The 144,179-nt window shown below is 38.5% G+C and overlaps 3 protein-coding genes across 5 annotated transcripts in view; 1 reads left to right on the top strand and 2 right to left on the bottom strand.

Annotated features, from left to right (window-relative positions):
* Positions 1 to 479, top strand: part of LOC311305427 (transmembrane protein 235) — a 22,558-nt gene extending 22,079 nt beyond the window's left edge. For both annotated transcript variants that reach the window (XM_084433136.1, XM_084433135.1), the window contains exon 6: positions 1 to 479. This exon is cut by the window's left edge and continues 686 nt beyond it. The gene's annotated coding sequence lies outside the window, so the exon portion shown is untranslated.
* A 56,046-nt stretch (positions 480 to 56,525) lies between these two features.
* Positions 56,526 to 58,837, bottom strand: socs3a (suppressor of cytokine signaling 3a). Its single transcript, XM_084413775.1, has 2 exons — positions 58,708 to 58,837; positions 56,526 to 57,991 (listed from the first exon to the last, which is right to left on the bottom strand). Exon 2 carries the CDS (start codon positions 57,957 to 57,959, stop codon positions 57,330 to 57,332), a length of 630 nt encoding a protein of 209 aa, XP_084269901.1. The 5' UTR covers positions 57,960 to 57,991; positions 58,708 to 58,837; the 3' UTR covers positions 56,526 to 57,329.
* A 13,258-nt stretch (positions 58,838 to 72,095) lies between these two features.
* On the bottom strand, positions 72,096 to 134,414 carry cyth1a (cytohesin 1a). Of its 2 annotated transcripts, none has more exons than XM_084417328.1 (13): positions 134,054 to 134,414; positions 92,442 to 92,524; positions 89,569 to 89,633; positions 89,097 to 89,163; positions 88,883 to 89,001; positions 86,666 to 86,746; positions 86,348 to 86,460; positions 85,308 to 85,456; positions 83,823 to 83,934; positions 77,543 to 77,619; positions 75,791 to 75,859; positions 75,296 to 75,450; positions 72,096 to 73,419 (listed from the first exon to the last, which is right to left on the bottom strand). In XM_084417328.1, exons 1-13 carry the CDS (start codon positions 134,127 to 134,129, stop codon positions 73,341 to 73,343), a joined length of 1,245 nt encoding a protein of 414 aa, XP_084273454.1. In that variant the 5' UTR covers positions 134,130 to 134,414; the 3' UTR covers positions 72,096 to 73,340. The 2 variants fall into 2 exon arrangements, with proteins under 2 accessions (XP_084273454.1, XP_084273455.1); XM_084417329.1 differs by lacking the exon at positions 134,054 to 134,414 and adding an exon at positions 110,045 to 110,251.
* Between the last annotated feature and the right edge of the window lie 9,765 nt (positions 134,415 to 144,179).

Here is a 144,179-nt window from a genome sequence, read left to right as displayed (position 1 = left end):
GGTAAATGTTGCTATAATATAAAAATGTAAATACTTACATATTACTGGTTAATCAAATTAAGATATTCATTTGTACATTACCAACAATATCTGGAGTAAACGTGCTACATAACAAAAAATACACTACTGTTCAAAAGTTTGGGGTCAGTGTGATGACAGCACAACTGTCTTCAACATTGATAATAATACTGTTATTAATGTTTCTTGAGCGTCAAATCGTCATATTAGAATGATTTCTGAAGGATCATGTGACACTGAAGACTGGAGTGATGATGCTGAAAATTCAGCTTTGATCACAGGAATAAATTACATTTTAAAATAGAAATAGTTATTTAAAATTATTATATTTCACAATATTACTGTTTTAATGTATTTAAATAAGTAGATAATAAATAAATGCAGCCTTGGTGAGCAAAAACATTGAAAAATTCTTTCCGAGCCTAGTAACCCATACACCTCACCCATATGTGCTTATTGAACTTTTAATACAGATAATGATCATATCCTTAATTTACACCATAATATTTTTGCACTGAGATTTAATGCATTAAATTGTAGTTGTTTGTTTTTATTATTTCTTAATAGAAAATTGTTCTGTGGTGAAACTTATAGTAACCAACATTTCATGTACTGTCTACCGCGAAGTGCCATAATAAACATTATGCCCATCAGTTTACCCTGCATGTTGTTACAACTTATTTCATCATTTAACAACATTATGTGTGGAGTTGTTTTCAATGATCTGTACTGTCTGATCATGACCATACAAACTTTGTGTCCACAAAGATACTTTGCAATGCATATATCAATTTTAAATGAAGCTAGTTATAATTATGTTTTCATTTGTGGTAATTATATGTATCTCCCTAAGGCTTATATTTGATTAAATATCCAAGATTCACCATGTGATCTCAATTAAAATATCAATTTGTCAGTAATTAACCAATGTGAGTGTTCAATTTATGAAACGTGTCATTGGAACGGAGTGGGCTGTTTTCTTGAGCACAAAAGAGTCCAATTTTCACTCCAATTTCAAGAAGGAAAGTCTTCTCAGAAGATTAGAAGTTAGTCCAGAGTGTAATATCCTGCATTATTTGCAGGGAAATATGTCTGTGTAATACTATTAAATTGCGACTGGGTTGGTTGTAAGTCTCTGACAGCTGCTGTGGAGGCTAAAATAACAAGACAGCATTAAAAGTGAAACCCGTGCTCTTAAGTGAAAATAAAGGCTGACCTGGGGATAAATGGAGCGATAAGAGTGCCTGAGTGAAGTTTCTCTCCATCACCTGCACCAGAAAATTAATTCTATGAGCAAACAGTGCCAAAGTCTTGCATTGTTTTTTTTTTTTTTTTAAAGAAAGATTTATAAATATGGTTGCTTGGTGATTTCTGGCCCAAGTCAAAAACTAAATGTAAATGCAAAAGAGTAAATGTGTCAAATTCAGGTACACAAGAAATATGAGGTCATGCCACAATTAATTATATAAATCAGTTTGACACCATTTTGCTGTGGGTTCTTATTTTTGGCTGTATCTTCTGCTCCCACGATGTGAAAAATACAATAGATTTTTATTGCGAATAACTCTCCTGGTTTAATGAAGGTTTGGAAAGTTTCTTTTATTCCTCCACCTGAAGATAATGCTTTAAAACTTGGGCAAAGAGAGTTAAAGATACACATTAAAATATCTCAGAAAGTCAATGAAGCGGCTACACACCACTTGAAAACCTTCCCAGTTAATGGCACAGCATGACAGCTCTGGCTACCCAACTCTCTCTGCGCAATATAAGATAATACACCCTGAAAATGATGTTGTAAAGGAAACTCAGACACTAAGATGGTGTTAAAACCCAATGGCAGGTATTTATTAACAACACACAAGAGAATACAGGTGAGTAACAACAACAGGTTGGTATAGTGAATGGAAAACTGAGTAACTTTGTGTATCTTTCACCAGTAATTGGAGTCTTTGATGAGCCAACACACATGAATAGCAGACTGGACACATGAGGAGAGGAGAGGCAAGGACTTGAGATCGATGGTGAGTGTCACTGGAGATTGGCATTGCGCAGGTAATTGAGTGTCTGATTGAAGAGTGTGTGTGTGTGTGAGGGAGCTGATTGAAACGGTGATGAGAGACAGGTGCTGGTTATTAGGGATGAGTGTGTGACTGTAGCTAATGCTGATTTGTTCAATTACTTGAAATGTTCCCTCACCCTTGATTCATCTGAGCTGAATTTCTTTATTATGGTCACACGAAGAACCTTTCACAAGATTTTTCGGATTATTTTCTTTGCACTAAGAAAAAAGGGTTCTTTTTAAGAACGGTTCTCTAAAAGGTTCTTCTATGGAACCATTCTAAATTCTATTTTTAAGAGTGTATAACATTCTACACTGTTGACTGTAACTCATTTATATTGGTTTGGAACTCATGAGGGGTTTGTAATTTCACATGCTTAAAGTTTAGTGTGACACACTTTAAATGTGACTCTGTTTATACGTCTTGCACGTATGATTTGTGTGTGAATAATTGTTTATTCATGTGTGTTAATTTAATTGTCCATGATAAATTATTGGTAGTGCTTCCTATATGAGTGCATGATGGTAATGCTCTTTATTAATAGATTTATGTGTAGAAAAGTTTGAAGAGCTGCAAATTGTGAAAATGGCTAAGTAATGTTAATTAGTGATCATGTTTTAGTAATTGATTACATTTTTAGTGTTTTGTTCATTAAATGGGTTTTAGCATGAGAAAAACAACTAATGTGCGAATTTGCAAATTTGAACAGTTTTGTGATTATCAAATTTTGATGATTAGTGTAACCTAGCTTTGTCATATCGCTGTAGAAACAGAATAGCTCCAGGTGAAATACAGTAATGTCATGCTTTCACCGAACTCTCTCTGGTTGAGAGCGAATGTCTGGGGAGATTGATAGGACCTCTGTTATAGATTAAACCTGGACCAAACACATTAAACATTTATGGGACATTATATTTCTTCTCTCACTTGCTGCATAATCAAGCAGAGCACGGGGTAAACACATTATTCTTTTCTCTATATTGGCTTTGACAGATTGGTGCAATTTCTTTTCCCCCCATACACATCTGAGAATCTGTGAACTCTGAAAGCTTTTTCCTACATCCAGAACTCAGGTGGGGGGATTTTTTCCCTTTCAACCCACAAAATACATAACAACCCATTGATTGATTCTCACATTCATTTCATAATTCACACATATCATTATTTACAGAATCGAAGTCACCTATCTTTCCTGCTGTGCTGTTATTGACTGGTCTGCGCAGCAGCTTAGACTGACTGTGTTTTCCACTCCAGTTTTCCACAAAACTGAACGTTCCTAATATTAGGTTGAATGTCTTTCATTATATTTCTCATTTGAACCTCACAAATGAGAGTATGACCATATCAATTGATAAGCAACATCTATTTTTTTTTTTCCTGCAGAATGTGGCACCTTTTTAAATGGCTCCTATGGATTGAAATTCAGTCATCATAAAGTAATATGAAGGTACGAAGAGTTATATGGAGGAGGTGTGAAGATTATTTCTACAAATTCACATATAAACATCATTCTTGAGATCTTCACAGCACTTCACACAAAAGCCATCTTGAAATAACCGTGGCAGAACTCAATTTGAAGATGAAGTCAAGTGGGGATCAAATATAATTATCATTGTTTTATTCAGATGTTTTCTCATCTTGGTCCACTTAAGTTCTCCAACCATTGGCTGAACGTGCTCAAAATCTCATGTCCTTCATCTCATAAATATACCGGTCATATTTGATGTGTCTTGAATAATTAATTATCAGTCATTTGGTCTTTTTCCAAGCCCCTATGTGACCTCTCGATTAAAGCGTTGATGTTTGAAGAGCACAGTGTTTGTGGGCTGTGGATTGAGGGATTATGGCTGGAGAATCGAAGGCGGATTTGAGGACTGTGGAGTCAAATTTTGCTTTAAGAAACTCCTCCGCTTTGACTAGAACAGACTTTAGGCGCCAGATCTCTGTTGCAAATAGAGAATTGTTGAAAATTACTGTTGAAAATTACTGTCCTAGTAGAATGCTATGCATACATTAAATTCTATGGCGCAATCTCTAAAACAATCTTGATAGCACATAAAAAGTTCAGAAAAGAGAAACTGATTTTCAGAAGCACAATACATATATTAAACAATATTAATGCATTTTGATTATTGCACATAATACTGTACATGAATACTGTATGTGCAAGAAAAAATGTGTTGGTAAAAGGTACACTTTTGGCCCTCTTGTGGTTAAAAACAAAACTGCATGCATTTTGCAGAAGAACATTGTTTTGGTTGTGCTAGACTCTGCGTGACTGTGATCTCAAGCGGACTAGCTGAAGATGTTACTGTATCTAATCTCATTAATAGACATGGTACTTCCTTGAAAATAAAATCAACAACCATCATTTTACAACATATTTTTACCGCTTTTACAACATTTTAAATCCCTCTGGTCTCGTCATCTCGGAAAGCCAAGCCGATGTTGATTCTTGTTTTATTACGAGCTCTGTTACGTTCTCTTTTTGCCAGCAGACTCTCCTCTGTTCAGCGTTTGTTTAAACGGGTGATTCCCTGGACGTTGGACATTTAGCTGCTCCATGCCAACCTTTCTCGCTCATTGTGACAACAAATCACTGCCATTCACACACCAGAGGATTTGATGATATATTAAAATTAGGTTAATTAGGTTAACTAATTAATTGCACAATTTGCTGTAATTAATTGCAATTAATTGCATTTCCCCCAAGCTAGTAATCATCAATATTTAAACTTAGAATCACCTAATTAAATTAAACAATATAAAAAAAAAGGAACAGAAAATAGCCCTATATTAAAATAATATTAAACATCAATATATCAATATATTATTCTTTTTCAATAATCAATCAACATAATCAATTTAACTTCTTCTTTTTTTTTATTTTTTTTTTGCTAATTATCAAAATAAAATATAGTCCTACAAAGCTATGATTACCAGAGCATGTGATCAGAGCAGGTCATTTTACCATTGTGGCCCAGCATGACTATACCAGCTCAGTAGGGCTATTGCAATCAGAAGTCTACTACTGAGAAATTTCACGTTATTTGAGCGGACTTTGCTTTTTCAGTGCGTGATCGGTACATGATTGGAGCGTTTGGGCCGTTAACGACAGAGCAGAACGGGCAGCGCAAACACAGAGCGGAACATTGAGCAGAGAGCGCAGTAGCGCGCCGACACACACACACACACACACACACACACACACACACACACACACACATGCTGAGTCCCAATTCGCATACTATCCGTCCTAAATAGTATGCGAAACTAGAATTAGTACGTCCCAAATCGTAGTATGTTGAAAAGAGTATTCCAAAGATACCCGGATGGTCTACTATTTCCGGTTAGAATTCGAAGTGCAGATCAATGCACACTCTAACGGCTAATATTGCCCACAACCCATTGCATGCGGGAGGGAGGAGCTTTGTGGTGATGGTGGTATCTATGGTGATGTAAACATGGCAGCCGGATGCAGCCGCGGAGATTCGCCCTCAGTTTTTAAGTGTAAGAATTCAAATGTTTAACCCTTATTAAAGTTATATTTTATTGTCTCGTAATATTAATGGGGTTATGTTGTGCCAAAAAGTACCGTGTTTATCTTGTAGGGTCCGATGAAATAAAAAGTACAGTGTCATGCAAGTGTCTTTTTTTAATGTATTTCTTCTGATGTTTCTGTCTTAGATTTATAAGTTACCTTACTATAAACCCTTATGAAAATAAACACCTTTTACTACACTAACCATAGTTTAACCACACTGACTTATTTGTAGTAATACTGTGGCTGTACAAATGTTAACTATATCAATCCAACCAAAGAAACATGGTTACTACACTTTTACTATAGTAAAAGCATGGTTCATTTTCATTGGGGTATTTTTGAGTATTATACATAAGTATAAAATACGTTAAACAGTAGTTATACTATTTTAGCTTTCGTTACACACATTGCACATGAACGTCAGAACCAGCCGCCTCACAAACGACCTGCGTTTGGTTGATCTACGACGACACTCACGACAGCCTGCTTCACTCCTCAATTTGGTAGGACACATTGTAAATGTATTTTGGAAAAAAACTATGAGGAAAAAAAAATGGGAATAGTAAATACAGTTATATTGGACATAAGAATGAATGAAATGTAAAATGTTTTGTTAACAGTCATGGTGTGCGTAACTAGGCAACCACGTTCTCGTTCACGTTGCATGACGTCATCGAAGTATGTCCCAGAACGTGCATACTCTTTTGCTACACACTCAAAAGTATGTACTTTTTCCTCACAAAAAAAGTACATACTTTTAGGTCGTAGTATAAGTAGGCGAATTGGGACTCAGCCACACACACACACAGAGTGGAAAAGACCCGCTAATGAAAGCTGCGCGATAGGGCTGGGCGATTTAAATCGCGATATTGTTATGCGCATCTCGTCAGTAAAGCCGGTTCCTTGATTTAGTAGTAAATCACCATCACCTGCTTTCAGATGAAGCGGCATTTAGGGCTGAGGAGATAATTAAAAGATTCATTTAGTGATGATTGAGCATTATTGAAGACACCTGATGTTAACAAGCAGAATCACTGAAGAAGAAAAGCACAAATTGTAAGTTACCATTAAGGTGATGGGTGTTTGCTTTAGTTGGGCTCTAGACCATTATATGTTTACTTTAATATTTACTGTTGTTTGTCTGCTGTTATTGATTTATAACAGTTAAATGAACAAAGTAAAATGTTATCTTATAGTGTTGATTATGTTTTGACATAATCATACTGTGATCTGAAAAGTGAAACATATTAAGATAGTTTGGTTTAACTTGTTAGCAGCAGTTTTGTGATTCTTCAGCCTATGATTATCAGTACTTTACTTATAATTCAAAATATTTAATAAACATTGCTCTAATCTAAAAGACGTTCAGACATCAATAATCAGCCTGTGAATCTCAACAATGGTGGTGACAATAATAAAGCATGTTGCAGTGGCTGCCACCAATCACAACTCATTAATGGCTCCCATCATGCATTGCGGTATGAATAAATTATGATCTGAATTGTCTATGTAATTTACTTTTCCTCATTGAATATTCTGCTCCTCACCATTGTTGAGATGCATAGACTGAATCTTGACATCTGTGTGTGCCTAAAAGAATGATTTTTTTTTTTTAAACAAGTTTTAAGAAATCCTTTATATCAAAAATTCTGGCCATTTATTCAGATTCACAGTTATGCTGTAACCAACAACATAAATCGAAGTTAGAAAGAAGGATCTTAATGAGTTCAGTGATCAAGTTCAAATGATGATTGTCATAATATAACCAACAAAAATCACTTTTTTTTCTTTGTTCAACTGGCAGTTTTAACTCAGATACAACCGCCAAACAAAATCTAAAGTACACATGAAAGGGTCAGAGCCCAACTAAAGCAACTACCCATCACAATAATGGTAACTTACAATTTGCGATTTTCTCCTTCAGCGATTTTACTTGTTAACATCAGGTGTCTTCAATAATGCTCAATCATCACTAAATTAATCACTTAGTTATCTCATTAACGTAAACACTCTTGAGTGTGGACTCATACACTCCCAGGGGTGTTAATTTAACACTGGAGGTTTTGCTGTATACAAAGAGCCGTAGTTAACTGACAAGCTGAGCCATATCGCATTAAATATCGTTGGCGATACGTCCGCGATATTAATGCGATATGGCTCAGCTTGTCAGTTAACTACGGCTCTTTGTAGTAAATGCCGCTCCATCTGAAAGCAGGTGATGGAGATTTACTACTAATCAAGGAACCGGCATTACTGATGAGATGCGCATAACAATATCGCGATTTAAATCGCCCAGCCCTACTGCGCGACAATAAAACCTGATCGCCGAACACGGAGGGGCGGGACGGCATATTTTCAGCCTTTTCAATAGCAGCCGCAACAGGAAGTCATTAAAACGAGGCAAAAAAAAAAGTGCTGCGTTAATTTTTTTTTTTTTTTTTTACGCGTTAAACATCTCAAATTAATCGCAAAGATTAGCGCGTTAATTCCCCCAGCCCTAATTAAAATAAAGTTACATAGTGTGCCTTTAAAAAGGGCATTTAAATTGAAACACAGTAAAAAGTGGTAACCTGCAGTTGCTACTTTATAGAGCTATTTATACCTGAATTAACCCATAAAAACTAGTTTTGTTGGTATAAATTAATGTATTTAGGTTGAATCAGTGATATTAAAATAATATTTTGACTTCAGTAAAACCAGATTTAGATTATATTATTTTAGGTTATCATTTTGTTTCAGTGTTTCAGTTCACTTTCTGTGCACACCACATGACAGAAATTTACCTTCGGATCTGACATATCCCATTAGGATTCACAAATTCTGCTTAACAAGCTACTGTTACTGTTGTGAGAAACAAGCCTTCACTGTAAAAAAACGTTCAGGGATAGAGCATATCAATTAATCTTTACTCTGTCAGCTACATAAATACTCATGAACAATGTTTCTCAATTAGCGGGTTGTAACCCAAAAATGTGTTTCAGGTCTCTTCTGACAGGTCGAACTGCAGGAAAAAACATGCTAAATACAAATAATAAAACAGAATTATTCATGTACCATAATTATATATATTTGGGAGAGCAAAATAAATCCTTCCCGTTCATTTTCCTGTTGATGTGAATGGTTGGGCATTCAAATCAAAATCTGGGTCCTAGAGTAAAATCATTGAGAATCGCTGCACAGGAATAACGGGTGATTGTTACACACATAAATCCAGTCAAATATAGAGCTGAACAGATTCAGCCCAGCTAATTGTCATATCTCCAGTCCATACACATATGTTGTTCATTCAAATGCTGCTCTCATCTGGAGTTCATAATTTAGCTAAATTGCCCATTGAGAGGAAAAAATCCAGATGGCATCGCTTAATGTTGACAGACTATGATGTAAGCATGCTAAAAGCAAAAACTGCAACATGAATCAAACTTTACTTTCTTAATGAACGTTCATGGTCTTATTGATGTTTCATCAGTGCACATTATCCCAAACAGGGATTGACATAAAGGACCCTATTTTAAGTATCCAAACGCATGGTCTAAAGCGCACGGCGCAATTGCACTTAGGGCATGTCCGAATCCACTTTTGCTAGTTTAACGACGGGAAATTGGTTGTGTGTGTAATAAGCAAAGAGTATGCGCGCTGTGGAGCCGCCTATAGGCGCATATTACTAATGTTACATATTAACAATGTGCCTGAACATCCCTCGTTTTCTACCAGCACAAATGGGCGCAAATGCATTTGCTATTTCAACTAAGTGGCGCAGGACGTGAAAATGATAACTGCGTCAGGCTGAAACTAGCAAAAAACACTTGTTGCGCAGATAAAGCCACCTCTTACAGTTTTTTTCCAATCGCTAAACAACAGTGAGCACAACTGGAGCTACACGTGCAAAACTCTAACTACAGTCTGCACTACCAACAGTCACCTGAGCTAAACAGTTCACATCACCTGCAAAACTCATTCCAGGGTTCTCAAGTTTTATCAAAAGCTTGGAGTGAGATCACATGCGGTTGGGGGAGGAGCCCTAATGGAGCCCCGCCCCCACCTGTCCCCGCCCCCCAATTTACCCATTATTCATAATTAACCAGCACAAACTGAAATTATAACAATTGGTAAATCTGGTAAATGACAGAGCAATTCATCACATCAAATATACTCTGTAATGTTATATTTCAAAATTACAAATAAGTCATACAAAAATTACAAAAATATAACAAATTGCTCCAAACAGTTTGGAAAAACAAATCTTTTTGCATTTTGAATGCGTCTAGTTGAAATGGTATAATGATTTATTGTGTGGTGGGACATTGTGAACAAATTACATATTAAAGTATTATTAATGTATGTGTGTGTGTGTGTGTGTGTGTGTGTACACAAGAGTACACACTCCAGCTTATGAAATGTGTTTTGTGTTGTAAGTGTTTGAAAAATACAAATGCAATGGCAATGATTATGTTTTGACAGGATATAAAATATTACCCAGAGCACTCTGCTTTAATACATGTAGCCTTAATGTAACTAGAAAGACTATTAATACAGTATAATATATAATTTAAAATAAAATAAAATAAATAAATTTACATTTATTTAAAATAAATTCCTTCCCAAGTTCCCATACCCACTAACATTTCCCTTATTTTCAGATAACGTAAGCCAAACTGAGCCAAAGCTTCTGGCCTGGTTGCAAAGTAGTTGTAGAGTTTTTGACTGCATCAATAATAATGTATACGATGGGTTATATATTAAATGTTCTAGCCTAAAAATGTTAGACGAGCTTTCTTCCAACTTACCTTCTCCATCATTCACGACGTGTGTTCGTCGCGCGATGTTGTTGGTTACCTAGTTACGAACGTACGGTGGCCAAGAATGTTCCGTGTGTTCGCGCATCTATGTTGCCTATTAACGAACGCAATCTGGCCGAGATACGTGATACGTTATATATAAAGCTTGCAGGACAACTTGGTTGGCATTGCCTTTTCAGCGTGAGAAATACACGGTGTGGCGTGTGAGCGTGTGAACTGGTTGAATTGCGTGTGTCTCACGGCCAATGCGTGAGACTGGAGAACCCTGCTCATTCCAAGCAACACAACTCTTAACACATGGCTCAATACAGGCTCAGTGCAGCCAAACACTATGCACAACCCTCACTGAGATACTATCACTCAGAACACACTGAGAGTAAAAACACTAGCATCAAACACCAATACAGAAAATACAAACTTTTCATCTTTACAGTTTGAACCATTTCAGTGACTTCATACAAAGTAATATTTTCTTCAAAGAAAAGAGTGACATTCTTTCACATGATTTATTTAAATTTTTAGAACATAACAATTCTTTAAAGGGACAATAAGTAGCTTTTTAGGTAATTTATTATCTCAAATCAATATTTTTATTCATAAATATGCCCTCAATGGTGTACAAATACCTATGCCAATGATCAGACTAATCCGTAAACGAAGAATTTATTATCTTTATATACATAGGACGGGTAGGTCCACGGAGGCTTCCATGTAGTTCCGCCATATTGAAAAACGTCTCGGTTACGTATGGTAACCCTCGTTCCCTGAGTCCAGGGAACGGAGACGCCTCGTCGGGGGAGTTCCCCTGACGAATTGGGATCACGCTAGGGAGACCAATTGCCTTCGAGTGAATTAAAACGAGCCAATGAACATTGGCATGCAAGGTTTGCATTCCGCGGCCCGCCTACCAGTGCGGGTATAAGGCGGAATCAAGCGCATACACAAACGCTTTTCGCTGAGGAGCCGAACGATGTCCAGTCCTCCGCGAAGGTACAGCAGCATGGCGACGGGACGAGGCGTCTCCGTTCCCTGGACTCAGGGAACGAGGGTTACCATACGTAACCGAGACGTTCCCTTTCGTCAGCAGGGAACTCCGACGCCTCGTCGGGGGAGTTCCCCTGACGAATTGGGATCCCTACCAAAACGCCATGGTGCTGGCCCCTTCCAGCGCCCAGCTAAGCTACAGCCCTGCAGCAGTTTCCAGAAATTTTGCGGGAGCTAGCTAGGGAATCACACTGCTGTTCCGCAAGACCCAATCAGTGGATATTGGATAACACTGGGAAAGCGTGTCCGACCCCAAGGATATAATAGGGGGGGGGAACGCTGCGGAAGCTGAGGCAGCCTAGAGGAAGGCCCTCAATACACATATGTACTAACCACGTAGGGTAGTGAAACATATGGCAGTCCTTGAAGGTAGTCCCAGTCCGGAGGAGTGAGGAGCATACTCAACAAGGACGACAGAATGAGTCTGTCAAGGGGAAGACACGGCTGAACTGCACGTGGCAATCATGGGTCGCCGCAGGGACCACTGGAAAAACACCCAGTCTACTAGCAACTCCTTACTGAAGGTAGCAGACCTGGTGCCGGGCGGTCCGCAACGCCTGGCACCGGAGGGGGTGATGGAGGAACTCACGAGGTTAGCCGTTTGTTGGGTAACCAACGGAGCAAAAAGACGCACGTATCCGCTCACGGAATGGCGTCGCAAGCCGACACACCTATTCCCTCTAATTACTGGCCGTAGCAAGTACTCGGGAGGAAACAGGTTCCACACGTAGGCTATAAAACCTAGCGAACGTGTTTGGTGTCGCCCAGCCCGCAGCTCTACAAATGTCTGTTAGCGAGGCGCCTTGTGCCAGAGCCCAAGAAGCGGCAACACTCCTAGTGGAGTGAGCCCGCAACCTGGGTGGGCAGGGCTCACCCTGGGACTCATAAGCGCTGGTGATAGCATCCACTAGCCAGTGGGCTAACCTCTGCTTGGAGACAGCCTTCCCCTTCTGCTGGTCTCCATAACAAACAAAGAGCTGATCTGAGGTCCTAAAGCTTTGCGTTCTGTCTATATAACCCGGAGGGCCCGGACGGGACAGAGAAAAGCTAGGGCTGGGTCTGCCTCCTCCTGGGGCAGCGCTTGCAGGTTCACTACCTGGTCCGCGAAGGGAGTGGTAGGAACCTTGGGCACATATCCGAGCCGGGGTCTCAACACAACGTGAGAAAGGCCGGGCCCGAACTCTAGGCACGATTCGTCGACCGAAAAAGCCTGCAGATCCCCCACCCTCTTGAAAGAAGCCAATGCTAACAGGAGTGCTGTCTTAATGGACAGGATATTAAGCTCGACTGTCAGCAAAGGCTCAAAGGAGGACTTTGGAGCGCTTTGAGCACTAAAGTTAAGTCCCAAGAGGGTACAGGGTGCAAGTAGCGAGGTGGATTTAGCCTCCTAGCACCCTTGAGGAATCTGATGACCAGGTCGTGCTTCCCCACGTACTTACCTTCAACTACATTGTGATGCGCGGCTATTGCGGCAACATACACTTTGAGGGTGGAGGGAGACAGCCTTCGCTCCAACCCCTGTTGTAGGAAGGAGAGCACTACACCGATCGGGCAAGTTCGTGGGTTCTCCCCGTGGGAAGAACACCAGCCGACGAACAGGTTCCACTTCAGAGCATAGAGGCGCCTCGTAGAGGGGGCTCTAGCTGAAGAGATGGTATCTACCACTGCCTGTGGTAGGCCATCTAGAACCTCCGCGTCCCGTCCAGGGACCAGACATGGAGTTTCCAGAGGTCTGGACGCGGGTGCCATAGGGTGCCCCGTCTCTGAGAAAGAAGGTCGTTCCTCAGAGGAATCGGCCAAGGAGGGGCTGTCGCGAGGAGCATGAGTTCTGGGAACCAAGTCCGGGTTGGCCAATACGGGGCCACCAAAAGGACTTGCTCCTCGTCCTCCCTGACCTTGCACAGAGTTTGTGCAAGAAGGCTCACTGGGGGAAACGCATATTTGCGTAGGTCCCGGGGCCAGCTGTGTGCCAGGGCATCCGTGCCGAGAGTCCCTTCGGTCAGGGAGTAATACCACTGGCAATGGGTCGTGTCCGGAGAGGCAAACAGGTCTACCTGTGCGGCTCCGAAGATTCGCCAGATCAGCTGGACCACCTGGGGATGAAGTCGCCATTCTCCCGGAAGGGGGGACCGACGTGAAAGTTCGTCGGCCACACGATTGAGCTCCCCGGGGACATGAACGGCACGAAGCGACCTCAGATGCTTCTGACTCCATAGGAAGAGGTGGGAGGCGAGTCGCGACATACGACGGGAGCGTAGACCACCTTGTCTGTTGATGTACGCAACGGTCGCAGTGCTGTCCGTACGGACCAGTACGTGTTTGTGTCTGAGAAACCCCTTGAGGCGACACAAAGCTAGGTGTACTGCTTGCAACTCTAGGCAGTTGATGTGCCAATGCAGCTGGGGCCCCGTCCACAGACCCGAGACTGCATGCCCTCTGTACGTGGCCCCCCAGCCCTTGGCAGAAGCATCTGTGAAAACCACAGCATGCCTGGAAACCTGGACTAGGGGCACTCCGGCCCGTAGAAACCCAGGATCCAACCAAGGGGAGAAGGTTTGGCGACAGCTCGGGGTGACTTTGACCCGGAACTTGCCGCTCTGCCACGCCCACCTCGAGACTCGATCGCGAAGCCAGTGCTGGAGCGGTCTCATATGCAACAGACCGAGCGGCGTTACTGCGGCTGCGGCTGCCATATGCCCCAGGAGCCTCTGAAATTGTTTCAGTGGAACCGCTGACTTGCCTCGAAAAGACTTGAGGCAGTTGAGCACTGACTGGACGCGTTCCTCCGTGAGGCACGCAGTCTGGGCGACCGAGTCCAGCTCCATACCGAGATAAGAGATCCTCTGCACAGGGGAGAGTTTGCTCTTGTCCCAGTTGACCTGAAGCCCCAACTGACTGAGGTGCCGGAGCACCATGTCCCTGTGATCGCACAACACATCTCGCGAGTGTGCCAGAATGAGCCAGTCGTCGAGGTAGTTGAGAATGCGAACGCCTTGTTCTCTCATGGGAACAATGGCCGCCTCCGCGACTTTCGTGAAGACACGGGGCGACAGGGCCAGCCCGAAGGGTAGGACCTTGTACTGATATGCTCGACCCTTGAAAGCAAACCGAAGGAACGGTCTGTGTCGAGGAAGAATCGAGACATGAAAGTACGCGTCCTTCAGGTCGATCGCTGCAAACCAATCCTGGGGACGGATGCACTCGAAAATGCGTTTCTGCGTGAGCATCTTGAACGGGAGCTTGTGCAGGGCCCGATTCAATACTCGCAGATCCAGGATTGGCCGTAACCCACCGCCTTTCTTGGGTACAATGAAGTAAGGGCTGTAAAACCCTGACCTCATATCGGCTGGAGGGACCGGCTCGATCGCGTCCTTCGCCAGTAGGACGTCGATCTCTTTCCGCAAGACCGGGGCATCCACTGGACGCACATGGGTGAAGTGGACACCCCTGAACTTGGGAGGCCGGCGTGCAAATTGAATTGTATAGCCGAGCCGGTTGGTGCGGATGAGCCAGCGCGACGGACTCGGGAGCTCTAACCAGGCTCTGAGAAACCGCCGCTACGAGCCCACCCGCACGACCGGCGTACCCGCGGAGGGGCAGCGAGGTGGAGGGCAGGGACACGGCTCTGGTGGCATTGTGGCGGCCGAGAGCGGGGTCTGGGTGTGTATTTGAACAACACCTACCTGCCTCCACCGGGGGACAGACGGCAGAGAAGACCCGAGAGTGTTCTGCTGCGGTCTGTCGCCTGGCGAGGGAAGGGGAGGAGACAAGGAGCAAGGCCCGAGGGCGGCTGCTGGTCTCGCCTTCCCGCCCAGCGACAGACAGGAGTGGCGTGACCGAGGTGGCGCCACTGCTATCTGAGAGCTGGGGAGAGAGGACTGAGAGTGGCGAGACCCGAGGGTGGCGCACACTGACGTCCTACTCTTGAGCGGGAGAGACTGCATGTTCGGCAGTCCCAACCGTGAATGACCCAGAGGAGGAAGAAACTGCTCTTTTTTAGGTTTTGGGTACCACCGACCAGCTGGTCGGCGGCGGAACAGAAACTAGAAAAATTTAACAAAGGATTCTCCACCCGGCCCTCCTCCGGGGGAAGGAGTGGTGATGACACACACTCCCAAAGAGCAGTTTTCGTCACACTCTCTGTGTCGCTCCTCTCAGGGTCATTTCCCCTCCTTTTGCTGGGGGGAAACGAACTCCGAGCGGGCTGGTTTTAAGGCGCTTCTGGACCACAGTGTGGACATCGTCTGACCGAAGGCCAGCGCTGTGACTAATCACGGTCAGTCATAAGCGCAGCTCTACTCCGAGTCAGAACTACCCACGTGCACTGAATGTGCAGGGGTAGTGAGAGAGGAAAAACTTCTGCAGATTTAGGCATGTTTGGCTTGCCATATTGGCACCAAAATACTTCCATACTGCCAAAAATTTTCACACACATCTAGGCACTTTAGACCCAGGAAGTGTGGCTGTCAAGTCTGAACCTTCAGCATGAGAACACACCATTACAGTAGGAACTCAGCATCATTTTCAGAGTATAACAGCCCTCTCTCCGATGTAGCAATCGACATCTGTCCTCCCCTGGGGCCCCGAATGAAATGCTTGGTCCCTCATGATAAGGACCAAAATCCCACTCAAAGCCTCGACGGCACACGGCACGCTGAGCGGCTCAAGCCCTTACGAGAAAGGGGAGGCGAACAACGTGCCGACGTGGTCATGCACTCATGAGAGAACATGAACCACCCATGAACGCCGTCTCAACACACTGATTAGGCATGTGAAACAGCGATCATGGCCGTCAACCAGGCATGCAAGACAGTGAACGTGGCCATCGCTGGCACACGGCACGCTGAGCGTTCAAGCCCTCAGGCAAGACGAACAACGTGCCGACGTGGTCATGCTCTCATGTAGAGAGCACAAACCACCCACGAACACAGTCTCAGCATGTTTGTGATGCGCTAGAGGAGTGGGAAGCTCGTGAGGGTCTTTCACCTGGCGAGACATTCCGCACTGTAACCCTCAGATCACCAATGTTATTTGCCAAAGTAGCCCTCTCCTGGTGCACCAGAAGAGAAACTAGATCGGGAAACAAGCAAAGGGACTCACCTCATAGAGGCACGCGAGTCTTGATCTTGACCACGCATCTTGAGCGCCGAATGACGCGCGCTGGGTTGCCGTGACAACCCACGCTGTCAACCGGCGCTCGACGGCACACGGCACGCTGAGCGGCTCGAGCCTTTAAAAAGGGGAGACGAACAACGTGCCGACGTGGTCATGCACTCATGAGAGAACATGAACCACCCACGAACGCAGTCTCACACACTGATTAGGCATGTGAAACAATGAACGTGGCCGTCAAATAAGGACAGGAACGATCGCATCCAGAAACACACGAGTGAAACGTCATCCTGAAAAGGACGCGATCTTCACTCGTGTTGCTCTTTCAGGAAGAAATTACTCTCTTTATTGTGCTGAAGCACACAGGGACCCAACGCGGCGACACAGCGGGGAAACTGCAAGCCCGCTGTGCGCACTCAACCGTTTACCAGCTGTAAAAACAGCTTTTGAATTAACAGCGTGTAGACGCAGCCGGCAGACAGGAAATCGCGCGGTCGCTGAAACGCCGTCTCACCAACACAGAGAGGTCCCTTCCCGAAACAGCAGACTCGTAGAGCGTAAGATAAATACAATCTTAAAACTCATTCACTCAGAGAGGACACAACCGGTCGGCTCCGAAGCAGAAAGCGTTTGTGTATGCGCTTGATTCCGCCTTATACCCGCACTGGTAGGCGGGCCGCGGAATGCAAACCTTGCATGCCAATGTTCATTGGCTCGTTTTAATTCACTCGAAGGCAATTGGTCTCCCTAGCGTGATCCCAATTCGTCAGGGGAACTCCCCCGACGAGGCGTCGGAGTTCCCTGCTGACGAAAGGGAACTATAATAGCAGAGAGGGACAAAAAGTACTAGGCCAACGCGTTTCGTTCAGAGCCAGCGTCACGTGACTGAAGTCAACAGAAGCGGAGGAGCAGAGCAGTTGAGAGGTGCTTGTCACTGTGCGGCAAGTTTAAAAGGATGCACTGCACGGTTATTTATACACCGTTCATTCATACATATGCTGAGTCACAGGATGAGTCCTCGTCGTCAAAAAAGTGCAAAATAGACCGTAAAAGGAAACGTGACCGGAGATTACAAAAACAAGGGTTAATGTCGGGATAGCTAATGCAGGAGAAAGCTTTCAAAACAAGAGATGCTGAAGTTGCCTGCTTTCTTCTCGACAGGTAAGTCAATGTTACGGTCTTAATTACAAGCTTATTTTTCATTGCTTGGTTGTGAACTTTATTATATAGATAGTAGAACATTTATAGTTATATCTATTTATCTATTCATTGTAAGTTAAACAGGCTCTTTGATGAATAGCAGCTATTGAGTAAAGTAACGTTAGAGAAGGCACGGATGATGATGATATCTAACAGTGCACGTACTTCAAAAATATAACGAATAAAGGCGGCATTACTACTAACTACCATAGTTAATGTTTTTCACAGTCAGTAATTTATACTGTAACATTCTTTTTTTCGTTGATTCAAGTTTCAGTTTGTTTTAAATAACAAACCTGTTCACCCGAAGGAAAACTCGAAGTGCTATTATAAGACATCCTGTCATAGCTTTATGGTACATAACGTCTACCGTAGATGCAACGCGCATTTGAAAAAGTGAGGCGCTGGAGAGCATTATTCGTTTGAATGCAAAATACAGTTTCACCACTAGATAGGAGAAATTCCTACTTAGTGTCCCTTTAAGGTAAATGAAAATGAACAGTTTGCTTCAATAGTCTGTAGTAATTTACGAAATTACAGTAATGAGAAAAAAAAGGTAGAAACTAAAAGTACATACTGTAATCTGAACAAATAATTGAGGGGCTAATCCTGCTTCTCTCTAGCATCAGGCCACAGGCTTTCATCAACATCAGTTCCCATCAAAACCAAAATTCCAAAATTAGTCTTTCTGAGCTCTACCTATATATATATATATATATATATATATATATATATGTGTGTGTGTGTGTGTGTTCACTAACAAGTCTAAAACAAGACACCTGCTTAGCCTTTCAGCTGAAATTGCAATCAGCAGTGTTTGAAAGGCACAAGGCTGAAATCTATTCTGTTTTGAATGTGTGGTTCACAGTTTTGACAGCAGTTTGTTAGCATTTGAACAAAGTGCTGTAAATCCACAGTGTTGTGCAGGTTGTGGTTAAAGTCATGGGATAAGTGTGTAGAGTTTTGAAAACTGTGTTCAAGCAATGAAAAACGAACTAGAGTTTGGTCCACATGAACTGCTGCTGTGCAGACTGTAGTTAGAGTTTTGCACATGTGACTCCAGTTGTGCCCACTGTCGTTTAGCAATCGAAAAAAAATGTAAATTGAGTTATTTTCTCTAATTGCGCTTAAACTGTCAAATACACACAAAATAAAGTGAAAATGCCAGTCTGGTGACTATTCATGTAAACACAGTCAGTTCTGTTTTAAGTGAATGTAAACAGTCGAGAAAGGAAATGCATGTGTAACAGTGTAATGGATCCGTGCGTCAGGTCTTAACGTGACAGCAAAATAATCCTGCAGCCAAATTATGAGATAATATTAAAAATATCTATATGGCAGTTTTTCCTTATGGTGTCTATGTCAAAATTGTGGCCAGTAAAAATGATGAGTGGCAAGAAACTTTGGAAAATCACTAGTCACAGTGGCTAGTGAGCAAAATTGAAAAAGCCAGATCCCAAACATAATAAATGTCTTCCTCAATAAAATTCTAACTTGGTTTTCATCTGAAATGACTGATGACATTACCAATCTCTCTTATTTTTCAGTGCTTTCCACTAAGCCAGTAACCCAGATGGATGAATTAAATCCCCACTCTACATTTTCTCCTAGTTAAATATGCTGTTTTGCTTGAATACATGTTGTGATTATTGTGTCATGTTTACTTCAACCAAACCCCCCCCCCCCCCCCTGTGACCAAAAAAAACAGAGACCAAAATGCCCTGAAATAAAATTCTCTGTGTTGAATGTCTGTGTTGTCTGGTAGTGTGTAATAAAATACTGAGTAATAGAGTGAAGTAATGCATTGACAAGCAGTGAAATTGGTTTTCTCAGAAAGAACCATATAATTTAACCTGTAGAGAGTCTCCTGGGGCTTTCAATGGGCATGTCAAGGCTTGATATATAGACTTGAAATTGAAGTAAAATTTGCACTCACCTACTTCTCAACAACTGATACAAATCAGCAGCCACATTTACACTGCAGGGCCTAATGCCCAACAATCTGACATGTTTTGCCAAAACATTTCAGTGCAAATGCAGCAAAATATTTTTCTAAGAACGGTTTCCAAACAGTCTGTTTTTGTTATGGGAACCTTAAAATATCCCGTTTTCTTTCATGTTTGTGGATTTTCTTTTTTAAGGTTATTATGATGTTCCTGAAATATTCTTTTAATTTTTATTAACAACTCTATATGGGTCCAATCTACAGTGTTAAAGTAACACTGAATAAACTGCAGTTAATGAGATAATTGATTAAATTTTGACTTCCATTTATGTCATACATCTACAGAAGTTCTTATTTATATTGCCAGAGGCTTAGATGTTGATGTTTTATTGAATATTTATTTTGAAGTCACCATTACGGTGATAAGTGTTTTCTTTAGTTGGGCTCTTTACCCTGGATTTTTGTTTGTTGAGAACATTTCTGAAATGAAAAGGCGGATCAACATATCTTATTAATTGATAGTCAAATGACTGCTTTTCTGTTATCATGACTTATTTAAATTAGAAGTTGAAGTTGAAGCATTAATGTTTAGAGTTTAGCTCCAACCCTGAAATAACTCACCTGCCTATAGCCTTAGTAATCTGAGGACTCTATAGTATGGTCAGTAGCACAATATTGAAATGTCCTAATGACAAAACACACTTCTGATCAGTGATTAGTCTTCAAATACGAACAGTGAATAAGACCACTTCATGATGACATTAATTAACAGCCAACATCACCTGATGTTATTCTGTCTTGACTTCCTCTAACACAGTAAAAGTGTTTTCTGGCAATACTTTTAAAGCAGCCAGACAAAAACTAACAAAAAGCCAAAAAGTTAGTGATCCTTGATATTTAAAAGGTATTTGAAGAATGTTGTTAAAACAATGTTTTCTGTCAACAACATTATGAGAACATTCATCCAATACTAATGACAATATGTGATTGTTCATTGTTTTAAAAAAACTTACCTTTACATAAATTTAAAACGTTACATAAATTCAAGAGGTAAGTTAGGAACAATAACCATCGGACAGGCTTCAAAACATGAAGAATGTTTGTTCATAATTTATCACAGAGATACATTTTTCTTGCCATAACAAATGTTCTTTATAAACTCTCAGTTACAGCAGCCAGAGAGAAGCTTATACTATAAAGTTGAGAGTCAAGAGTCCAACTAACACAGACACCGATCACCATAATGGTGACTACAAACTTTATTATTTTCAGTAAAACATCAACATCTAAATCTTCTGTACATGAAATAAATAATGAATAATGAAATAATAAGATCAAATATTTTTGACTGTCGAAATGCCGGTGGCTGGAAACAACAACAGCTACAGTGAGCTGTTCAAAACCTTTCTTTTTAGTAAACTCTGTGTACACAAACAATGTTCCCAATGCTGGAGTTCATGTGTAGAGCCCCTGGTGATACTTCGAGCAAAGTTTCATGTTGTGTCGAGCCTTCTTAGTGTTTTAAAAATAGCGATTTTGATGCTATCATAGTCGTGCCCCTAGTTCTCCCATTCAAAAGGCAATTTGACCGAAAACGAAAATATGATCAATCTTAAAAGTGGTGTTTCCATCCTAATTATGCTTTTAAACGAAAGTTTGCCTCGGGTAGATTCACAAAAAGAGTAAAGACCCTAGGTTGCATTTTGGCCAGAGTTACGCATTAAACCAGAATGGTTCGCGTTCTGGAGCCAGAGCCTGTTCTCGGCCTGGCAAACTGGAGCCTGTCATGAACCGGCTACGTTTTTTCTTGAGACTTGAGGAACGAACTGTGACGTAACACTGCTGCATGTTGTTAACCTGACTATAACCAGTCTAAAATCACTATATTTATAAAGAGAAATGTTGGCCAATGTTATTACAATACTCAAAAAGACTGCAATAGATAGTGGCAGCATTTATTCACTCTCTGGTTCTGTTCGACCAAGTTTTTAGGGCCGGGGTTGAACCGATCTTTCTGGCTTGGAACCCCCTTTTCTGTAGTGGAAATGATCAGAACAGAACAGACACAGGCCAGGAACCTTGCACTGGAAAAGGATGCCTCAAAAGCTGTATCAGTGAAAATATTTCAGTTTTATTTCCATCTACTCCCTTAAGCTCCAACAGTGTTTATAATATGTTTTTTTTTTTCTTTTTTTTTTCTACATCAACCTTTTGTGACGGCACTGAACAGATGCATGTCTTTCAGAGTGGAGGAACAGACAGAGATACTGGACCGGCACGTCAAAGAGCATGATGTAGTATTGTGGTTGATGAGTCCTCTGAGATCTCAGTGCAAACCCACTGAAGTCATCAGCAGTTTCATTCTGGCTCTCTACATGCTGACTGTGCGGTAATACATTGAGAAGCAGCGTGTGCAATGCAAGATACTTGCCCTCAGTGCTGCCCAATGTTAAGTGTGTTTTTGTTCAGAGATGACTAGATACTCTGAATGATCCTTGTGTTATTACTGTGTTTTCCCCCTGTCAATCACTGTTAATGTTTATTTATTTAAAAAAAAAACCGAAAGGACAGCCCTGTAATACATGTGTCACACTGCTAACAAGGCGGATGACAAGAGATCATACGAAGATAATCCAAATAAGTGATATTTATTCCAGGAAGACAAAGAGTACTCACAGGGTAACACATACAATTCACCAACAGTGGACTGAACAGAACAGGGAGAATTTATAAGGGAACTAATGAAGGAGAACGTAATCAGGGAGAACAGAAACAGGTGTGAATGGTTAACTAATCAAGATACACAGTGAGGGCAAATGAACTGAATAAGACAAAACAAAATGAAGACATAACTATTACAGTACTTCCTCCTCCCGGAAGGCACGACCTCGCGCCGTACGTGGGCCAACAGATGACCAGGAAGTAGGGACCATGGTGGAGCCGATGGAAGGAGGAGCCATGGTGAAGAAAGGGTAGATGACTCCAGGGGGCCGACTGATGGAGGCGGAGCAGGTGGAAGAAGAGACCAGGGTGCAGACGGAGTGCCGACGAGCCAAGGCGATGCAGAGGATCTGGAGGGACATGGCGATGCCAACGGCTCTGGCGACCGAGGCGCAGGCGGTGATCCAGAGGGTCGCGGTGGAGCTGGAGGGAGTGAGGAGCCCAACGGAGCCAGAGGGACGAAGGGACGAGGCAAAGCTGGAGGAGTGTAGTCCTGAGGCGAGGGCAGGTTGACGAACGACCAAGGCGGCGGAATTGGTGGACTGATGGGCCACAGTGAAAATGAGGGAGGTAGGAGCCAAGGTGGAGCTACTGGACTGATGGGCCGAGGTGGAGTCCTGGTCGCGGAGGCCGGAGGAGGAGATCTGCGATTCACTGACCACAATGAGGCTGGAGACCGACAGACCCACAGCGAGCCCAAATCACTGGTGGTGAAATAAGGGTGAGCTGAGGGGCTGATAGGAAGCAGTGGAGGTAGAGATGAGGAATAGATGATGGGAAGAGGTGGGAGAGGGAGGCTGGGTGGGAATTTGGGACTGACAGACAGTTCAGGACAGACAGATAAAACATGTGATGGCAGAAGACAGGGTATTTCAGTACAGAAGTCTATTAAGTCCAATTCCTCTGAACAGAGCCTCTGTTCACTCTCAGTGGTGGTACAGTGGGCAGGGTTTCCTTCCCTTTGACTTAATTGGCAATAATAATGTTGCCACTAGATGTCTCTCTAAAACCATGCAAATGCTCGTCAGATGATTCAGTTTTCAATAAGACATCCCCAAACTTTAAAGCAATATTCACATGCTATTATGTGCATTACATATTTATTAAATCTTTTGTGTAAAACCTACTGTTGTTAACCATGGAAGGTGAAAGGAATATTTCAGAAATCCATGTGTGGTCCATTCACTGCCAGGCCGTGAACACATCACATCTGCCGCTTTTCGTCTCTGAGGTCATTTTTAAACGTTTGCAGTGGGAGCCCGAGAAGGGCAGTCTTGTTAGGTTGTTATTTGGGAAAATGTCAGTTTCCATCATACTATTGCAGTACATGACTGATTTTCTCAGAGGTTCTCAAATCATTTTTTTCCCTTCGCCCGACCCAGCTTACAGTTAAAAGCAAACTAAATGTAAAGATTGTGGGATGAACACACAATCAAATATCGAAAACTGAGTGTACAGTACACGGACACGATCACGTCAGACTAAAAAAACTGTGAGAACATTGTGATGATTGTTGAATGTCAGTGCTTTCTACATGAACAAAATAACATAATATTCTGTTACAGTATGTTCTCATTATTGAACAAGTTTTGGTGTTTAAATGATAAAAAAATAAAATAAAATAAAAACGTTTTTGAGTTCATGGCATCAAGGTTGTATTGTAAAGTGTCTTAATGGCCATGTTATTCTGATAATGCATTTAACATACAAATCTCAAATATTTAATTATATGATAACAAATGATATTGATATTGCGTGATATTGATATTTCCCCCTCTGCCTGCTGTTTTTGTTTGAGACTGTATGTGTTTTTGTCACCGCATCACCACCATTAGGCTTCTGACAACTCTTTAAAATCTAGTTTTAAAAGTTTTCAAGAGTGCAATTCTAAACTTTATTTTGATGGTCCCTTTTGAACATTCTGTTGACTATAAGTAACTTTGCAACTACATGTCAACTAACTTTCATTAGAGTATTAGTAGACTGTCTGCCTAATATCTGCTAACTCTTTATTTTGATGGTCCTCCAAAAGACTTTCTACTGACTATAAGTAACTTTGCAACTACATGTCAGCTTATTCTAACCTTTACCCAACCAGACTAATACTACTAACACTCAAATGAGAGTTAGTAGACATGTAGGTGCAATGTGACATAGAGTCAACTGTGTTAAAGGGACCATCAAAATAAAATGAAACCAATGAGTTTACCTGTTGATGAACTTCTGTAGTCCCATTTAGACTCTTGTAAAACTAAGATAAGTAAAACTTGTAAAAAAAAATTTATTGAGCTTGTATTCACCACATATCTTATTGCAGGCATTTACCAAAAACTCATAAAAAAATAAAATAAAAAAAACATTGATTTTGGCCACCCAGCTTCCTGTTTCAATAGAAAATACGTCAATGCAAAAAAAAAAAAAAAAAAATCATGAAATCGTTCATTTTACTCATACATTTTTGTGATAAAAGGTGGGTATATTTGAAACACAGCCTCTGAGTGTCGACTTTGAACGCTGTTAATTCACAGTATATTCCTGTAGGCTATTTTCTCGAAAACTACAAATATCACCCAGAATGCATTTTTTCTACGGTATATTGCTGTTTTAATGGAAAACAGCATCTAATTGTCAAAATTTGCAGCAATTTTTTATAGTTCAAATCTATTGTTTACATCAAATGCATGCTTCAATAGTAGACTAATCCTCAGAGGTTTCATCAGTCTAGCCTGTCATACCTTCAACGTTAACATCAACTGGCTTGCTTCAGGGACACTTAATATTCAACAATATTACTGATCTGGCTGTACTGACGCTGCTGTATGAGAACTGAACTGAGCTGGACAATGACATCACTGTTTTCTGCACAACTGCTTTATAGGTGAAATGAACTAATTCGATGATCGATGATCTTTACAACGGAACTGAACAATGACACGAGCTGCTGGACAGCTCTACGAAATTAACTCTGTTTGCATAATAGAATAATTTTCCTGTTATCACTGTAAAGCTGCTTTGAAACATTCTGTATTGTATAAAGCGCTATATATAAATAAAGGTAACTTGACTTTGATGATGGTATTCTATAAAATTGTAGACCATCTTTTTTGCGTTCTGAATTTGGCATCCAAATGCACAACAAGATGTTTTTTATTTTAATCTTATTCCATTTTCCTCCATGTTTTTCTGCCATCATAGTTAGTGCACAACTGTAACTGTGGCTTCTACTCCCAAATGGTCTATTGAGATGAATGGGAATGCAAATGGATAGCTTTCTTCAGGTATAGAACTCCTTTTGAAGAACAGCTGAGAGCCTTTTTGTGCAGCACTTTCTACAATGTACTTTTGTAGAGTAATAAAGTCCTGTGGCAAATTAAAAGAGGATACTGGTAGATTTCTGGTAAAGCCAGTTTCAGAAATGACAGAAGAACAGATACCCTTGTCTTAGGTGAGTGTGTGTGTGTGTGTGTGTGTGTGTGTGTGTGTGTGTGTGTGTGTGTGTGTGTGTGTGTGTGTGTGTGTGTGTGTTTGCACAGTATGTGTCTGTATAGCTGCGGTTCTGGCAAAGCAATGAGTCATTGTTTATAAGTGATTAATTGTTCTTCAGAATGTTGACTGTTATATTTACACTAGCTTAGAAGAGTTTAAACATCCCATAAACACTAAATTCAAGGGAAAACTGTGCCATTCTCACAGTCAACCTTGACTTCCATCTTATGTAACGTAGATTAAATGGAACTCAATCCACCATGAAATGCTATATAACTCATTTGGCTATATTCAAATATGATATGATCACAATAAAGGGCTGTTAATTAGACAGCAGCTTGGCACTGTCATTTGTGTGTGTGTGTGTGTGTGTGTGTGTTTGTGTGTGTGTGTGTATGTCAAGTCAAGTCAAGTCACCTTAATTTATATAGCGCTTTTAACAATATAGATTGTTTCAAAGCAGCTTTACAGTGGTAATAGGGAATTACCGTAACAGATTGTTTAGGCTTTACAGCAGCTCTAATATAAAGTTATCGTCCAGCTAAAGTTAGTTTTGATTGATTCACTTCCGTTGCAAAGATCATTAGTTACTAACTTAGGGGCCGCTAACACAACACCATTCTAACAGAAAACCCTTAACACGCTCCGGTTTTGTTTGCACGAAACAGTGCCTGGTGGCTCGAGAACGCAAACCATGAAATAGATTCCAAGGTACAAACCTTAAATTTTTTTAAATAAATGTAATCTCTGCGCAAACTTCAAAAACGCAAACCTGTGAAAACGCTGACAGCGTGCACATGCGTATTACGTGTTTACAGTAGTCTATAGGTATGCGCGTTTGAATGCGTTTAATACGTGCGCTGGCGTATATTAACCTCAACAAATTACTTGTCTGGCCTTAAAAATGTATAATACAGAATTATTTATCGCGTCCGCGTAACCATGTGAACGGGAATTATTTTGACAACGGTTTATCTGTACAGGGGTAAAGGGAAGGGAAGGAGGCCTTCACAGGGGAGAGGTAGTTGACACTTCAGGACTGCGCTGTCGTCGTGTCCAGGCGAAGGTCCTTCATCAGATCTGGATACGGCCTGGATCCGGCAGACTGCGGTAAACCTCGGTATAAACAGAGAGGCTAATATTAGCGTAGACGCCATTCTTCTTATGATGTAACGAGTACATCAGGATTTATGGGAAGTGGTCCCGGTTCCAGCTGACCTAAACTATGAAGCCTAATATTGAATTATAGAAGTTTATAATGTGTTATGTGTATGCTAGGTCAAAGAGATGTGTTTTTAGTCTAGATTTGAACAGTTCCACAGTTTTGGTGATAAATAGGAAAAGGATCTACCGCCAGCAGTTGATTTTGATATTCTAGGTATTATCAACTGGCCAGAATTTTGAGATCGCAATAGACGTGATGGACTATAATGTGTTAAGTACGAACTATGCGTTAGGTAAGAACTCTAGCTGTCATAATTTGCATAAAACTTCATAATTTTCTCAACCTCGTGGATTTTAAATCTGTATTCTTTTTCTGTGAACCCCAGAAGTACAGTATATTCTGAAGAATTTTTGCACAGCTCTTTTTGTTCTTTGAATGAACTATTCCTTTCAGAGCAGAAGGCATTACCACAGACTGGAGGGAAATGAGCTTCCCAAAAAGCCCCTGAAAAATAGCTCTACATTTCTCAGCATGTGTTCTCAGCATTCTTCAGCTCACATCAGTTCCTCTTGTTTGGTGCTGAAGGGAGAAGGAGTTCTCGTGTCCCATGAATCAGTTGAACAGCAGCCGTCACCTCACCTGCAATGCACAGAAATGAATTAAGAATCTATTCAAAATAAATGAAAACTGTGGCACAGGCTACAGGGTGAGTCTGAGACTACAGTAGATGATGCAGTTCATTTTGAAAGTGAAACGTTCTTTAAATTCAGGCTTCATTTAAATAAAATGAAACATATTTGTAAATGTGTCATAGTAAGTACAGCAAATCTCTTCTTTGGTAAATGACGGGAATGGTTTTAGATGCTTGGCTCATACAATGACAATGTATTTGTCTGTTGTGTGTTGATTGATACACAGAGAAAAAAAAAAGAAAAAAAAAAAACTGTTAGTAAGCAGAGATGCAAGGAATGTTTTAGTATTGTTATGTTAACATGGTTGCTTACTAATTTACAATGTACTGGAATTCCTCTGAGTAGAATTCTTCAGACGATGTTCTGATAAACTGAGTTCCTGTGTGTCCACGTCAGGAAGGCATTTACGGGATGGGGCTGCCTCGAAAGAAACATTTAGACCTGAAGAATCTCACACATGCAGATTGTTAAGCCCTTTGTTTGGTTTGTAAAGGGTGCTGTTCGATGATGTACATCAGTGGCTGCTAGCTGTTTCTTGCATACGTTACTGTTTTGTGTATTTAGCATCTATGGAGTGCTGTTATCAACAATCAAAAACCAATAACCTTTTACATCAAATAAAAGAGCAAAAACCAATCACCAACGAATGGCCTATTCACACCAAGAATGAAATTAATAACGTTTGGAATGCTTATTTTGGATTATTCTGAATGAAATTGCTTGATGAATGCTTGATTCTGACTGGTTGACGGACATCCTAAAGTGTGCAGTTATTTTCCAGTAAACGCGCAGTTAAAGTATAACCCCCTAAAAAAATAAAATTTAAATAAAACACAGAACAAGCAAAAACAGAGATATAACTAACAATAGGTTAAAAATGACAAATTATATTCATGTTTTGCCCACAAAATTACATTTCTTTATTAATGGAAATTCTGCTCTCTTTCTCACGCTCTTTCTCCCATACAAACACACACACACACTGAAAAAAGTGAAACATCAGTGCAATTCATTCAAAGTATATATTTGCATTGGTCCAATGGAAAATTGTGATTTTCAGTTTATACCTTCTGTTTTCACTTTGCCTCAAAGTAAGTGTTACACCCTCTAAAATGATACTTTGGATTAACTTAAAAAAATTGATGTAATTTGTTACAGCTAATTTTTTTAGTTTTTCTCAAATTGTATTTATGATTTAGTTAAAACCATAAATTTTGATTAATGTCAAACCTAAATTTTAATTTTTTCCAACTCAACGTTTTACCTTTACCCAAAGTACACAGCAAAAACTCCAGTGTTAAATTAACACTCAAGAGTGTTAAAGTTAATGAGATAATTAAGTGATTAATTGAGTGATGATTGACCATTATTGAAGACACCTGATGTTAACAAGCAGAATCACTGAAGGAGAAAATCACAAATTGTAAGTTACCATTATGGTGATGTGTGTTTGCTTTAGTTGGGCTCTAGACCATTATATGTTTACTTTAATATTTGTTTGGCTGTTATATCTGAATTAAAACTGCCAGATGAACAAAGAAAAAAAAAAGTGATCTGATGGTGTTGGTTATATTATGACAATCATCATTTGAACTTGATCACTGAACTCATTAAGATCCTTATTTCTGACATAGGTTTATGTTGTTTATTACAGAATAACTGTGATTCTGCATAAATACCCAGAATTGTTGATATAATATAAAGGATTTCTTAAAAGTTGTTTTGGGAAAAAAAAAAATCTTTCTTTTAGGCACACGCAGACGTCAAGTTTCAGTCTATGCATCTCAACAATGGTGACAAGCAAAATATTCAATTAGGAAAAGGAAATTACATAGACAATTCAGATCATAATTTATTCATACCGCAATGCATGATGGGAGCCATTAATGAGTTGTGATTGGTGGCAGCCGCTGCAACATGCTTTATTATTGTCACCATTGTTGAGATTCACAGGCTGATTATTGATGTCTGTGTTTTTAAATAAATTAATTCGAAAGTCTTTTGATTAGAAAAATGTTTATTAAATATTATGGGTTATATGAAAAATTCTGAAAATCATATGCTGTAGAATTACAGAGCTGATATAATTGACAAGTTAAACCAAACTATCTCAATAAGTTTCATTCTTCAGATCACAGCATGATTATGTCAAAACATAACCAACACCACACTTTTCTTTGTTCATCTGACTGTTATAAATCAATAACAGCAGACAAACAAAATTTAAAGTAAACATATAAGGGTGAAGAGCCCAACTAAAGCAAACACTATTCTCCCTAATGGTAACTTACAATTAGTGATTTTCTCCTTCAGTGATTCTGCTTGTTAACATCAGGTGTCTTCAATAATGCTCAATCATCACTAAATTAATCACTTAATTATCTCATTAACTTTAACACTCTTGAGTGTTAATTTAACACTGGAGTTTTTGCTGTGTACTTTGGGTAAAGGTAAAACTTAAAATTTTGGTTTGACATTAATCAAAATTTATGGTTTTAACTAAATCATAAATACAATTTGAGAAAATCTAAAAAAATTAGCTGTAACAAATTACATCAATTTGTTTAAGTTAATCCAAAGTATCATTTTTTTCAGTGCATGTATGAAACAATCATCCAACCAAACAACCAACCAACCAACCAACCAACCAACCAACCAACCAGCCAACCAACCAACCAACCAGCCAACCACCAAACCAACCAGCCAACTAACCAACCAACCAGCCAACCAACCAACCAACCAACCAACCAGCCAACCAGCCAACCAACCAACCAGCCAGCCAACCAGCCAACCAACCAGCCAGCCAATCAACCAATTTATCATCCAACCAACCAACCAGCCAATCAACCAATTTATCATCCAACCAACCAATCAGTCTCTCTTTAATAATTGCATTAGTCTGGCATAAGCCTCGGTTACAAGCCCAAAAATGAAGTTTTGGAATTAGCAATGGAGGCGTGGGATTAGATGCGTCCTACACACAAGGGCATTTTTTTAAGCACAAAAACCTGACAAATTACTTGAAAATACAACATCTGAACAATGTCTTGAGGTATGGTAACCGTTGTATAAACGAAAAAAAAAAAAAGTACTACTGACCATTGAATTATTCGAAAAATAATGCACACCTGAGGTTTAACAGCATACCTACCTCAAGTGTACATTATTTTCTAATAATTCAATGCCCTGTCGTCAATTATTCTTTACTTAATGCCTACTTGGTTCATTCACTCTATAAAGTGCATACTGTGCAGTATTCAGTTAGTTAGCTAGTATTCCTTTCCCAACAACCTATTTGAGCCTACGCATCACACCACATTTAGTTGTCATGACAGCAAAGGGGGCTTGGCTTTCTCGTAAAGCCTGGAATAGCAAATCTATATCCTCCGTTCATCGCCTGTCAAGGTTCTTCAGGAAACTATTTTTTGCCTTCTTCAACAACATGTTATTAATCTTGACACAATCCACTTTGAAACATTTTCCTGTCCGTTTACATATTCTCAGACTATTTCATCTGCATGTGTGCCGAGCAGAAAAGCGAGAGCATGTTTCATGCACATTTGCACTGTGCTGTGATTTTGCATGTTGTTTACAGTACTCTGTTGGGTCTCCAGATGATGTCAAATTTGGGTCCTGAAGCAAAACGCATGACAGCATGACTCTTTAAAACTATATTATTTAGACACTGTTCTTCACAGTGCATACAGTATATGACAGCTGAGCAAACAGCTCTGTCAACAGTGGCATACCATTACAGTAAATGAAGGCCATGTCTTTTTTTACCCAACGTGCAATTGTGTCCTGTGTTTACACACGTTTGTTTAAAAGGCTTCTCCCTCCACTCCGCTGGTGTGCAGTGAATCGTGAAAGGTTCTCCATCTGTCATCGTTCATTGCACACCAGCGCCAACGGGAATTTCAGTGGAAGTTATAAAAGTGTACCTAATTGGTAACAAAGGCCCAGGTTTCCCATTTAAATAATAACTGCAGTAACACTGCAGTATTACCTCAATGTGTGCAGTAAAGAGTACATGTAGTGGACGATGCATTTTACCACAGTAAACTGGAATTAAGTAGATTACAGCAGCTTTGACTGCTTCAGTAAAATTTGGTTATTTAAAGTTAAAGGTGTAATCTAGCGGTTGCACATGTCTTCCAGCCATGCTAAGCATTGGCAATCATGTGGTTCATAATTTGAATCCGACTGACTGACTGACTTCCTATTAGTTTATATCAGCTGTGTGCCATCACTGTTAACCGTTAAAATAGCACAGAGCCCTACACCTCCCACAAACTTCACAGACACCTGCTCCATATTTCATCTCTCTTATCATCACAGAATAAAATGGAACTACATCTACAAACAGATTCGGTTGTAATATATTTTAAAACAAATTTTCAAATGAGTCCTTATTTCCTCTAGCGAGAAATTTGTCTACAGCTGCTGCTTTTAGATAATATCTTACACTTTTGGTTCAGTTCAGTTTGCTTGTGGATGTACTACAAATGTAGATGAAGTGTTGCCTTTATTTTCATGTTTTATTAATGCCAATTTTGTTAAATTGTTATACTGTTTTATCCTGGCAGGCTAAAAAAAAAAATTGTAGGATTTACTTGATATCAATTCCTCATAACAATTTGCACTAACACATTTTAAGTAAGTTTTACTGCTACTGCTCTATACAACTTACCTGTTATTATCAAGTACAATCTACTTACTGTTGAACTTAACATTCATTTGACATTTAATTGACACGTAACATTTAATCAAAGTAATTATTACTTAATTATACTTAATTTATTTAATTTCACATATAGAATTAAGTAACATCTACTTAATAAATTTGACAAAATTAACTTTTTACTCAAACAATATAACACTGAATTAAACCACACTTTTTAAGTGTATGCTTTTCTTAGAAACATCTAAATAATTAATACAAAATATATTGTATAAATTCCATACTGTATCTACATAATAGAAGTAAAATGATGCCCGAACACAGAGACCTGAATACTTGGTACACAATACACAATGACGGTAACATTCGATAAATCGTTTTTGAGTATGAATGTGTCATTTTGAGTAGACGATGAATCCAGATGTCACAAAATGGCAAGTTACCATATAACAAGTTACCAAGTTACCAAACTTAACAATAAAAGCAATGATAAAACAAGAGTAAATACAGGTGGAAAACAGTGAAAATCAACCTTTTTAATCATTCATTTAATCATAATGGGAACACCAGTATTAGAAAAGTTGTTATTAGAATTTTTTTTATATTTACGTTTTAATTTCTACAAGCTTGAATTGAGTACAAATATAGGATTTACTTTGTTTTTTAAATTCTTGCCTGAAGTAACTTTTTCATGTAGAAATTACATATGTTTTTTCTGTAGCATTTACTTCACCACAGAATCATTTTCACCAGTGTAGTTCCACTATACAATGAATGTCCTATTCATAAAAATACATGAATCAAACTGGTTTAAATACACATGACTTGGTGGCTTTATCTCCAGATAGGCAGAGCAGTGGATTTGAATGGAGAGGAAATTATCAGTAGCAGATTCCAGGAAAAGGGTAGATATAAGAACGCGTGAATGAATGGATATACTATCTACATTCTTTTGAATGGAGCTTGTGTGCATCTTTTTCCAATGAGTATGTTTGAACAGTATGTTTGAGAGTGGATTTTGTTACAGACAAATGCTTCTCTGAATTTAAATAAGTCGCTGGTACTGTTTCAGGCAGACCGTGCGATTTGTGGAAAAGCCTTTGCTGTTATTTGAACAAGTCTTCATAGAAGCTCACAATTGCAGAAGAGTTCAAAGCATTTCCAGGTAGCTGAGGTTTGACTAATTATAACCGAGTCAGATATGAATGTAAAGAAAGGGCTGTTTTGAGAATTAGGGTGTGCTCAACGCCCACGGGAACATCTGAACGTGTGGGCGAAACTGTTGCAGTTAGTGGGTTGTATATTCTTGAGCTACAATGTTTCCTGTATGTTGATCAAATAGTTACAGTATAAAAAACACTAAAAATAAATAAGTATTTTTTTATAAACTACACTGAATACACACCAAGGATGTTTACAGACAAAAGGTGCATTGCTAATAATCCAAAAGCTTATTTGATTTACTTAAAGCCGTTGATACTTATTCCGTGGCTCTTTAAAGGTAAAGTGTGTATTTTTTATTATTATTATTATTTTTTTTTTATATATATATACTTTGTCTAATCACAGCTTTTACAGCCATTTCTAGATTGGTTACCCAAAAAGGTCAGCACCACTGACCTTCAAAAAGTGCATTTCTACCATCGGGCTGAACATAATGAAGAATGGTTCCAGTTGTGTTTCTACTTGAACATGATTGGCACAGTACAATTACAAACCAATCATGGCCTGGCTTTCTTAGCATGCTAGCTAATCGTGTTCTGCTGTGCTGGTGGAGCACCTGTAGAGACGTTTATGGTTGATTATGGTTTGACGATCGTCAGTGAGGTCCATTATGTAAGCTAACTCATTAAAACACATACAATATATCAACATTTTACTCATATAATATGTATCTGGGAAACTTCCTACCTTATCTACACATTGTAAAGTGATCATCTTCTATTGTGTGCTCACTCCAATGTTTACCTACAATATCAGACCATCGGCCAGTCCTGCGTCAGCAAGCTAATGCATTTTCTAATCCTGATTTCACAGCACCACAGTGGAAAATGAAACCGTAAATCTGCCAACTGGCCTAGATCAGCTGGGAAGGGCACAGTCTAACAACAAAAAAAATTTGATGGTGGAAAATAGGTTTAATATTGCACTGTTTGTTTGAGCAGCCTGACCTATGGGGTGCGTTTTCCAAAAGCAGCGATGGTTAACTATGGTCTCATGTTTTGTCGTTTCCAACATAGTCCAACGATTTGGTATTTCTTAAAACAATAGATTTAACAAACATTCAAGGACAGCATTGCAGAATTTTGAGGTCAGAACTACAGCTCTTAACCTGTTTAGAAGCTTAGGGTACGTTTACACAACAACGATGCACTAAATCCATGAAAACTACCAAAATCGCTGTATTATTTATGCCAGGCCAGTAGGTGGCGATGTCACTTTGTAAAGAAACACTACGAGCCTATAGGCTAAACAAGTAATATGCATGCGCATGACGTCACTCTTTCACAAATGTGTGTTTTTGTAGTTTACATGGAGACGACAATGGTATCGTTTTCAAAAACTTGCACTTTGAAACGCTTTTTCTAAAGATTGCATTTTCAGGCCCCCAAAACACTATTATCATATAAATGAATGGCCAAAACGCATAAAAAAAATGTCTTAAAATGACTTAAACAAATCATTATTTTGAGCTAAATGAACAAGCTAACATGCAGTACAATGTATTTCTCATTACTCCACAACTTCATCGACAACTCCTGGTGCCAGATTTACTAAACAGGGCAAATTAGCAAGAGAGCATAATCTCATAAAAGCACTGATGTAAGTGGAAAGTTCTGCTCTTGATCTACTGACGACACGCAAATGAAAGAACACAGACGCAGCCAGATCATTTCCATAATGGCCAACACAATCTACCAAGAGCAGAGCAAACTAGCTTCTGGTTTAAGACATGCTTTTTTTGGGCAGTAAATACCAGTAAACTGACTAGCGCAAACCTTAGTAAATCCCCTTGCATGATTCATTTAAATACTCTCCTCCCATAAATTGATTACATTTTTTAAATTAAATCTTCCCATTACATTTTTTTAGAGCTGATTTTCAGCAGAATTAAAGTCGTTGAATCATAATTTTTCTGTTATCACTGTAAAGCTGCTTTGAAACAATCATTCATTGAAAAATCATTGAAAACAATGTATTGTATAAAAAGCACTATAGAAATAATTGATGCATGATGCTTAAGCAGTGAGTTATGTTGTTTTATGGGAAATGCCTTCCAGCCCGATGCATCATTGAATCTAACAATATCATGATTGGGGGCGGGGCTATTTGTTCGTCCCGCCCCAATGGTTCATTTGGAGTTTTATGAATCAGCCGCTGCATTGCTGAAATGTACCCAAAGGGCCCTATTTTAAGGATCTAAGTGCATGGTCTAAAGCGCACGGTGCACTTAGGGTGTGTCCGAATCCACTTTTGCTAGTTTAACAACAGGACAAATAGTCGGCGCATCCGGCGCATGGTCTAAAAGGGTTGTCCCTATTCTCTTAATGAGTAATGTGCAATAAACCAACCAGAGCCTCATCTCCCATTCCCTTTAAATGCCAGTTGCCCTCGCGCAATGACAGTTTCACTATTTACATGGCGGAATTTGCAAGTGGAAAAACGGATCTGCTCGTGTGCAAGGTTAAAGCGAGACCATCTACGGGACAAAGTGTACACGCATTGTGGACCCGCCTATAGGGTCATATTACGAACACGCTCTTTAAATGACAAAAAAATACTGCGCCATTGACTTTAGACCAGGTTTCAGTTGGTCAATGGCGCAGTCCACTTCAGTTGCCACAAAATAGCAACGTGCCAACAATGTGCCTGAACACTCACTCATTTTCAGACCAACACACCCAAATACATTTAGCTATTTAAACAACTTGGCGCAGGACATGAAAATGATAACTGCGTCAGGCTGAAACTAGCCAAAAAACACTTGCGCCGCGCCTGGCGCTGCATTGCACCAGTTGTATGATAGGGCCCTAAATGTCAATTGTGTATATTGATTAAAGGTATACATATAAGCTTCAAATAAATACTCGCTGTAAGATAAGGTGTCACTGCACACTCATCCAAACTCTTTGATCCAGCTCACGTTTACTCAAATGGGGCGGCAGGGTTTTTCGGGAGTGATGATGTGCCTGTGGGTTTATGAGTGTTCGGTTAGCTCCAAGGCCTCTGTGTATGCCATTTCCTGTAAGAGTGGTGAGTAGCCAGGATGTCTTCTCTCTGGGTCATACAGTTGTATTGAACTGATATGACTAAAGCACCACCCATATTTTTTGTAATATAAAAGCTAATAAAAATAGTAAAATAGAACTTTTGTGAATCCCAACACAAGGCTGATTTTGAGTACAAAAGGATTCTTGCTTATGAAATATTGCTTAAATAACTTATATAGTGTAGACTATAGGCAAGCTCTTTTCATAAACCAGGAAGAAATTAACTGAGAACAAAAGACACATGCCACTAATTTCTGAATCATAAGCTGATGATACATTGTGATCATCGGAAGGGATTCCTGATACCACATATGAGTCACATTTCTCAGACACTGCTTTGAATCACTGAAGAAAAAGACTACCTTACTTTCACATATGCTCACTCACTCATGGACAGCTCTCACCTATACCTACAAATAACATCTATTTATTTCTCATTCTTTCTCCTAAAAGTCGATGGGATTAAATGGAGTGCAAATGGAGAATATCCAGCCTTTAAGATGTTTCTCCTAAAAGAAAAGAAATCTCACATTGCCTCCTCTAGAGGTTCAGAAGCGATCTCAGAGATCTCCTCAGATTTTCCATAATAGGCCTACAACGAAACATGTCAGATTTCAGTATGATCTCAGACATTTCTCATCACTTTCATCAAAGACCAGATTATCTCCTCCACGCTTTCCCTGATATTCTAAGGGTTTCTGGTGAGCGTCTGGCTAGTTTTTGTGGTGTTGACAGGGCTTGACATTAACCTTTTGTTCACCAGCCACTGTGGCTAGTGGTTTTTCAAAGTTTCTAGCCACTCATCATTTCACCGGCCACAATTTTGATATCGATACCATGGGGAAAAACTGGCATGTAGATATTTTTAATATTATCGAATAATCTGGCAGCAGGATTATTAGGCCGCTGTCACTTTAAGACCGGATGCCTAGATCCATTATACTGTTACACATGCGTTTTCTTTCTCAACTGTTGACATTCACTTAAAACAGAACTGACTCTGTTTACGAGAATACTTGAGAATATTTGACTGTTTAGAGTCAATAAGTAGCGGAAAAAGAACTCAATTTAGTACTGAGAGGCAGCTTTATGTGCTTTATTACTTATTCAAAATAAGTCCCTTAGAGAGTATGTCAAGTCAAGTCACCTTTATTTATATCTAGCACTTTTTACAATACAGATTGCAATAGACAGACTCTGACAGATTTTGTCTGACAGGGTTTTGTTGGATCAGTGTGTTACGTCGGTGTCTGTTGGTTTTAGTCTGTGCTTGTTTTCGGCACATATTCAATCGGTGTCGGGTTGTGGAAAGTCTGAGAAGTGACATACTGTAATCTGGTGATTGTCCACGTTGGTCAGCGTCTGTCGTGCGGTGTGAATTGGCCTTAACTCGTCAACATAATTTAATTATTATTCTTCACATTTTATGGCAGCAACTGAACTTGAAGTTGAATTACGTGGGGTTTTTTATGGTGTACCTTTACCGTACAGTACGTGAACAACTGATTTTTATACTTATATTTCTTTTAAGGAATTTTAGAAGAGACAAATGTTTTTGAAGTCAGGGAAATCAGTCTACAAACTGCTGACATATAGTCTCAGAAATGAATCTGTGATAACATTAAAATTGTACCATTCACCTTTAAATGAAACACAAGAACTCCACGAGTTATAAGTCTCCTGAGTAACGACAGCGCAACCTCTGAGTAATACAGTTTTCCTCTGGATTTCTCTAACAGATGTAGATTCTCACAGCATTATGACTGTCTTCCTCTGAGAAATCCTCCTCTTTGATTCAATGCCCTTGTCCTCACATGCTCTCACCCGAGGCTGGCGTTTAAATATATATACCTCTTATCTTTGCTCCTCAGCCGGTTGAGGCTTTGTCCTCACCTGACCGACCTCGTGCTATTTGAGCTTGTTCTCCGTCTGCTAAACTTCTGAACCGCAAAAATGTGTGAACACCTGTTGCCTGTCTTGCTTCTGATTCCTGGAAAACTGACAGGATGTTACAGTAGATGAGGTCTCATAATGGCACTGAGAGATCTGCAGTAGTGGAAATACACATACACACACACATTCGCATATAATGGAGAGAAACATGACCACAGTAGTGGAAGTGATAAAGACTGAGAGAGTGTGCGGTGTTTAGTACAGTGTGCGTTGAGGGTCTTTTTTGTTCTACAGACTGAGTCAAAAAGAATGCGATACCACAAAAGAGGGGCTGTTAAGACCACTCGAGATACGTCTCTGATCAGGGTTTCCATTAGAGGAAATCTGAACGTTTAGTTACTGTAAAGCTTTGACAAGTGTGAGAAAAGTATAAAAAAGATGTTACTCAGATGAATGTGTGTTCACGGCTCTGTGTGGCATGTCTTTTACGATAATGCAAGAAATGATGGAAACATTTTGTGTTGCTGATTAGCTAATGCAGATGACAGTAATTGTTTATCTAGCTCACCTAAATGAGAATGTACTATAGACTAAAAAAAAAAAAAAAAAGGTCTCTGCAGAAATTGCTAGTAAATGTCACAAACGATTGCAAGGAATAAGCAAGTGACCTATTTATGAAACATGACATTTTGGTTACACTTTATTTCGATAGTCCACTTTAGACATTCTACTAACTATAGGTAACTTTGCAACTACATGTCAACTAACTCTCATTAGAGTATTAGTAGACTGTAGTAGACTGTCAGTAGACTGTTAGGTTATGGTTAGGTGTTAGGGTTTGGGTTTGGGTTAGGAGAAGTTGACTTGTAGTTGCCAAGTTACTTATAGTGAGTAGAATATCTGTTGGGGGACCAACAAAATAAAGTGTTAGCAGATATTAAGTAGACAGTCTACTAATACTCTAATGACTGATAGTTGACATTTAGTTGCAAAGTTAGTAGAATGTCTAAAGTGGACTATCGAAATAAAGTGCTACCGACATTTTGGCATTGGTAGACATTACTTTCTAAACATACTCCAATAATCTTTGTTTTATGTACAACTTCACAGTGTAGACCTTTAGGATTTTTTTTTTTTTTTTGACTATGTCTAACACAAACCCTATCCCTTAGGCCGCAAAAAGCGTTTTAGCCAGCTGAAAACAGCCAGACGCTCTTCCTCTTTAGAGGTGTATTGCATTTTTACCCAAAGCTGAACATTTTTCAACTCTCTGCAACCAGAAATAATCGCCAAGCACGCTGCGTGAAATAGATGCTCAGCGCCTCTTCACCCTGCTGCCGTTTTTAAAGGGGTCATGACATGTATTTTTTAAAATTATTTTAAAACTTTCCTTGAGGTTCACTTATAATTTTAATAAAGTAAAAACAAAAATAAAAAAAATAATACATTCGGTAAAAACTATTATTTTCAACCTTCATTCTGACCCTCTCTGTATAAACATTATTAGTTTTTAAGGCGCGGCTCCTTTAAGGCTTGTCAGTAAACAGCCTCTGTTCTGATTGGCTAACATCATTGCATAGGAAACAGTTTCAACGGCCACTTGCTATTGCATGTGAGTAAGTGTTTTGAAGACATTATCCGGTAACACTTTAGTTTAGGGTCCAATTCTCACTATTAGCTAGTTGCTTATTGTGGCGTGCAGGACGAGGCCGGAGACGTGATTGATAATGAGCGACACCTGCGCGACGCACCGGTCTCGTGTCTCTCACGGAGGAGCGGAGGCATAAAAGGAGGAGCGACGACAGTAAAGAGTGAGAGAGGAACAGACCTGGACTTGTGTTGTGTTTTGTTTATTATATGTGACAGCAGTCGTCCGTGAGGGACTGCTCTCTTTTACTTTCGTTTTGTTGTTTGGTTATTTTACGTTATTAAAGGGATACTCCACTTTAAAATGAAAATTCTGTCATCATATACTCACCCTCATGTTGTTTCAAATCTGTATGAATTTCTTTCTTCTGCTGAACAGAAAGGAAGATATTTATAAGAATGTCAGTAACCAGACAGTTTCTGGTCTCATTGACTTCCATAGTAGGAAAAAAATATACTATGGAAGTCAATGAGACCAGAAACTGTCTGGTTACTGATATTCTTCTAAATATCTTCCTTTCTGTTCAGCAGAAGAAAGAAATTCATACAGGTTTGAAACAACATGAGGGTGAGTATATGATGACAGAATTTTCATTTTAAAGTGGAGTATCCCTTTAAAGTCTTTAAATGTTCGCCGGTTCCCGCCTCCTTCTTCTATGTCTAACTGTGTTACACTAATTATCATGTTTTTTACTCGGAAATCGGCTGTTTATTAGTACTTATAAAGCACATATTAATGCCTTATTCTGCATGACCATATTCTACATCCCTTAATCCTACACCATATACTGAACAACTACCTTACTATCTATATTTAAGAAATAATTAGGAGTTTGAAACAAAAGTCATAGTTAATAGTTAGTTAGTAGTGTGAATTGGACCCTAATCTAAAGTGCGACCCATTCTCCATATAAAACAGTCATTTACAGACTGCTTTTAATTACGGTTTGTGATGCAGCTGCTGTCAGATCCAAGATGGCTGCTTCATCTGTCAACAAAAGTTTCTTTGTGAACTCCCTGTGCCTCTTGTACAAAAAAACTATCTGTAGTCAAATGCTCCGAACAAACATATAATCCTCCAACGCGATTCAGGACACCATTAAGTTAAACCATCCACTTGTTCCCGACGCTGGGATCCTCCTGAAAGTCTGTACAGACATGCAAACCAAACTGAACTCCATTTGTCCTGTTTTTGTTGACAGACCCAGTCACGTTTGTGGACTACATCAGAGATTGAATACATACGCTATCTGTAAACTGTATCCAGTATAGACCACGTCAAGGATAAAAGGGTCATTCCATGTCAAATCAACCAAATTTCAGAAGCTTCCCCGGCTCACATTTTTCTATTATTATTGACATCTCAATATCTCTGGGATTGATATAGGGCCTTAAAAGTTAAGATTCCAAAAGAAAAGTTTATTAAGAATTAGAATCTAGAAGGATATTAAGATATATGTAATACTGTTAGAGTTACAGGCACGCAAACTTTGGAAAAATAATATTTATGGCTCTCAGACAGGTATATTCTATGCAATTGTGTTAAAAAAAAACGAGATACATTGCTAGTGTCAACATAATTTGTTGTTCAGATATTCCTCAGATATTAAAAAATGATTAGCTGTGTGCAAAGTGACCCACATTTGGTTTTCAACCACTAAAAATGTGTACAATTAACCAGTTTATTCGTGGAACCGCATTAAGATCTCCATATATCTGGGAGTGAAACATATAGGGTCTTTAAAACATGAATTTTAAAGGATATTACGATATCTGGGTTAGGGTTAGGGTTAGGGTTAGGGTTAGGTTAGGGTTAGTTTCTACTTAGTTTCTACTTCTTGAGCGAGCATGTAAACCAGAAGTGCTTTTTGCCATTTTTTAACTGTCACCGTTGGCATTTAATAGAAGAAAGATCACTAAAGTCAGCGGCTTTAACTAATAGACCTACCAATCTCTGTGTAAAAATAAAATAATGATGCTGCCATCAGTCATTTTTACCGCTCTGTAATTTGTACAAATCTCTGGTGAACAGTGTCATTTTGACCTCCTCGACAAACCAGTGAATTACTCAGTAAATATACATTCATGACATTTTATATTTTGTCTTTCTTCTTTATTTATATATTTCTTTCACAAGAAGAAAAAAAGTTCAAAATGCAAAATTTTAGCCAGGGAGTTGACACAGAATGACCCTAGATTTTTGATCAGGCCGAACAGACAGCAGACGTTTGGGGTCTACATGAGGTGTGAGTTTTTGTAGACACTGCAAGAGCTGTGAAAGGCAGCGTGCGATCTTGCCCACCTCTGTGGCGTAAAGTTAGCATGCATCATGTACATAATTTCTGAGAAAGAGGAAGTGCCTGGCTGTTGACATAGCAGCTGACGTGTGAGAACCATGGCTGGTTCTTGTAACTACACTTGAACTGAATTCAACCAAATTAAACATGCGGGCCGTGACTTCCTGTGGTCTTTCAAGTAAGAGGCGGTCAAGTTGCTTTCTTTTTATTGTTTATTTTAAAATAAATATAGTGTGAGATAAATTTGGTGCTACAAGGTACTAAGAGTACACGTTTGTAACCTGGAACTTGCATTTCTTCACAACAATCGTATTGCTTAATTCTTTAATTGAGAAAGCAACAAGAAATGACATCAAACTGCCCATCTTCTGCTGATTGTGAAACATTGTCAAACCCAACATCTGATTTACTGGTAATTTACTTTGTACTGGTAGTTTTTTTTTTTTTTTTTGCTTTGTTGATGATGTTAATTTAGTACAAATGTATTAATGACTGGATTATTTATCTTCTATATGTGCAAGTGTACAAACCCAAGATGCTTCAAGCTATAAACAACCTTGATTTTGTGAGTTGTCAGAATGCAGTTCATAAAGTATTTGCGTACTTGCTTCTGGTCTTGGAATGCAGTGTACCTCTGTTGATTTTATTACTTTTATTATGTATGAATGTGTTCATTACTCTCATTATGTTTTTATTTTCCCTGAGGTCAGCTTATAGGCTAACCATTTCCATATTTTTTCATATTCTCAAACTGTTAAGGTCAGACTGAAGTGATCAGGGACGTTGTCCACAGTGAACTTCATCGACACCAGTGGTTTTCAAACTTTATTGTCCCCCCACAGACATTCACACACCTCTGACTACCAAATAATTTCAATAAAAATAATAAAGACATGCAATGAACATAACTTTTAATTGAAATAAAAAATGTAAATATTTCAGTGATGCCTTGGCTAAACAATATATAATCAATGTATAATCTGTTGCTCAAGCTCTGGACAGTCTTCTCGATGTGCTTTTCAATGGCGAATAAGGTCTTTGCTGGGCTTGTTCAGACAGAGACAAGTGAACGGTCTGAAGAATGATTCAGTGGAATTCTTTCAGTGCGACTTTATAAAGACAGAGTGCCAACCGCTTTCCACGCCATTGCAACGGCTGTTTTCTTTTATTTATATTCTAAAGGCTGACCCCCCCCCCCCCACACACACACACACACACACACACATACACCCACAGTCCCCAACAGTCCGTAGCAAAACATGGACAATGTTTTTTAAAGTTCAGAGTCACTGCCAAGTGTTGGAAAGGACATCTTTCTGTCTGTCTTTCCAGTAAGTCTCTTTTAACCTCTTTCAGTTCTATTGCACTGGAGATTGATCAATGACATTCTGCAGTGACACAATATCTTCACATGCAAGCCAGCGTCTTTCCCATTTTTGTAATATTGGCCAACGTTCAGAGTATTCCACTGTTACGAGAGAACATCTTGGCAGAATGCCTTTAACTGTGCAGTGTGAGTCTTACGGGCAGTCTTACAAATCTTTTTTAAGAACACAGTGTTTATGTGTAAACCAACTAAAGCAAAATGATCCGCTGCTTTGGCATCCTCCACTGTTTTGTGACGAAATGTTACTATTCGTATGACAGGTTCAAGAGGTAATTCATGCGCGCAGAATGGGCTTTAAATAAAACTCGTTTGCCTATACAGTAGAAAACGGGCTACCCGATTAGAGAATCAGAGAAAAAAAAGGCTGTTGTCTTCCCTTTTTCCAAATAGCCATGGGCCCTGGCTTTTAAACATAATTTTCCCGGTGTGCAAGTTCAACTGAGGGGGGACCGTTAAATTTGTTTTGCATATGGGCCCAGGGCTGACTTGCTAAACGCCACAGCTTTTAACAGAGTCAAATATCGCCTTGCTTTAGTAGGAAATACTTCTTAGCAAACTTTTAGTCATAATGGTGTCGACTTGTATTGTTCCCGTTTCAAGAATTCCAAGAGTAAACGTTTAACGGTAGTGAGTTCCTTTGGGTTTCCAGTGTAAGATCCAGTGCGTTGTAGGAAGCGGCTAAAGCAAATAATCGTAAATACGGAGAGAACGGCAACACGGAAAATCTGAAATTTGATGTCAAATGATCATGGACAGAGTATTTTTGGGCCGGAGTATTTTCAAACGGAAAGAAACCATACGGTTCTGTGAGTTCCCACCAAAATTGATCTTGGAAATTACTTGAAATATGTAACACAAGTTATATGGGTTATTTTGTCAAATGTGGGACTATAAACTATTGTTACATGGAAAGATTAGGGTTTGTAACGACATGAGGGCGAGTCAATAATCCTGTGCTTTATCCGTGTCATGTCAGGGACTTCAGGTTGAGTTTCAACTGGCATGGCTTTTAAACATAATTTCTTTAGAAACATATTTCTTTAAAGTGTCCTCTTTTCTATGTGGGCTCTATGGCAACAGCAACGGTACAATAATATCATATTTATTTCAGGTGGGCAGCTAGTTTCCATGGATGCACGAGGGCTGTGTTTGTGCTGGGCTTTGTGCTGCGAGGTTTCCATTGACGTCAGAGTCTCTGGCTGTAATCTGGAGCGGTCACCATGGTTGCAGTGTATTTCTCTCTCTCTCTCTGTCTCTCTCTCTCTCTGGGAGTAGTTCCAAGCGACCGCTTGTCTTTTCCAGTTGAAACGAGCAGGCGCATTGCTGTCTCTCTCTTTCTCTCTGATTTTTTTGGATCAGGGATATAATTACTGTAGGTACTTGTTTAGAGAAAACTTGAACAAGAAAAGTGAAAAAACGTTAACACTAAAAACAAGGCTACCTGCAATATAGGCTTTGGCACTGGAGACAATCTAAACAATTAGGCAACTTTTAATATCTAAATTTCATTAAATGAAATGATGAATGTGTCTCCTCTCTGGTTTTATTGTGTGCCAGCAAACTGTGCTGTAGGAAAAAGAGAGCAGAATGTTGAATGACGGAGATCCAGAGTGATTCATGCTGTGACCTGTTATGATAAGTGTCACTGAAGATCAGTTCTCCATCGCTGTCTGCGAGCTTCATCTTAGACAGACCTTTATCTCACACTGCAAAAATTCAGGAGGCATTATAATGTTGTCATTTCTTGCTGTTCAGTGTTTGGACTGTGCTGAGAGATTGGATGTATTATAGTGGGATCAAAAGGTCTGAGATCACACTGAAACTATGCAAAAACGTTTTTTACATTTTAGGAAAATGTTGGTTATTTGGAAACCTTCTGTATATTCCCTTATATAATATTTGAATAAAGGTCGAAGATAGATTATTATTAATATTTGGGAAGTACTAGAGGGGAATTGCACAAAGTTATTATGTGTGAAAGTCACAAGACTCAGTGCTATACTCTATTATATGTCTGAGTTGGACGTGTTCAGCTGTTTAGTTTTGCTTTATTAAGGTCGGATTTGAAGCACAACCTTCCGTGGTGCAAAATCAAATATTAATGCTTATTTCGAGGAAAAGCTAAAAGGCTTTTTAATTATTCCATGTTTTTATTGAGCTGTGTTGATAGAATCACCAGAAATGACATTATGTAATAGTTCTCATACTATACAGCCTTTACATGAGAAACATCATTAATTATCATACAAAGGAAGGACATTCAATAATGCTTTAGTCTTTGAGAATCGCTATGAATAACCTTTTTACTCTTTCTCTTCTTTCCTTTTTCACTTTCTACTTCAACCTCTTTGCTTTGCTTTAAGCACTTTTACAGTAAGCAGAAACTGTCCAGCCTGACTGTGTTGAAAATGAAACAAAGGACATTCAATATTTTGACCTTTTCTTTGTTTCGTTTGGTCTTGGCATTCATTGTGGAGTCACATGCACACATGTGAGCATTTAGCCTTTATCTGTGTAACAGTACATGGAAACTCCAATCTCTTCAAACAAAACCATCTATTTATTCATAGTGAAATTTTAAATTGGTTCCCTTTCTACTAAATGGAACTCATAACTAATCACATGACAATACATGTTAGGTCATGTAGGAGGACCAAAGGGCATTTGGAAAAATGAAAAATGTCATCGCTGTAAATGCCAAAATAATGAAGCAACTGGTATTTTAAAGAAATATAGTACAAGCACACATTTCAAGCAAACATTTCAAAGATCACTAGGTTAGAAAAAAAAAAAAACATATATAGGGATCAAAGTGAAGACAAAGTATTGAGACAGCACTTTATCTCAATAGTCACTTTAGACATTCTACTAACTATAAGTAACTTTGCAACTACGCGTCAACTTATCCTACTAACCCCAACCTGACAGTCTACTAACAGTCTTCTAAGGGGCCGTTTACACACCACCGTTTTCAACTAAAAACGTTTTGGTGGCCTAAAAACGCTAACTTTTGAAAATGGGTTTCAAAGTGCAAGTTTTTGAAAACGACACCTTTATTATCTCCATCTAAACTACAAAAACGTGAATTTGTGAAAACGGTGATGTCATGCGCATGCGTGTTATGTGTTCAGTCTATACGCACGTAGTGTTTCTTTACAAAGTGACATCGCCACCTACTGGCCTGGCAGCAGAATACAGAGTTTTTAGTTGTTTTTGCGGATCTGTGTAAACCAAGATTGTGAGACAGCACTGTCATGTGTGCGCCTCATACTCTAATAAGAGAAAGTTTACATATAGTTGCAAAGTTACTTATAGCTAAAATATCTAAAGTGGAATGTCTAGAATGTCTAAAACATCGAAATAGGGTGTAGCCTTGAGACATTTGTGGTTGTGTAAGTTAGTGAATCATGTTGATAGTTTTTACTCTCTACACCTGTGGTTATTCACCTGTGTGAACTTGAAGAGAGCAGACTTCAAACATCCACTAAATTCACCAAAAACATCAGCTGATTAAACAGCACTGATGATAACTGTCACGGTGAAGGCAATGAAGATGTGAGTAGGATATAATAAGAGCCATTTTACTTTAATAGTAAACAAAAAAAGTAATCCAAACACGAGCCAAAAATCACCATAACAGCTTCACAAACAAAAAGACAATTCTGGACAGCGAGTAGAGCTAAACCATGGGCTTATATACACAGGAGATAAACTGAACAAGAAACAGGTGTAAAAAGCAATCAGTAACCATGACAACAAAGTAGGGCATAATCGGTAACCTATAGGAAACAGAAAGGAAGCACAAGAGCCGAACGGAAGCAGAAAAGGAAACACACAGTCCACAGGACAGAATGTAAAACTGACCATAACACAGTCACTACGTTTACATGGACAGCAGTAATCTGATTTATTGACCTTATTCTGAATAAGAAAATATTCTGGTTAAGGTGTTTACATGAGTTGCTTTTATATTCCTTTCCTGTTTTACATGTATAGAACATAGATCGATTAATGGCACACGCAATTAAGTCACCATGCCACGCCGTCCGACGTTCCTTCCTTATCAACAGTTTAAGTGTTTACTTGTGTTTACTTCGAGTATGCCGGATTAAGGTAATCAGAAATCACTGTTTACATAGTAGTTTCTTAATCAGAGTATTGTTTTAATTGGCTTAATATCGGAATATTGTTAACTGTCTCATGCTGAATTTGGAACCACTTACTAGCATACTTGCTATTTCTGTCATAGAAAGATATGGTAAACATAGTACGAGTAATATACTAGTATGCGGTTCCCGATTCAGCTTGTCATCTTTAAAATAGCTCAATTCAACATTGTGTTGTCTTAAATGACATAACAATGTGAAATTACTATTTAATTACCTAAATGTTTTGTGTAATGAGATAATACATTTGCTTTCATTGGTTAAAACTCAAATGCCATGTAAATGCTCAGCTCAGAAGTAGTGAGGTGTGGTCATTACGTAATAGCAACACATGACTTGCTTCTAATAAGGTACTGAATGTCCTCAGTGCTAATTATGTATTTCTGTGAAACACAGATCCAAACCAGCTGATGCGGTTGTCTGCCCTGAAGCTATCATTACTGTTTCTGCCATTAAAAATAGAAATATTCTCTCAGATGGGTAAGGAATCTATTGTCACAGTTCCACTGGAGCGCCGGGGATTCCTGCGAGCTCTTTATCTCTGTTCAAAATCAAAACAACAGAACTCCGAAGAAGAACTAAATCACCTCAGGGCTTCTGACTGGTCTGTCTGGTATTTTTACCTTCGTTCCCCCTGAATTTCGCCTGAATCAGGGAACACTTTGCTGGGCCTTTAGAGGGAAAACACCTTTTAAATGTTTTAGATACAAAGTGGGAACAATTGCCGTTTTCTCAAGTCTCAAACCAAAAACTGCATCCAACGTTCTATGGAAACTTGAAACACATGCCACCTATAGAATTGTAACATGCTTATCTACTTGTTCTGAAGTATAAATAGTTTTTCCATTGTTTTACAAGTTATGCAAATTGTTCCTCATTTAGGATAAGAATACACATGATGTCATCCGCTTTTCACTGTTTCCATGAACTCTGTTGCGCTGCTATTTTAGCGTGCTGTTGTGAGCAGGATGTTGCAGTGCTCGTTTTGGCTTCATATTGAGCAATGCTGACAGATATGCACAGGGCTGTAATGTCATTTAAGATAGTTCGTAATCAAGATTAGTAACATCCTGTATGAGAGCATTTTAGCCATTTCAGAGAAGTGCTCTTTGAGAAAGATTAGCTTACTTACTGAGGAATGCAGTCCTCATGCTTAACTGCTCATGCTTATAAGGTTAGCAAAAGAAAATCTTTGGCATGTAACAAATAGTGCTGAGGATTGTGATTCTTACGATTTTGCCCGCTGACTTTACATCGCTTGGAAAATCTCACAGACTGGAGGAGATACATATCATAGAGATCATGGACTTGTTTGAAATGTGACAGTATAAGTCAGATGTCTTCAATCCTGCTCCTGGGGATAAACTGTTCAGCACAACTATAGGGGCTGTTTACACAACACAGTTTTCAATTAAAAACTGAACACTTTTTATGTGTTTTGGCCGTCGTCACAAATGTATGCACCTCTTGATGGAAATAAATGTTGATTTCCATCAAGAGGTGTATACATTTTTGGTCAAGATCTTGTATTGACAATGCAAGAGTCCAGCACTCTGTAAAGTCTCCTCCAGCACATCCCAAAGACTTTCAACGAATTTAATGTCTAGACTCAGAGGAGCCGATTCATGTGTGAAAATGATTCTTCATGCTCCTCACTCCCATTCTTACACAATCTGAGCCTGATGAATCTTGACATTGTGATCCTGGAATTTGGCCATGATGTGTCTTCCTACATGGTTGTTTAAGAAATGAAAAGCTACACGCTCCATCAATTCGAGTTAGAAGAACTGTTGTCAAACATATAACATGCTAGAAACATAATAATCACTACAAAAAGGATCCAGTCATAGACTCCAAGCATTTGCCTATTTAAATCCAAACGGGGACTTTTTTTGTCCGGGAAGTGTGTAAGAATAGTTCACCCAAAAATGAACATTTCCTGATAATTAAATCACCCCAAGGCCATCCTATATGTATATGAATTTATTTCCTCAAACGAAGGGATTTTTTTTTTTTTTTTACAGTCCAAAATCCATATTTTGGTAGCTTCAAAGGGCTCCACACAACCACAGCTGACATATTTTCTAGCGAAACGATCAGACACTTTCAGAATTTTTTTTTAATTATCCTTCAATTTCTTTATTTTTATTTTTTTACTTTTAATCAACAGATGCTCGCCTTTGTCCAGCTCTGCGAATGGCGTTTACAAGACTTCCGAGTTCACAACCTCTCGCGTGACATATGCGCCAAGAACTGTTTACAAATGAGGAGAAGGAGTGCTGCCCAAAACAAATATTCATTGCTGGATATAAGTATTTGTCTCAGTTTATTGTTAGAAATGATCCGTTCGTGGGTGTATCCTGGATGTAAAATCCTCTAGACAATGGGATGATTCTTGCTGCCTACGTCGTGCGTGACCTTCCCATTCATAGAAATATATACATACCATAGATATATATATATATAGATTAGCGGCTGTTTCTATGGGCCGCTATAAGTTAGTCGTCCGCCATATTGGAACAGTCAAAGCTGGTCCATCAACACTCAAGAGCATCTGCAACCGTAGTTATGCACATGTATGAATATCTATATTTGCAATTGACTTCAGCAGGGGATTTTCACAGGATTTAGTTTATCATTAACACAAAACAAGATGGAGTTAGCTAACAAAATATATAAAAAAAAATTACCTGTAATAATTAGTAAATACATATAAAAACACCAACCAACACATTCTCACCAGTGAAAGGTTATCCCACTTCTTCGGGAATTTAAATCTTTACAGTTTTTAAAACCAGCAATGCTGTGGCATCTTGGAAAAAGCATAGAATTTTACTGCGAGTGATGACAGCATCTGAAATGTTGACTGTTCTAAGATGGCGGACGCGTTATTGTGTCTGGAGTGCTTTAATGTGGCATCCATACGTCACGTGAGAGTTCGTGAACTCAACCGCCTTGAGTCATTTTCTTTATCAAGCAAAGTATATGTTGATTTGAGAATGTTTAGAACTGACCCCCCCCCCCCCCCCCCCCCCTTCCTGTTTCAGTGGAAATTACATCAACACACTGAATAATGATGCGCTTTTCAAGGCACTCCAGTGAGCCTTTAAGAATTTGGATGCACCTCTAGTTTTATTATTCTGTAACTTTATTTGAATTAAAACATTACATTGTATATGTTGCCCTGTAAACGCATTAAAAAGAAAGTCTCGAAATGTCATTGCGTCACTGAGAGTCCAGGGTGTTATATCATTCTGTAACATGTCCTCACATGGCTAAAGTAGTCATAGTCCTAGGCTATAAGCACAATGAGTGTGATTATGCATATGAAGGTGTGTTTACATATTACACTTGTATGAGTAGGACTTAGACGTGCCCTGCATGACTCACTCCACTTATCCACTGGCTGCGCTTGTATCACAGAAACATGCCAAACAAGCACTTGTGATGTTTCTTGGATTATGAGTCTGTTTGGAACAGTGTGTTTAAACCTGTACATTTTTGGGCAGTAACCAGTCGTTTACAGACAGAGCTCAAGGCTTTCGAAATATTGACGCCAACCCTTTCACAGCCGCTTCTCTGCACAGAGATTACATCATTTCCCTATCGTCATACGGGAAAAGCGCAGCTCCACAGCTGCAAATAGAGAAAAATGACAAAGAGGTGCTTGTAAGGGGACGTCCCTCTGATCGCGAATGGCGTCTTCTCATTTTACTATAGCCCTTCATGTCGTAAGCACTGGTTATCACAAGTGTCCATAAAGGCACCGCTTTATTTTCATAGACATCTGAGATAAGTGTTCTGGGAAGTTGTGACATCTGTTGTAAAGTTGATAACAAGTAATATTAATGCACTACATGTACTTTCTATAGAGTTACGATTAGGGTTTGGTTTAGTTACTTATTATAGGTATTATTACAGTAAGTGCATGTGTAACTACGTCACCTTAAAATGAAGTGTTACCGAAAGTGCTGCACTACTTTAACAACCTGCTATTTCTTTTCTGTAGTTTTTGGTAAATTCCTTAATATTTGTCGTCGATGAATCATTTTAGCCTCATACTTCCACTTAGCTGGGGAGAAATTCAACTCTGATATTTTAGTCCTACTTACATTTGATTTAGTGTCATTTTTTTACTTCCTTGAATGGGTTCTCTTTAAATCCACAACTTCCTTAATTCTTAAGAAAAGAGCCCTGTCAAGGCAGCACACGTTGAGCTCAGGAAAGACAAAAGCAGGGTGGCACACGTCTTGTGAAAGAGAGAAAAAGAAAAAGCAAGAGACGTCGTGAAGTGTTTACGACAGCAAGCCTCTATCGCAGCTCACTGTTGTGTAATTACAAAAGAAGTTCTGTGGAATCACATGATCACTCCCGGGCTACTAGAGAATTTCACATTTGATTACGAGTACACTGGAAAGCTCTGGCCGCTGGCTTAGAACTGAAAAATAGCAACCTCATGAAAGGATCTTTTGTGTTTTTTTTTTTATCACAGCAACTGAAAATAAAAACAACTGTTTGTAGTGCTGGCTATTGGGTTAGATTTGAACACAGCCTTAATCCTCAGCGTTAAACTTCTGTTCCAAACTCATTTGGCTCTTTTAGAGAGAGGCGTGCTCTAATTTACCTAAGTGGACAATAAAATGGGCAAAATTATATTATAGACTTCCACTGAAAGAGGGAACTGATCCACATCTAGAGACGAGAATATCACAGAGACCTGAGGGCGAGACCTAGCAACTCAATGAGAACATCTTAGCAAAACTGATGCCAAATTTAGTGATTTTAGAGACTTTTCACACCCCGTAAGCGACTTTTTATCAAAAAAGCAACTAGTTGCTTACATGACAGGTGCAAATGCAAATGCATGTATCTGATTCATATCAGATTTATTTCCACATATGAATGAGGCCTTAAACCGATCGGAGAATATCTGATATTTTTTCTGCTTACAAGTTCATGGGTCATATCCGATCTGTGCCACATGAGAGGAAAACAATCAAACCATGTAATGTAAATGTAACCTTAGAGACTTTCTGAGCAGGCTTTACCTACTTTCCATTGAAAATAATTGGCAACACTGCTTAGAAACAGCATAGCTGTTCCCTGGAAAACACCCATAACCCCTTGACAGGAGTTCAGCATACTTGCATACAACCCTTTCTTCAAATAATGTAAAACTTTCAGTTTCAAATCTAAAATCAAAGGTCACTGGGAGGATTGACTTGAGAAGTACAAATTCAGCATGAATTTTGTAGTTTGTGTTCATTATTTATCTTTCATGGTATTTATTTTTTATTTTATTATCAATGAGGGTGCAGCAAACACATTGTCGGCAGCACACATTGACAGTGTTGGGGTAGCGCATTACAAGTAACGCGAGTTACGTAATTAGATTACTTTTTTCAAGTAACTAGTAAAGTAACGCATTACTTTTAAACAGAGGGTAGATTACTTACAAATTGTAATCAGTTACTGATTACAAATTACAAGACAAAATTTTTAGTTAGTAACGTAATCCATTACAATACACATTTAAGGTAATATAAACGGACTACTTTTGGATTACTTTTAGATTACTTTTGGCCTAATTTGTTTATTACTTTGATTTGAGTAAAATAATATTTTATCATATTGATATAAAAATACAAAGAGAAAGAAATATATTACATTATGTCAAGGTTTCCCAGACTGGGGTCTGTGATGCACTGTAGGGGACTTAGGGGACTTAGTAATTAAATCATTTTTTTTATTAAAAAATAATAGTAATAATTAAAACAATACTAAAAAAGATTACTTTTCTTTATTTGTTTGCCTGCATGTCATGTGACCATTGACATCAGAGAACCGTGAACTTATGACTCTTATGAACTTATTATGTTATTTTTATTGACTGAATTTTATGATTGACCTAACTTACAAATTAAAATCTCAGGGGGTATTTCAAGTAGATATATTAAGTCAAAGAAATTTCAGCTGACAAGAAAAGTTGGGGAATCCCTGAATTGCATGTAAATATGAAATGACGTGAATTTGTACATTTTAATGTGTGTGAAAGACATTGACGCATGGTTAAATAACTCACTGAAACTGAGTGATGATTAGATATGCAATGTTGAGAAAACACTTATTTCTTTAAATTCAGTGTTCAATTGCTGCGCAGTTCTCAGTTTTCAGCGATATGCTGAATATTTTCTGGTCAGTGTTTACGATTCCACAAACCCGGAAGACCTTCTGAACATATACAAGCAGTTGTGTTTTTAGAAAGGAACATTTACAAGATAAAAGATAAGTAGCAGGGAGAATCAATGAATTATGAATATTTTACTGCTGTTGTGAGAATAACATGTAATCATGTAATCAATAAAAAAGTAACTGTATTCGGATTACAATTATTTAAAAAATGTAATATAATCTAATTACAAGTACTTAATTTTAGGAATCTGATTACGTAATCCAGATTACATGTAATCAGTTGCTACTCAGCTCTGCTTTTAAGTTACTTTTTCAAATAAGTAACGCAAGTTTAAAAATAGAAAAAGTAACGCAAAAGTAATCTAACACATTACATTCTATAAAAAGTAACAGAATTAGTTACTTTTAAGGAAGTATAAGTTACTTTTTAACTAGCTTTCCCTAACACTGCATATTTACAGCTGAGAGAATTTGCAGACAAACAGCTGACTATCATTGAGCTCTGGTAAAGGTTTGTTCTGCACATGCGTGGTTGCACGCCTTTGTGTGGCTGGTATGAAACTGTTTCCTCGGTACAGCTCTCATTGTTCTCATGTGTTGTGAGACAGGTGTGTAGTTTTCTCGCTTTACTGTAAACGTCAGTGTAGCAGGAAGAAGAAAGAGGCAAAGGGTTGTGAGTACAAAATGTACAGAACTGTCTGTTTGTCAGAAGCAACTTACTTCTCTTTGGTGTTTTTTTTTTTTTTTTTTTTCTCTCGACCAATACTCGAGATTTATAATTTTGTGTGATAATTCCATGGGGGTGACCTTAAAGCATTTGGTTTGTGTTTTATTGCAAAACTCTGTAATAGTTCTGGAAGGGGATAATTTAGCACAGCATGAAACCAAAACACAAGTTTGAATGTCAGCGTTAAAAGCTTCATCAAGGTATGAACTCTGATACGAATGGATTTTTTTCCTCATTGTGTCATATTTATGCATTGATTGTCACATACGCATTCTCTTACTCACACAAATACAATAAGTCTTTATCACATTCTCAGACGAACCCCTCACACACACTCCCCAGCTGTCTAAGTACACTACATACACATAGCGTGACTTTACAAATCTGACTGGTTTCCCAGCAGACTTCAAGTTCAAAAGACTTCGAAACAGTCACACCTCTTCCCTTTTGTCACAGTCTCTACCGAGTAAAGCTAGACTCAGAGATAAAGAGATCAGCTGTTACTACACACACACACACACACACACACACTTGTCAAAGCTGTGGACACTTGACTGAATTAATGATTCTTATTATAAGTTTTGATCTAAAGGCTTCTGCTTACATGCTTGAAATTAGTTTTCTAGACAAATATAAATGGGCTGTAAGCTACAAGTTTTAGTCACTACATAATTCAATTTGTTTTATTTCATAGTTGATGACTTACTATTGCTAGAGAATAGTAACAATAAAGGAACGAGTAGGTGTGTTCAAGCTATTGACTGTTAAATGTTTTGTAACCTTTTTGGGCTTAAAATGTGGATATAATCTGATTACGTACTTTATATAAAAAGAAAATAAGATTGAATAAGTTGGCATAGATGCAAAGTTACTTATAGTCAGTAAAATGTCTAAAGTAGACCATCGAACTTAAGTGTAACCCGAAAATAAAATGGGTAACACTTTATTTTAGTATCATTGTTACATGTTACATGTACTTACTATAGTAATAACTTTAAATGATGCATAGTTGCATGCAACTAACACTAAACCAATCCAAACTCTAACCCAATACTAAGTAAATGTATTACTCAGTACTTAAATGTAGTTACAGAGTAACAAGATACCTTAAAATAAAGTGTACCCATAAAATGTTATCATATGTAATTACCTTTTAATTGCAATATAACCGCTTATCTCTCTTCGCATATTATATCTACTCAGTTGTCCAAGGTTGTTCCTTTAAATAGTGAGTAAAACATTGACTGTAATCCTGAGCTTCCCCATATCAGTCAAAGTTTTACTGGAACAGCCTTGTCGGAGAGAGCGGGGGGAGGATCATTCCCGCTCGCTAAAGTGAATATCTCTGAATCAACTTTTAACTCTTCCAGGAGAAGAGCTGCGGGAATCTGAATCATAGATGCCGTCAGTTCTGATTCATCTACAACTATTTAAAACATTTTCAACCATTTGAGAAATGAAAAACCCAAGACATGGAATACATTTGTACAAAAATAGTGCTCTTTAATAAATTATTGAAATGTTCTTTTTTTCTATATAAATATAAATACGTAACATCACCAACATGGTTGAGATGTCCTTACAAAAGATAACCGATCTTCATATATGTAAACAGTGTTCTGTATGACAAGGTGAAACATGGGCGATCTTTTAGACACAGACCACTCATGTAATGTTAATACATTCAATGACAAGCAGTGTCGTTTAAACTGCTCCCGACACAAACACAAACGTCACTCTACAAACACACATACATTTTGTTTCAAAGTGTCGCTCTTTCAAGTACAAGTCCGTTTTTATACATGTTCAGTCCTGGTGTGTTTTATCCGAACTGCTTTGACTCTTTTGTTCCCAGCCAGAAGTCGTTTCTCAACAGCTTGTGCCTCAGTGCTATGCTGTTACTCACTTCTTCCTTTTTCCCTTGAAAGGCACAAATATTTACTTGGAAGAAGGCGGTGGCGGCTGGTTTCGGTTAAATGGCTTTCTGTCTCTCCCTGCAGATTCGGGGCAGCGCAGAGGCAGTGATTGGTGCCCACAGATACTGGCACTGGTACAAGCGAGGGAACAGTACAAATGTCCATTCACTGGCAAGAACGAGGCTTGGGGATCAGTCACGTGAGAATCCATCAGTACCCGCCAACTCCATGTACTCATGAACAGTTCAATACTTCTTTGGCCCATCAAGCCTCCGAGGGCCTTTGGGTCTCGACTAGCTTCGGCTCCCTCATTTCTTCATTCACCGTAGCTCACAGATCAGTGCATCTCTATCAGCTAGCAGTTGTTTAAATGGGAGCATCGTACTCTTGAAGGAAGTCTTTGAGCTGTTGTGGCAGCTGCTCTCTCTTGTCAGAAACTTCTATATGTCCATTCACAGTCTTCCTGCAGAGGTGTTGCAGGGAGGACATTATGCAAGGTAGGGGTCTTAAAAGCTCCAGAGGGATCTTCTCCCCCCCTGTGTAGATGTAGTACGCGCTTCTTGAGTTTCCAATTGACAGGTTGCTTTTGGGCGAGGGCATGTAGTGATGGACGAGCTTCAACACGCAGTCAAAGCGTGGCACGGACTGCGCGCTCTTGGAGTCTGTCTGCAGGAAAAAGGACTTGTTGTCGCACTGAACCCGCAAGTTCTTGGTGCCCGACTCGGTCTTGACGCTAAGCGTGAAGAAGTGCCGGTTGTCCGAACTGTCCCTGACCAGAAAGGTCCCGCTAGTCTCCGAGTTCAACAGGTGGTTGGCCTCTTTTCCGCTGATGGACCCCCAGTAGAAGCCGCTCTCCTGGAGCATTCGGATGGCGTGTTGCACCATCTGGTATTGCAGCTTGGAGCTGAAGGTTTTGTAACGGTGAGACGGCAGCCGCATGCTTGCTTCAAAAAGGCTGCTGCTCATTGCGTTGTCAAACTTGCTGTGGGATACCATGGCGTGAGTCTCTCAAAGAGGGTAGCAGGAGCCTGTGGAGAAAGACTTTGATGAGTACCACAGGAAACACACGTTCAATGAGTCAATGGGGTAGGGGTTTGAAGCCAGTCATCAAACCAAGACATTTGATGCTGTTCTTTCATTGCAGATTGAAGTACATGTAGTGAAGATACCCAACTTATCCAAGTACAAAAAATATTGGACAAAATTGGAAAATAATTAGCTAATAGCTCTTACTCCTTATATTGGCTGAACATAAGTGTCGGTAACACTTTATTTTACAGTGTACACATGTTACATGTAGAGTCTGTAGTAGTAACTATAAATTATGTATAATTACATGCAATTAAACCTTAACCAAACCTTATAGTAAGTACATAAAGTTAATTATTATTACTCATGTATTTTACACTGTTACACGAACACCTTAAAATAAAGGGTTACACTTTATTTTAAGGTGTCTTTGTTACACTGTCAGTACTGAGTAATATTAACGAACTACATGTACTTACTATAGGGTTAGGATTAGGGTTTGGTTTAGTTTATGGTTAGTTGAATGTAATAATGCACAATTTAGAGTCGTTACATGTAATATATGTAACAATGACATGGTCAAATAAAGTGTAACCAAAGTATTGTTCGGAGTAAGAATTATTAAGTTAAGCCAATAAAAAGATGTCTTAAGTGTAAAGTCAGAGCTGGCACTCTGATTAGTTTACCAAGAATATATTCTGAAAACCTCTCTTACCTTTGAGTCTCTTTAGATAGATGAGAACTGTTTGTAATATCCACAGTAGTAAGTGTGTCTCTCTCTCTCGCTCCTCAACTCAACTCGTGTCTCGTTAAGAGAAGTTAGTGTTTCTCTTCGCTGGTGTGCAGAACTCCTGTGTTATTTGTAGTGGCCTCCTCGTCATGTTCTAGTTTGGCTCCGCCCAGGGTTCTTCCAGTAAGGGTAGGTTGTCAGTAATACTATTCCTGGTACACATGCTCTTCCCCTCCCCCCCTCCCTCTCTCTCTCTCTCTCTCTCTCTCTCTCTCTCTCTCTCTCTCTCTCTCTCTCTACTCTTCCAGATATACTGTCTTACTGTAAACGTATTCCCTGACACAACACACCTCCCCTTTGTTGATGAACAGATAGCGTTTCCTAGTAACAGTGATATTTCGAATTTCGAATTCTCCAGGAGTCTTCGGGCACAAATTCGCGCCATGTGTGCATTCATGCGTGGTAAAGGATCTGTTTAGATGATACAGTGTATACAAAGTGTATGGTATTTAACACATTTGAGGCAAACAACGAGTGTGTTGACACGATAGTCTGACTGAATACGCATATCTATCCACAAGAGGACGCTAATGTTGTCGGCTTAATTTACTATTATAAGATACTATATAAGTAAATAAAGCCTATACGTAATAGTAAAGTTAACAAGATAGCACAAAGCACACGTTTTATTTTAGCTAGAAACGTTAATTAATTATAATGAAAATTGCCCAAAGCATTTTAAACAATGCAGACGTAGCCTAATAATCATGTTTATGTAGGCTAAATATAAACATGTATTTACATGATATGCATCTATTTATATCATATCTGAAAGACTATATTATACATTTTAAAAATACAATAAATATAACCCTAATATGTAATGACACAAAATGCTATTTAAAAAATCAGGAAATTCCAGTTTCTGATGGGGAAAAAATACTTTGTGCTTTTCATTCAAATTTATGGTAATACTTTACTATAAGGTTCATTAGTTAACATAATGTATTAACTAACATGAACTAACGTTGGTCAATACATTTGTTACAGTATTTATTAATATTTGTTAATGTTAGTTAATAAAAATACAGCTGTCCATGTTAGTTCACAGTGCATTAACTAATGTTAACAAATACAACCTTTGATTTTACTAATGTATAAGTAAATGTTAAAGGTTAAAACATGCTTTAGATGTATTGTTCATTCTTAGTTCATGTTAACTATAGTTAATAATGTTACATAATGAACCTTCTTGTAAAGTGTTACCAAATTTATTTGAACACTTCCCAAACATGCCATTCACTTATATTAAAAGATTATCATACAAGTACTCATTATCAAAAAATAAAAAAATAAAAACGTATTAAATAAGTCACCTTGACTAATCCGCTTTCACATAAACAATACAGTCAACAGCATGCGAGCGGTGAAGCTCATTTACTGAAAATGCTGAATCTCCTCAGGCAGAAACGTAAGCTAAAATTACAATGAAAATATGGGTAGTCTGGCCGAGAAAAAGGAACAGAAAGACACGCGTCTCGTTAGAAACTGGACAAAATATAGAGTGTGTGTAGGCCTATCTGCTGGTCGGTTTTCCACTCGTCCTCACAGGAAAAAACTGCACTGGACTTTCCAGAGCGTTTTCAAGTAGAGAGTTTTGCATAGAAAGGAATTAAAACACAACTGATGTCATAGTTCTTATTTACAGAGAATACAACAGAGGAACAGTATCAGAATCATCACCGTTATCGTCTTCAGCCATCAAGAAGAGTTTCTGGTTTCAGTTTTCCTGCTAACCCAGACACAGATGCCATCATCAACCTGTCTGTGTACATCAACAGGTGACTTATGCGGGAACAGTGTGTTAATAATAAGTCAGTGCACTTTCCAGATAGCATTTGCTCAGAGCAAATATGTAATGTTGATAATTGTAATGAGATCCAGGAAGGGTTTTATTATATTTAAACAAAGCTAGTTTACCAGAGGCCGAGAATGAGCTGCCGCTTATCAAGTTCATCTCGTAAAAGCACTCAGTCTATTGCAGAATAATGGAGGGATATGGGTCAGGAAAGATAAGAGTTGAGTAAAAGGTTGGAACAGAATGGATTTTTTGATAAGATGATGTTACATGATGTAAGATATTTCACAGTTTTTAGTGAGAAATGAGGTGGTAATTTGTAGGAGTTTCGCGTGAATGCATAATCTTCAGTATTTTCTGTTCTGCTTCCAGTTCTCCTTCTCTGACATTTCACTAGTAAAGGGAGGTGATATCTAATATTACACATATTTGTGCAATCTGTAATCTACCCATTCTACACAAATACATATAGCACATATTCACACAAATATAGCCATATTCCAAGATACACATAAGTGCATATATGCAGGAAGAAGAAAGTCATTTAAGGAAGTATTATCCACTTATATCACACTTTCATAAAATCTTTATTCATTTTATGTTTTATGCATTCATAAGTTTTATTTCCAGTTGTATTTATTGTTTTGATTTAAATGCTTATATGTTTCGAAATGAAAGTTTCAGTTGGTTATGGTAAAACACGTACATTTGATTACCACAATAATTTACTTCTAAATAGGCCTAGATGTCACGAAAAAATTGAAGACCGGAAGTACGTCTTTTAGTAGGGATACGGCTCTTCCGGTTAGCTTTTTACAATGGCGGAGTCCGATAGATACTGCTGGACCAAATATCTCCGCAACCTGCCTGAAGTCACATATGACGATGTGGTTCGGATGGTAAATGAAAACTCTCAAGTGGAAAAGCGTGAAAGCGGAGGTATGGCTGTCTACGTCCTGACGCAGAGCAACCCGGTGCGCTACAAAAACAGCGGCGGGCCGTTCGCCAGTAAGGTAAACGTTTCTATGGTAACAGCGAGTTGGACCAATCAGCAGACGTTGCTGCTACGCTTAGGATTGTGGGTAGTGTAGTTTTTTTTTCCATAAGATCGCAGCTAAAACATGTTTTTCTTAAACTTGATTTCATACGAACTTATAGCTTCTACAGGAGCAAAAACCTTCGTTTCACAACCTCATAGGTCGTGGTCAGTCTACCTCGGATGGTTCAGACATTATGGCTGATAATCTAAATCCTTATCGAGAAATACTGTTGACCCGAAGTTCTGAATCCCTACTCCGCGTTCCGGAAGCAGGAAGTGTGACATAGGCCTATAATAATAGAAAACAAACGAATGCCGTTTTAACCGTTAAAAAGTGTGAATTGATTATTTTATCCAATATATTCAAAACATATGCTGGACAGTGACCTGCACCATATTGTCCAAAGTGTACTTAAGACTGAATTTGTGTTTCATTAAAACATTTTTAGCTAAAGGCCTCATATTAAGTCACACTGTACCTTTAAGAAAATCATGCATAGGCAACTAACATTTTATTTATTCACAGTGTGCAGAAAAACTTCCGGTAATATGGTAGGATTCCTGTTTTATCAGATCCATAATTATATTACAGCATTAACAGTTTGTAATAGTATGTACTTCGAATACAATAAAGTCACTTATTTCCTTGCTTTAGTGTAGAATTGCTCTCTGCATGCAAATAAAAATCCCCAGCAATCGTTGTTTCCATAAGCATGTCGCACATTGTGAACACTGTTCAGTCGATCATATTATTACTTATTGAGCCTCATAATCCAGATAGGTCAAATATTTTGCACGCGAACTTGATAAGTATTTAGGCTCGTGTGTGATAAGATCTCAGTGAGGTTTCCTGCGAGCCATCTGTCTTTCATCATGATTCATGTGTGGGGAAAACCTCGTGAGACTGGTGGTGAGACCGTGAGCTTCTTATTAAAAGAAACCAGTCGGATTCACTGAAGCCATGTGATGACATATTGTTGTATTAAAAAAAAAAAAAAAAAAAAAAAAAAAAACTTGTGGCAGAGGCTCATTGGCATATTGGGATGAAAAAGAAAACACTAGACGATGAGCTCCTGTAACTGTGCACACACTTCGTCAGACAGTGTGAATTATTTGTACATGATAATGCTTGTCTTGACTGTAAGGAAGTATCCTGACAGCATGTTGGGAACTCTTATCAGTTTTCCTCATTTCCTCCTTTTGGAAATAGAAAACGGTTTAAAGTTGTTCCAGGAAGGAAAATAAATATATATGTATATTTGTTTAGCAAAAAAAAAAAAAAAAAAAAAAAAAAAAAAACCGAAAAGAAAAGAAAAGAAAATATCAACAATATAACATTAATAATTTACGATCGGTGGAATGTCAACATTGTTTTCCTATCAAGTTGAAATCACCCTTTTTGTTGATCTTTCTGTGCAGTAAAACCACTGACAGTGAGCAGGACGGGTCATATTAACACATCATCATTATTTACTTTCAGTTTTAGTTTTATATTTTATAATATGTTATTTTTAGTTTTATATTTTCTATTTATTATAAATGATGGCATTAAAACTATTGTGCATGGTATAATGGCATTAACCTGATGTAATGCGTGTGTGTGTGTGTGTGTGTGAGAGAGAGAGAGAGAGAGAGAGAGAGAGAGAGAGAGAGAGGGTGTTAGTGTGTGTGTGTGTGAGTGACAATGTGTTAGTGTGTGTGTGTGAGAGAGAGATAATGAGTATGTGTGTGTGTGTGTGTGTGTGTGTGTGTGTGTGTGTGTGTGTGTGTGTGTGTGTGTGTGTGTGTGTGTGTGTGTGTGTGTGAGAGAATGTGTGTGTGTGTGTGTGTGTGTGTGTGTGTGTGTGTGTGTGTGTGTGAGAGAGAGAGAGAGAGAGAGAGAGAGAGAGAGAGAATGTGTGTGTGTGTGTGTGTGAGAGAGAGAGAGAGAGAGAATGTGTGTGTGTGTGTGTGTGTGTGTGTGTGTGTGTGTGTGTGTGTGTGTGTGTGTGTGTGTGTGTGTGTGTGTCTCTGTGTGTGTGTGTGCTCCTGCTAAACCCTACATTGTGGGAACAAAATGTCCCTATAATAATACCAGTTATTTAATTTTGTGGGACATGTTTTGGTCCCCGTGAGGACAGTTTTCTGTGAGGGAAAACAAATCCTGTTTGTTTACATGAACTGAGCGAACAAAATAATTAAGGAAATGAACCACATTTTCCAACCTGTAAGACAGGCTCAATCCCAACTGGCACGCTTCGCTCTCCCGGAATCTAAAGTTTTCCAGTAATGGGCTTTATTGAGGGAACATAGTGAGCTTGAGATGGGACCCGCTGTGGTCGAGTGTCTTCAAGTGTTCAGCTCCAATCCTAATCCATCACTCCTGAACCAGCAGATCCAGCCAAATCACAAGCTCAAGTCACCTTCATTTATACAGCGCTTTCAACAATATAGCTCGTTTCAGTGATAATAGGATGATTTTGGCTTTACAGCAGCTCTAGAATAAAGTTATTGTCCAGCTAAAGTTAGTTTTGATTGATTCACTTCCATTGTAAAGATCATTAGTTATTAACTTAGGGGACGCTAACACGACACCGTTTCAACTGAAAACTGAAAACTTTTAGTGTGTTTTTGAAGCAGGTTGGAAACTTTTTCAGGAGCAGGACAGAAGACTAGGCCTCATTCAAAAACTGTTGAGTAGAAGCCGTCCTAGTTTTAATCTTAATACGATAATTTCCCCAATGTGCGTATGTAGTTCAGAGAACGAACGTTCGCACAAAAAAAAACATGCGTACGCCTGTCTTAAAGATGTGAAATGTATAAATCGCAAACGCCCCATAATTAATGTTATCACAGTTAACGACCAATGCTTTTACGACAAGCGGCAAGAATTGCTTAGATTTTCAAAAACTTGCTGTTCTCCGACTCTGGAAAAACTCTGGAACTTTTCCATATCAAAGACCGTTTTTATAAATATGAACAATTGGTGTGGAGTTTAGCATTGTAACCTCTATGTTGTTAACTCTATGTTGTAAACTCTGTGTAAACTCTAGCGTTGTAATCTCTAGATTTTGAACTCTATGTCCAAGTCTGTGTGTTCGCATGTTAAAACGTGCTTAATGAGGGCCCTATTGGCTCTAGTGCACTTCACAGATGTGTGAAAGTCAAGTCACCTGGATTCATTTATACAACTAAATACAGTACAGACTGTTTCAAAGCAGCTTTACAGAGAGGACAGGAAAACAACGCATTCGGGTGTTCAGTGTTAAGTCAGTTCTGTGTTGATTCAGACTTTCTGTTGTAAAGATGAAGGAAGGAGAAGGTGAAGGCCATAATTTTGGAAGTTCACTTCATGTGTGATTTAGGACAGAGCACTTCATCTGGAAAGAATCTGTAGTGTTTAAACATCTGAAATACGGAGACGTATTTCCTCTTCCATAAGAAAACACTGTAGAGTCCTTGCTGTAAACTTGCACAATACAATGTGATAGAGACAGATATATAAATAAAGCGCAAAGGAAACTACGAGCATTCAGCGTCCTAGTTCTGTCGTTAATTAATGAAAGAATGTCTCCCTGTATGGACTAAAATATTATGCTGTGTGAGATCACAATCTCACAAGCTGTTACGTATTCTTTTATTGCACTGTGCACTTGTACTGGAATATAAGTGCTAATTTGTTGAGTACAAACAAAAATGTATTATATTTAAATGCATAAAATAACTAATTTTACGTTGACTTCTGCCCTTATTCACATTCTTGCACATGGGGATTCAAAAGAAAACGCATTTTTCACCTTTGTTATGATAAAGTTTGCAGTGGCTTCATATATTAATTGTAATTACTCCGACGAAAGTGACTTGAACGCAACCTGCCGTCGTAAACACGACTTCCCACCTCGTACGTACGAACTTCCCTGGAGGACTTGAACGCACCAAATCATGCAGATGAGATTTGCTATATAGTTAGCTTAACAACATGCTAATGCTAAACAATCAGTTGTGAGACTTAGGGTACGTTTACACAACAACGATACGCTTAAAACTGAGTTTTTCCGCTGAGTTTTCCGCGTACAGACGCCATTGTTAAAACGATCCCCATTCACACGGATCCGCGAAAACGGCTAAAAATGCTGTATTCTGCTGCCAGGCCAGTAGATGGCGATGAAACACTACAGACTGAACATGTAATACGCATGTGCATGACGTCATCGTCTTCAGAGATTCACGTTTTTGTTGTTTACACGGAGACCATTCTCAAAAACGTGCACTTTGAAAACGGTTTTCAAAAGTTTGCATTATCAGGCGCCCAACGGCCAAAACGCATAAAACGTTTTCCGTTTTTAGTTGGAAACGGTGTTGTGTAAACAGCCCCTTAGGGCGCAGTATTTGTATGGCACAGAGCAGGTTTCGGCCAGACCCTACAGATGCCCTGGTGGTCTGAAACTCTCAGAGGTGCGACTGTTCCCTGCTGGACTCTGAACTTCTTCTCATTGTTTCTGTTTGCACGAATGCTTCTCTTCTCAGCCAGTGAGAATTAACAGTACAGCAGTGTTCAACAAGAAGGAATCTGACACCCAGTTCACTCATATTGCCCTGCCTGGCTGCATGTGCAACTCTTTTATTCTTCTGAACATCTTTTGAGCTCAAATACCAGAGAACTGAAGCAGGCTGAGGCCTGCTATCTCGGGACACTTCCCTGTTCCCTGTACATGAAAGAGGGTTATCGGCCAAGAGGAAACTCGTCTGGAAGCACGCCAAGTCTCTCAGTTGAGAAACACAGAACAATCTGTTCTAGCGTTACCAACTCTGCCTGGCCTTTTCAACTCTTGGTCACCTTTGTTGGAGTTGAGAGAAAAAGCCTTTGTTTACTTTTACAGTCTTAAAGAAGCATTTCATTCTCATGTTTACATTTCTTTTTTTTTTTGCCTTTGTCACCTTTTTCACCTCTTGGTTACTTAATATTCAACAATAATATTGATCTGCCTAATATTGACATTTGTTTACATATTTTTACCATGTTTACAGGATTTAAATGTTGATGACAGATGTTGAGGATTCATGATATATCAATATCAAATATCAGTAAACCTGCTAAGTTTTGCATGATGCAACTAGAACAATTTTATCTACAACTTAAATAACCTAATTTAAAATAATCAAAAGTAAATGCTTAAAAAAAATAAAAAAAATCTAACTGTATATGTTTCTGCTTTTAATCTTTCTGGACCATTACTATAAATTGTATTTAATCCACTAGTAGTTTAACAAAACAAATGTATTCACATATTTTTTTCTGCTGAAGGATCTCAACTCTTTCAACCTATTGCATTGATTTTTATTGGATTTCTGAAGTCGTTAGACATATGGCTTAGATATTCAAAGTCACATAATGATATGCTATATTTTGGATTTATTGGGTTTTATCTTCCGATCATAGGTTTATAGGTTAGATGTAGGTCAAAACAGATTCTTGCCAAGAAGTCATTTCTCATCATAAACATGAAGTACAGGTGCATTTCTGGTAAACTTAAGGCTGCAATAAGGAAGATTTCATGAATTTTACATTTAATTGCAAAAAGCATTGATCTCTGTTGATGCCATTAAAAATAAATATATATTTTGATGAAATACACACATAAACACACACAAATAACATACAGGGCCTACATTTCAAACACTTTATTACATTGTATTAGATGTTTTTCAAGTGATGTGACTTCTTTAAAACAATTGTATCCAGTGGTGAGCGCCCATGAGCATAGCAACTGCCATTGAGATTAATGTTAATGCTATTGCTAACGGCTAGCGGCTAGCTCTCGGCAGGTATCATAAACCTCCTCACTGTGAACTTTTTATGTCCGGTGTTTCCAAGAATCTCTGGCTGTGGCTGCATCTTTATTGTTATTCCCACAATACATCCAGTATAGAATGAAACACTGTGTTTCTTGTCCTACAATAATATCTCTACAGCAGCCTCTCTCTCTCTCCGTGTGGTATGATTGGTTGTTGCTGAATCAGGCAGGAGTGTGTGTGCGAGTGTGTGTGTGTGTGTGTGTGTGTGTGTGTGTGTGTGTGTGAGCGCGAGGCCGGGAGGAGCTCTCTCTTCTGGGAAACGGGCTGTTTAACTGGCAGTCTGTGAGTTTACACATGGATCCGTTTAGGAGAGAGGACGAGGAATCCCGCAAGCTCAGAGATATCTGTCTTCACTCCAGCATGAGACACCAAACTCACGCTAGTGTAAGTGAGCCTCTGCTCGGTGTTTCCAGTATGCTGGCACGTACAGTAATAATGTGTGCTGGCTGCCGCCCAGTTTCCCATCCAGGACAAGGAAACCCTCACACTGAGTTCGGGCACTGATGATGCATATTTAAGTGAGCTGGATATACCGCATGTACTTGTTTACACCCTCCATTAGTCCTGCTTGTTCAAGCAAGCATCACTATTATGGTAACTTTACTGACTGTAAAGTCTCATTAATGCAGGCTACTTATAAATATAGGCTATATCAATATGTGTGTGTGTGTGTGTGTGTATATATATATATATATATATATATATATAATGTATTTATGCATTCTAATTTCTAAAACCTGTCAATTTTAGTTGATATTAAAGACATAAAAAATAAAATAAAAATGGACATGCATGTCAAAAATAATAAGACAACAAATGCATACAGTTTTTTCTTTTTCTTTTTGTGTGTTGTTTTCTTAAATATGCATGGTCAGTACATTTCATATATAAAAAAAATCATATTAACTTGGTTTGGTATACAAATTTTGGTTGCACTTTATTTTACAGTCCTGTTCCTGATGTACTGTTCATACCATGTACTTACAGTAATTACTCTAATTGGGCAATAACCAGGTACTAACCCTGAACCTATCCCTAAAACTAACCGTAACCCATTTAGCCTAGTTACCTTATGTTACCCTGTACTTTCTACGGTAAGTACACTGTAAGTGCATGTAGCATACTGTAAAATAAAGTGCAACCCATGAGTATTTTAGTTAGAAATATTAACACATTCATAACATCTCCAGAGAATAGGTAAGGCATATAGCAGTGTCACTGAACGGGATTAGTCATTAAATCCTCCTTAAAGCTGAACTCGGCAACTCTAGCGAACTCTAGTCACTTCTTCGCTGATTTTCCCTTTTGTTGTCGCATGTTTTCCCCACGAGCTCCCCCTATAGCTGTGGGGGTGCTTATATATAACAACACTGTCGTAAGAAACTCACTTGCGGCGGCCTCCTCCCCCTCTCTACCGCTGCTCATGTGCGTTTGTTTTGATCGGAGCAAGCCAACTGTGTCGTGTAGAGCTATGTCTACCGAGGTGGGTAATCATTATACATGTGCGTGTGTTTATGTTGAATTGCCGTAAAGCAATTCGTGTTTCGCGCTCGTTCTCGTTCTTGTTCTCGCTTCTCACAAGACTTCCAATTTCTATCTTGCCGGGACGGTAGTCCCAAAGTTGCAAGGTTGGTTTTCCGCCTGGGAACGCTGGGGGGAGCGGGGAAAGTCACCAATATCACTAGAACAGGTTGTTTAACCATCCAAATGATTTCTAGACAGTTTTATTAAGTTAAAAAAGTTACCAAGTTCTCCTTTAAGTCTGCAAGTATATTGATGATGGCGGCTTGAATTGATTTGTTAAAGCTTTTAATCCATGAAATTCAGGTGATCAATGTTTCAAGTCATTTCAATTTGGAAGTGACCATAAGTGATTATCAGTGGGTCAGTTGTTTATTTTTACTAGTTTGACCATATACATAAACCACTGAGAGTGATCATCCAATCACAGCACAGTGAAGGCACTGGAACCTGTCATGTGACTCTTTACCTGAGGCTCAGTTTCACACATCAATTTCTTAATGCGCTGAAGGGAAGTAAGAGACACTTGCTGAATTAGGAACCGCAAACTACTCGTACTCCATGATTTTTTTTCCTCAAGAGTATAGTATACTAGTACATGGCTTCAAATTCAGCAAATGATCTCATGGGAAACAAAACAAACAGCATACTACTCTTAACTTCTTATGCTTGTATGGGTTTCTGAATTCAACAATTGCCTTCCTCTGAAACGTAAAAAAAGTAATTATTGTACACATTACGAGAACTCACATTTCGTATGACTAGTTTTTTTTGTTGTTTTTTTAAGAATGCACTCTTTTGCCTTAAAATAATATGAGATGTCCAATACTGAATGGCAGATCCAGTTACACAACAGAAAAATGACTGAATGTCCCAGCACATCTATTGTTCGCTTGTCCGGTTTGTTAAAAGGCCCTTGGCTGAAGACACACTGTGTTCTCACGTGTTCACGCTTCCCAAAACTAGGCGTAAAATTACCAAAACAAAAAGCATTCCTTCTGGTTTCATTTCATTGCTATGCTGTGTTCTCTCTCTCTCTCTCTCTCGTTTCTGGAAAATGTCAAACACCCCTCTGTTCCCTGAGAGAGTGTTATCAGGAGAGCGTTATCAGGAGAGCTAACAGAGTGTGTGTGTGTGTGTTTACAATAAGAGTGTGTCATGAGGACATATCTCAGCTGGCTGACTGACCGTTGGGAGTATTGATAAGTAGTAGTCCAGAAAAGTCTTTAAATATATATGACACAGTTTTCTGTAAATTGTGTCGCAACTGCTGAGACTGATGTGACCAGGAAGTAAGAGAAGACAAGGAAATGTATAGCTCTTCCCAAAACAACATTTCGCCCCCACAGCAGTAAATAATTCATGATGTTATGCAACTAACAACATGTACTGGGAATAGGGTTTGGTTTAGGGTTAATTAAAGGATTAGTTTAGTCAAAATGAAAATTTCCAGATAATGGACTCATTTTAGAAAATGACTGATCGTCTCGCTAGATAAGACCCCATTATTCCTCAGCTGGGATCTTTCCCTTTGAAGCACTTCACAGCCCTCTGAAACTGCATTGATTTGGACTTCAACAATTTGGATTCCGTTGAAGTGTGAAGAAAAATCCTGAAGTGTTTTCCTCAGAAAACTTAAATTTCTTTTCCACGGAAGAAAGAAAGCCATGAACATCTTGGATGGCATTGGGATGAGTAAATTATCAGGAAATTTTAATTTTGAGGTGAACTAATCCTTTAAAGCACAATTCCGGTGAAAAATGAACCTAGGGGTAATTAACACATGGTATATAAGTCGATCGTTCTCTGGGATTTGTTTTCATGATAATCGAATGTAAAGAGTTTTATCTGTAAAAACAGATTAGCTTATAACGCTAGTATATGGGGCATAGAGCAAGTACAAGTAAATCGCTAGTTAATACCACTAACAAGGCTCAAAATAGCCTCACACTAACACGGTAGCATAATGAGGGTCCCTACATGCAAACCGAAGCGTTGAGAACTTTGTAAGTGTACAGACAGTTTAATAAGAAGATACTTTATAAAGACAGTACATTACGCGTTTACAGGCAGGAGCCATCTTGGAAAACAGTCTCGACTAGTCGAGTCACGAACGCCGTGCTAAGTGAGCTGCACTGTGACTTGGAATCTCATATGGTCCGTTGTTTCCGGAAGAATAAACAGATATAATTCATGCATTTCTATGTAATTAGATTTCACAAACGTAATTCCTATCGACCAGCTCACTTAGCACGGCGTTTGTGACTCGACTAGTCGAGACTGTTTTCCAAGATGGCTCCTGCCTGTATACGCGTAATGTACTGTCTTTATAAAGTATCTTCTTATTAAACTGTCTGTACACTTACAAAGTTCTCAACGCTTCGGTTTGCATGTAGGGACCCCCATTATGCTACCGTGTTAGTGTGAGGCTATTTTGAGCCTTGTTAGTGGTATTAACTAGCGATTTACTTGTACTTGCTCTATGCCCCATATACTAGCGTTATAAGCTAATCTGTTTTTACAGATAAAACTCTTTACATTCGATCATCATGAAAACGCATCCCAGAGAACGATCGACTCGGTAACCATGTGTTTATTACCCCTAGGTTAATTTTTCACCGGAATTGTCCACATTACTCAGTACTTGTGTATAATTGTAATAAATGTATACTTACACTGTAACAAGGACGAAGGGTTACACTTTATTTTAAGGTGTCAATGTTACAGTGTAATTATATATTTAAGCACTGAGTTTTAATAATCAACTACATGTACTTACTATAGGGTTAGGATTAGGATTTGGTTGAGGGTTAGTTGCATGTAATTATGCATAATTTGCTGTTATTACTATGGTAAGTACATGTAACATATGCAACAAGGACACTGTGTTACCAAATAAAGTGTAACCGAAACTCACTGAATACCCCACATCTATCCTTCAGGGCTGGACAAGTAGCACAGATGTCATGATGACGCCACCTGCTGGTGTTTCTCATACACTGCGTATGAATTGTGTTCATGTGTTTAGTGAGCGACTGCAATCTGCAATCTTCTGAGGAGAGAAAAACAGCTGATCTCAGAGCGTGTGTGACTGAATCAGACGAGGACAAAGAGCACATCTGCTATAACATCTTTATTTCAGCATGATCTGGCTACCACTATGATGGTATCGACCTCCAGAAAATCCAAATAATAATCATAATAAAAATAAAAATAAATCAAAAGAAAGAAAAATGGCACTCAACTAGTACAATACTGCTACACACAGTACACACATTTATAAAATGGAAACCAATATTCTCTATACACTAAAGTATGTACATCTTTGATAAATTAAACCAATACTGCTTAGATTGAATATTTAGCGTGTAGAATAACTGCTAAGACGAGATAAAGAAACGCGAGCAGGCACTGGAGCATCCCGAGGACTTCAGTCTTCACTGACTTTCAACTGTTGTTAGGCACATTTACTCGTTTTATGATAAGCGTTTTATTGGGAGGTCTGGGTTAAAAGACCTTGTGGAAAATAAAAACATTACCGTCCCGTCTGTCTGAGAGGTAGTACCAATGCTTGATATCCTTGTAATGACGATATCCCAGAATCCTTAGCTGGCCACCATTCAATTCTGTGAACGCTGCCGATATAACAAAGCACTGCAGCAGCTTCACACAACACACTATATTCGCATGAAACGCTGGCGTCTGCCAAGAAAACAAACACATTCCCACGGAGCCGTTTCCCGTCAGGGGCCGAAACGCATCTAGGGTGATTTCACCACCCTTTTCCTTTTCTGTAGCAAATAATAGACGTTTCTTTTGAACATGTTTTTACATTTAAATACACAAATAAACCTCTGAGGACTAAGCCGCGTTTTTGTGCACACGATACAAAATGTAAAAATACACTTATTGCCTGTACATTTCATAGCACAAAAGGAAATCTTCCTTTTCTTTCTGACGCTAAGTAGGAACTTTCGTTTGGTTTTCCACATTCTGTCAGACCTGCTGATTTCAGATAATGCAAGTGCGCGCGTGTGCAAGAGAGACGAGAGGGAGAGAGAGAGAGGATAGAGAGAAAGAGAGAGAGAGAGAGAGAGAAACAGAAAGAGCGTATTTTGGTTAAGCGTGAGGAAAAATGTTCTCTTTGGGGGTTTCAAGGAAGCATTAGCCAGTTAAAAATCCCACTGACTTCCTTCCAACACACACGCAAACAACACACACACGCGCTTGAGCTGAGCAAGAAGACGTTTAAAAAGAGTGGAGCCAGGTTTGACCTCGCTGGTCTCGTTGGAGTTGGGGGTTGTGTTCGACTCTTCACAGCTCAACTGTCTCCAGTAGTCCTGAATCTGTAACACCTGAGCAGCTCTAGTGTCTCTTCACAGACGACACCTTCTTCTTCCTCGCCGCCAGCATCTCGTAGAAAGGATCTCTGCTGATGGCCGCTCTGGAGATGAAGAGGAACAATATCATGAAAAACTGCTCCATTATGCTTTTTTTTTTCCAGATGTCACCTTTCATGCAGTGTGTAATATAGTGAATGTAAAAGGTCCGCAAAGTTTTAAAGATCAAATTGTACGACAAATTAAACTGTGTCCTGAAAGAAAGAATCGATTCTGAACTGCTGAAAAGAGTCATCGGTAACTCCAGTCTTTCTTCCTGCATAGGTTTGTAAGAAATTAGCATAAAGCCATAGATGTTCGTCATTGGCTGCTGGTGAACAACATCTACTTTAACCCTCAAAGACTGTAGCTGAGGCCTGAAGGACTTTGGTTCACACCAGGCCAGTCTCAACAGACTGGGCCCATGGGATCAATCAGAGCAGAGTAGACCAATCACAACAGACTGGGTCATCTGGCCAACAGACTGGGTCATCTGGCCAATCAGAGCAGAGTAGACCAATCACAACAGACTGGACCATATGACCAATCAGAGCAGAGTAGACCAATCACAACAGACTGGACCATCTGACCAATCGGAGCACAGTAGACCAATCACAACAGACTGAGCCATCTGACCAATCAGAGCAGAGTAGACCAATCACAACAGACTGAGCCATCTGACCAATCAGAGCAGAGTAGACCGATCACAACAGACTGAGCCATCTGACCAATCAGAGCAGAGTAGACCAATCACAACAGACTGGACCATCTGACCAATCAGAGCAGAGTAGACCAATCACAACAGACAGGGTCATCTGGCCAATCAGAGCAGAGTAGACCAATCACAACAGACTGGACCATATGACCAATCAGAGCAGAGAAGACCAATCACAACAGACTGGACCATCTGACCAATCGGAGCACAGTAGACCAATCACAACAGACTGGACCATCTGACCAATCGGAGCACAGTAGACCAATCACAACAGACTGGACCATCTGACCAATTGGAGCACAGTAGACCAATCACAACAGACAGGGTCATCTGGCCAATCAGAGCAGAGTAGACCAATCACAACAGACTGGACCATATGACCAATCAGAGCAGAGAAGACCAATCACAACAGACTGGACCATCTGACCAATCGGAGCACAGTAGACCAATCACAACAGACTGGACCATCTGACCAATCGGAGCACAGTAGACCAATCACAACAGACTGAGCCATCTGACCAATCAGAGCAGAGTAGACCGATTACAACAGACTGAGCCATCTGACCAATCAGAGCAGAGTAGACCAATCACAACAGACTGGGCCATCTGACCAATCAGAGCAGAGTAGACCAATCAGAGCAGACTAGGCCATCTGACCAATCAGAGCAGAGTAGACCATTCACAACAGACTGGGCCATCTGACCAATCAGAGCAGAGTAGACCAATCACAACAGACTGGGCCATCTGACCAATCAGAGGACAGTAGACCAATCACAACAGACTGGATTGTATTGTATTGTATAAAGCGCTATAGAATTAAATGCGTCTTGAAATAAGGCATAATGTATAGATCAAGTCAGGAATAATGTCCCATCAGCTTTTACGACTTAAATGGACATTAAATATTGACATATTATATCAGAAAAGAGAGTGGAGTGAAATGATAAACATGAAACTAGCACAGCTATGTAGGAAATCACTCGAATGTTTTGTGACTAGAGAAATATTTGCCTCCACAATGTTGCAACTGACCAATCAGCAACAAGAGAGAGACTCCAGTGAACGGTGTAATAAAACAGGGATACTTAACAATTATCTGGACCTGACCCAAAATAAATATTCTGGATTATACTCAATACTCGCCCCTCAGTTAGTAAAAATGACCATGTGTGTCACTGTCTGTATTCAAAGCAGAATATGCCTTCACTCAGCATAGCAACACTCACTTGATGCTGTTCATCCACTCGTCCTTCTCCTCAACGGTGGGAGCAGAGATGCGGTAGAACGTGTGATTCCCCTCGACCACGCGTCCGTCAGCCTCGGTCTTGCACGCCTTGATCACCTGGTCCTTATTATCCGGGATGAAGAGCTCAAAGCAGTTCTGAGAAGCAAACACAAGCAGACCGTCACACGTCTGACCACTAGAGGGAGACACGGTGTTCTCACAGTGAAGTCAAGTGTAGAGGAGTGTCAGAATCAGGCTGAATCCATCACTTTTAATAATGCGTCTCTGTGTCCGGACACCTTTGGCCCCTCTATTCCCAATATAATCTGATTTAGGACGCACTACTCCTAGCACACTATAGTATGCACGTGTTACTGGGATGCAGGAGAAGTGTTGAATTCTCTCAAGGTAAAAGATCATCATGCAAACATAGAGTAAATTCATCTGATTGTCTCCAGATAAATGGGAGTTTAAACTGCGGAAAAAGACGTTTTACCGGTTTCTTGTCCTCCACTTCACGAATGCTGAGGTTTTCCAGAGGGATGATGCCTCTTGGTTCTTTATCCTACATGAAAAGAGACACATTAGTTTGTGTTTATCATTATTTCAAAAAAAAAAAATATATATATATATATATTGACCAATGTGTGTGTTCATATTAGACCTGCACGATTCTGGATAAATTCGTGAGAAGAATCGTGATTTAAGGCGAGACACGGCAGGCAAAAACATCGGGGTTTTTTTTACTGGTCAATTTTGAGATTTGTGGATATTTGTCTTCAATAACATGTCTTCTTTCAGACTTGTGGTGGAAAAAAAGTCCGAAATACACTTTATTTTAGTACACTTTGTCTGTGTGCGTCTGTAGATTTAATTCAACAAAAGTTGGCGTTGTAAATCATCATGCTGCTCCGCGATCTCTGCCGTCACCCTGTCATCACATGCACGTTAGGAAGCTCTCTCTGCCCTGTACAATCCTGTCGGATCCAAATATGGTCATTTCCTTTTTATCAGCAACCAATCGTGAAAGTAAAAGGGCTGAATGCACAATCTCATTGGCTGATGAAAAATCTTTAAAGCCCGTTTTCTCAAAATGACTTTTCTCTCATTCTCCAAGTCGGAAATCTCCACTTCAGTAGCACCTATATACACCAAACTTTCCAGACTTGTACCTAGTTATATCATGAAGACATTTACAGAGGGATTTGTAAATATATTATTCCTAGCCTGATTTATATAACATTTTATTCCAAAAAACATGGCGAAAATATTTTTTTTAAGGCTATTGACAGTATATTCTGATTTACAGGATAACAAAAGTAGATATCCATAAATCCCTCAGTATTTTTTTCCATCTAATATGTGAACACAATGAAAAAAAAAATATTTTAACCTGGCTTTATCCAATACTCAGATTTCGTTTTTTAAATATATGCAAATTAGTGCATATTTAATTAGATAGTGCCTAATTTGCATATTTAAACATTAAATTACAGAAAACTTGTAATACATTTTTTTCTCATCTTAATGTAGGTAATCAACTGGGAAAGTTTCATGGTGATATCTGCTAGCTAAAAAATGTACCCTATTCACCTGTAGTGTCTCACCTTAAAAAAAAAAATATATATATTTTTTTTTTTTTCAACAGCGATCACGATTCTCTGCATGTAATTTCCAGGAGGTTCTGATAAAATGTTAATTGCTGCAATCAATTTAAAAATGATTCATTGATTTGAAGATTATTCAATGACTCGCTCATAGAAACTTCACTTGTTTAATGACTGGATGAATCGTAGTTTTGCAAATAAATGTTGTTCTTTTGAACTTTCTATTCATCAAAGAATATGATTTTTTTATTTTTTATTTACATAATGGTTTTCAACATTGATATATGTTGTAATAATAACTGTTTCTTGATCATCAAATCATCATATTAGAGTGATTTCTGAAGGGTCATGTGACACTGAAGACTGGAGTAATGATGCTGAACATTTAGCCTTGATCACAGGAATAAATTATATTTGACAATATATTAAAACAGAAAACAGATATTTTAAATTGTAATAATATTTAACAATATTACAGTTTTCTTTGTACTTTTAATCAAATAAATGCAGCCTTGGTGAGCATAAGAGACTAAATAAATACAAATTTTATTTTGATAGGGAGACTATAATGTCTAATAAGACAAATATATAAGACAAACATAAATCACCTACTGCAGCAGGACATGTGTTTCAGTACTCACAGTAGTGTACTCAAAGTAGTAAAGGCAGTTATCAGTGAGGATGAACCACCGTCTTTTCCAGGTTTTGACGCGTCCTCCTGAGGAACAACAGATGAGCGTTAGCTTTAGCGCACGAGCCGTCAGACGAGCAGCTGAAGAGTTGAGCGGCAGAGGAGCAGACAGACAGACAGACAGACGGACAGACAGACGGATGAACAGACAATGAGCTCTTCTACAGCCACTCCATGTCCAATGAGACCCAAGCACAGCATTCCTTACCAGCAGCACACCATGCTCAAACCAGTCCATATCAGTGACCCTCCACCACCATCACACACCACCTGACAGCTGAAAAGATCCCCTCACTTCCTAAACACCCCCGATAAGGGACCAGGGGAACCCGTGTGATGCACACGTATGGGTGGGACTACAAGAACACATCACTTCAGGGCTCTATGTGTGACCCTGGACCACAAAACCAGTCACATGGGCCAATTTTTTGAAAATTTAGATTTATACATCATCTGAAAGCTGAATACATAAGCGTTCCATTGATGTGTGGTTTGTTAGGATAGGACAATATTTGGTCGAGATACAACTATTATGAAAATCTGGAATCTGAGGGTGCAAAACAATCGAAACATTGAGAAAATCTCCTTTAAAGTTGTCCATTTATGTTGGCGATTGTGCTGCATTCACTCACACAAATACATGTTTTATATATTTACGGTAGGAAATTTACTAAATTTCTTCATGGAACATAATCTTTACTGAATATCCTCATGATTTTTGGCATAAAAGAAAAATCTATAATTTTGACCCTTACAATGTATTGTTGGCTATTGCCACAGATACACCCGTGCGACATGTGACTGGTTTTGTGGTCCAGGGTCACATATGGTGATGTTAGTAATCTGCTATCAGGTTGAGCTCATTTTCCCACGTCCCTCTCTATAGAGACTGCAAGGTAAACACTGGTCTCAGTGACCCGAGGATGACCTCTGACCTCTGCAGGGAAACCTGATCACAGTGGCACAGGAGATGCCTTTACAATGAATAGACAGTGTAGTGCAACCAAATACACGTTTAACTAACTGTGTGTCGGGGTAGTTGATGCATAACATGTCCATATGCATTTTTAAAATAATTTATCAATCATAACTCAAATAAAAAAAGAGAATATACAGGGGAAGGTGTATTCCCATCTTCTCAGCACTTCCTTTTCACATTATAATGAAGGCTAGCTGATTTTGCAGTAAAAGTACTGTGCAAATATCATATGAAGTCTCTCAATGAACATGAGCTCATAAAATCTGCATTCATAATGACTATAAAATGGCCTGTCGCGATTATTGATTGATCGTCTGATTGCGGTTATTTGATCTTATTGCAAATGTTTGAGATAATTGTGCAGCTTAAACTTCAGTCCCATTTTGCAATTCAAATAATTTACATTTTAGCAAGAAATATTCAAGATATTATTCTGAAGGATCATGTGACCGGCTGCTGATAATTCAGTGTTACCATTACAGGAATTAATTACATTTTAAAATATATTACCATTTTATTATTTTACAGTATTTTTGATCAAATAAATACAGTCTTGGTGAACATTAGAGACATTAGAGATCCAAAAACATTAAAAAAACAATTATTTTAAAAGTTTGACCATTATTATATTAATTATATCATATTATATTACTATATTATATTATATTATATTATATTACTATATTATATTATATTATATTACTATATTATATTATATTATATTACTATATTATATTATATTATATTATATCATATCATATCATATCATATCATATCATATTATATTATATGATATTACATTACATTACATTACAGTATATTATATTATATTATTATATCATATTATATTATATTACTATATTATATTATATTATATATCATATTATATTATATTATATGATATTACATTACATTACATTACAGTATATTATATTATATCATATTATATTATATTATATTATATTATATTATATTACATTACATTACATTACATTACATTACAGTATATTATATTATATTATATATCATATTATATTATATCATATTATATATTACATTATATCATATCATATCATATTATATTATATTATATGACATTACATTACATTATATTATATCATATTATATTATATTAAGTGGAATATATATTTTGAGAAATATTTTAACTTTCAAAATATTATTTCCACAGCAGTAAATATTTTTTTATGGGCCTATTTAAATAAATGTTTCCAAGTAAAATATTTTAAAAACCATCAGCGAAAAATTTATGATCGTGACAGGCCTAATGTTATTTAAATGAGTTTCAGATGTGATCCGGAACGGCACACAAGCATGTCGACCACCCTAAAGCTTTCCTGATCCTGATCCTGATCCGAGTCCTGGCATGAGCGGCAAACACACGAACACGGATCAGAGTTTCTGAGCAAGCTGATTGGCTGAGTTATGGGCTGTTATTACGGTCGTAGAGCAGAAGCCGGTCCAGAAACACCTCTCAGAGGGAGTGAGGAGGACTGACACGGATACAGCGCTGGGCGATGGATGGGCCTTCCTAGTCACATCTCTCACGAGACAACCGGAAGCTTCAGCAATCACACGTCTTTGGATTTATTTATTTTTTATATTATAATAACACTTTAGTTTAGGGTGCAGTTCTCACTATTAACCAACTATTAACTACGACTTTTGCCTCAATAAACTCCTAATTACTTCTCATTAATAGTTAGTAAGGTGGTTGTTAAGTTCTGGAATTGGTTCAGATTAAGGGATGTAGAATATGATCATGCAGAACAAGGCATTAATATGTGCTTTAGAAGTACTAATATACAGCCAATATCCTAGTAATATGCATGATACTAAGCAACTTGTTAATAGTGAGAATTGGACCCTAAACTGAAGTGCTACTGAATCTATTAGATGAATGCTGATGTAAATGAAACACTTTAGATTCAGTTTTATTTTGGTATCAGCCTTAGTGAAGTCAGTCTGATCCATCAATTGAAACCCACCCTCACCCAGCATCATAGTGGTGAGTCCGATCTGACCACATATACACACACACACACACACACACACACACATTTTCCTCAGCGCTGCAGTCCAGCATCACACATATGCGCACACACACACACACACACACACACATACATTACGTAGAGCATGAAGAATAGCAGTCTTTGGTCCAGGTGCAGTTTTCTGACTCAGTCTAAACGGATCAAACACCACTTGAATGTTAACCAGTCCAGCCATTACAACCATTAGCAGTGAAATGACTGAACGTCGTTTTTAAAGGAAGAGTTCACAGAGAAATGAAGGCATTTTCCCCAAACAGAAGAGCTCCTTCTTCCATAAAACACAAAAGAGGACGTTTTGAAGAAAGTCCAAGCTGCTCTTTTCCATACAAATGGGGGTGGGCGATATGAGCAAAAACCTGTCTCACGATATTAGTAATTTTATTTCACTATAATATAATATAATATAATATAATATAATATAATATAATATAATATAATATAATATTTGCCTTAAATAAGATTGCGACATCAAAATTTTAGATACAATTGAAATTTCATAATTTTCGACACCAATTCACCGCACAAAATAATACTAGTCTAACTAATGTGAGTAGAAGCTAATTGAAGACAAGTTTTTTAGGTCTATCAAAAATATTAAATATTACAGATAATGAATAAATCAAATAAACCCGCATAGTATTTTCTGTATGAATTAAAGCTACAAAAGTCATTCAGTCGAGAACAGTGGGTGATTTTCTCTTTGTATTTTTGTTTAATTAACATTATTTTTGATTAACAGAGACAGGCATCAGGTTTATTAGGCTGCTGTCACTTTAAGACCGAATGCACAGACCTAATGAATTGACACAGTATATGTTTATGTTTATTCAATCAATAACTGACTGCGTTTACAAGGACACTCACCAATACGGGCATTTCGACATGATTTTTTGTGTATCTGCCCGTTTAAGAACGATAAGACGCACACGAGCTGTTGAGCACCAAATGAATGGTGTAAAATGGCTTGAATGTTTAAAACTGGCAAGACTTAAAAATGCATGCTGATAAAAATAAAACTTTCATGACAGCACAGCTCACATAAAATTTTTACCGTCTACTAAAATATCGCCCGCCCCTACTTCCAATTTTTTTCATTTTTGGGTGAACCATCCTTTAATCTTATGCGTTTGATTTTCTTCTGTTGCCGTTTTCATTGGTGTTTGTTGGGCTCCGTTCAGACTGAGAGGAAGCAGAAAATCCTGCAGCTCCCAAAGTGCAAACGACACTTTAGAGAGAGAGAGAGAGAGAGAGAGAGAGAGAGAGAGAGAGAGAGAGAGAGAGAGAGAGAGAGAGAGAGAGAGAGAGAGATATCGAACACCACAGCAAACAGAGAGAGGTGCTCTTCAATACACTGGCCACAAAATCAAAACCCAAGCACCCGCCACCATACAGAGACAGGGCGGCACGTGGACGAATCGCTGATTCGATGGATAAAAACGAGCCGTCAGACAAACAAATGAAGGAACATGTAAAAAAAAAAAAAAAAAACTAGAGTGAACTCATGGAAGGACGAACCCCATGGGAAATAATGACCCTACAGTGGCTAATAACAGAAACAGGGGACAGGAAGCAAGGCTTGATCACCAAAAAGCACCCGAGAGCGGAGAGATGAGCGATTGTTTGGGAAGAACAGGTGTACATACCTCCTGAGGGAAAGACAACAGCCAAAATCATGGGAACAAACAAACAAATGAGGAAGAAAAGGAAACAAAATAATTAAATTAAATAGGAAATCATACTCCCCACACGCTGCCTCTCTGATCAAAGAAAGTAACTGTGAGTTACAGAGGAACGCTCCAAAAACAAAACAGGGAATCAAAGTACAAGTGTACACTGGAATCAGCAGACATTCAATTCACAATTCATTTTCCTGTCCGTTTATGCGGAAAATGTCTCTTTTCAGACCCTTTTAAGCTTGGGCTATAATAATAAGCATGTAGTACATCAATACAGAATCTACTTTTTGTGTTTATCGCATTTTACAGTATTCATGGATTTACTTGTAATGAGTATAATTCGTCATAATTCAAGACGTTATAATGTATTCTTCTCATTAGTGGTGTAACCATGAATATTAAGTATTATACAGAAATTCCTGAAACATGTTAAAGGGAAACTCCACTTTTTTTGGAAATAGGCTCATTTTACAACTCCCCCAGAGTTAAACAGTTGAGTTTTACCGTTTTCGAATCCATTCAACCACTTTTAGCATAGCTTAGCATACATCATTGAAGTGGACAAGACCATTAGCATCTCTCTCAAAAAAATGACCAAAGAGTTTGGATATTTTTCCTATTTAAAACTTGACTCTTCTGTAGTTACATCGTGTACTAAGACCGACGGAAAATGAAAAGTTGCGATTTTCTAGGCTGATATGGCTAGGAACTATACTCTCATTCCTGCATATAATCAAGAAACTTTGCTGCCGTACCATGAGTGCAGCAGGCGTAATGATATGACGCAGCGCCTGAAAATAGGTCTAATAGGTTAGACAAACTTAGTCCCGGTCACGTTGGAAGTTACCGAGCTGGGGACTATTTTCAGGCGCTGCGTCATATCATTACGCCTGCTGGACTCATGGTACGGCAGCAAAGTTTCTTGATTATTAAGCATGGTCCTGTCTGATTCAATGATCTATGCTAAGCTATGCTTAAAGTGGTACCGCCAGACCCGGTGATCGGCTGAATGGATTCAAAAACGGTAAAACTCAACTGTTTAACTCTGGGGGAGTTGTAAAATGAACCTATTTCCAAAAAAAGTGGAGTATCCCTTTAAGGGGAACTAGAGTATTACAAACAAGTTTATGAACAGGCTTATAATACTTTATCTATAGAGAGTGTCCATCTCAAAGTACAGTTTCCTTTGCGCCTCATGACAGCGACAGCTTTGGATATTGATTCCCAACGTCCAAATCGAATTAAAATGATGCGCTTAAAGTCGTGCAGCTGATTCATTGTGATCATGAAGTGTTATTAGCTTCATATGATGTGATACTGATCAAGAGATACTGATCCATCAAGAGTGCAGAGGGAAAGATGTGCTACTGTATAGTGTGTGAGGATCATCAGATCCGCTTATAGAAGTGAGTGTGTGTGTGTGTGTGTGTGACTCTCAGGACACTAGGTGTAGAGCTGAATGATCATCACATAAGTGAGATTTACTCATGTAGTCCCACTCACCCAGTTTGAGCAGCCAGCCCTCTCTGTCCGGGTTGAAGAAAGTGTGTGTCAAGTCATTGCCGTCATCCTCTGGGATTTTGAAGGGCTCGTTCTTGATGCTGTCATATAGGTTCTGTAGGAGTCAAAGCAAAAGACTATGAAGCTCAAAAGATGAACGAACACACAAACGCAACCTACAGAACGGCCTCAAACATCCTTATAAGGAGAGACAGAACACTATATAAAAAAGTTATTCATTGTTGGACAATATCATCTAGTCTATAAAGAGGGTCCAGCCATGGGCTACTTACCATTTCCCAATTTCTGCTAATTACATTATCATTTCAAATGTCACGTTAGAAACATTCATCAATCACACAATCTACACACATCGCTATTGGACTTTTCCTGTAAACAAAGTAATTAAAGCTCAATTCTGAACATGTTTTCTTTCATTTCCTGCTATTCTGTTCTGCTCAATCTTGCCATTTATTACTCTGCATTTGAGTAATTTAATCATGTACATTTATTTTCATTTGCGTCCTCAATTATACCTGATGGGCGAACAAAGAAAGACGAATTAGAAAATGTAGACCAATAACCCCTTTGAATATGAGACTGTTACGGTGTAAATCTGAGAATCATTTTCTTAAAGGTGCAGTGTCCGTGTAACGCTTCACGGCTCAGTGTTCAGACCATGCAATGCAAATGCAAAAATGAAACATTGAAACCAGATGTTTCTTGTTCTTTGGTTGCATTATCAATGGATATTTGCCTTTTTCTCCCTTTTTTTCAATTTTACTTCTGCTAAATTGTGAGTTCAGAAACAAACATTTGAATAAATGAAATCTAAACGATTTTCTATTTTTCCATTTTTCGTGTCATTTGCGCCGTGGGCGATACCATTAGCACGGGGGTGTGGACTACCTGTACTATAATTTCATTGATGTAACTGCTTTATATACACTGCATGCACGTTAAAAGCCTGAACACAGAGGATGACCTTTTTCTCCTGAAGTGCCATCATTTTATTAATAGTCTAATTGTGCTAAATTATAAGGCAGTCTTGGACTGGCCATCGGGAGCAACCGGGAAAAGTGAAATCCTGGTGGCCTGGGTACTGATTGTCTTTCCCTACTTATTTGTTCTTACTTTATTTTATTAATATACCTTTTATACCCTTGTTCATTTTGCACGGTACAGTACAACCGGCGAGATCACACAACAGCGCAGAATTATAAGACGAAAAATGGAAAAATAGAAAAGCGGTAAGATTTCATTTATTCAAATGTTTGTTTCTGAGCTCACAATTTAGATACAGTATCTATTGTTGAATTACACGAAAAAAAAAAGATTTGTGAAGCGTTACACTTACAATTTCTATGGAGCGCTGTTGAAAGTGAATCGGGATAAGGGACAGAGATAACATACAGCGCTACAACACTAATACAAACACAAGAATATAAACACATCTACAGATGTAAGTAGAAGTGAGAGGAGACCAACCCTGAGCAGGTCCTCTGGCAGGTCTCCTCCCTCATTAATGCCTCTGTTCATGGAGATGAAGCGCTCCACTGGGGGCTTGTCCTTCACGTTTGGGTTGTGAAGGCTGGTGTTCAACATGATGATGGCGAAGGACAAGATGTAGCACGTGTCTGCAAAACAAACAAACAAGCAGTTCGTTACAACCATCCACATTGGCATTGCTTCTGATTCAGCATTTTCAAACACTATCATTTTCAGAGGCACACTGGCCATTTAAATATTTCACTCTCATAACTCGAATGAATACTAATGAGGAGAAATGTGGAGTTACAGCGGGTGATCGTGACAAGAACAACGTCCTGGAAGGAAGAGAGTTGAATACATCTACAGTAAATAGGCCTTAAAGGGTGTGAATGTGTGGGATTTTTACATTCTGCTAGCATTACACAATAAAAGTTGAGGCAATTTGCCAGGAAACTTTCATTTAACTATATTTACATGTGTCGTAAATATCGGCTACTGGTAAATGGCATTTATTTAAAGATAAATGCATGGTTTGAGTGTGTCTAATTCGATATTTCCAGCTAGGGAAAGCAGTATTGGTGAAACACTGCTCATGTTTCTTGGAAATGTTATTAACGCAGGTTTAAAGGTGCAGTATGTAAGAATGAGAGCTAGTGGTCGAAATAGGTACTGCAGTCGGATTAAAAATATCGGAGAATGTCGTTTCTCCCGCCACTTGCTCCTCAGACTGGACGGCGCTCACACGGGTCGCCAGTTTGAGCACACGCAACAGGAACGAGCGCAATGGACAATGAAAATTGGCAACATTCAGTATCACAAACCAAAACAATAACAAACATTCCAGCCTGGAAACGCACATTTCAAAGTAATAAAGTAACTGGCTGTAGAAGTGTTTTTCAGAGAAACGAGTATGAACTTAGCATGTTTCCTCCATATATGCAAACATGTTATGGTATTTTTATGCTTTAGTAGAGTGAAAAGGTTACATCCAGCACCTTTAAACACCGAACACAGACTACAACGTACAGTAGACCCACCTGTGGACTGAAAGACTCCCGGGTTGCATTGGCAGTAGCGCTGGGCAAACGCCTCCATCATTCGGTCGATCTTCTGTGCCTCGCCAGGAAGCCTGAAACTCCAGAGGAACTGCCTGTGTGGAGACGAACATCAATGATATTAGGTCTGACCAAACGTAAGAAGGATATTTCAAAATCACAGCTGATATCACACATCATGCTGGAAATGAAAGGTCAAGTGGAAAACACTGTTTAATACAAATGTATTAAACCTTTCGTAAATTTCAAACATGCACAGGATACATATCATCTACAGTTATTCACAACTACAAGTGTTACCTGAGAGCCTGGACCAGGTTCAAATCAGTGAACTCATGCAGCTCCACAAACGCATGAAGGACCTGGAGATTCAATTCATCCCTGTTGAACAATGTGGAAATGAGAGCAAGGGGTAAGTATCAGACGCTTTCATCCAAAGCATCTTAATGCCAGTTCACACCAAGAATGATAACTATAAAGATAACTACAACGATAATTATAATAGCATTCACACCAACGGACGATGACATTCTGTTTATTATAAGCGCAAACTGCAGTTTTGTCGACTGTTGCTTTAAATGTTTGAGCTCTTAAAAGCAGGATGGATTCTGATTGGCTGTCAATGTTTTATTGTTCTCTCTCTCTCTCTCTCTCTCTCTCTCTCTCTCTCTCTCTATATGTGAATAAAAGCCTATTCTAAAGCCTATAAGCCTAAATTTAATCTGTTCGTCATAAATATAGATCATGTCTCTTCAACAGTTTTGCATTAAACCACTCGATTAATATGGATTACTTTTCAATGTCTTCATGAACATTTTGAAACTTGAAAGTTTTCATTAGAAATATCTTCATTTGGGTTTTGAAGATGAACAAAAGTCTGATAGGTTTGGAACGACATGAGGGTGAGTAATTGATGACCATTTTAATGTATTAGCGCACTGTCCCTTTAAGGAATAATTCACCAGCAAATACATATTCTATCATTTTTTAACCACTCATGTCATTGTATGGCTTTCTCTCTTCCATGAAACACAAAAGGACACATTTTGAATAATTACTGCCCTTTTACATGCAATAAAGGATGAGAAAATGTGTCACTTATGTGGTCTCTTGTCTATAGCTGTGTCCCAATTCGCATGCTTATGCACGATTCAAGTGATGTTTTTAAGTATAAATAGTGTGACTACATAGATGAGTACATAGTGCACAAGTGCGTCATTTGGGTCGCAGCTTAAGACTTACTCAAGACAAAGTGGATGTGAGATCATTCAGCACTGCATAATTTTTCGAAACCATGACATTTATCCTCTGCAAGTGGAGGATGTGATATCCCACACGGGGAATGAGGGCGATCTCGTCCTCTCTACACCCTTTCCCGGTGATCTGGTGACAGTCCACTCACGGGACAAAGCACTGCAGACCCCCTCCCTAACAGAGGAGCTGAAGTGCTCAGAGAGACAATCTGATCTGCTGTCACAGAAAGAGCTCTGCTCTCTGTTTCCTGAGCGTTTCAGCAGCCACACCCAGACCGAGGAAGAACAGAAAACAAGGAGGCAGAGGCAATGAAACCCAGGATGAGATCGAGAGAAAAAAAAAAAGAAGGAATTCTTGTGCAGACGCAACCAAGTCACTAGGTGTTGCCCAGTGAACTCTAATAACATGTCTGAATTTCAGTCCTGTTTGAGTCAGCATTCCTTAAATATGAAGAGTCTAATGAGCTTAGAGTCCGGACAAAAGGGTAATCAAAGACAGATGCGGATGGGATTTACAGGACAATCCACATTATCCTGTCTCTCAGCAAATTACAGTGGGACGATGACACTGGTTTCCAGGAATTAACCAGAAGGGCCAGTTGATAGGTGGATTTAAAGGTGTAGAAGGGATCTAACGCCGTTTCCATCCTCAGAAGTCACATTTTTACACGATATGCATTTTGGTGAATTCAACATTTATAATATTTTATTGATTCGGATTTTAATTGGATAGTATTTCGATAGCAATGCAAATATACAACACCAAAGCAATGGACTTGACATATAAACTTTTGAGACACTTCTGGGTTCTAAAACCAATGCTCGGCAAAACTTATGAAAATCCAGTCATTTCAATAGAAGTCTTTGCGATTTGGAATTTCCCGTAATGCCGTTTCTCCACACATATTTCACATCCTGTTTGCGTTTTTCATGCAGACTCGTCGCGTTGACCAACAGAAAGGTGCTTGGTTTGAAAGTGACTTTGTGCATCACTGCTCTACTGAAAATGGATGATAGACCTTTTTGCCGGCAATATTCACTGAAATTTCACTAATGTGACCATGCCTTAAAGTACCAAAAGCACTTAGATATCCCTAAAACCTGAAGAAATTGAAATATATTCGTAATTGCTGCAATACAATAATAATATCACTATTATGACTGCTTTATGTAAGGTCATTTTCTATTTTAAAGGCCTGTGACCCCAGTCGCCTCCACCAAATCATGTGCTGGTTGCACTATTTGTACTAATAATCACACACACCTCTCTCCCAGGTAGTCTCCTATCGCAGTCTTGTTAAGACCTTCACCCTTGTAGAGGAACCGTGCGATGTCTTCACTGGTGTTCTTCAGAAGGTCATTTTCAATGAGGAACTGGATCCCCTGCAAACACACACGTTCAAGGTGTTTAGCCTATAAGACATATGATACACATAGAATTCATTCAGTGAATACGCTTTAATAGACTGCTTAATCACCTTTTTGGGGTCCATGTTGAATTTCTTACGGCCCATTGCCACTTGTTTGTTCCTTTGCATGTTTTTCCTGAGGGGACAATGTTCAGTAGATTATAAAAAATAACTCCTGATGTTTATGGTTTTATACCCTTTTACAAAAGATGTCATAAGGTTTATTTCATATGCTTCAAAATCTCTGGCTGATGGACCCAAAATTTAAACAACTACCGCCTTGAACAAAGAGGTCTTGTGGAATCCAAAGGGGATTGGGAATTGCAATTTGGTTCTCATTTTGAACAACACAAGACAGTTCTCTGGAAATACTGTGACTTCTATATAAATTCTAATAAAACAGGATGGGTTGACATTCAAGAAGATGGTGTAGCTAGATGCTAAGATGCTAGGCAGATTTGACCTCACGCATGACTCAAAAAGTGACACATGAGTGGAAATGAAGTGTGTATGAGTAATCTGTGAGGGGACGTCCACTCACCTCTCCTCGGTGGAACCCAGGTTCTCAATCTCACTGGTCACTTCGGCTATCTCATCCTTCAGGCGCTGTGGAGAGAGGACATGAGAGGGTTCAAATCAAACGAGACTCCAGAGATAATTACGCCACACCATAGTGGTCAAGACAGATGAGAAATGAAACAACAACACACACGTGTCTAGAGTTGTGTTGTGAGTGAAACAGTAACCCAAACAAGAAACACTGTGTCCTAAAAATGGAATTTTTCAGCAGCAAGTAATCGTCATACAACTGTATGCATACGCGAGTCTCGTCATATCCGTAAATAGAGGAAAGTTGATCCGGCTATTTTTACGCGTGTGGGAGTGGCAATAAGCGAGAATTGGTTGACATGGAGCTACTTAATCTCAAACCTCCGGGAATCACCCTTTAAAAAAAAAAAAAAAAAAAACGGTGAACAGTGGAGTGTCTGCTGGTAAAAAGAGATAAGCGATCTTTACGTTCGTCCTAATGCCCTTTAGTTGTCCGTGGATTTGCCTATATTTGGCGTTTAAAATGGAAACGATTTTACAGTCGATTCAATGAACACTAATGTCTCAAAAATCGAACAGGATTTTTTCACAAAAGTGACAGCCCTACTATTAATGGGTTTAGCTACAGTAAAATCTTCAGCTAGTCAGTTTGAGATCCTTTCCATCAAAACTGGTTATATATTTTAAGCCTAGTAGTGAATGTTTTATGAACAGTAGGATAATCTTCACTTTTTTTTTTAGGTATGAGAACGAACCAAGGTCTACTACAAGAGAGAGTATGGTGGCACTCTCTGCATGTGTCCTGTCCCAGCTCACGAGGCCTGACATTAACGGCTCAAATCTAATTCCAGCGGATGAATCGTTTGCTCTAGACGGCATATACATGACATTAAAGGAGGACAACTGGAGAATGGCCCCAAAGTAAAGATCAAACATCAAAATTGGATTATTTTACCATGTATTTGGGGAGATTAATGGTTTTAGGGCAACAGGCCTGTCTCTTCTGCCAAGAGTTTAGTGACGGCCTGGAGCCGGGCTGGTCCTGAGGTCACACAATGAAGAGTTTTCCCTCCTCGTACTCATTTTCAGCTGTATGGTGGTGAAATTCGCTCTCAAGTGTTTGTCAAGCTCAAGTAATTTCTTCCTGTTTGTAATTCACTAGCAAAGAAAAGCCTGTTTTTGTTTTCCCAAAACCAGAGAAAACACACATTCCTCAAGACGTCTGTCCTCCCAAAGGAAAGCTGCCTCAAGAACAGAAACACTTTTGTCAGGAGACCTCAAGATGTAGAAATTCAGTTTGCAAAGGGGAGGGAAGTTTTCTTAAATTTGTTAACAATGTAAACGGAGTGCGCTAGGAAATTATACATTCCCATGGAAAGCTAAAGGAATTTTAAGTACGTGTATAGTATACTGGAGGTCAGCGCCCTGACAGATCAAGTCCATTTGACCGTGTTATAGTAGTAGAGCTGAAAGTGATCAGTGTTTGGCTCATGTGTGACAGTCCTTTTCTAAACAAGTCCACCCTGTTCCTGTCAGCTTGAGTCATTTCCTTTTTGGACTAACGGTGCTCATACTTGGTGAATTACAAGTCAAATTCTTATACCACAAATATTTGTAGATTCATTGTAATTATAATTATAATAATTATTTCAGAATAAAACATTTTCACATCTTATATAGCAGCTGTAAAATAATAATATAACTAATGATTTATTTTATTTTTTATTATTTTTTATTTATTATTTTGTTTATTTCTGTTTATTTTTTATATTTCTCTGTTACTACATATTTATTTTTACTATTTATTTTATATTTATAAAAAAAAGAATATTTTTTTGCATTAAGAAGTGCAGTTACTAATAATACTTGTTTGTTTATTGTAAATTTGACAGTAAAGCACTTAAAATTAACTATTAAATGTCCCATTGTTCTTGTACAGTATCACACTGAACTGACCGACAGCTTCAGTGATTATAAAATGAATGTAAAATGAGATAAAATGAGTAAATAAGTCACAAATTGAAGAAAAGTTTTTTGTTTTTCTTGAGACTTTGTTATTTCCTATTTAATAGGGAGTGGAAATGGTGCTCCTCTGCCGCCATCTACCGGTTATAGTGGTCATTTCATGTTTTTCTTTTTTTTAAATAAAAGTGTTTCATTGCCATGAAGTTTTAGTTTCCAACATCTTTAAACTTTTAGTTTTATAAATCATCACACTATTAAAATTGGATCATACTTTGAGCTTTGAAGTGCTGGAAAAAGTGTAAAGCACTTGAAAGCCCTTAAAGTGCTTAAACTTCACTCTTAAAAGGTTGTACGAACCCTGAGATGATGTAAAAAAAAAACATTCTGCCACAATACCATGGTTACAGTTAGCATCGCTACATTGCTGGAGGGTAAATGTTGATGACTGGTTGATTGAAAAGCCTTTAACAACGTTTGATCTGATATCTATGGTTTATAACAGAATTCTGCGCTGAATTTAAATGCTTCCCACTAGATCTCGCTGTTATTAATTCTTCGGTGAATTCAAAGATGTGTAGTTACGGTGTAGCATGATCGAGAACGGCCCGCAAGTAAACGGTTTCGTTTCACTTTTGTTTTGATATTTGATGTTTCTCATATGCAACATAAAAGGCAGCTATTATGATTTGGCCAACGTGCTGGTGGCACCAATACGATGTCTAACAAAATTCAGTCGTTAGCAAAATGCTACCATTTAGTTGTAGTCTGGAGCCCTGAACTGTTCTGAACTGATCATTAAAAGAATAAGCCAGTCAAATCCATGCATGAATTGTAATATAATATGACTTTTGAATAGTGAGTTAGAGCTGAATAAATGATTCACATCAGTTCAATTATTACCTGAATGTCGTCCAGCAGCTCCTGCTTTCGGCGGCGGATGTTTTCCAGTTCTTTTTGCTCCTCAGGCGTGAGGTCGTCAGGCACTGAGAACGAGATAAAAAAAAAAAGTTTGTTTTTTTTCATAGCCTAGGCTTCCTTTGAACTGAAGAAATATTAAACATTGATCTGATCATATTTTAGTAATGATATAAGAGGTGAAATGAAGACAGATTAGTGAACGAAAGGACTGTGAACAGAATCGATAGGACACAATATTACCCAGCAGCATCTTTACAAGCATACACGCATCAATAACCAACAAATGACTGAAAAGAAACGATAACCAGGCCTGATTTCCTATGATATCGTAATTGGATCATGAGTAAAACTACTCCAAATGTGCAAGAGACACCAAGCAAAGTGGCACAAGGAAATAAAGAGATCCGTAAATACTTGCAAATGTCCTCAAACTGATCCAAAAGATAAAGCACATATCAATCAAAACCCTTTTTGAGTCGCAGTAGACCGACACACTAGCCTGAACGACGCCTTCAGCATCGCAGAAATGGGCTTTAGTGCTCTCTAGCCAGACGCCTCAATCACAGGCACAAACTTTTATTCACCATGTGACTGTGAGATCTCACCCACAGCATCCTCCTGTAGCCATGGCAACCCATCAGCGCTTCAAACCCCATCTGTGAGGGTGCCGAGAACAAACACTCGTCACCTCACAGCAGAGAAACCCTCTGAAATATACACTTGAAATTAAATGGTTCATACATTCAAAACTCATTTAAAGTCCCCAGTCCACCGAAATCATTTAATAAAACTAAGTTGTAGCCTATAGTTTTAAGTCACAACCGTGAGCTTATTAACATATGGCCGCCCACATTATCGCCATCTATTTAGTATTCAGCAGCGACCCTCCTGGATAAACTACAGTGTGTGAACTACGCCAATACGTGGAGGTCAGGGATTCATTACAGGTATTTACATATATTTCTCTAAACAGTGGTTCTCAACCCTGGTCCTGTTTGAGACCACATAACACTTTACATTATATAACACAGGATTTCAGGGAAAAACTAAATGCTTAAAATGTGTTGAATATAGTCCTTTAAACTAGATTACTGCATTAACGCGAGACACTACAGGTGAATGGGGTAAAAAAAAATAAAAAAAAATAGATATCACCATGAAACTTCCTCAGTTGATTACTTACACAAGTATATATATAAAAAAAAATTATATTACAAGTTTTAGAAATTTGTATGTTTAATTATGCAAATTATGCATTATCTCATTAAATATGCATGATTTTGCATATATTTTCGGTAGATAGATCTGAACATATGATAAAAACAGGTGCAAATTTCTTTTTTCATTTTGTTTACACATTTTGTTTAAAAAATTCAGAGGGATTTCAGGATATATGCTTTTATTACCTAGGAAATCAAAATGTACTGTCCATAGCCTTAAAAATAATCGATTTTCACCATATTTTTTTGATTAAAAATGTCACATAAATCAGGCCAGGAATGATTTATTAACAAATCCCTCTGAAAATATCTTCAGAATACTGCTAAGTGTATAGCTGGAGAGTTTGGTGTACACAGGTGCTACATAGGCTGAGATGTTTGTACAGGAGAATGACAAAAAACTCATTTTGACAAAACTTGTTAAAGATTTAAATAGCTCTAAATGAGAAATCGTCGTTAGCTTCAAATCCCCCTTTGGACATTCACGATTGGTTACTGATAGAAAGGAAATGCCCATATTTGGGTTACATAGCGTTGTGCAGGAGACTCTGAGCTTTACAGCGACACCGGTCATGACAGACTTCAGTGAACAGACGGAGAATGCTAACTTGGTAAATTCGGGAGAAACTTACTGCCGCAAGTAAACAAAATGTAATAAAATAAACATCTTAATGTATATTTTCAACGTTTTCTTTATAGCAGCTTGAAAGAACACACATTGAAGGAGTAAACAAGCCCAAAATCTCAAAACTGACCACTGCATGAAAAATCGATGTGTCTCGCCTTAATTAAACTAGATTCTCTGCATTAATTTAAATTACAGAAACAGAGACAAAACATCCAGATTTATGGGAACCAAATATTTCCATGAGAAAAAGTTGTACTCTAAAAAAAAAACACGCCTATTTTCTCAACATCAGAGGGAAAGTTTATGACGCTAAAGCAATTTAGTCACCAATTATTAAGAAAAACGTAATACTGCGCAAAATGAAATTTAGACCTTTAAAAGCTCATTTGAAAAGAAACTCTTTATTGAACAATGTAAAAAAACCCTTGTCAGTTCTGAGAGTCTGAGGGAAAGATATGGTGAACCACTTCACATACAGTTGGATGATGGAAAACCCCTCGAAGTCATGCAAGTGGCAAACACACAGTTCTGCTTCCTCCAGCAATGAACAATGAAACGAGGTGAAGAGAGAGCTCAGTGTTCGCTTTTCTCGAGAAACCCACATGAAGAAAATGAATTCACTGCAATGCCAGAGTAGGATGGGCTCCCCACACAGGTTCTTTCCCGGCGCTGCCCGAACATCTTATGGAGTTTTTCCCTTGCCACAGTTGCCTCAGACTTGCTCACTGGGGGCTGTAATGTCTGCTTCAGACAACACAATATTTTTGTTTCGAAAGTCACTGTGTCAGATCATGACTCCTGAAATTATTGTGAGATGTGGGTAGACTGTAAAATAAAGATTTATACGAAACACCTTCACTCTCTTCCATTTTAGAAAAGTGAAACCGCCAAATGTCCCAATATGCCACTGGCATCTTGCCTACTTACTTAATACTAATTCCAGTGCTTTCCGGGTTGCTTTAGCGCCTCTGCTATCTATTCTCCTGAATTCATCCCTCGAGGGAACATAATAAATGCAGGAGTATTGTTTTCAATTGCATTATTCCACCTAGCCGCACCAATTACCATCGCCTCCCTTTCGTTTTGCCATGTTTGAAAGCGGTGTATGGAGGAGCTTCTGTGCTCCTATTGGTCAACGTCACAGATGTGATGGAACCCGTCATGGAGGACCGAAATAAATCATGCTAGTAGTACAGTACAGGCCAAAAGTTTGGACACATTACTATTTTTAATGTTTTTGAAAGAAGTTTCTTCTGCTTGTCATCAAGCCTGCATTTATTTGATCAAAAATACAGAAAAAAAAAGTGATATATTATTACAATTTAAAATAATTGGTTTTCAATTTATTATACTTTATATTATCATTTATTTCTGTGATGCAAAGCTGAATTTTCAGGATCATTACTCCAGTCTATCACATGATCTTTTAGAAATCAGTATAATATGATGATTTATTATGAGTGTTGGAAGCAGTTCTGCTGCTTAATATTTGTTCATAACCTGTGATACTTTTTTAGGATACTTTGATGAATAAAAAGTAAAAAAATAAAAATTAAAACTTTTGTAACTCTTTTGTAACAGCAATATACACGATTGGTCAGTAATTTGGGGGTCAGTAATTTTTTTTCTTTCTTTTTTTGAAATAAATCAATACTTTTATTCAGCAAGGATGTGTTAAATTGATCAAAAGTGATAGAAAAGAAGATTTATATTATTAGAAAATATATTTTTTTTTTTTTGAATAAATGCATTTCTTTTTAACCTTTTATTCATCAAATATATTAGGCAGCAGAACTGTTTCCAACACTCATAATAAATCAGAATATTAGAGTGATTTCTAAAGGATCATGTGATAGACTGGAGTACTAATGATGCTGACAATTCAGCTTTGCATCACAGAAATAAATGATAATTTAAAGTATAATAAATTGAAAACCAATTATTTTAAATTGTAATAATATATCACAATATTACTTTTTTTTACATCTTGATGAGCAGAAGAAACCTCTTTCAAAAACATTAAAAATAGTAATGTTTCCAAACGTTTGGCCTGTACTGTATCTGTCATGTCGCTTGTCGTCCACTATGACACACTATACAAGATAAAACGATTGATTCCGGCATCCCAATGCCCATTGTCCATTACGAATCATTAATGCATGCCATTAAACAATATGAATTATAAAAAGCGCTATGTATACAAATCACTTGATATGAATTAAGACGGAAGTAGCACAACCTATCAAAATCTATCTGCTGCAGCTCGAAACTGATAAATGGGTCAATCTCAAAACGGTAGGGCAGCAGGATCAGACCAGGTCTGAAATTGAGTAATTTCAGTGCAACAGATAGTCAGTGGGCTGCTAATCAGAATCACCCACACATGCTAATGCCACAACATCCCACGCATGAACCCACACATACAGCTAGGGAGACCAGTCACAAACAAAACCCTTCTTTCTGTCCCTGTCCACCTTATTTTGCAACCTGGAAGTAAGCGATTCTCTGTGAACGTGCAAGACTTCTGACTGAGTATCCGCTTAAGGTGAACAACTAGAAGAATAACAAAGTGCAGTAAACAGTAAAACTATTCGTGCTACAAACCAGTATGTCTAAGATTATGATAAGTATTTATAAGTGATAAGTATTTTCGAGTGTTGAAGATTAACCGACAAAGGGCCCTGGGGTCTCATTTATAAAACTGTGCGTAGGATCCTTACTAAAAGTGTACGTGCGCCCGAAAGCCAAAAATGACGTACGGCAAAAAATATTCAGACTTATAAAACCGTTCGTACGCCAGAACCTGCGCAGAATTCACTTTATAAATCCCAGTCAGCGGAAGATTGTGCGCACATCAGTGCAACAGCGTCTCCTCCCTGAAATTTCAGCGTCTCCTCCCTGAAATAACCATATATGGAGCTTACAACGCCTCGTTTTACTATGCAGATCCTCATCTGCATATCATTTGCATATGATTATTCATCCACGTGATAACGTTTAATGGTACAAGACACATTACATTAATAAAAATCATGTAGTTGCTTATCCTTGCCTTGTTTTTGAATACATAAATCAAATAGTGTCAAATACATTTCAGAGAAAGTTTTTCTCAATCTTTTCCACTGGCCGAATTGTATTTTTAATTGATTTATATTTTTAATGGAAACAGCAGGCCTTTGGCATTATTTGCACGAAACTATTTTCTCAGACAATCTGGTATTATCATGATAAGCAATCATCTCTGTGGTCGCAAATCTTTCTATTGATGAATGTTGTAACTTCTCAGTAATGATTTCATGTTTAAGCGTTTAACTCCATTAATTTGAATGGCATGTTTAATCTAAATGTTTATATCAGAAGTAAAACATAGTTTAAATCATTATTTTATTTATTTAAACTGTTACATGCGTCAGTTTCACTAAACGGCCCAAAGCGCTCACTGACGCGGACATTCAAGAAGGGATGGATATTTGCTTCAAGTGACAGGCTTGGTGAGTGAAATTATATTTGTATTATCTTTCTGTATCAGGTTTAATTTTCTTTAGATTTTCTGACTAAAAGTGACCAAAAAGACACTTAACTCTCTGACAAACTACTCCATCTCCAAAACGTTTGTACGCATGGGTCAGAGTTTGCGTGCAGGTGCGCAAATTTTCCCATCAAGTTTGTTTTTATAAATCACAACTTATGCGTCGGAAGTGGCGTACGCCTCTTTCAGGGCCTGTTTTGTGCGTACGCAACGGTTATAAATGAGGCCCCTGGTGTCTTGCCTACATTTTTTCAAGTGGCATTGGGAAGTTTTTCTTTATAATGAAGTAGTCTGTATTTAGTAGATTGTTTTTAACACATAAAAGAGTCATTATCACTTCTACACACAGCAGGTATAGAAATTCTACATTGATTAAAAAGACTGTGCTGGTATCGGATCGGGACGATACACATCATTTTTGGTATTGGGATGAAAACATGAAAGGTTCATATTCCAAGAAAACCAACATGTCTCTGACTGATAACAGAAACTGCAGATTCAAAGAGCCGAAACCAGCATCTCTCGACTTGCGTCTTGCAATGCCCATGGATCTGGATTTGTAAAACACAGCTCAGCTGGTTTGATCAGGGTATTATCCAGAGCAAGCTTATTCATTGACCTCGTTTATCATGTGCTTTTTTTCGCTGACATATTTAGTGTGCATGCTCACATCTCTCCTCTGACAGCAGCAGGAGTTTTTACTGACCTGTTTCTGTGGTCCTTATTGAAGCCGTAAAGAGTGAAGAGTGTTTTGCTCTGATCAGTCACAAAAGCTGCTCTATAATCGCCCTGATTGAATGGACGGGTGAAGGCCTTCCTAATGGCAGAGGCACCGCAAGCCAGCAAAGAAAAACCACAATTACAGAGAGCCTCTTGACATGAACCCTTGAGGACCTGGCCCAAGCTCCGTGCTGTCAGGATTGGCACATTCTTATTTTCCGTCCAGAACCTTTGGAGAACTCTCCTCGCAAAGTCAGGACATTAATACTTGAGGATCTCCTCCTTCAGATTTAACCCAGTTTAACATGTGCCTACGGGAGCCAGGGAGCAAATAACATGCCCACACCATCACTTCTATCAAAAGCTCAAGAGCTTTAATATGTAACGACTGCGCCGCAAAGAAATGCATCAGCTCCAACAGAACCTGAGCTCTGATTTCATTCCGGATCATTGTAGGAATATATGACCATCAGTAACGGTAACACAATTACATTGCTAAGGCAACAGAAAACTGGAGACAGTGCTGCTGGATATTGAAAGTAGATGCTGACAGACATTTATCTCGGGGACTGGAGTCCTGCAATGCCACCATAAAACGCCACTTTGGGCACGCTATAGACAATCCCACTGGATCCAAACCTGGGTGTGCCATGGTGACTATAGCTCAGGGCCAAACAAATAGAAGGTTCCAGAAGTCTCCAAAGAACAGGACACAAGCTGTCAGACCCTCAACACTTAACTCTAGGATAGTGTTGTCAAAGTACCAAGTCGGTACTGAAAATGTGTCTATACCAGCATTTCTGTAGTACCGGGTACATTCGGTACCCACTAATAGGAGCTGCTTTAAGTCGCTTCCGTGTTTTTATATAAGCGCGCGGCTCCAGGCTAACTTTTTTACTTGGAGCACTGTCTGTAGCCGATATATACCACGATATATATAGTGTCTGTGTATATGAAACTGCAAAAAGACTATTTAAATATTAACCCTGCATGTTCTGCTTGTCTCTGTGTGAATGAATGGCGCAGACGCGCGGTTTCATTTACCTCACACACACACACACACACACACACACTGAAGCACAAGTGACGTTTTCAGTCTCTGCTGCCTCACGATATGAGGACATGATGAAATTCACTTCATGAGCATTTTACCGTTTAATTTGAGAGAAAACTATTGTCATATCATACACACACAGAAACTCAAAGGTCTTCACGGCAACCCGTCAAAATAAAAGTTCGGTTTAACTTGGAAGAAATTGACAGAAATAATTAGGCTACTGTACAGTAGATTTAGCTTTTACTCCATGGGAATTTTTTTTTTTATAAGCAATATTTACGTTTAAACAGCATGTAGCCTTTAATCAGTCCCTCCAAAAAAGTTTTTTGTGATTGTTGCGGGCAAAAATCCTTGATTATGCGGCGCATTTTCTTAAAAAATGCGATGGAATATGCGGGATATTTATGCAATTTTATGTGATGAAATTGCGGGAACTTGCAAAAATTGCGGGAACTTGCAAAAACTGCGGTTTGATGAAAAAGAGAAAAATGTAAAAAAAAAAAAGTACTTTAATGTAAAGAGTCATTTCTTATTACTTCCTATGATAAGCAAGCATACTACATCACATAAAGTGCTGGGAATATTTAAGTTCTCATCTTGTTTTATTTCAGACCTTAATAAACACATGGCTCAAACTTACAAAACATTGATGAGTCGAACAAGTTCTGTAGCTTTACAAAATGAATATGCTACAAGTTCTGTAAAAATGAATAAAAAAAATAAAAAAATAAATAAAAAAAAGTGTGCTTCCTGTTTTACAGAGGTAGCTATACCGTACTACACAGACATCTTCTGTTAAAATAATTTGCCCCCACTGTCATGTAACGCATTGGGAAACTGCTTTGCGCTGTCTTTTGCGCTTATGTTTGTTGGAAAATGAGAATGATTTGTGGGCTTCATCATGGTTTCATCAGCATCACGGGGTTTGCAGCTTTTCAATAATGTCGCGTAATTACGTCACTTCATAACGTTCCCATGGCAACATGGGAAATGGCTGTGCTTGTGTGAAGTAAACGCAACAATTTTCAACTTTCTGCTAAGATATATGTGACTTTTTGCAACGAAAATGCGGGGATTATGAAATCATTTTTTTTTTATATAGTTAAATAAAATAGAAAAATAGTTCCAACAGATTTTGCTGTGGTACCGAAATTGGTACAGAGAACCGTAAAATTTTAATGGTATCGGTACCGACTACTGGAATTGCCCCTACAGGTGGAAATGCCCCATTGCCCCGACTGCCGTGCCCCTACAGGTAAAAAACCCTGGTTCGATCCCCGGCTGAACATGGAATTTGCATTTTTTCGCTGGGTTGTCGGGAGTTTCTTTCAGGCACTCGGACTTTCCCCACAATCCAAAGACGTTATAGCTCTGTGATGGACTGGACATTCATTCAAGCTGGCCCTTATGAGTTGGCCCAAGAGTTTGACTTTGAATGGGTGCAATGTGGTAAATGGCTACTTACTTGCTGGCTAGGCTCGCTCTTTATGGGGACCAGAAACCCACCCGTGCTGAACCTTAACCACTACACCTCAACTTGCTTCTTTGTTGTTAAGAAAACATTTCTGTTGTCTCTGCTTTTATCCACCTTTATGTCCTTCTCTCGAGACAATCTTATCTTTCAAATACAGCTGATTCTCCTCTTTCAATAGGATTTGCAAAACACAAAGCCTCTGTAAAAGGAGCCACATCTGTCCTGCCAGCTTGTAAACATTAAACATTTACTCAGTGAAACAAGTCTGGTCATCAGTCAAAGACACTTCTCTTCGGCTGTCTCGCCATGTGTGTGCTTCATCCGAATCAGAGTTCCACCTCAATCTAGAGCAGGACGATTAATCGAAAAGTAATCAAAACCGACGTAGTTTTCCCATGTTGGTTATTTCTTCTTTTTTTACGCCGTTCTAAACTAATGCGCTTATTGTAACACACACAGACAGTAACTTTACACTGTGAAACATTTGCATCATCAATGCGAGTACCACTGTGAGCACTAGCGGCAGCTGTTTACTATGGTAAGAATGAAACACCTCAGGATTTAGACACTAGAATGTGGCAAATACTTTGTATCTTGTTTTCAGCTCTTTGGTTTTACTCAAATGTAACGCATTACACATTCCTTACCTCTGGAAGGTTGACCCCACAACAGAAATACTGAGAAACTGCATTCACTTGGATGTATTATGCCATTGTTCAAAGTACTAGACTCACTTTAATGTACTGGGCACCAGGTCTGACCTGCTGAAAAAGGGCCGCATTTCCAAGGGCAGCGTGGGACTTCTTGGCGAATGAACACTGATATGATAGTGGGCAGATAATTGATGACTGAACTCCATAAATCAATCCAACTATGCTCTCGATAAATGAGACAATGCCTTTCTTCATGGGGCTTCTCTGCCTGAGTTTGGCTAAAACTGAAAATTGTTTCAGAAATCCCATGATAAACATTCCTATAGTGCCTGGAATCAAATACAGTGCATCACAGAATCTTTCTAGGCTCAAACCAACCACCTATTGTCTGTCCTTTTGAACATGAACCAGTCAAATTAAAGCTCCTCCTAGATACGCAATCTCTCTTAAGCTGATGGTCAGCCAGTGACTGTTAGATGCAGCAGAAAAGGAAGAAATGACTGCGTGAAGGACGGCAGAAGCCATGTACCACTAACCTCGCGTGTCCTGTGAAAGCTCAACACTGCAGAGAGTTTTATCCAGTCCACAAATGATCTTTCTGTTTGCAATCAAACCACTCAATATGTGAGACAGTTCACATTACAGGCACTTGCATTCATTCTAAAGCAGCTGTACAATGGCACACTAACATGGAAAGTGGAAACACTACAAAAGTCTCAACAACACCTTGCCAAGTAGCCATTTCAATATTACACACGAACTGACCTGATTCCCCAATCTTTAGTGAAATGTATATGTCGTCCTGCTATCAGTCCACTTCTGTTCACTCATCAAAACTCTCTCCTTCATTATCCAAAGCAGCGGCAAAACCAAAGATAAACTCAAACCCAAACTCATCCAGGTAAGAATTAGACGTCAAGCATCATGACACATACAGACGTTTGCTACGGCAGACCGAGAAAGAGGAAGACACATTTCACATACTGCTGAAGTCCATGTGCAGACGGTCCTTTCCATCCCACACTCGTCTCTCTCTCTCTCTCTCTCCTCCCTTCTCTCAGACTTAACGCCATCATAAACAAGGATTGCCCCATCTAGTGGTCATTCTCTGCTCTTTCTTGCAGACATTTACTTCTAATTTCTTCACTTTTTTTATGGATCAAGTGGATACACTGGCACCAAGAGGGATCTCGTGACTTGGCCCAAGTTGCATTAGTACCAACCAAAAGGACAATGAGAACAATGAGGGTTTTTTCCTCTACAATCGCAAATTTAGTCTCAAATAGCCAGACTTTATACCATCAGCATTCATATTATTCTGTAAAGAAACTCCCAGGAAGAGATCATCCCACTGAAACTAAACCTGTTTGCTTATTGCAGGCATGTACTTTCTATTAAAGGGACAGTTTACCCACAAATGAAAAGTCTGTCATTGTTTACTCAGCTGTTTGACTTTCTTTCTTCTGTGGAACATAAAAGAAGGTATTTTGAGACAATGGAAGTCAATGGTCACCAAAACGGTTTAGTTACCAACATTCTTCAAAATATCTTCCTTTGTATTCCCCATATAAGAAAGAAATGCAAACAGGTTTGGAATGACATGAGGGCGAGTAAATGACGACATAATTTTCATTTTTGGGTGAACTCTCCCTTTCAGGCTCAATCGTAACTCTCGTAAATCCACATTTATCTGAGAGCCACATTATACTGGTGTGTGAAGTGCTGTGTTCATATGACGAAGGAGAGCAGGGGAGGAAATGTCATCAGGCCAATGAGTCACAGTTTCATCACTACTCCACTAACACAGAGTATAACGGAAATATAACATTGGCGAAGCTCAAACAGCAAAGCACAGCAATGTCAAGGCCATGGTTTTAAAGTCCCCACTGTATTACTATGTATTTATCCACATTTTTGAGCCCACCGTATAAAGCTCATCTAATCCGATAAACTTGTAATAGCATAGTGATCAAGGCCTGAGATCATCGTTGAAATGCTTTTCCTGGAATCGGCCGGCCTCGGCGTGTCCTGAGAGGCTCTTAAATCAGATCTCTGAGGTGGTGACACAGTTCTGTGTCACGCACACGCTTTCAATATCACACGACTCACGGGTCTGAGCGAAAGCCAGGGAATCAAGGCAGCAGGCATCAGCCCAAAATAACATGCGCAACAATAAGAGATTGTTTCAAGGCCTGTGTGTGTGGAATGCAGACCGGTTTATTTTTATCATCAGCCCAGCTAAAGGATCATGAGGCACCGGAGGACTTTTCTGCAGATCTGATGTGTGAGCTGTGAGGGGGAAGGCCCGAGCTGACGGGCGATGTGCTGAGCAAACATCCTGAAGCTCTGCAGAGTAAACATCCTGCCGTTTATGTGAGCAAACCAAAGCGCACAGGAGAAATCTGATGAGTAAACACCACATATGACTACAAATCCTGATTGAGGCAGAGTTTCACGCCATATACAGTTAGGCCTACCTCTGATGACAATTACTGTGGGAAATTATTCATAAACAATTATTCAAAAATATTAAATACTTTCATTCATGAAGAGGCATTTGGTCTAGGGCTGCTCCCGAATAATCAACTAAACGTTAGTCGATGAGAAGAGGCTTAGTCTACCAAATTATATTTGGTCCGTCATTGCAGAAATAGCCTAAACTCCACAGGAAGATGTGAAGCCACACAGTCTGTGAGGGACAGGTCGGGTCCTTGTGGTTATTACTGTATATCGGGCAGGAAATCATTCACCGACCTTAAATTTGGCTTATTTGAAACATGCTAGTTGTAACGTAATGTTAGCAGGGCTCGACATTAAGTCTTTTCATGTGCTTGTCCTTTGGACAAGTAAATCGGTCATTCACTTGTCTGAGTAAAAAATAAGCTTGTCCAGAAAAAAATACTGTTGTAAATATAATTTATTCTGAAGCAATATTCTCATCAGTCAGCTTTGACATATTTAAATCTGCATCTTTATGATATTTTAACCTTTATAAAGGGCATTTTCCCCAAATCGTTTTAAATATATGCTTTATCTTTCATTTTAAATTCTTAAATGTGATTCAATAAATTTAATTAGAATAATAAGACGCTATAGGGCTGTTACCAATCAAATTAAATAATTTATACTGAAAAATTACAAGTGCATTAAACTGTCATGAGAATGTTTTATATATTTTTGGAATATACAAATAAGAAATTCTGGAAAAGAAACTAAACCACAAGTAGGAGGCGGCAGGTGACCGTCTTAATGAGTGAGTCATTGAGTCATTTGTTTAAGCGAATCATTCAGGAATGAGGAAGTTGTTTATGAATGGGTCATTGAATCTTTGACTCAAACGATTCATTCAAAACGCTGAATCATTCAGTAATCAAAACACGGTTAAGTGTTCCTGAGATGCATTATGGCTCTACTGTGATCTTTGTTTGGAACTATTTTCGCTGCTGAAATAGAATTAAAACGAGTCAATATTGCGTCTAAAATGTAAGTGACTTCATTTTAATTACTTGTTTATTGAACTGTCATGAAATTAGTGTCACATTACAAATCGTGATGGTATTCTTCAGCACTCTTGCTCGTGTGATGTACCTTAACTGTATCATAGGTTATAAATATTAGGGGTGTAACGATATTCGAACCGAACCGAAAAACCGCGATACACCACCCACGATACGAATCGCGATACTCTCATGGCGTACCGAACACGCCCGCCCCGCCCCCTGCTGTCCCGGCTCATTGGACCTCATGTCTTATGTGTACACAACGAATACAGCGTTGCCTAACCACCATTAATCACATTTAATCGCAATAAGCTCAGTGTTTTGTTACATTCGATAATAAGCAAGGTGTAATCTTTCAAATTCTGTCTATTTAATCACGAAATTCAAAAATTAAATGTCGTTTTGGCGCTCTTTGATGTGGCATGACAGATCACCACACTAGCTCCTCATGTCAAGCGGCAGCGCGGAGCGCGAGTAAACGCGATTCTCTTCCTCAGTTACAGAATAAACATGAATGGACACCTGAAGGTATGTTGAAAGATACAGTATACTTACTGAAAGGCATCATAACTCGTGTAATCGCTCAGTCAGTGTTTCAACAGCGGAAATACGTCAATAAAACACTTAGTTTTTCACATAGCTTTATTTACCTCAGGCAAGTCATTCAGTGTCCACAGCTTGTTGGTTTGCTAAGGAAATGAACTCTTTCACTAAACAAATGCACTATATTAGCCTATATATTATATTTTACTTAACCTGTTAATGACATCTTGATTATTTAATGTATGTTTAAAATATCTGTCATGAAAATGACAGCAAGTGTAAATGATTATATTTCAATAATAAATTTGAGTAAAAATGTTAATGTAAAAACTGCCGTATGTGCAGTTTACATGTTTTCATACAATTTGTTACTTGAGTGTTTATTATTATTATATCTAAAAATAAATAGCAACTGAATTTAGGCTAAAAGTCTAGGCTCTGTTGTTAAGCTTTAATGTTATAGTAATGTGCAAGTAAGGGCTCCTATATAGTTTACAGTATTAGCAGATCATTTTTTTTATCCTTGCGAAACGTTTACTTCCAATTGAATTAATTTAAAGACAAGGACACAATTTGTTAATTAAAGCACTGTTTAAAAAAAAAAAGAAGCAATTTTAGCTTTCTAAACCCCCCACCCCACCTAAATGAACCGAACCGAACCGAACCGAGACGTCAAAACCGTGGGACGTACCGAACCGTCAGTTTTGTGTATCGTTACACCCCTAATAAATATAAATTTGCTTTAACTTCTTTGTATGTTAACTGAGTTTATTTGTGTGAGCTGCGCTCATTTGTTTCCATTTCGCCTCATGAGGCTGCGCGAACATCAACAGCACAACCTTGTTATCGTCAGTACATTATATATTATACTATTATTACTCACTGTCAGTCGCCAAATGAATGCAGAATCAATCTCACGTTTTTGTGATTCCCTAGTTATTTTTTTTTATTGACGTTTTAATCGGGCTACTCGTCTGGTTGGGCAAGTAAAATTCTCTTTCACATGTCCCTTCAAAAAATTCACTTGTCCTAGACAAGCATTAATGTTAAGCCGTGGTTAGCTACTTTACATGGCCGTTTACTCTTAAGTTAACCTAAATAAATGTGCACTATTATCCGTCTCATATCTAAGTGTTCATGCGAAGAGCGAAGAAAACATACTCCGTCCTTTTTGGTCATACAGATCATTCGAAAGGGTCTACTTTTATTTGTGTACACTTACAATAACAACAAACCATTGTGCTTTAGTAAAATAGAGACAACAAACTGGATGCGCTCTCTGCCGTCTCAGTCTCCGGAACTGGAGTGAGTCACAAAAAATGAACCGTATATTTGCCTGACTCAGAGACATGACAAATATATCTATAGAAAGCTTGAAATGTCCACTTTTAAATGAACCAATTCAAATAGAAAACAAATACTCTGATTATGTCATCCGTATGAAAGGTGCATTTCTCTCTAATGCTCATTAGCAGTCATCTTTGCAGCCGACACTGACTCAGAAAACACCAGTTTATTAATAAATAATTAAAATGTCTCCTTGCTATTTTTTCTGACATATTCATAAAGCCGGTGCTTTGTGCAAGCTTTCTCTTGAGCGCGGAATAGGCTATATATATATATATATATATATATATATATATATATATATTAAAGGTTATTTTTGGTGTGTGTGTGTGTGTGTGTGTGTGTGTCATGGTTACATGCAGTGACATATGCACACTATGGTGCAAATTATTTGTACTTATTGTAAGTAGTATTTATTGCATTAAGTTATGTTGTTATGTCTGGTTTTCAAACCCTTTCTCACACTTTTCAATTCTGCAACGTTCAGTCTTATTAAGAACCAAAAAATATATATATTTTCACTTTGAAACTCAAATAGATGAAGAAACCATGGAGTGAACAGGTGAATTCTCCATGGATTATTCAGAAGAAAAAGTCTTCATTTTCAAGTAAACGTTGAGTCTTAAATTCCATGTATTTCTCATGTGTTCTCATGTATTTCATATTTTAGTCTGAAACAAGCTACAGTAAAGGTTTCCTTGTTTTTTTTTTTTTTTTACTTCACTCTTTGTGGTTTTTCAAAGTGTTGGTTTTTGGCAAACTGCATGAAAACCAATGGGCGTCTATTTGACCCCAGCACATTCGATGTAACCAACATTTGTTTCCAAAACATGATGTGACGTCAGCTTATAAAAACAAGCAAATTGTGTAGTAATGCACTTACAGTGGAGGCATAAAATGGGTATGGGGCATAAAAGTGGATGAACTTCTAGTCATGCATTACAGGAGTAGGCTAATTCCTGCGGGTGGACGTTGCTCAATGCACAATGTTCAAGATGTTTATTTCTGATGCAATGTCTTGCCCACAGACTTCTACTGTAATTGTAAACCACTTTTACTTGATTATATAAACTGAGGGATGAAATTATTTTCTGTGATAGTAAACAGCATGTCACAGATGTAAGCTTACATCTAGAAAAAAACTCTGTCCTCTATCTCTTCATCTACTGATGGTGTGAACGGGCACACGGTCAACATCCCACATGCCCTTCACTTGATAAACAGCGCCTGAAGAACGCAAGACAGGAAGTCACGTGACCACGGCGGTCACACATAGATAACCAACAGCACACAGACAGGAAACCGAGCAGAGCTGAGAGAGAAAAAATAAATCAATCACATCCTAATTTACATAGCAGCTCAACTCAACAGTCAGGTCACAGACACGTTAATGATATTAAACTGCACTGCGTTTCCCAAGATCCTCAGCTGAGACAAATGCCTCTTCCTGTCAGGGTTCAATGTAAGGTGACATTTCCTGTCAAGTCTCTTGCTCAGAAGGCCGTTAGACGGTCCACACCCTTACTAGGGGAAAGAGCAACCCAGGCATACTTTTCAACTGTTAAAATATGTAATAAGGAGTAATCACACATGAAATATTCGTGTTAACCAAATTTTGGAATTTGAAAAATCTGATGATCTGTTAACCTAAGCATTGTAGTCTATTTTAAACAGATTAACATAAACACCAATCGGTATTCCATGTACATTTGGGTATTTATGTATGTATGTATGGATGGATGTATGTATGTATGGATGGATGGATGGATGGATGGATGGATGGATGGATGGGTTGCTATGTGGTTGCTAGTGTAAATTTAGGCTAATTTTTAAACCCAACAGTTGGGTTTGTCCATAATTGACCCAAATATGTATTGAAGCACCCCAGCAGCACAAATGTAGGCCTATAGTGTGCTTTGTTTCGTGTTCTGTGTCCAAAATTGTTCAAATTGGTTTCTTTTGTAGGTGGCACTTGGCCAAAATAAGTTGTCGATCCTGTATATGGTCAAAAGTCTGTCACCTTGAGATCTCAGCATTCCCACAGAAAACATCCCAACCCCCTCACCGAACCCAGACAGCTGAACCACATTCCTCAGCGACAGACAACAAGTGTTTCAAACACACACACACACACACACACACGACTACAGCATGTTACTACTGCAAAACGTCCAGGAAACCTCAGGAACTGTGTTCACGGTATGTGCAATACTTTGTGTATTCTTGCTCTGAAATCAAGAGTTGGTTCAGACAAGTCGCAGCCTGTTTCAGTCACACTAGGAAGTGAACGAATTAAAAAGGCAAACATGCAGGACTTAAAGTGAGGACAAAACCAGTTGTCAAACACACACAGGGATTTCTTCACAGCTCAAATAACAGAAAGCATATTAACTGAGATGTTTGCACATAAGAGGATCATGGAACAATAAAACACATTCATATCTCGTCAAAACCAGAGGCCTTTCATTCGCCATGATGAATAATTCAAAACTACATTCACTACAAAGAAGAAGAGATGATGGACAGCTCACATGAGGGAGTATTGTTGTCAAAAGAGACCATGCAGCATTACTACTATATCACACTCATTCCCCATAACAACCTACACATATGTATATGATTATCCTCAAAGTAAGGTACATGTAGAAACACGAACATAATATTATATAAAGCTAGTTTGATTCACTAAATCAAAAAAAAAAAAAAAAAAACGCACACCGTTAAAAAATTGGACGTTATACTACGGGAAAAACACATTGATATCAACTTCTATAGGAGTCAAGCGCTGAATGGTGAATGTCAATAGAATTTTTAATGCATCTCAGATATCACACACAAACACACACACTCAATATAGATAAACAATGAAGAATAAGTTTGGTAAAAGTAACATCTGTCGATGATCGTCACTCACCGACTCCGTCTTCAGATTTCAACACCATCGCGCGCTCTTTAGTCGCTTGATTACCGTGAAATAAATCAACAAAAAGTTCAAAATGGCTCGATTTACTACTACAACTCAACTTTAGAGAGTCAACTTTCGAGAACTGAGTCGGGTATTTTACGTAACACTCGAGACCGGAAGGCTTGCGGTTGAGGAAGGGTGTTCGTCCGTGATCGGGGGAGTGTCTCTAACCGTAACGAGCCAATCCCGAGCGCGCACCCGAGACCGCGAGCACAGTGATTCTGAATGCGGGAACACACGGGCCGTGTCTCAAAACTCAGCTCACACACTTACTCGATCACTTGATCACTTGATCACTGCCTACTGATGACGGCCGAGTGAATAATAAAGCGCACTGCCACACAGGGCGCAATTTTATTAGATAACCAAAATCTGAGCAACCCGTTTTATGGACACATCTGAAGCTTTTATTTGTAAGTAGCCTATGACACATTTTGGTATCTTTTAAACAGCTAAATTTGGCATAATAGGGCTTATTTGTACACCAACAGCTTGTGTGATCCTATAAATGTCCCAGACACAAAAGTATAATGCTTGAATAATTGTAATTTGTGAATAATTCACAAATTTTCCACCTCTCCTCAACAGGGTGTTCTATCTATGGCCCTCGAGAAACTTCAGGGCAGCAAAATAACTTATTAAGTTATTATTAACTATAATTAAGTTATATGGTGCCAACATAATAGCCTAATTAAAGCGTTAAATCACATAACACTGACCTCATATGCTGGAGAAAAATAATAAACTTAACATGAACTGAATAAGTTCATATAGCCTACTCTGACAAATTTTTGTAACATCATACATTTTTATTTTTATATTATATTTTTATTAAAAAACACTTGGTCTCACTACAGGAGGACTTATCATATATCACATAATCGGTCCCTTTTACATCTCTTCTCTTCTCTGATGATGTGATTACCGGCGCGAGGGCGGAGCAACCTGTCACTCACATGAGATCGACCAATAGCAAACCTCAACCATCCAAACGACCAATCAAATCCCCATGGACAAAATCAAGCCTCGCCTTATAGCTCTCAGAAGCCGTTTCACTAATGTCATAATAGGGAAGAAAAGACTATAGCAACTTACTTTCATGCTGACTTTAACAGCCACTCATTTGCATCATACATCACACTCATAAACTCTTCCTGACGGACAACTTTTTACAAATGTATATTAGCTTATGGCTTATGATTCTGACTTCAGCAACTAACAATGTCTTACTGTAATGAGCACAAACATCTTTTAAAATGGCCAGTAAATGACATTGGGATCATATATACAGTGTCCTTATGCTGTCTAGGTAGGAAGCTCAGTAGGGTTTGAGACAAAGCCGCAGTATTGAGTTTCACCATCCACACCCTGTGCTGTGAGTGTGGGAGTGTGAGAGTGTGTGTGTCGGTGGGGGCAGGGAGAGCGAATGACGAACACAGACAGAGTACGGCCCTGAACGTGTGTGTGATTATGTGTGCGTCTGTGTGTGTGTGTGGCCCTGAGCCGATATAAGAGAGACATAAGAGAGATAACAACCAATAAAACAAGTGTAATGTGCAGAAAGATACATTTTTATATCTCTCTCATTTAGTGTAACAGACTTGCACTTTGGCCATACAACTGCACATTTTTACTTATATAAGCTAAATACAATACATATATCATTAATATGAGTCATGCTAATTAAAGAAGGGTGTTGAAACTAGAAGGTTCAATAGATTAATTATCAGATTTCTGTCACAAACACCAAACAATGTTGTGAGGCAACGCACCACACCTGTTGTGGAATCTGTTTAAGTTTTGGTTACCACATATTATATAATATATAATTGGAAACTTGTGAATTTTAATTTCATGTTTATTGCAGTTTAGCTAGATACTTCTAGCCAATTTTGATGAGTAGCCTATACTATATAATCATGTCGATATGAGTCATTTGAGATCAAATCTAAAGTCTTCTTTGTCGACAGACACTCATGCATGATGAGATGAGAGAAGTATTGCGTTTCAAAATAAACAAAGACTAAGCGGAGTGATGAAGGGGAACTCTTTATCCCTAAGGGCTTTCAGGAACAGAAACTCTGGAAAAAAAGGAAACGCCTTTGTTTTGGTAAGTACTCCCTTAGTTGTGAAAAAGAAATGGCCTTTTGGAAGCATACTTTTAAAAAGAGTAAAAAAAATTATAAAAAAAAAACACTTTGAAAGAATATTGTCAGGCTCATTTAGTTTGGTCTGTGTTTCTGTAGGACTTTGAGTTGGTTTGCCTCTGTCATTGTTCATTGTTTGAGTTGTTATCCTGTTAGGTAAGTAGTTGCATTGTTTCCAGATCAGTAAGGTTATGTAAGCAGATAACCTCAACTTTCAGTTCCAAAAATGTAGGTAACTTTCAGGGTATGTAAGTAGCCATATATATATATATATATATATATATATATATATATATAAAAAAAAAAAAAAAAAAAAATCTGATATATGAGATGTTTTTTTGTTTTTTTGCAACAGGACGTTTTCTATGCTTTATGATGTATTTCCATAACAACAATAAAAAAAACATATGATATATATACCTTTCAAGCAATATGGAAGCAAAATGACTAAACTTTTACAGCCATGTCATCTTTGCAAGCACAGACTGTAATTTAGTTCAATCAGTCTTTCTTTTTATTATATAATTAGCATCAAACAAACCTAGTTTGCCTAGTAGTTTTTTTTCACAGTGATTAAAGGTACAATATGTAAGATTTGTGTAATAAAATATCCAAAAATCACTTGCACAGTGTGATATATTTACTGCAGTTGTGTACTTACAATATCCCAAAAATTCCCAAAGAGTTTTAATTTCAGAGAAATTCCAATTTTAAATAATGGGCCGTCCCTGTCGCCCTGTCCCACTTGTCACATGTCAATGACGTTAATATCCGCGTTATCCCTGGTTTCCATTAGTACTGCCGTAGTTACCATGGCGACAGACGTGGACAACTGTGTTACGTCTAGCTGCACGCTCACGCTGTTGTTGTTTCGTTCAAACCTTATGGATCGTGGCAAGCAGACTTTGGGACAAAAGGAGAACTAAAACGAGGATCAATATCAGTGTGGCGTTTTCAAGATGCCGAGAGCTTCACGTCCGCAACAAACTTGGACTTGACAGACACGAATGATAATTGCAATTAAATAAAAATGTATTATGGTTTAAATTCATATTAAATGCAATTAGCGGAATTTTTAACTGCTTCTTTGACCCACTTAAGTGGGACTCAAGCACATCTTTATATGTAATTTCCTTGTCTTTGAAATATAGTTAAACTGCCATTTTGACAAGCATTCATAATAAACTGAAATACTTTAAACTTGTCATGATGAAGTTGCATTTTAGAGCATCTTAAATATGTTAACTTCAAACGTAATATTGAATAACACACTACAGTTAATTATAATCAAAATCAGTCAATTATAATCAAGTACTTTACATGTGCTTAAGGGTACGTTTACACAACAACAATGTACTAAAATACAGCAAAATTTTCCTTTACGTTTTTTGGACAGCAGTGTCGTCAAAACGATCCCCATTCGCGGCACGAAAATGATTAAAAACGCTGTATTATTTATGCCAGGCCAGTAGGTGGCGATGTCACTTTGTAAAGAAACACCATGTGCCTATACACTGAACCCTTAATACTCATGTGCATTCACATTTTTGTAGTTTACTGAATCGTATCATTTTCAAAAACTAGTTTCACCCTGTTTTCAAAAGTTTGCGATTTCAGGCCGCCAAAACGCTGTTGTTGTGTAAATGAACGGCCAAAACGGTTTCCGTATTGCTGAAAATGGTGACGTGTTCACATCTTTTTTTGAATGTGAAGTACAGTACAAGCACACATTTAAGCACACTTATTTTTCACAAGGGCTAAAGCACATTCCTGCCTAGTTTAACAGATTTCACCACTGTGTCCTAGTCTAACAATGTGTCCTCTGTTGAGCCGCATATGAAGAATGCCTCGCGACTGCGCCAACTGACCTACATACGTCAATTATATTGAGACAAGAAACCCTTGTTTTTGGACAGCAGGTCAATCTTACAATCAGGGAACTTTCAGACTATAATGCAGTAAAAAATTATGCAATCCATGCGACATGCAAATTATATGCCTGGATGTGTGGGCTGGAAATCTGATGTTTATGTAAATATTATGTAAATGTCAATGTGACATGATTTGTTGCAAAGTGCCTATTGCCCTTTGTGTAAAAGGCATGTACTGAACAGTAAATATTACTTACTGTGTACAATTCCAGATTATGCTACCTATATTTTACAAGAATGTGTGAGTGGTGCTTGATTTTGCAAATCTTGCTGCCACAAGGTTTGTAGGGTGTTCTGAAGTGGCCCATCCCATAAATCCACATTTAAAGGGTAGTTATAGAAACTCAGTTATATTAAACTATAGCCACCAGGACAGTCCCCCAAGAGCAAAATTTTCCCTTAGGGTAATTTTCCTGGTTGCATTCGCATTGTCAGTATAGGAGCTCTGAAGTAGCGTAAGCTGGCCGACAGTGACGTCATTTAAAAGGAAAGTTCACCCAAAAATGAAAATTAGCCCATGATTTACTCACACTCAAGTCATCCTAATGGCAGTGAATGGCTGTTCCTGTTTTGAAGTCCATAAAAGTGCATCCATCCATGATAAAAGTGCTCCACACTGCTCCGGGGGGTTAATAAATACTGGACAAGCTGTCCAGTAGCTGCACGGGTCTCAAGCTGTCTGGCAGACATCTCCACATGGATGAAGGAACATCACCTGCAGCTCAACCTGGCAAAGACAGAGCTTCTCGTCCTCCCTGCCAATCCATCTCTACAGCACGACTTCACCATCCAGCTTGATTCATCATCGATCCCCCCATCAAGGTCGGTCAGAAATCTGGGAGTAATGTTTGATGACCAGCTGACCTTCACAGATCACATTTCAAAGACAGCTCGATCATGCAGGTTTGCGCTGCACAACATCAGGAAGATCAGGCCTTTCCTAACTGAGCACGCAACACAACTTCTCGTCCAGGCCCTGGTCATTTCTAGGCTTGACTACTGCAATGCTCTTCTGGCCGGACTTCCAGCATGTGCAACCAAACCTCTACAGATGATCCAGAATGCTGCAGCTCGTCTTGTCTTCAACGAGCCCAAGAGGGCCCACGTCACTCCTCTGTTCATCTCTCTGCACTGGCTACCTATCGCTGCTCGCATCAAGTTCAAGGCACTGACGCTTGCTTACAGATCTATCACAGGCTCAGCTCCCTCCTACTTTCACTCACTCCTACGAGCATACATCCCCACCAGACGCCTACGATCGATCAACGAACGACGTCTCGTGGTTCCATCACAGAAAGCCACAAAATCACTTTCCAGAACATTCTCATTCACAGTTCCATGCTGGTGGAACACTCTCCCCACCCTCATCCGGAATGCAGAATCCCTGACAACATTCAAAAAACAGCTGAAAACCCATCTCTTTCGTGAGCACTTACCTTCATAAAAAAAAAAAAAATCCTTTAAACCTCACTTATCGGGCTTATGCTACTCTGAATAATGCCTGAACCTCGTATTCTGAGCACTTCTTGCGTTGTTATTGTTTTTTGCCTCTTCATGATGACTCGCTTAATCTTAGTCCTAATTTGTAAGTCGCTTTGGATAAAAGCGTCTGCTAAATGACTAAATGTAAAATGTAAATGTAAATAAAGGTCTTCTGAAGTAAATCGATGCGTTTTTGTCAGAAAAATATTAATATTTAAAACTTTATAAAGTAAAATAACTAGCTTCCAAACGAACATACGGATTTGACTTAAGTCTAAAGCGTAACTTATGCGAGTAATGCGACGTACTTCTGATATTTACACTACACATTTACGTATTACACTACTTCTGATATCATAAGTTGCGTAAATTGCGTTTTAGGCGTAAGTAGACTGCGTTTGGCCAGAAGTTAGAATTTTACTTTGTAACATGTTAAATATGAATATTCATAACTTCTCATAACTTTTCATAATGCATCGCTTAACTCTTAATCCCCCGGAGTCGTGTGGAGCACTTTTATCATGGATAGATGCACTTTTATCATGGATAGATGCACTTTGATCATGGATGGATGCACTTTTATCATGGATAGATGCACTTTTATGATGGATAGATGCACTTTTATCATGGATAGATGCACTTTTATCATGGATGGATGCACTTTTATCATGGATATATACACTTTTATCTTGGATAGATGCACTTTTATCATGGATGGATGCACTTTTATCTTGGATAGATGCACTTTTATCATGGATAGATGCACTTTGATCATGGATGGATGCACTTTTATCATGGATAGATGCACTTTTATCATGGATGGATGCACTTTTATCATGGATAGATGCACTTTTATGATGGATAGATGCACTTTTATCATGGATAGATGCACTTTTATCATGGATAGATGCACTTTTATGATGGATAGATGCACTTTTATCATGGATAGATGCACTTTTATCATGGATAGATGCACTTTTATTATGGACAAAACAGAAACAGCCATTCACTGTCATTCTAAAGCTTGGAAGAGTCAGGACATTTTTTTAATATAACTCTGATTGTGTTCGTCTGAAAGAAGAATGTCAGACATATACACCTAGGATGACTTAAGGATGAGTAAATCATGGGCTAATTTTCATTTCTGGGTGAATTTTCCCTTTAAGCGCGTCAACAACTGGAGGATGGAGGGCGCCGTAATCGGAGCTGTGTTTTTGTTGTGTCGTGGGATTTGTGATAATGGAGATGGAATGTAGACGTAGAAGTTATTCGTTTGAAAGAGCAAAAAGGAGAGCCAAGACACAAAATCTCCTACGACATCTTGCAGTGCTACATTTCACTGAGGCTGAGTAAAGAACACAACGTCAGACAGGTAAATTCTGTTATACAGTGTTGAGGAAAGTTACTTTTTAAAGTTAGCCATTACAATACAGTATTACGTTACTTCCTAAAAAGTAACTATTTGCGTTACTTAGTTACTTTTTATGGAAAGCAATGCATTACATTACTTTTGCGTTACTTTTTCTCATCAGGCTTGTTTCTTTTTGAATAACAAAAAAGTTATTAAATTTTTGTCAAATGTACACGTCAAACCGACATTTATTCAGACACCTTCAACATTTCTCACGTTATCACAGTTTATTCGCTATAGTTTAGAAAAACGGTAAAGAACTCAGAGTTAAACTGTGTCAGAACAAATTAATCCTGATAATGTCAGGTAACTTTCATAGAAAGGTATGTAATGGATTACAATCAATCAAAAATGATTCAGACAACTGACAATATTAACACAACTATTAATACTTTGTTGGGCCACCCTTAGCCTCAATAACAGCCTGTAGTCTCCAGGGCATGCGGTCAACCAGGTTCATGCAAACCTGAACTTCAATATTTCCCCAGGTACTTCAGTTCCTGTTGTTTTTTTGGCACTTCACCCAGGCGGAGACGTCCATCACCTCCCAGAGAAGCTCAGTCGGGTTTAGATCTGGACTTTGCGGTGGCCAGTTTAGTACTTTAATCCCCGACGGCCCATGAGCTTCCTGGCTGATGGCAGCATCTGACTTTGGAGGATTTCCACATACATTTCCGAGTTCATAGTTCCATCAATATAATGTAGTTTACCTAGTCCACTAGCTGCCATACACCCCCACACCATAACCTCGCTTTACAGTAGGAGGTTCTCCGCACTTTAGTTTTGCCATCACTGCCAAACATGTTAAATTTGCTCTCAACACTCCAAAGGATCGATTTCCAAAACTCTGCAGACTTGTTGATATGCTCTTTAGCAAACTGGAGGCGTTTTATTTAATTTCTCCTGCTGATCAAGGGTTTCTTCTGGGGTATGCAGCCCGTTGTCATCCTTCAGCCTGTTGCGAATGGTTTGAGCACACAGCTCTGTGCCTGTGGCCTTTTTGACTTCAGCTGCAATTTGTTTAGCAGAACATTTTCTGTTTTTCATTGCTAACTGTCTTATAAGTCTGTCTGTTCTGGGTGTTGTCTTTTTCTTTCTCCCACGACCAGGCAAATTCTTCACATCACCAGTCTCTCTAAATTTCTTCACAATGGAAAAGACTGTCCCTCTTGGCATGTCTAATCTTTTTGCTATATTCCTGATTGAAATGCCCTCCTTGTAAAATTTTACTAGCTTTCCTCTCAAATCTGTTGATATTTCACTGGTTTTGGCCATCCTTCTGTGAGACTGTCTTACAAATGAATTAGGTTGAATAGCTGTCGTCTTCTTCTTCTTCTTTCTTGGTGTTGCATTAAAAAGTTGCATTACTGCCACCTGCTGCCTTTTAGCTTGTCACTTCATACTTATATTCATCTTTCCAGTCCAGTCCTCCTTAATAACAAAACAGATATTTCCTCCCTTGTTCACCATTTCCACATTTACATTATACTATCCTATACCAATTTATTGAAAATGATGTTTCTTGATTATCTGTCAGCTGTTAAATTTAACTACACAATTAGATAATACCAATTTAGATCATCCAATTACCAAGCGATGCTTAATTTTGTTCCGTCTGTGGTGTAAAAATGTTGCATTACCAATTAAATAAAAAACACTTCAGCAAAACATGGTCAGGTCAAAGTGTCTGAATCATTTTTGGTCCCAAAATTTGTATAAATTTTACTGGTAGTCACTGTATGAAGAATTTTGGGGTATACAGTTTACTTTATTGTGCTCTCCTCACTTACATAAATTAACTATAGTGTCCTGCACTAGTGAAAAAGAAATATCAAAAATTATATCTGGTGTCTGAATCATTTTTGGTTTGACTGAAAAGGCTCTTTCACACCAAAAGTGAAATGAATAAGCCTCAGGCTGAGGGAAATGTAAATTCACTGCTGTACAGTAGAGGGCGCCGCTCAAACAAACCTTTCATATGCTGCCATTCTGAACCACAGAAGAAAAGGATTCAGGAGAAGAAAGGGCAACACTCTTACTTCAGCAAAACAAAAAATGAAACAAATGTGCTGTCTATCTAAAGTCATTTTTGTTTATTAGTGTGGTTGAATTGAATCGTCAAAGGTCAACAGCAAAGACATTGGCTAATACAGTGAGATTAAAGTATAGTTGTCTAATTTAACATTTTTAGGTATTGCAGGTTTGCGTAATATTAGCATTTCACTGTTTTTATTCGTTTTGAGGAATAGTGAATCTGTTTTTGCGCAAGTGAGATGAGTAAATGCATGCTCATCTCAATCTACAGTAACCGTCCTGTTCACACACAACGCCTCTGCACTTACTCACAGTTTCTCACAACATGGAGACTGAAGAAGTCATGTCATGGAAAAACAAAGTAACTTACATTACTTATTTGAAAAAGTAACTCCCAACTCTGCCCATTAGCTTTCTGTTTGTTTATGTGCTGTTAACATTTGCTTTCTGTCTGTTAGTTCATAGAGTAAGTATATGTAAACTGTGTGTTTACGCAGCTTATTAAAAATGCCAGGTGTTGGTGTTTCGTACAGCATAAGTTCAGTCAATCAACGTACACTTACTTCACTGCTAGGTGACAAAAAGCTCCTCAAGTCTCTATGATATTCTAGTCTCGGGTTCCTCCTTCAAAGGCAGTGAGATGTTTTCATTGGTTTTATCTCTCACAAAGTGAATATAGTGCATTTGAAATCACCATGAATATATATATACATTTAAATTCATGTGCCTCGTAATCTTTAATCAAAATAACTTCATCTCCCTCTTGCAGCTCATCTCAGGGCAACCTGTCACTCACATGAGATCCACCAATAGCAAACCACAACCATCCAACCAACCAATCAAATCCCCACGGACAAAATCAAGCCCCGCCCTACATATGTTCTTGTTCCAGAAGCTGCTTCACTCTGATCTACGTCACGATCGGGAATATATCATTCAAACTGTGCACAGGACTGTGCACTTAAAGGGATACTCCACTTTTTTCGGAAATATGCTCATTTTACAACTCCCCCAGAGTTAAACAGTTGAGTTTTACCGTTTTAGAATCCATTCAGCCGAACTCCGGGTCTGACGGTACCACTTTTAGCATAGCTTAGCATAGATCATTGATTCTGATGAGTCCAGTAGCATTTCTTTCAAAATGACCAAAGAGTTTCAATATTTTTCCTATTTAAAACTTGACTCTTCTGTAGTTAAACCGTGTACCAAGATCGACGGAAAATGAAAAGTTGCGATTTTCTAAGCCTATATGACTAGGAACTACTCTCATTCCGGCGTAATAATCAAGGAACTGTGCGGCTGTACCATGAGTGCAGCAGGCGTAGTGATATGACGCAGCGCCTGAAAATAGTCCCCAGCCCGGTAACTTCTTCCAACGTGACCGGGACTAAGTTTGTCTAACCTATTAGACCTATTTTCAGGCGCTGCGTCATATCATTACGCCTGCTGCACTCATGGTACAGCCGCACAGTTCCTTGATTATTACGCCGGAATGAGAGTAGTTCCTAGTCATATAGGCTTAGAAAATCGCAACTTTTCATTTTCCGTCGATCTTGGTACACGGTTTAACTACAGAAGAGTCAAGTTTTAAATAGGAAAAATATTGAAACTCTTTGGTCATTTTGAAAGAAATGCTACTGGACTCATCAGAATCAATGATCTATGCTAAGCTATGCTAAAAGTGGTACCGTCAGACCCGGAGATCGGCTGAATGGATTCTAAAATGGTAAAACTCAACTGTTTACCTCTGGGGGAGTTGTAAAATGAGCATATTTCCGAAAAAAGTGGAGTATCCCTTTAACTGTGTTACGCATCAGTTTAATACTTGTGGTTAAAGGTTTGTTCAAATCCTGCATTAGCAAACACAAATAAAAAGAACAAAATAGGTCTGCATCTTATGAAGGCTGCAGGATTCCTCCAGTACTCGACCAAATGCATGCTCTCAAACTGCCTTGTGAATGTGATTGTTGCCTTGTTATCATAGCGGCTATTTGTGGAATGTTGTTTTTCCTTGTATTGTTTCTCAAGGCAGTGCCGGGAACACTGGAATGTGGCTGTGGGAACGAGGACCAGCTCAGTCATGAACGCCCTCACACAGGCCAAATCCAGCATCTACCTACCGCATCTGCCACTCAGATCAACATTACAAACCACACAGATAAACAGACGAGGTTTAACCTGGTGTGTCAGGAATGGCTTACGAAAGGGTTTAAAGTTTGTGCCACAACAAATAGATCTGTTTTGGGCTGTACTACTATAATGTTGTTCACACCATTCACTTCTCTTAAGATATTCGATATTATAGTATTATATTGTAAGAGAGTTAGGGCAAGTTTACCTGACAGCAATGTACTTAAAATCAGAAAAGTTTTTCATTTGTGTCTTTGAAAAGTTTCACGTACAGACGACAACGTTGTCAAAATGATCCCCGTTCACATGGATCGGCAAAAACTACTAAAAATGCTGTATTATGCCAGGCCAGTAGTTGGCGATGTTAGAATTTGGCGTGTGTAAATAATGCGTCTCCACTGATTGTAGTAAATCTACACTTTGCAGGAGAAGCGTTAATAAACTCAGTATCTTGAGCAGCAAAAGCACAGTCCTGTAGTCTGCCATTGTTGTTTTGGTTGTCAAGTAATCGCACATGAAATGCGCATGACGTCACTGTTTTCACGAATTCATGGTTTTGTAGTTTACACAATAATGGGATTGTTTTCCAAAACTTGCACTTTGAAACCCATTTTCAAAAATGAGGCCCCCAAAACACAGTTGTCGTGTAAATTAACGGCCAAAACGCATTAAAAGTTGTACGTTTTTAGTTGAAAATGGAGTTGAGTAAACTCTTTGTCCTGCAGAGTTCAGCTCCAACCTCAATCAAACACACCTGAACCACCTAATCAAGGTGTTCAGGGTTACTTGAAGATCACAGGCAGGTGTGCTGGAACTGAAGTCTGAGGGAAGATTTTCCAGGAGCAGATACTTGGTACTAAAAATGTTATCTAGGACTGCACAGTAATTTTTTAAAGAAAAAAGAAAAAAACATTAAAGCTGCATTCAGTAACTTCGGGATTTCTTCGCTGTATTCTCGCTTTTTGCTCGCAGGTTTCTCTCTAGAGCTCCCCCCACAGCTTCGGAATAGATATTTGACAACACTGTTGTAAAAACTCGTTGGCTATTCTCAGACACCAGAGGCTAGTAGATCAACGACATCAAAGCAGATGGGACATTCTTTAAAACGTCTTCTTCATTCGGGTTCGAACAGCGTGAGGGAGCGCAATAATGACAGCATTTTAGCAGATTTCTTTTGGCCGTAAAGCAATTGTTTACATCGCGAGACCTGATATCACGCGAGACTTCGGCCCGCCGCCCCAAAGTTGCAAGTGCGTATTTTCCGCTCACGGGCACCAGGGGGTTGCGAAACGACCACCATTCAACCCGAAATAAGTAATATAACCATTCCAATGACTCCGAAGCTGTTCAGTTAAGGTAAAAAAAGTTACTTAGTTCACCTTTAAATACCATACCAGAATGGAGCCATGTGATTGGAGTGGAGTGGTTGAAAAGTAACAAAAAGCAGAAGAGGTAAGTCATTTATTAGGTGAATCAAGAAAGTTTAAGGAAACTTCTTTTTTTTTTTTTTGGAATAATGTGCACTGATGAATCTTGCACACTTAAACAAGGAACACATATGCTCTTGAGCGTCCACCACAGCTGATCTAACAAATATCACCTATACTTGATTCATCACAGTACACTAAAGACATGTCTTGTGCATTACAATTTTTTGGAAAAATAATTTTTAAAAACACACTGGTTTGCAAATCTAAACAGAAATCTGAACATTGGTTAAAGCAAGGTTCTAAAGGGTTTTATGTTGTTGACATATTGCATTTAAAGGTTCTTATAAATCAGAAAATACTGTCAAGACTGTTTTTAGGATCAGTGTGGATGATATATGAACAAACCCCTTGGTTAAAACCTTCAGAGTACTGATAGGAATAAAATTGTCAAGTTTGGTGCATGTAAAGCTGCTGTGGTGGAGAGGACTGAGTCAGTGCTGGAGATTTAAAAAACAAAAACAAATTTTGAGAACATAATCTTCACTATGCATTGTAATTGACCTCTACAGATTCAGATAAAGTATATTAAGATAAACACTTAAGTGTGTATTTAGGATATTTTCTTTTCAACAGTCTGGAAAAAAAGATGTTATGAATTTTTTGATGTCAAAATAGCCAAAAATCTTAAAATTGGAAGAAGAAAAAAGTAATTGGTGCTAAATTTGATTTCATGCTGCTTTTCAGTACTTCATTGAACACCATTTAAAGCTTGCAAAGGCACTATGATGATCACAGTTGAAAGTCTACTTGAAGAGAAATGCAGCGAGTGACCCCTGCTGGCTCTGACTGAGAAACACACACAACACAGGATAACAGATGCCTTTACAGAAGCATACACAGAAGTCCTCATTATGAAATTGTTTACTGGGAAAAGAGCTACAAGATGTCCTTTTGATTAAAAAAAATATTAATTGTGAGTATAGAAAAATTACGGGTTTGAAAAGAAAAATAATGACAAAAATATATCCTCTGTGTTACCATTGCTTTGCTTTGTGGTGGTTCATTTTATATTGTGCATTTGTATAGAACATAATTAAATTATCTGGGCCAATGTTACGTACACTATACGGAGGAATGTGTGTTGTGTATGTGTGGGTAGTCTGTTTTTTGTGTGTGTGTGTTTCAGATCCCATTAGATCGACAGCCAAGATAAACTAAGTTTGATCATATGCCCAGTTTACAGCTGGTATTAAGAAGTGTTTTGGTGGATCGGATCACAAGTGGACGAGGCTAAATACAGGTGTAAACGGGGGCTAAAAGCTTTTTTTTGTGCTTGTCCACTTTCCACCACTTCCAGAGAAACACATTCGACCGGATTATTTTCGTAGTGTAAACGCTCGTGTTCAAACCACCGCAAAATACTGTCTACTCACCGTCTACTGACCTAATGCGTGAACATTATGGGAAGAGCTCTAGACAGACGGGGTTTAAACTTTGTCGGCTGGAGACCCAAGTTTGGTTTGAAGACGAAAAACGTACCAAGCACAATGTTCTCTCACCATTCCTGATTTCTAACACACACTCATTTGTCCATTAGATCGAAAGATCTGGAGAAAAAAAAAAACATAATTTTATCCGCCCATAGACCCTCTCCTCGAAGAAATCAGGACAGAAGTGGTTGAAAGTGGACAAAAGAGACAGAATAAAACACCAGGTGTAAACGGGAATGTGTCTCCTTCATCTACTTCTGATCCAATCGACCAAAATGCATCTTAATACCAGGGGTGTAAACAGGGCCTTAATTACAGGGCCTCGAAAGAGTTATTTTCAACTAACCAAATTACAAGAGAACAAGTAACAAAGACAATAACAGTCAGCATAAAGTCAATTTCATATCTCATGTTCGAGGCCCATAGGGAATCAATTGTAATGGAGGTTACTCTGTGGCCATAAGAGCCTGAGTAATCCACTAAGTCCTGGATTTGGCTCTCCAGCTGCTTCTACTCCGCTTCTGACCTTGCAGGAAAGATTAAAGCAGTGGGCATTTCCTGGCAAACACCTCAGAGCAGAGAGACACAATATCCCACTATTAGGACAAAGAGCCCCCCACACACACATCTATGTCAAAAGAGTTTCCTGCATGTCTGACCTGATCGGATAAATAATTCAGGACACATTCTTGCACTTTTTTTTTTTTTTTTTGATTGTTGGTCTTTGTTTGCACACACGCTAACGGATGTATTATCTTGTGAAAAACCTTCCAAGAAGAGTGGAAGCTATTATTGCAGCAAACGGAGAAGTTAATGCGATTTCTCCCACAAACGTTTGAAATCTCACACTCAGTGAGACAGAAGAGGCTCTGATGTTAATTGTTATTGATGGGGTCTGGCTCACTGCTCCAGTTCATCCCAAAGGTGTTCAGTGGGGCAGAGAGCCAACATGGCTGATCTTCAAGCGCTGTGTATCACTGGACTCCGTAACATGAGGAATCTAAAGGGAACAGGCTCATGACTTCAAGCCAAATTACTAGAAGAGTGCCTATTTGCAATTTATCCAAGTGAAAAAGAAGTGTGTTTGTATTGAATGTGCACTTGTAGTGTACTAAAGCAATAAGCACCATGAAGCCGTGGTTTACAGTGAATTTGTAACAGCTAAGGGCCGATGTTATACCTTGGAAATCCAGAGTTCTCGCGAGAGCACAAGTTGAATTTGCTCAGCGAGTTACTCTGGCGTCGAGTAATGATGCTCAATAAATATGTCCTTGTATCCAACCTGCACCAATCACATCGGGTTATCTGATATAGGCGGAGCTGAATAGAAGACGACAGCGCTGTGGCGTCGAAGTCATTAGTAAACATTGCAAGATGGCTCTGGATGAACACCAGTTGTTTGAAACGGCTTTGGCCGCTACAATGAACGAGTTAGACGTGGCTTTTTATCTAAAACAGGAACAGAAGACGCCGCTCGAATCGTTCTTTTGCAAGAAGGACGTTTTTGCTGTTTTGCCGACCGGATACGGCAAGAGACTAATCTACCAGTTAGCTCCGCTGGTAGCTAAGTGTATGGGGCTTGTTGTGATTGGTCGTAGTGTTATCCAATTGCGTGCAGTGAGATTTTCAATTTCATGCTTGGTGCCGCCCTTCGAGCTGGCCGATTTTCATTAGTCGATGCCACACCATTAATCTTTCAGATTTAGGTCAGGATTTCCAGGCTATCGATGCTAGGCATGACGCGGAGAGGAGTTGTTCTAAATTCTCTGTATACCATGGCTTCATGGGGCTTATTGCTTTTATAAAATGGTTAGTCCATAAAAAAATATTTATTATAATATTTATTGCAGTGGCGCAATAAAATTTATTGCAGAGTAACTAACAACAGCTTTGAACGAGACTCTAGGACCAGAACTATCCATATTTGCAGATAATATAATTTTAATAAAATAAAATGCCACTTAAGTGTACTTAAAGAGAGTCACTTTCATGACTATGTTTCACACTTAAGTACAGTTCTATAAAGTGAACCTTGTAATGATGTCAAATTAAAGGTTTTGGTAGCACTTTATTTTAGTGTCCTTGTTACACGTTACATGTAGTTACTATAATAATAACTATAAATGATGCATAACTAACCCTAAACCAAACCAAATCCTAACTCTAGTAAGTACATGTAGTTACTTAATGTTACTCAGTACTTAAATGTATAATTACAGTGTAACAAAGACACCTTAAAATAAAGTGTAACCAAAGTTTTACCTTAAAGTCCAACTGAAATCAAAATGGACCCTATTTACTTTGTTAGTGCATATTACTAGTCTTGTGGTGAACAATTAATCCGTGCAAGTTAAAACACTGAAAAAAATGTTTTGGCTTCGTAATCTTTAATCAAAATCTGAAAATGCCCCTCCCCTCTGCATTGGAGGACCTTCCCTGATGACGTAGGTTTGACGGCTTGGGTTGAGAAAGGCTTAACCACTCCCCTCAAATCGTTAGTCTGTAATGAGCGAGAGATGGAGAGGAGGAGCACTAGAGTAAAACCCTGCCCTCTGTTCAATATTCCTTTTCACTGGGAAATACGTCACAGCACTGGAGAAAAGTCGTTTGCAACTTCCGGTTCACGCGGACTTTAAAGTACATTTTAAATAATTGTGATTTAATAATACTTTGTCATTTAAATAAGTACACTTATTTTGATGTGTTGACTAATTTACTAAAGCACATGCAAAGTACATGATTGTAGTTTTTAACTGTAGTGTATCGTGCGATAGATAATATATTTGAAATGCTCTAAATTGCAACTTCACCTTTACAAATGTGCAATTACAAATATATTTAAATACATGACATTCAAGTTTAGAAAGAAATGACATAAAACTATATTTTAGTTTACCATAAATTCTTGTCAGAACATTCAGCAGTAACTTTAACCATATTTCAAAGAAAATAAAAGTAATTATATATAAATAGAAATTACATAAAAAGATGTACTTAGATCCTACATAAGTGGGTAAAAAACACTAATTTAATATAGTTAAATATTAGTTTAATATTTCATTTAATTGAGTTTAATGTATATATGTATATATATATATATATATATATATATATATATATATATATATATATAACATGCAATAAAGTGTCTGAAAACATTACATTTACTATGGACTTAAATATATTATTTTAAAGTATATTATTTCTGTAATAAACGCTCTTTTTTTTTAAAGTATGCTTACTTATTTTCATAAGGGAATGCGAAGTATTGCCCGTTCACCTGACTCACTGAGTGTTTCCCTATCATTGTCTTGCCTCATATTATGATCTTCTGCCTGTTTATTGGATTTACATTTCTGGATTATCATTTCTACCTTGATTACCCGTTGGACTGTTTGCCTGTTATCTGCTGTTTTACTGACCCCGTTTGTGCCCATTGTTTACATTTATTAATTCAACTCTTCTGCAAAATGGATTCCAACTCAACCTTGAGTGTGAGTTCATCAGAGTTCATCAGAGTTCAAAAAAACATGCTGAGTCTTTCATGTGTTAACTTGTAATACCCAAATTTTAGTGAGAACGGACAAAACGTGAAGCAAACACAGCAATGAAGTATTGAATCTTGTGTCTTAAATGTCGGCCTCTTGTGATTTTCCAGCGGTCAGAGTAATGAACCCTTGTCTTGATCTGTTCCCCGTCGCCGCCTCCAGCTGTAGCCTAACGAAAGTCAAAACCTAGGGAACAATTTCCATGTCACACAGTGGACGGCAGCTATAATTTCAAAGCACCTGCTCTGAACTGACATACACAGGGATTTAGTTCAGACTCCTAATTATCATCAAGAGCATTTAAAGCAACATTATCTTGGGATTTGTTACACATTTTCATTGCGCTAATTGGCTGGAGATTGTCATGTTTTTTGGGGGGAAACATTCACAGAATACCATTGGACTGGACGAGAGGTGAAATTAAGACCCTGCCAATGGCCATGCCATACAAGTTAAAGATAAAACTTTTAAACTGATTAGTATGTTCGGTTTGGCCATGATAAGGAAGAAGCACTTTATATCAAACAGTTAAATCGACAATTTAGCTATGACTGAGTGTATGAAATTGTGAGCCTTTAGATGAGTCATGCAAGACTCTCCGACGGCATTCATGCATTGGTTCAAACTCATGCAGGCTTTTTGTTTAAGTTGGGAGTGTGATGAAGCTGAGGGAGGCGCTGAGTTCAGCAACATGAACTCAAATGAACTCTAACAACATTGTATGACGGCATTTCTGAACAAAGCTCCATTGCCCAACAATTCCCTATTGTCCTCTGTACATACTGTGCATCACACCAACTTAATCTACAAACCGGAATATTCAGGTTCTGTCCCCATAAGCACGCTCTCTCAACATGCTGACAAATTCCTAGAACACTTCCTCAATCTGGCAGTCTGGTGAATGTGCTAACTGAAAGTGATATACATGTACCAAATACATCTTGCATGCAATACATTTGCACGTTTTGAAGAACACCATTTTCTTTAGTCCATATGTGAAAAATCACCACATTTATAGTGAAATGTAGCACAATCCTGAAGTGACCAACCTTAGAACCAATCTGAGACGTGGGAACTGCAAGGCTTGCTAGGTCACATGACTCACGTTAGTAAATCTTATTTAGATACCTGCCTAATTGTATCAGAAAAGCCAATACTGGTGTTTGCCGATAATAAAATGAATTAAACCAACATAAAAATCCAGTCTGGTTCAGTGATGTCTTCACAAGTACACACTTATATCTTTGTCATTATCTGCTTTTTAATGCTGTGATTTATCTTGGAGCTGATTGTTTTGATTCATGGCTTGCAACTGTATTCTGAATATTGCCTATTTGAAGAAAATGAGTAGAAAATAAATATTTCCAGAATCAAAACAACCTATAAAGTGGGCTATTAAAAAAAGAAGTTAAAAGCGCACTGACTTGTGGATTCTACAGGAGAATAAAGCATTGCTTATTTTTTAAGCTTGTGGTGTGTCTATCTTGTTGACTAGCATTAGCATTGGTATTGGTGAGCTTGAGACCACTGAAGACCAGAACCGGTGCAAATGCAAAGCAGAATTTGGACCGAATGCAATGATAGGATGCTCTGCCTGTATTTCCATACGTGCAGAAATCAGCTTATTGAATATAAGCTCCGAAAACGACTCGTTTCGGATTTTGTCACATTATGGCTTAATAGTGCGACGGTCTTTAACCCCTTAACTGTCACCCCCCTTTTTGAGAATGGACATTAAAATGCACTATTCAAGCTTAAATGGTTGTAATTCAAGAATGCTTTGGAGTATAGACCTAAGTTTGGTCTTGTTTTAAAGGTAACAAATAGCAGATTATTGCTAAAGTTAAAGCACTTCAAAAAATTAAAGTATGAAAAAGTTATGGAAGTTTAAATTTACATTAAATCAAATATAATTTATTTAATATTTTTATTTTATATAAAATATATATTTTACAAAATATGTTTTACAAAAAAATTACTATAAAATCAAAGCCAAATATCTAACCAAGTTGTGTTCCAAATTTGAAGTTGATATCACAAAAAATGAAGTTCCCATGAGATTTTGTTTGGGCGTATTACCAAAAATAGCCACCGGGTGTCATTGAATTCCATTGAATTTTACTGTATGCATTCTACCATAACAAATGAATAAATTTCTGTCCAAATATCACTTCTGTCACAAAATATGGAACCTTGAGACTCAGACCTTTCTGACAATATGTGTTTTGTCAAGATTAGAAAATATTTTGATCATAAATTATGAAACATAAGGATGCCCAAAAGGGGAGGAGCCTGATAAAATAATTTAGAGTACCGTTTCTATGGTAACACAATGTCCAATTTCAAAACAGTTTTCACAGGATGAATTCTGAGATCATAAGCTTTCAAATGATACCTAATTTATGATAACTAATAAAATATGTAATATAATAAAAAAAAGCGATAAAAAAATATAATACAATATTTTAGAGGATAATATATATATTATACTTTTTAGAAGATAATATTATTTTATATTTTTTTATTGACAAATACTAGATTATATATTTTCTAATGAAATTTTAGCATAAAAACCAACATATCAATTATTAAAAGTGTGTGCGTCAACTTTTTGTGACGAAGGTCAGTACTCCTGTTATTACGTAGATTTTTTGAGGTGCACTCATAAATTCATCTATTTCTGTTCCTACATAATTTATAACAAAAAAACAGTCCTAAATATCTATTTAGGAGTCTTAGAACTTTCCAACGATATATAGTTTGTCATAATTAGATTAGGATTAAATAGTAATATAGGGAAGTAAAGTTAGGCGTCCCGTATACGGGACGGTGACAGTCTTATCAACGCCTGCTTCTACATCATTGCATCTCTTGCCCTGTCCACTGGTGCGTTAGTGAGATGAGAAGAGAGATACAGGATCACTGGACTAAAAATAGCATTACCTTCCAAATGGTCCTAATGCTAGAAAAGTGCTTATTTATTTCAACTATGTGAATATTTCAGTCGAGCAGTATTAGTTTGGTTCGGTAGCCTACATTTCACTACAGGTTCTTTGGTAAATCAGTCGCGATTTCGGCGCAGGCTTTGTAGACTTTTAATGTACAATATGGACCTGACAGTAATCCCACAACATGTAAGTAACCGAACAAATGACTAATCTGTGATCAGTGATTTCTGATATGATTCATGCACAGTAAGCGTTCTTTGACCTCAAAATTATTTATTGCTGTTTATACGTCAGTAAATCAAGCCTGTAGCTAAACATTGATTGCTTAGCCACAGGCTTGATTTACTGACTTCACATTGTTTCTCTTAGTAGCATTAAAATAATCTCGTATTTTAATTGAGATTAAATTATATACAGAAAATGATCAAAAATGCCTCCTTTATAATCGCTGGAGCTGTCAATCAAACAGCTTGAGTTTATCAGTGACTGAGTTCTGGACTCTCGCCAAAACTCTCCTTATAATCAATGACGCTGTCTACACTGCACTATGAATCTCTTATTTACTTTGTGTTTGCACTGTTATTTATGATGAAAGCATTCGTGAGTGTACAGAAATCAAGTTGACGAGATCAGTGATCACAACATCACGACTCAATTACAAGATCACTGCATTCATGCACTCAACAGACATGTCTGTCATCAACTACAATGCTCATCGCTAGTTAATCTCGACAGCTGTAATAATAAAAACATGTAATAATTATTTAACCCTCTGATGGTCTTCGTTTCTGTCCACACTCGTGGTCTTTGGGGTCTCCAGAGACCCCAGACAATAACATTTAATTTTGTAACAAGTGTGTAACAAGTTTACAAATGTAATTTTACTCTGTTTGTTAATGTTTTTACACAACATTTGTGCAGTTTTTGGAGGATTTATGATATCTTTTAAATTTCTAAAACAGCATTTGATGTAAAATTCACTATATAAAAGACCCAGATTTCTAACTTTCATTCATGGGGATAACATGGATAATTTTAAATGGTTTAATGTAACATTTATACCCATTTTTTGGAAAATGCAGTTTAAAAAAAAAAAAAAAAAACTTTAACCACTAGATGGCTATAGAGCTCCACTATATGCTATTTGCTATTAGACTACCTGAAAGATATCTTTTCACAAGTTGGATTCAGTTGGATTCATATCTAAATATTATAAAATCACAATTATAACAAAAATAAAATATTTTTTGTCAAAGTTTAGTATATTTTTTTGTACTGAAAAAAACCCAGTTTTTCAATAATGTTACATTATGATTAGAATCAAACCTGAACAAAATGTTACAAAGAGAAATGTTGGAGTCTTAATATTTTATCATTTATTTCAATCATCTATTTTTAATATAATTCTACAATTTTAATCAACATTTCAGTTACTAACTGTAACAGAACTAAAATGAACAGAAATGAACAGTTATATTACATATGAACACATGAACTGAACAGCAATAACAAGTGAGCAAATAAAGCAGTAAAAAGATAACATTTAGTAAAAAAAATCAGTAAATGGGGAAAATATCAAACAACGAGGAACAATAATTGGTGGTTTCATCTCATACAGTCTCATTTACAGTGCACTGCAGATGTTTATGCGTCAATGCATAGCAGGCAGTAGTGTAAGGCAGTTTAGCCTTACAAGTGTGTGTGTGTGTGTGTGTGTGTGTGTGTGTGTGTGTGTGTGTGTGCACATTTTCAATGTGTCAGTGTCACCAGTTTATTTTTGTGGTGGTACTGTATTTTGGATGATTTTATTTTACAAATGATAACAGAACAGTTTTTATATTCTCAAAAATGTATTCCTCTATATATATGTGTGTGTGTGTGTGTGTGTGTGTGTGTGTGTGTGTGTGTGTGTGTGTGTGTACGCGTGTTGTGAGCAATATAATTTAGCATTGTGGATGTTTTTTGCATTGGTGGAAGTGTGCCACTTTATTTGTGCCATTTCTGTCGATGTGTTCTGCGTTGTTTCTGATTTTGATGATGAATTTTGTCTATTTTGATTGCGGGGACCCCGAAGACCACGAGTGTCACAAATTTTGTCACGCTAACATAAAAACAGATATCATTCCAATTTTTTTTTTTTTTTTTTTTGTAGATCTAGAAAGTGTTGAGAGCCGTAGAAGGTTTCATACCATTTGGACAAAGGGATTTTTTTTTTTAATTTGAGCAAAAGTCATTTGCGGGTCAAAAAGACCCCGAAGACCATCAGAGGGTTAATATGCAAAGATGTAAGCCAATCACAGCAGTGGGCGTTTACACTGAAGTCTCACGCCCCGTCAAACAGTGCGTTCAAATCAGACGGCTAAAATCAGGGTTGGGAAAATGCCTTTTATTTCTAAACTAAACATTATAAGTGCAACTCAGGAAATGCAGTTTGTTGTATATTAACATAGCAGACATCTTTGTTCTATTGTTAAGGTCTGATTTCAAATGTATGCTCTGGGTTTGTTTGGTTATGTCTGTATGCTTGGCCAGCTAATGTTGAGTAAAATCTGACGCGAGTTTGCATATCCACCTCGTCTTGTGTTTCTATCATGCATCATATTGCGGACATTACACAGTTTATGATGACCCCTTTAAAAAGAAAAGCAAAAGCACCATACACATCACAAAGGCACCATAGCAGTAGTCCATATGACGTCTAAGTCTTCTAAAGTCAGTCAATAGCTTTGTGTGAGGAACATCCCGGAATTAAAGCAATTATTCTTAGAAATATTTCCTTTTGTGTTCGGTTTTTGGGTGAACTATTCCTGTAAATTGTAGGATACCAAGTCGGGAGACCTAAACAAAGGCCACTTTTAGGAGGTCTTGTGAGGTTTTAAGTCCAACTTTGGAAAAGATGCTCATAAAATCTCTTGACCATTGGGTTTGAGGGATTACGTCTGCCTATATAGCCCTTAATGGCATTAACTGATCTCTTCCCCCGGCTCCTGCCTGAGAGACTAAAGATCCTTTAAGCTGACCAAACAAGCTACAGGTTCATTAGATGGAAACAAACTCCCACTACTTCATTCCTTCAGATTGCTTTTCCATCACATGTTGATTATAGTGCGTACCCTACTATTGCACTCCGCAGGCAGACTGCTGTTACCCTCTCAAAGTGATATAAACTAGTGGCCGTGTGATTGACCATGCAAAACATACCATCACAATGCTGCTTATTGGCTCAAGATCCCACCAAGTCTGTATGATATTCTGGTATTATGTCCTCTTTATCATCTGTCAGTCATAAAATGGTGAGTCTGGTTGCTTACAGCACAATGTTGAACAGTATAATAATGATAGTGATGGTTGCATTAACCAGAGGAACAATTGGTTATGATAACGATGAAAGATTAGACAGCTCTTACCTGGAGGGGTCCTTGGTATCGTTGGACACAAGAGAGCTTGAAAACTGGACACACACAATTCACTAACACTCCCCATGACTTCAGATTGAATGTGTTGAATGTGGTCTTTCTTTGCTGCTTTTCTCCCTTCAGTGCCCGGGTCAAGCAACACATGCCAAAACCAGCGTGCCTGTCATGTCTCAGTATCTCACAGCGTTTGCATGGGACTCGTCCTCATGCTTGTGAGTGTGTTGTGCCTTGCTTGATAATCCCAACGCCTCTGTGACATGCACTCTCAGTACCTCACAATTTCATTTGTGTGTTTGTTTCCTCTTTCTTAACCTGCCACAAGAACTGCAACGCTTCCCCTCTCGCTGCTAATAATGTCTTGCTCCACTTCTACTCTCCTAATCTGCTTCTTTCTCTCTCACACACACACACACACACACACACACACACACACACACACACACACACACACACACACACACACACACACACACACACTTACTATGAGATATTATGATTTTCTGTTATTCTAAAAGACATAATTTTTTCAAATCAACATGAACTCGACCCATGTTCCAGTCTTCCTAAGTGAACAACATATTAATGCACATTATCCCGAATAAACAAAGGCAAGATTGTACTTCATAATGTTTTATCAAAATGTAATAACTTGTTTCTCCTATGAAATGACTTTCTCAGGTCATGTGTGCCATTGCAAAAACATAACCCAACAGCAAATTAGCCATTTGCTTCAGCAGTTCTGGCTCCATTCTGGTGGCACCGCCCACTTTTTGACATTCAATAGTATTTCGCTGTTTTTCCTTATTATTGGCATATTAATCTCTCACTCTATCCCTGTCACATGATCTGATGATCTATTGTTATTTTTCTTTCTCCAATTTTATTGGCTTAAAGCAAGGAATATTTCACATATTTCACATATGTGTAAAAAATCTTTCACAAACATTTGATTTTCCATGTTGTAAAAGTTGGTATAAGATTCAACAGATGCTTTCTTTACAATGCAGTTAAATCTATGATGAAGTTCCCGATGAAGTTAGGAACCGTTCTGGCTCCGCCCACTTTCCCCATCCAATCGTTTCTCAGTCACATTCTCATTTACTCTGAATATCCTAGAAATACATCCTATTATGAGAGTAAAATGAGATAAGATGCATTGTGTTGACTTTAATTTTAATATAATAGAATTTATCTATTTTTTTTTTTACATAATTTATATTACATTTTTTTTTATTACATGAAATCAACCTATGCCAAAGAATGTCAGAGAGTAATAAAAGGTCAGATCATGTAGAAATAGCACCTTTATTTTACAGATATGTTCAATTCCTTTCTGTATTAAAGCGTATTAAATTGTGCACATTTTGTTGTCAGTTCCATTAATATCATGTCTGAGGTTGACATTGTGATCTAATATTATGTTATAATAAGTACATAATATAAAGATTGGGTAACATTATATTTTGCAGAGCCCTTGTTACATATGTTACATGTACACTGAAAAAAAATTATTTGTTGAATTTAATCATTTTTTTTTTATCATAAGTGGTTGCATTCAATTGATTTTACCTACATTTAAACAAATGCATTCAGTTGAACTTAATAAATTTTAGTTCAGCTTAATGCATTTGTTTAAATGTAGGTAAAATCAATTGAATGCAACCACTTACGATAATTTTTTTTATTAAAATCAACGAATATTTTTTTTTTCCAGTGTACTTTCCGTAGTAATAACAGTAAATTATGTATAATTACATGCAACTAAATCAAACCAAATCCTACCCTAACGCTTTAGTAGGTACATGTATTTAATTAATTATTATAACGCAGTACTTGAATATATAATTACACTGTAACAATGACACCTTAAATAAAGTGTAACCAAAGATTGCTTTATGAAATGAAAGGGGAAGAATAGTTCTGAACAGACAAGTTGTGAAATAAAATGTCTTATTTTCACAACTTGTCTACCACAACTATTCTTCCCCTTTCATTAAAGCAATAGCCTGCATATGAAAATGCACTGAAATGCAGTGTGCAACTCTGTAACAGCTGGATCACTGACAGAGACACTGTTGTCCGTCCTTTAATGTCTTTCTCTTCAATGACAGTCATCAACTGTGCCTGCATTACTGCGAATCACCCAGCAGTCGCATAACTAACACGTTCCATGCCTCGGCCAATTACCGTTCAGACTGTCTTTCTGTCAATCACAGTCAAGAGAGTGAAAAATCACGAGTACAGCGAGAAAAAGAAAGACGCTGAGGGACAAAAGTCTCCTGCGTGAGCTGCAGAGTCAGGGAACTGAAATGCTGCTGCTGCACGTCAAACACAGCAGACTGTCTGTCAACTCAGCAGCTCTGCTCACATCCGACCTTCACCTCGCTCTGAGCTGACGTTCATTCTGCTGCTCTGAAGACATACGGGCAATAGTGCCGCCTTCTGATTCAAGACTAAAGCAGTGAAGTACACACATCTGAGCAAGCATTTACATGACAACTGTCCTTTAATATTATTATTAATATTCATATATTTATACACCATCTTGGAATTAAAAGGTTCTATCTGCATTCAGAGCAGTTTTGAGATACTGAGCTCCAAAATGTTTGCATTCCATTCGACTTTGTAGATTGAACCTTTTTGTTTTCTAAATGAAAAGTCCCAAAATGTACACAACATAAAAAAAAGTCATATAATGTAAATTGTCACAGAATAAGAATATGTGAATAACTCAATTTTGACAAAAATGTCAGATAGAACCTTATAATTCCAAAGTGACTAATATAGTATTTAGCTGTTTTTCCTTATTATTGGCAGACAGTGCAGGTTAATCTGTCCCTCTCTATATGTCTGTCACACAAATATGATGATCCATTGTTATTTTCCTTTCTCCCATTTTGGTCTTACACAAAATCTTACACAAATGTTGGATTTTCCATGTCGTAAAAGTAGTTATAAGATACAACAGATGTTTTCTTTATGATTCAATTCAAACTATGATATTTCCAAAATCATTTCACAATCACAGCTTGGCATAACTAGAGAAAAAAAAAGAAAAAAAAAAGAAAATCTGTATTAACTTTAGAAATTCTATAAATGTTAAAGCTTTTATTCCGTTCCATGATTAGACTGCAAACCACAATTGATGTTTCCAAGTTAGTCAAGAGTGCGGGAACTTTGGATATACACTACCCCATTACATTTTTTCTATCCCAGGTCATCTCAAATTCGTCACCTCCCTTATTTTCCTATATTCCTTTCAGTATTCTGTAAATGCTGATGAAATGCAGCAGAAGACACTTAAATTATGCTACAATGCCGCCCCTCAGAGGCCATGAAGTGTCAAAACTACTGCTGAGAGTCATTCAATTGTTAGGGAATTTTCTTTGGTAATCTCAGTTCAATTTCATACTGAAGCCTTTCCTTGGTGTGTGTGTGTGTGTGTGTGTGTGTGTGTGTGTGTGTGTGTGTGTGTGTGTGTGTGTGTGTGTGTGTGTGTGTGTGTGTGTGTGTGTGTGTGTGTGTGTGTGTTTGTGTGTGTGTGAAAAGAACAGTGCAGGAAATTTGTTTTAATAAAAACAATCATACAAAACATTCAGACCTGATCTCTCATCTTCCTCCTTTGTCAAACTAACTCTGTTTCTTCTGGTGACATTCATGGGCCCCTTCAATGATTTGTATCCCAAATACTATCCTTTCAGTCTTAAATACTATAATTTCAGGTACACTCACTAGCCACAGTGCTGAATTTTTTTTGTGATAATTATTATTTAAAAAAACAATAAACCTAATAAAAAGTTATTTCTGTCAAAGGAAGCAATACCAGATCCCTTTGTTCCCTTTGTGTCACTCACTTGGGAGCCCCAAACATTTTCGTAAAAGGCTATTGGAATTGGTTTGTGGAGTTTGCATGCCTGGCCACGCCCCTGGACATACGGGTATATAAGGCGGCCACCCTGCATCACACACTTCAGCTTTGTTCTTCAGAGCCTTCATGAGAAGCTATTTCCATTCACCTTGAAACTGCTGCTGGAACCAGAGCACACATCAGTGGTCTCTCTCAGCGTTGGCACAGATAAGTGAAGGGAGTTCCCCTGTGTGCATCAGTGGCATTCTGAAAGAGGCAAATTTCCTTAGAGGAGCGAATTCCTCTAAAAGAGCTTCACGGCGGATACGCCTTTTTAAAAGGCTGTGTCCTTCTGGATGTCCTTCTTTCTCTCTCAGACGGGCAATAGCTCTGTCTTCAGTGTATGGGCCGCACTCATGATGAAACAGCGTTTGTGGATGTATCATGCTCTTGATGCGAGAGGGAACATTGGGAACATTGCGGTCACGACTCTCGTACTTTTACAAAAGTCTCCTCAGCTGCTTCCCGTCCTGGTCCTTCTATCTCCGGGTACGAGGCCTCTGTGGCGAGCAATGAGAGTGATCTGGGGTTTCCAATCATTCGCCATGCGTAACAAGGGATGCAAAGCCTCCCGACATGGCTTCCCCTGTCACAAACTGCCCACTTCAGGTACACCGGGGATCATTCTGTTGGTGCTGCTAGTACAGAGTCTGGACAAGCGCTTCCCAGTCCTTCATGCTGGCTCATCAGAACGATCCAGTTTGGCTATGCGATTCCAGGTCCAACTGGGTGCTTTCTACCTCATTACGAGCCGAGAACACATCAGTCCTCTGGGCGGAGATTGCTGTCCCTCCTAGTGAAGGACGTGATAGAGCCTGTCCCTACGGCTAAGATGAAGAAAGGGTATCACTGCCATTTTTTTATTTTTTTTTACAGACGTGGGTTGAGACCAAATCTTAGATCTGCAAGTTCTGAATCTGGCCCTGTAGAGGCTCACTTTCAAGATGCTCACACAGAGACACATCCTCTCATGTGTTCAACACCAAGATTCGCGGCAATAGTATGCATAATTTCATGTTTCGATCCTTCCTTGGCACAGACCGTTTCTATGGTTCGCCTTTGAAGGATGACCATATCAGTCCAAGGTCCTTCCTTTCGGTTTGTCCCTTTCTCCTCACATCTTCACAAAGGTCGCAGAGACTGCCCTTGCCCCACTAAGGGAGGTGGGCATTCGCATACTCAACTACCTTGGAGACTGGCTAATCCTAACCCCCTCACAAGATTTGTTATGTGCACACAGGGACCTGGTCCTTGATTGGGACCTCGGGTCAACTGGGAAAAGAGCAGACTCTTCCCAGTGCAGAGCATAGCTTTTCTCGGTGTGGAGTTGGACTCGATCGCCATGAAAGCACGTCTTTCATAAGACTGTGAATAGTCAGTGCTGAACTGCTTGAGACTGTTTAAGAACGTACCACTGAAATACCATGGTTACAAAGCTGGGGTTGATGCATATGAGAACTCTTCAGCATTGGCTTCAGGCTTGAGTCCTGAGATGGGCATGGTGCAGCGGCACTCACCGTGTGGCCATCACACCGGTTTGTCACCATTTATTCAGCCCTTTGTCAGACCTAAGTGTCAAGTGCCCCAAGAACAAGTGTCCAGTCGTGTTGTTGTCACAACAGATGCCTCCAGGACAGGGTTGAGCGCTGCATGCATACCCTCTTGGGATCTTTCTCTGGTCTCACAGGCTTTACAGAAAGATACCTTTAAGCCCTTACAATCAGATGAGCTTTGTGGCCTCTCTTTGAAGACGGTCCTCCTGATTGCACTCACCTCTGTCAAGAGGGTGGGCGACCTACAAGCCAAGTCAAGTCACCTTTATTTACATAGCACTTTATGCAATACAGTTAGTTTCAGAGCAGCTTTACAGTGATAACAGGAAAATTATGTATTTTGGCTGTGTTGATTGAGTTCTACTGTAAAGATAAATACATAAATTAGTTTATTTAATCTATTAAGCATTTCTGAAAAAAAAAAATGTCATTATCCAGCTCAGTTCAGTTCTCATACAACAAGCGTCAGTACAGTCAGATCAATAATATTGTTGAATATTAAGCGAGAGGGCACAAGCCTTCTCCATTAGTGAATCATGTCTGTAATTTAGCCGGCATATTCTCATGTTGTCCTGAGACCCCGGCCTGGATATGTGTCCAAAGTTCTCACTACTCCCTACAGGGATCAAGTGGTGAACTTGCAAACAATCCCTCCTGATGAGGGATGTCCCTGTTGTGTCTGTTGTACGCTTAACGCATATACCTGGACCATTTGCAGAGCTTCAGGAATTCTGAGTAGCTCTCTGACTGCTTTGGGGATCAGCAGAAGGGGAATGCTGACTCCAAACAGAGACTGGCCCACTCGATCGAGGACGCCATTCCCTGGGCTTATCACACCCACCAAGGTGTATCGTGCCCATTGGGAGTGAGAGCTCACTACACTAGGGGTATCGCGCCACGTCGCCTATCTCTGTCACCAGTTGCTGTGAAGCTGCTGTGAAGCCTGGGGTTGATGCATATGAGACAGCTTCAGCATTGCCTTCAGGCTCGTTAGGTGGAGCCCACCACAGAGACTCTTCCCTATGTAGTACTCCATACTGTTGAGTCCATAGGCTGTATTTTCCCCATAATAACTCCCCCCTTGGGGTAGGATGTGGTCTCCGTAGTGATCCTTTCTCAATGAGAAGGAGAACGCTTCTCAACGTTAACAACCAGGTGTACTCATGTCATAAAAATAATAAACAAAACTCAGAAGAGGCCATATGGCCCGAGTGTCCTCTCCCTGGAGATGAGGAGGACCCCTTCTTAGGGAGACCTGAGGTCATTAACCCTGGGTGTCGGAAGGTTGCGAGTTAGCATAGCTGCACTTGCTGTTGGCACGAGGAGGCTTGCCCACATCTGCACCGTGACACTCTTCAGTACTAGTGACATTTAGGATATGGACCCCTAGTGTCTCTCATTCGACACAATGTTGAAGTGAGCGACAGAAAGTTACTGTTATGTTATGAAAGTCTCGGTTACTGGTGTAACTTCCATTCCCTGATGGAGGGGAATGAGACATTGTGTCTCTCCTGCCACAACTTGAATTGTCGCTGAGGGGTTGTGATGCCGTCTCGGCTACTTTAGAACAAACCTGAAGTGTGTGATGCACACTGGCCGCCTTATATACCCATGTGTCCGGGGGCATGGCCAAGCATGCAAATTCCACACGCCAATTCCAATGGCATTTTCTGAAAACATCAAAGGGGTTTGGGGTTCCCAAGTGTGCCCCCTAGGTGTCTCTCATTCGACACAATGTCTCTTTCCCTCCATCAGGGAATGGAGGTTATACCAGTAACCAAGATGCTTTCCATTTCCTTGATATTTTTTGATTAATAAAATTGAAGTAAAAATTTAAGAAAATGAAGTCAATTATATATATATATATATATATATATATATATATATATATATATATATTAACACCCATCAATATTATTGAAATAAAGCTCCAGTGTTAAGAATGCCAACAAGTATCATGGGGTGCACTTATTTTTTCACAGCACTGTACATAAAAAAACAACAATTTTAAATGATTAACTGTTAGATCAATCGTACAAGCAGCTGTTTACAAAAATGCTGTAGTTGTTGTTGTTGCTAATTTGTAATTGGGGTTGACTTTATTAAAATAAATATTGATAAAGTATGAAAAAAATTATAGCATTCTGGTAAATTGTATTCTTCCATAATGGTCTATAAAATGAAAGTTAATCTCTAATCTTGATTATTGATATAATGCAGTGGTGCTGTAAATAGCCAATATGTTATATGATAACATGTTTGTGATTAATTCATATCAAAAGAAATTGAATAAACCATTAAATCTATACTTAGAGCAGTCTCAGTTTTCTACTTTACTTTGAAATTATAATTCTGATTCTGTTTTCTATCTCAGATCAAATTCAGGAACTGTATTGTATTTTCGAAGGCATTCTGAATATATGGCACATAAAACTGGCAGGAAAAGAATCAGCTCGAGTCTTTCTGTCAAAGGCAGAGATGTGATATGCAGCGCTAAAGCACCTCCTACGCCTCCTGTCCTCCTCTCCGCAGATCTGTGAACACAGAGAGAGCAGCGGAAAACTGCACACAAGCTCACATTCTGACTTGATGCCTTGAGACAATTATAGCCTTATAGAATTGTATGTTTTGTATTGAACTTTCATATTTTCATAAATAAGCAGTAAGTATATGTGTGTCTGATCTCTGACCTGGTGCATCATGTGAAACGTCACTACAGAGGCACAAAATTAATACAGGTTTAGAGCAACTTGATGGTGAGTAATTGTGCATATATGCAAAGTGTGAGAATAATGTTCATTTGTTTTATGGGAATGTTGGTTTCAGTTGGTATTTCACACATCTGAAGAGTCTGACAGGATTAAACTATAAATAAAGGCTGTGAAATGTTGACTCGTTCTGCATGTGTTTGTGAGTTTATCAGGTGTCATGTTGAACTGTTCGTGTGGGTGGAAGAGAGCTCTCGGGTGGCCAGAGCTTCACGCTTTCGGCCCACAACAGTTCAAATACCTACAAAAGCAGCTCATAAACTCTCACTGATGATGGTTTAGATGAAACATCTGGATTTAAAGCTCAAACATCTTCCAGCAGGCTGGTCTTAAAGCCTGTGCGCTCAAGTGAAGAGCTGATCCTGAGTCAGTGTGATCTGAGATTGTGAGCTCTAGTATTGAGTTACAACACTGACCCGACAGCACATATGCAATGAGAAACCAGATCAGACAGAAACACACTGGCTCAGTGACATGCTTCAGTTTTTTTTTTATAACTTTTCATCAGTAACCTTACACTGATTCATTTCAACTAATAGACTCACATTAATTGTGTGGTTCACATCAGGTTTTGATGTTCTGAGTACTTATGAAATGACACACACACATTCTGAATAAGTTTTGTATGTCAAAAGAAGCAAATGAATAAATGTAAATTAACATAAATTGAAAACTCTAACTCTCATTCTTCACTTGCAGGTGACAACAAAGCCTCTAATTCAAAACTCAACACGCAACATTTGGCATGAAGTGCACTATTTGGCTCTAGTGAGTTCAGCTCATTGAAAACATGATCCTATTGAAGGTCCTGGACAAAGTGGTTATTAACGGAATAAATCAGATTTCATTTACAGACATTTATACATTTTCTGAAGAGGACTGAACAGGCAAGCATAAGTCGTCATAGCAGTGTGTGTGTGTGGGTGTCAGCCCAGCTAACAATTTTTGGTTCCCATAACGTTAGTTTTTGGTACCCAGAACATTCTCAGAATGTTAGTTTATGGTTCCCAGAACGTTATTTTTTATGGTAACCACCCAGCAACGTTCTGGGAACGTTATTTTATTGTTACATAAAAATAAAACCAAAAAAGAACGTTCTCCTAACGTAAGTATTTGGTTCCCAAAAAAATAACCAAAAAATAACATTAGGGGAACGTTCTGTGTTAACTGGGAGGATGTTGATATGGTTGCCAATTATTCAGGGCGGTTGCTTGAGGTTTTCTTATTTGTCTCCTTCAACATAAGTCTATGGGAGTTTTTCTATTGTTTCATCACTGTTGAAAAGGCCAGCGATGCATATATTGAGACATTAGCGCCCCCTTGTGACTTTAAGACGCATTACTCTGATGACTCAGTAATTTTCCTTTTAACGGGTCAATATTGACCAGAAGCAGTTCGGAGAGCTCGTATAGAGACTTTGCTAGTGTCCCGCTGTTACTGTTGTTGTTGCAAAGTGCGTTCATATACAAGTGAGTGATTTGTTTTATGTTATTCATTATCTTTAAAGAGCTGCGTTTTGAATGTGAGATTGATTGTATCTGCGTTAGTTAGTTATAATCGCGTATGTACGCAACACGCATTGTCGATTGCATCATCCATATACGGCGCTAGTGAAAGCATACACAGACAGTTATATATTGATATTTACGTATTATATTGTAATTATGTGTCCCTTTGGGTCGTTTTGGTTATGTGTATGTTCTTGTTTACTTTGAAAAGGGAGATTGTTCATATTAATGAAACCATATGTATCGATTCCAGTCAGCTCACGTGTCAGAGAACGTGATGTCATTTTTCTTAAGTGCTAATATAGTCTCTACTTGTCTGAATCGATTGCTATGTGTATAATTATATACATAATGTACGTATAATTGACAGATTGTGTTCAT

This window comes from Rutilus rutilus, assembly GCF_951802725.1.
Source record: "Rutilus rutilus genome assembly, chromosome: 1".
In the NCBI taxonomy this organism is placed as follows: Eukaryota; Metazoa; Chordata; class Actinopteri; order Cypriniformes; family Leuciscidae; genus Rutilus; species Rutilus rutilus.
The sequence above is the reverse complement of the archived record's forward strand: the minus strand, read 5'-3'. Positions and strand labels throughout refer to the sequence as shown.

Bases quoted from the DNA above. Each gene is read 5' to 3' on its own strand.
- cyth1a (XM_084417328.1), bottom strand. From the start codon at position 134,129: ATGGGGAGTGTTAGTGAATTGTGTGTGTCCAGTTTTCAAGCTCTCTTG. The intron at 86,461-86,665 runs GTAACACTTGTA...GTCTCCACACAG, and splicing joins AACCTGGTCCAGGCTCTCAG to GCAGTTCCTCTGGAGTTTCA. The intron at 83,935-85,307 runs GTTGGTCTCCTC...TGACTCCTACAG, and splicing joins TGCCAGAGGACCTGCTCAGG to AACCTATATGACAGCATCAA.
- socs3a (XM_084413775.1), bottom strand. From the start codon at position 57,959: ATGGTATCCCACAGCAAGTTTGACAACGCAATGAGCAGCAGCCTTTTT.